General features: G+C 45.1%; 2 protein-coding genes and 2 long non-coding RNA genes across 16 annotated transcripts in view; 2 read left to right on the top strand and 2 right to left on the bottom strand.

Moving 5' to 3' along the window:
* The first annotated feature begins 15,068 nt into the window (after positions 1-15,068).
* Positions 15,069-17,840, top strand: LOC135239910 (uncharacterized). The gene is made up of 2 exons (XR_010325526.1): positions 15,069-15,207; positions 16,246-17,840. It is a non-coding gene; the product is annotated as an uncharacterized LOC135239910 (long non-coding RNA).
* Positions 17,841-45,792: 27,952 nt separating this feature from the next.
* LOC135239917 (uncharacterized) lies at positions 45,793-54,619 on the bottom strand. Of its 8 annotated transcripts, none has more exons than XR_010325532.1 (4): positions 54,389-54,619; positions 52,226-52,281; positions 46,684-46,719; positions 45,793-46,572 (listed from the first exon to the last, which is right to left on the bottom strand). It is a non-coding gene; the product is annotated as an uncharacterized LOC135239917 (long non-coding RNA). The 8 variants fall into 8 exon arrangements; XR_010325533.1 differs by having other exon boundaries at positions 46,684-46,716; XR_010325527.1 differs by having other exon boundaries at positions 54,423-54,619.
* LOC135239880 (neurocalcin-delta A) lies at positions 53,127-136,754 on the top strand. 4 transcript variants are annotated; one of them, XM_064308878.1, is made up of 7 exons: positions 53,127-53,279; positions 65,537-65,651; positions 95,056-95,128; positions 124,026-124,422; positions 130,637-130,742; positions 131,608-131,732; positions 134,393-136,754. In XM_064308878.1, the coding sequence occupies exons 4-6, from the start codon at positions 124,045-124,047 to the stop codon at positions 131,703-131,705; spliced, it is 582 nt and encodes a 193-aa protein (XP_064164948.1). In that variant the 5' UTR covers positions 53,127-53,279; positions 65,537-65,651; positions 95,056-95,128; positions 124,026-124,044; the 3' UTR covers positions 131,706-131,732; positions 134,393-136,754. The 4 variants fall into 4 exon arrangements, with proteins under 4 accessions (XP_064164948.1, XP_064164959.1, XP_064164939.1 ...); XM_064308889.1 differs by lacking the exon at positions 95,056-95,128; XM_064308869.1 differs by lacking the exons at positions 53,127-53,279; positions 65,537-65,651; positions 95,056-95,128 and adding an exon at positions 103,186-103,429.
* Positions 136,755-144,117: 7,363 nt separating this feature from the next.
* LOC135239749 (grainyhead-like protein 2 homolog) overlaps positions 144,118-144,179 on the bottom strand; it is a 25,766-nt gene continuing 25,704 nt past the window's right edge. For all 3 annotated transcript variants that reach the window (XM_064308684.1, XM_064308675.1, XM_064308693.1), the window contains exon 16: positions 144,118-144,179. This exon is cut by the window's right edge and continues 1,652 nt beyond it. The gene's annotated coding sequence lies outside the window, so the exon portion shown is untranslated.

Here is a 144,179-nt window from a genome sequence, read left to right as displayed (position 1 = left end):
TGATTTTTCCACCTCAGCTTCCTCAGATCTTTCAGTAGTATTTAATCCTGTTGGCGTGACTGAGAGGCAGAGCCAAAATGGTGCTCTTGCAGGTTCTGTTTATCTCTCTGTTTGAAGCTACATTCTCTCCTGCCCATGATCACTGCACTGATCTTGCTGGCAGTGTATCAAGTCCACACTGCCCCTCATTTAAGTGTGCACAAGGATATCTCTGCTTTCCCGTATACCGTTAAAAAGGCAACAGTATTGGGACAGTGACACAATGTTTGTTGTTTTGGCCCTGTACTCCAGAACATTGAATTTGAAGTAAATCAATGAATATGAGGTTGAAGTGCAGACTGACAGCTTTAATTTGGGGGTATTTACATCCACATCGGTGGTCTGTGTAGGAATTAGAGTCCTTTTTATACATAGTTTCCCCATTTTATGGGGAAAAGTGGGGAAAAGTAATTGAACAGTTGGCTGTTCTGCTATTTCTTGGCCAACTGTGTGTCTTTGCATTATTAGTTAATGCACACAAAAGCTAAAAGGTCTAGCATTCATACTCAGTGTGAAATTAGCATTTACTGTCAATGCCAGTAAGGCAGGTCATCATGAGGCTGAAAAATCAGAATAAATTGATCAGAGATATAGCCAAAACATTGGGTGTGTCAAAATCAACTGTCTGATACTTGTTAGAAGCAAAAACACACTGGTGAGCTCAGCAATAGCAATCGACCTGGTAGACCAGTAGTGGCTGACTGAAGACTGGAAATTTGTTTGTTGAGAAATAATACAATAAAGAGAAGACTACACCAGCATAACCAAACCACAAAGTATTACAGACAGAGGAGATGAGCATTAACCTGTTCCAAAGTGATAGAAGGAGGAAAGTGTGCAGAAAGAAAGAAATGCTCATGATCCAAAGCACCCTCTCCCACCATCTGTGAAACATGATGGAGGTAGTGTCATGGCTTGGGCATGTATGGCTGCCACTGGAATTGTTTTACTTCCCTTCACTGATGATGTAACTGCAGGATGAATTCTGAAGTGTACAGATACACCCTATCTGCTCAGATCCAACAAAATGCCTCAAAACTCATTGGATGGTGCTTCGCCTTGTAGCAGTACAATAACCCCAAACATACTGCTAAAGCATCCAAGTAGTTTTCCAGGGCCAGAAAGTGAAATGTTCTTGACTGGCCCAGTTAATCCCCCAGTCTGAATTCAATTGAACAAGTGTGTTTCATTCGCTGAAGACAACACTGACGGCAAAAATCCCCAGGAATAACCTGGAACTGAAGATGGCTGCAGTACAGGCCTGCCAGAGCATCACTGGGGAACTTACCCAATGTCTGGTGATCTTTATGGGCCACAGACTTCAGGCAGTCAATGAATTCAAAATATTTGCCACCAAGTACTAGATATGAGGACTTCATTTCAGATTATTATTAATATGTCCCAATACTTTTGCTGCCCTAAAATGGGGGTGCTATGTATAAAAAGCGCAGTAATTCCTACACAGATCACCCAATATGGATGTAAATATCCTCAAATTAAAGCTGTCACGTCATGTTGGACACACCACATATTCATTGTTTTATTTCAATCCAATGTGCTGGAGTACAATGTCAAAACGACAAAAATTGCATCACTGTCCCAATGCTTTTGCATTTTACAGAGCTTATTGACAGTTGCGCAGCTCCATCAGGAAAGGAGGCATGCTGGGACTGTGCTATTCTCCGAAAAAAAGCTTAACTCCACTACCACTCTGGATGGAAACCTAGTTAGCCCTTCCCATAAGCCATTATGGTGCTCAGGGCATTGGTGGTCCCTTCCGATTCACGTGTTCAGCACTGCACAAGTGTGGTGGTCCACGGTCTTGATTCAGTCCTTTTTGGCACTTAAGAGATTGTGAGTGACTGAATGGAGGCTTAAGTACAGCTGTCTCCCAATGTGCAGGTTATACATGGCCCACTATTGTCTGACCAGAGGCACCCTTTAGCTCAATGAGCTGGCACGGGAATTTAATTTCACATGAAATGCAAATTAGCTGTTGATGCTGCTGGTTCAAATAATGTGCCAAGGACCACTGTCCTAGTACACATCAGGCAGAATTTGCATGTTATTATTATTTTTTAATGACCTCCATGGGAACTACAACTTATCCTATATGTTTAAATTATTCCGTTTCTAATATCTTGCTCCAAAACCAGAAAGTAAATTAAATCACTTTTTTTGGGTGGTAGGAGGGAGGCTATCCCTTCATTTATCCCTTATCAAATTCATTGAAACTAATGTTCATTTCAAGCAAAGGTTTATCCACACAGAGTGCTTTCTTTAAAGCAATTTATGGAGTTTAATAAGGCAGGCTGTAAAGAAACTATCACTGCTTAAATAAATATTGCAATAGAGTATTAACAATCTCCAGTGTCCTTCCTTGGCAACTGCACCAGTGAACTGAATTATGCATGGCCAGGGCTTTGGAAAGATAGCTGAACATTTTTGCTATGAGCCATAATGTCAGCCATTTGCATAAAAAGGTAATATAAGAGAAAACCTTATAATATCTTCTCTGTTTATATACCACAGTTGAAATGAAACACATCCAATTTATTATTTGGATGTGCGCAACAATGCGGTTGTCATTAGTTTATAATTTTTCTGTTGTTGTTGGTTAGTTAAATAGTTAGCTGATTACCTCTCTTCACCAATGTTTTAAAAGTAGATCCTTCATATGCTTTATCTTTCATATGAATCACAAAGACTTTTATATAACCTATTTAAGTTCTTTGAGACCTTACATAAATAAATATTTGATGTACATAGAAAGTGTATCTGAGGGCCTCTTAGATAAGGGGCTTCTTCAAAACATTCCCTTTGCATAAAATACATTAGAACTCAGGACATGGAGCTACATTCCTGTGATTAATAACTGTAATTAAATGAAAGATTATTTCCCCAGTTTCCAACCATCTCTATAGCTCTTAATATCATAGATGGAAGAAATTCAATTTTCTAGTTGACAACCAAGTTTTGAACCATGAAATGAGGATATTCAAACCCCCATTTACTAGTTTGAATAAAATATATAAATATAGTTTGAAATGTCTCATTCCGTCCCAGTATTTGAAGTTTGCAAATTAAAATAATGGCTATCTGATAACGCAAATCTAATTTAGTATCAGAAAATTAACATCTTTCCTGCACGTCATTATTGTATTCCAGTTACACCACCATATTTTTGGAGTTTTCTCTTGTACTTAATCTTCTACCTGTATGCTCTTTTTTATTTATGAGAATGAATACATTTTTGTCTGACTGACCAGGAATTCTAAAGAACTTGTCTGTGAGAACTCTCCATTGCTGCATGGGGGGCATTCACATGAAATCAGAGTTAAGTGTGATGGAATCTTTCCAAATTTTTGCATAATCAGCTCTTTAACTTCCATTTTTAAACCGGTGGCGATTAAAAAATAATTGCCAATGAAATATAATTGCAGCTAATTATATAAACTGTGCACCTTGACTCTCAGATCATATGAAGCTAGGTGGCAAATAGCTGGGGTTCGTCTGCTCCTAGGATGCACTCTTTTCATCCCGTAAACAAACGTCTCAGATCTAAAGCTTTCCCATAATTGTTATGCTAACCTTGGAGCAAAACCCCCTCCATTTGCATTTGAAGGAGCTAAATATTAGCCAAGAAAGAAAGCTCTCCTTTTAAAAGGCATGAGAAAATGTCCCTTGCCTTTGGTACTGAACCATCTGTGCTGGCTCCTTTCCCTCCACGGCAAACAGAGCTAAGAAACCCAGGCAGGCAGTCGAGGGGGAAGAAAAGGCGGCACTTTTTTTCTCTCTATTTTGAAAAAAAAAAAGAAAACCAAAAGTGTACTGATAGATTTTAGCAAGAAATTATATTTATATTCAGTCCTGACAAATATTAATTTATCCTTGTGGTTTAAAATGGACTACGTTGTCTTTCATGCAAAATGGAAAACAAACTGCATCAAATAAATAGTGACACTTAAAACTATTGTTTTTTTTTTGTTTCTTTTAACTGCCAAGAAAAATGACTTATATATAACTTGCTTCAATAGATCATAGCAGACCTTGCATTTTATTGCTTCTAACTGTTAAAAATTAACTCAAACTCAAACACAGTTATTATTCTTCAGACTGAGTCGGCTTGTCTTTGATCCTCCATCTTACTGACAAATTAAGCTCCTTGAAAGAGTTCAGACTTCATAAGTAAAGGCAAAGTTTTTTGTTGTTTTTTTTATTTTTATTATCTGCCTCCTTGATTGAGATGGAAATGAAGCAATTAGCGAGCGCCCTCCTTTTGCGCGTCGAGGCTGTGAGAGGAATGTGGGATTGGCTCCTTTGAGCCCCCCGTGTCCGACCGAGCCGGAGGCACACCTGGGACTTTTTCCCAGGGGTGTGATGGTGGGCACCGGCTGTCCACACGGAGCACAAAGACCGCAGCGCTGTTCAAACTCGCAGGGGCGGGGCCCCGCCCGCTCCGCACACCCGCTCCGCACACCCAGGGCACGGCTCATTCATCCTCCAGCCTTTCCTGCCCCGTGTTACAAACGACACCACATTCCTCCGCACGAGTGGATTCGTTCTGTTTTCGTTTTTTTTCCCAACCCCACACGGAGGAGGGGGGGGGTGTACGATCGAGGAGTGTCTTAAGAAGGGCTTCCGTGTATAGGGAGGCAAAAACAAAAAACGGATCGAAAAACAGATGTTAGGTGGAATTACCACCACCGTCAACCGCCCGCCGCCCCCCCCCCCTCACCCCCTTCCAAAAAAATGAATAATTCAGATCAATTGAAAGATTAGGTGGAAATCAGATGAAAGTGTCCCCAGAAGGAGATGAGGAAGAAAGGATGGGTTAATGACCAGGGATCAGGGGCTTGGCTCAATGCAGGCCCGGGCCCTCATTATGGCCGTCCTTCTTAATCTGCGGCCCATTCGCACAAGTGCTTTTTTTTTTTTGTCTCGCCTCCCAGAGCCCGCATTCCCTCGCAAACATCAACACCGGGCCCCCGGCTCCTCCATTTCCCAGGAATCCCTCTGCGGAGGGGCACCTGCGAGTTATGAATTTCAAAGTGACCATTTCCCTCCTTTTCAATCCAACCCCACCCCCCCAAACCCCCACCCCCCCACCCCACCGCAGACAATGGGCAATCTCCTATAGACTCACTTTCGCCGCGGCGACAGCCCGCTCGGATCGCCCCGCATTCCGGCGGCGTTTGGAGTCAGATCAGAGCCGGGAGCGCAGCGCTGGGGTCATTCGACAAGAAAGACGAGGAGCAGATGGCGGGCTTTGTGATTCCCTCCTCTTTTCAGTCCGCGCGGCCCGGCAATGTGGGAAAGCGTTTTTTTTTTTCTTTTTTTTATCCTCCTTCCTTCTTTCCTCCCCGCGCACAGAGCACCGGTTGCTGAATAGGCCCACCACATGCTACCAGCCCATAGGTATGGACCTCCACAAGCAGATGGTGAGATCATTTGGAGCAATTAATGCTTTGAAAGTATCAGTGGGAACATGTTTGTCGTGGCGACGGGGGCACGTGGTGAATGAGTTCACTGACACCCCCCCCCCTTTTCCTTCCCTCCTTTTTCTGAAAGGGGACAAATTCCAGTAAAAGGGAACAGGATGAAAGAGGGAGGAGGGAGAGAAAAGCTCACACACACTATGGGAACTGACTTTGAAAGGCTAAGGGTCTCACTGAGCATTTCCACATTCCAAGAGTTATTATATATATATATATATATATATATATATATATATATATATATATATATAAAGACAAACTGGCAAGAGATGATTTGTATTCAATTCAGAGAGCTGGCTGTCTGTTATTCATTACAGATTTGAAATTTTAGCCAGTGGAAAATAAACAGTGGGAAAGTAGCTTATTCCCTGGGTACCATGCAAGATTTTTCCAATAAAGCCATTTCAGTGGTAAACTGCTGCGGTGCATTTTCACAGGGCCTTGGTTTGAGAGCATGAGCGGACTCGTGGGTAAATAACTGCTATTCTAAACTCAACAGGCAGAAGTGTTTGTGACCGCCAGAAGGGGGGTCCGTGCCGCGAAGCGTTTTGGATGACAATGTTTTCCTCAGACCGTGAGGCATCGCGAGCGATAACAGCCCAGCGGTGCGCCGTACACCCGCGGAAAGACACCGACTGCCCGAGGAAGAGTTTCAGCGGCTCTGCTGAGGCGTTTCTCTTCACACGGAAGGTGAGGCGGAGCCGCACTGAAAGGACTGGGCCTGTGACTCACACGAAGCAAACGCAGTGTCAATAACCAGGTGAGCACAGGTGCTCTCAAGGGTGCTAGAGGCAAGCAATGCTGAAAATGTGTCTCCTCCTTCAGCGCGGTACGTGCTGTTGTCAGCGTGTTCTTAAAGGATCCACCTAAAAGTCATTGGGGACTTGAACCTCACCGCAGTACGAGGCCAGGACCCACTCCCCTTCCGGTGCTTCCATGTACAGGCACAACTGTGCTAAAATGAAGCACTCATCCCACCTACGTGTTCTGGGGAAGTCTATATGCACAGTTTTTAAATCATGGGAGCAGGCCTAGTGGGAGGCAGTAGTCCATCACAAATGCAGTCTTGACCTCAGCGTTAATCCGTGGTCAGTCTGTGTGGGGGGAAAGTCCCCAGTGCCAGCTGTGTGCCAGTAATGGTCACGGAACAGATGTTTTTGACAGCAGTTTTCTCATGTGCCAGCAGGTCTTTCAGAAGCCACAGACTTCCAAGTGCCATGCAAAAGAAAAAAAAGAACAAACCCGACCTTCTCCTTAACAACACTATGAGTCCTTGGATACTGTCCACTCTTATGCCACATCCGAGTAATAAAATGTTCTACACATAAGGATAGTGAAGGGTCAGTTGACTGAACGCAAAAATGGAAAGAAATGATAAATCTGATATCGTCAAGACACCACTCCTCACATTGCATAAATGTATATCCTGTCATATTTACAGTGCTATTTGTAGTGCTTCGGAACACTGCTGTTTCCCATATTCACACTCTACTCGTTCCATAAAAGAAACAAACGCCTGAGAAAGTAATGTAATGTACTGTGCTTGATGAAACACAACAGCGACAACAATCTCTCAAACTTGCACTTCTTCATGTCTCCCCTTAGGAAACCTAAGGGTGTGGTCTACAGTGTTGCTGATGATTTTGCCGATTCCCATTTCGAGAGCAGCTATAACAGTAGTCTGTTTTTCAGTGCTGAAGGTAAACACGCCGGGCCCAGGATCTGGTCACGAGTCCATTCACTGGCAGTGGGAACTGAAAGCAGCAGCTGGGGAGTTTCTCGAAACTCGCATCGCTCATATAGAAACTCACACCACTAAATATTGCCGTTTCGGCTTACCACAAAAGGGGTTGAGGGCCAAGTAAAATATCTGAGACTGTGTACCCTGAACCCACCACGATTGCTGACATGGCCCCTAAAAAGGTATATGTGGGGAGAGTCTTTTTTCCATTGTTCATTGATTTAATCAGGAATGGTAAATACACATTTATGTGAAAGAACGTATGTGTCCAAGATCAAGGTCTATCATCCATTGTAAAGTGGACAGCTTGTTTATACCTATGGAATAGAAAAACACGAAGTTCCTCATTTGTCCTGATTTGTGAGGGGTTTGATTTTAAAAGTTCACATTCAACTGTGTCATATGTCATTTATTATTAAATTTTTATAGCTCTTTGCCAATGTGCATCTTTTTTTCTTGAGATTAGATTTGCTTTCTTGTTTCTCTGTTATTTTCTCGAAACTCCAAAATAATGATGTAGATAATAGTGCTTGAAGCGTGCGAGAAAATATCAAGATTATTGTTGTGCCTTTCCAAACTTATAACGCAATAATTTCCCGAAAGCACATACACTCACGCACAAACATACAAAAGACACACGTGCACACACAGACACACACATGTACACACCACACACAATCCATGGTTATCATCCACGAATAATTGGTTGTCAAAATTTGATTCCAGGCAGCGTCTGTCTTTTGAAATTTATGACATGGTACAATTCTTTAGTTGTAATTCCCTTAACATTTTGTCGAACATGGCAGGTAATTCAAAATCCAGCCTGACACTGACAGGCTCACAAAGCATGGTATTTGAACATCTAAACTGATAAGGGAACCACCTGTGTACAGCCTTGGTTTACAGAGTGCTCCAGGAACAGAAAGCGGAACACGACGGGGCGGATTCGCTTCTCATTTCAGATTTGTCTGGGAATTTTTCGGCTCTGTCACCTCAGTGGAACTCTGGGAGACCAGGAGTCTTATTGCAGCTTTGCCTAAAACTATCCTGGTGTGATCGGGACACGATACCATCAAGGAACAGGCATGGGCACCGTGACGTAGAATATAAGTCACTGTACCCACATTACACCGTATTTGCTGTGACAGCATACGCCGGCCCTCCGTCCAGATGCAGTGATTATTTCTGGACTCAGTGATTAAACACAGCTGATCAAAAACACCAAGCAGCTGTGATACCGCAGTAGTCTGAGACCAAACTGACATTTGCCCTTTGCTCTTTAAAAGGACGGGGCGCAAATAGGCTTCCCTGGGGCCTGTAGTCCAGAGGCTGACCCTGGCTTGAGGAGTGGATAGAAAGCAGGTGTGCTTTTCTTTACTGTGGATCTAGTGTAGGAGCCGTTAAAGAGGACCGGTATACACACTGCAAATAGCCACTCAACTCGCTCAGCAAATGGAGCTGCACCTGAGCAAATGAAAACAAGAGCGGTAATGTTATTTTCCACCAGGCACAGGGAAATATGACACTCTGTGTAAACTGTGTCACCTGGAAATGGTGACATTGGGCCAATGCCACAAGCCTTCCCCATGGCTACTGAGCTAAACGTCCTAGGGAGACATGTCTATTCATGTTTCAGGGCGTGTGTGTGTGTGTGTTTGTGAGTGTGTGTGTTTGGTGGGGGGGGGGGGGTAAGGTTGGTGCATAATGAGTATGTTTATGTGATGAGAGTTAGCAGTTTAAGTCAGGATCGAAGTCAGCAGTCTCAAATAGGGAAGTTTTGAGAGCATAGCAGTTTACAGAACTGAAAATGGAGAAACTGTTCATTGAAACAGCAACGCAAGGCAGATTCATTTTCCCTCTGTTGAACTGAGAGATTCAAGAAAAGCATGTGGACTTGGGTTATTCATTGTGCATTGTTTTTTGCTTTTGTATGTTGAGTGTGGTACACTCTACATCTGGGAATTATTAATTTCATTGGCAGACTGTAAAGATGGTGAGAAAGTGATGCACTTAAAGTGGGGAAAGTGACCAAAAAGAGGGACACACTCACACAAGTGAGGGGCACAAAGCACAAAGCAGGTGCTTCCACACAGATGTGGTTCCTGAGTTAATTAAGCAATTAACATCCCAGGCTGCTCAGGGTCAAGTGAAAAAATCCTGGGCAGGCCTGGTTGCCTACAATTACGCCTGGCAAGGCCAGGATATGAGGCCAGCAACGTTGAAAAAGTGTGATTGCAGGGGCATGTTTGGCAGGGGCTTCAGTGATGAAGTCAGCTGCACTCGCTGATTGAAGACAATGGCAGCACTGTTGGCAGCAGGGAGCTCTGAGGGAAAGACATCAACAAAAGGCAACTTTGGAAGCGCATACTCCCGGATTGTGAAGTCCGTGCAATGTGCATTGGTCTGAGGCACAAGGATAAATGGGAGAAAATGTAAATCAATTGACTGCAGGCAGTGAGTACACCATTTCACCAAGAATGGTTCATTGAAAACAAAGCAGGAAACCATAGTCGCGTTGCAGTACACAGACACCTGGCGATGCACATATGTCAATACAGTGGTGCGGAAAAGCACAGGCAGTGGATAATGAGATCAGATGAATCTTCCTTTACCATGTTCAGAATAAATGGATGAGTGCATGCACCTACAGGCCTGGGTGCTTTGCCTTGAGTAATGTTCTGGTAGTTCTGTAATGAGTAGTTCTGGTAGTCCAGGTGCTTCTTCCTGGTATGATTTGGGTTATTTGTCCTTGTACAAGGTAGAGTCTATGTTAATTACTAAATAATTCTGAGTGATCACCTTTATCCCATGTTGCAGCATTACTTTCCTTCCAGGAGGACAATGGCCTTAGCCACAGAGCATGAGAAGTCACCAAACGATTTTATGATAAGCATGACAATGTGTTCCATTTAACATGGGCTTCTCAGTCACAACATCTTAATAAATAAGCATTTATGTAAGATTCTGGAAAGACATCTGAAACAGTGTTTCCTCTCATGAAAAAAATCACGTGAATTTTTTCTTTTCACATGTAAATTCGCAATTTCACACATGCGTTTTCACCAGTGAATTATAAAATATGCACGTGTGTGTGTGTGTGGGTTTGTGTGTGTGTGTGTGTGTGTTTGCACGTGTGTGTGCGCGCGAGTGTGTGTGTGTTTTGCTTAAACAGAATAGAATCAGAAGTAGGTGATATTGAGCCTTTCTAGAAGCTGCTGCTATTTTTCCTTCATGTGAAGGTGGTGAGTTTGCTGAGCTTCCCCAACAGGAGCCTGATGCTTCAGACCCATATGAAGGGAAAAGGAAAACTCAGGAAAAAACATGTTTATTTCCATCTGCACTGGCGCAAGCTATTCCTTTCATTGTCATTTGTGTGGCCCTTGAAGTGCACCAACACAAGAGAGATCCCGTAACTCCACTGAAGTTCAGGCAACACATCTGGAATGCCCTAAACAGAGGAAAAGGGAGTTTTCCTTTCTGTCACCAGTATTTTTTCCTGATGTGAATAAGTAATGTTCAGCATGAAGAACAGAATAAAACATTCCCTTATTTTCTACTGTTTCACATTAGAAAGATATGCAATTCTGTTCCAGCTGTCATGTGGACGTTCAGTGTTAAAATGAGCCTCAACTTTTTCATGGAAAGCTCTTAGTTCAGCCACAGGCATGAACCTGGTTAAAGATACCATTCTCCTGGGTGCATATATGTGTGGACGTGGGAGGGGCGAGGTTGAAGGTTGGCTATGGGAATAATTATTTGTGGAAACAACACTATTGTCGGGAAATTCTGCACTACCACAGATTCTTGGAACAGTGGATATGTCATATGTATCACGGCCAGCAGAAGACTTAGTTCTAGAAATAACATTGTGATTTTTTTCTTGAAGGATAATACAATCATTTAATTCATATTGCTCAACTCGTCGTAGGATAGATTGTTATTATTATTATTTTTAAACTTCTGTTTATTGGAATTTTGCATACCATCATTATGCTTTCAAGAAAGTTTTAAAGCTTTTAACTCAGTTTTTCTCACCAATTTGGAGGGCCCTTAAGAAGCTATTGTAAAATCAGGAAGGCAGTGGCATGCTCACCCTCAGACGTGCACGCAGTCAGTCACCACTTATTATCCTTCTGCAGTTTCCTTGGAGAGCTTCTGCAGTCACTGCACCAGAGCACTGCTGGGCTGATGCAGCTGGTGCAGGCAAAGTACAGGTCCCCAATCGACTGGAGTGGAGGTACATTCCTCCACATCCCTCTGTACCTCCTCCACATCTCTCTTTATCTGTGCTTTTTAATAACTTACACAACATCACATCTTCAGTCCCGAAGTGAGAACGGAATACCAAGGCAATGAGATCATGCGATGTTTGGTTTTGTCGTTCAAGATGAAGGGGGATTGTGCGTTGTGATTAGACTGAACCTGGCCCTCAGCCGTAATGGCACAGAGGAACTTCTAGCGCAGCGCTGGGGTTCGTCCTGTTCTGGAATACCGAGACCATGGCGGCTACGACGCGTCAGCTCTGATTAATACGTTCCACTCGACCGGTTTTAGACAATGCGCTCCATACCACGGCGTGCTTTCAGTCTCTCAGCTTCCGTAGAGCTGATGGCGGGATGGCGAGCGGAGGAGTGAGCGGTGGAAAGGTTACACTCACAGTCCGGTCCCGGAGTCCTTTTGAAGCCGGGGCTTTGAAGGGAACACTGTGTCCCGTCCACACCTCAGTGAGCAGCACCCTGGCTCCCCGGGTCCAGCTGCACACATCACTTCCCCAGGGCTCGCCCAGACGAGCCCCGCCCAATCTAAGCAACAAAGTACTCATGTTGGCTCATCGCAGCGAAACATATCAGCACACAGAGGCCCCAAAGCAAGCACCTGACCTCATCAAATTTCACTCCCAGTCCTGTGAGAAATGTAGATAAAGAATGTATAACAATTTATGCTTTTTCGGTCCGGTGATTTTGTGTGTCCCTCCATTAAAAATGCATACTGATACGTTTATGGGTTCTGGTCTTACCCAATACAATAAAACCAATCTCAAACTCAGTTTCTCTTTATGGGAATGAACTAGAGTGACCCATGTAAAAGGAGAAATTGTTTTTATTATAGCATCGTATAGTAAAAATACAAAAGACAAAAGGATAATGCTCGGAACGAACACATTTATTTAAATGTAAAACATTTTTTAGCTAACAGCACAAAGGCCTGATAAACAAGAACCCCAATGTCAAAGACCCTCTTATTGGGGAAACCAATCAAAAAGATTATAATAAATTTGATAAAAAATTACATAATTACATGAGTTATCAGACTTTTACTATTGTTAGTATATATAAAAATGTATATCAAAGTACCCCTATCACTACATTGTTTTCTACATTGTTGTTTGAGGCTTGATGATATTATTAGATAGTTTGCCATATGAAATTTGATTCACTGCGACTCTGAGCATTGTATTTGCATAGTATTTTTGAGTCATTTTTTTGAGCATGTGCTATGTAATTGAGCTAGGTAAAAAAAAAATTTTAAATTTAAAAATAAAGCTTTTCAGAGAATTACACTATATAAAGTGCAAGTCCTGATATCACAAAACTACTGTAATGGACAACCTGTATTTTCATCGGTTCAACATACCATCCTCCACATATCCACATAACAAGTTAGACCCCCCAAAAGGCACGTAACTTTTAGGTGAAGATCCAATTTTCCAAAAATAAAAGAGTTTATTATATGGAAGTGACTCTTCTACTTCTTTATTGTAAAACATGTTTTGTGCTTTACAGTGGTAAAACGTACACCTGAACAGTTCATGGCATCTTACGGTTGCTTACTTAGGACGCCTGCACCTGCACAGCTTGAGGGTTTTCCCACTGTCAACCAGCCGAGAGAGTGACAGAGCAGGTATTTCTGCAGGTGTTGGCTGAAGTTATCGAATAACGCCCCACATAAGAGGAAGAGTGGAGAAGGTAATACTCAGCTCTGTTGTCAGTGCGCTCCAAAAGCCTGGAAGTTGAGCCAGGCGTCCACATCGCCTTGGCAACCTGCCTGGCTTTGCCTGCGGAAGGAGCGCTGTGTGAATGAGTGACGTCACGGGACTGGCGCCAGCCAGTCTGCGCTGCGGAGTCGATGAATCAGCTGTCAGCGCGAGAGCAGACCAGCGCAATACGAGTGAGAGAGTGCAGGAATGCGGCCAGCACAATGCACAGCTGGGTGAAGGAATGGGAAAACGTGGAGGGAAAGCCTCCAACCCAATGTGCTCCGAAGACCAAACCCCACACTTCAAACAAAGAAATGTCTGTACACGGGCAGATAGATGACTTGCTTGTTGCAATCTATAAATAAAGCTAATAAATTGCATTTGCGTAAGGCACTAGCCATTGAAATGGACTAGAAAATGATTCTAATGTTTCTCTTACATTAAAAAAAAAACCTTATCAGTAATTTATTTACCCAGATTACCATTCTTTGTGAAACGTGCTATTTAATATGCATTTAATTATAAATTAAGTTAAAATTATATACATACTGAACGCAGTTGATCTACAAAGGAGATCATTCTAGGCTACACTTGGCCTAACACATTCACATTTATTTCCAACTGGAACTGTGCAGTTGACTTGAGAAAGTACATTCCTTAAATCAAACATATTGCAATCATAATAGTTCATTTATTCTGGCGTAAAAACAGCGATGATACACGCTGACCTGCAATCCCCCTGAAATGTTGTGACATGTTGAGGCAGTTCACTGACAGAATTAAATTTCAGCAAACTATTCGGGAGTGCTTTTAGATGTATCCAGATGCCCTCTGAAACAATGTTGCAGGTACGTGATGCAAAACTGAACAAAATGTAAATACATAAAAAATATTCAACTGGCATGTTCATTTCAAGAGCTGTATATGAATTGCAAATAACACGAATTCGATTTGGAAATTGCGAAATATTATGAAATGTAATGATAGTAATCGAGCACATTGCTTTGTTTAAAAATTATACAATTTTGTTTTTCTTCATATGAAATGTAACAATTGTAATAGCTAAATTATGGTAGTGTAATTAAGCGCAATAATGTGTGTTATTGCAAGCCGCGGTAATTCGAGCTATTTCTTGCGCTCATTTCAAAATCTTACTATTCGGTGTAATTTTATAGCAGCGATTCATCTACCCGCGCCTCCCCCGCCGCAATCAACCTCCGATGGAGACCCACCGCAGAGCGCAGAGACACGCCTTGTTATAGGCCCCACTGTTCTGTCACGGGCATCGGCAGCCTTGTGATTGACCAGTTTCTCGCCCAGAACTGTCAACCAGTCGCCGATAGCGCCTCCCCTTTCCTGTATAAATGTACGGATTCTACTCATTTTCTTTACGCCGTGCCCAGTGAAGTAGAAACGGTCGGTCTAGGAGACATTTCCAGGGTAGAATTACCATCGTTTACATATTTTATCATTTTGCATATCGACATTTACGTCGATTACAAAACTATTTTACTATTAACGAATTCGCATATTTACGGGACATTCGATTTAGCTACTAATTATTTGCCTTCGTCGTCGCGTATTAATATATTTAAAACATGAAGGCTCTCACCCCAGTTCGTCCCCAGAAGGATTCTTCGAACTGCAGCGAGTTCGCTTTGCGTTGCTTGTCGGAACACAGCCTGAACATCGCCCGGTGCAAAATGGAAGAGGAAGATCTCTTTTGCCTGCAGTACGACATGAACGACTGCTACACCAGACTGAAGCGCCTTGTTCCCACTATACCGCAGGATAAGAAAGTCAGTAAAGTGGAAATCCTTCAGCATGTGATAGACTACATTCTGGACCTGCAGTTAGCGCTGGAGACTCACCCTGCTCTGCTTAAACAGCAACACGGGACATGCCCGTCCGGCTCAAACAGGACACCATTGACGGCTCTCAACACTGAACAGGTAAGCATCCCCGAGGTTCGTGATGCAGGGTAGACCCGCGGTCAAAGAGGAGTACGTTGTTTACACGAGGAATGCTGATGACACAACAACTCGTAGTATTCTATGTAAGAGTCTACATTTTATGACTGATAACATACGAATTTTAATATATATATATATGAATAAACATTTCTTTTTCGATTTCGCTATTACTTTGCCCTTGCATTGCATACATGCCAAATTGTAGGCCTATTGGTGTAGAACATCAAAAACTATTTTATTTCTGAGGCTGGGTTAATGCTCACAGTGATAATAGTTAGTGTTCATTTGCATAGTGACCTGTGTTTTTATCCTGTGATGACCGTTACAGTAACGCTGAAACTTGCTGATAGTGTTACATAAGCGCAGCTTTATATTGTGGCGCCGAACCATTTGTAGATATTTATGCGTTTTTTTCCTATTTAAATTTCAGGCGACATCAATAGTCAAAAAGCAGGAAGACTCAATTTTGTGTCGCTGAAATATGGCGCAATGGTGAGTAGCCTATTGTACAATATTTGCGTTTTTGAGTTTTTGATCGAGTGGTTATCAGAAAAGTATAGTGTACGTGGATAAAGGCGTTGGAATTTATAAGGTAGCCTAAAAACGGGTGGGTCAGTTGCTATTTTAAGCTAAGTTCAGTTATTGAATTTTATTTTCAAATATCCGCATCCATAACAAATGACTGCCCTCACTTGTTTAGCAGACTCCGGTAAAGCTGTAACTGTACAACATGCATATTGGCAACAACTTGGACACAGCTGTCCGTTGCGCAATAATTGTCCCTTGTGTAGCAATCTTGCATGTACAGGGTTAAAACGTCATCCCTCTTGTAAATGAGCAGGGACTGGTTGCTTGCAGCTGTGTCTTGTAAGTTTGTCCAAGCCAGAGAGCTGTGGTTGTTGTTTGACCTGGTTTGTTTTGGGTTGTTGATCAAGCATGCCTTCTGTTTTGTTGGTGGCGCCAGTCAGTCTGGAGCTCGCGGTTCACACACCCACTCTATTCATTCCTCTTCCACAGGTGTGCAGAAAGCCGATCCAAAGCCTGCTATGCCTCGTGATGGAATCGGGAGGCAGTCACAGGAGATTGCAAACCGCTACTGCTAATGAAAAAATAATAAACCGTACTAGTTACTAAAGATAAAACAATAGTAAGAACCAAATCAAAAACACATCTACGTCAGCGGCTAGTAGCCTTCTACTTTTGCCTATTTTCAGAGAAGCGTAATTGGAACTCAGAAGGCTCCGGTGTTGGAAAGCACTTCGTTTGCTAAGGCGTGTTGGAAGCTGTCATTTGATTGGCATTCAAGACTAGTTGATTTTTTCTTCATTAAATTTACTAAAGATCAGATTTTAAAGCTTTACTAAAAAGTAAAATAATTGTTCGTTCTGGCATCTATTGTTTAAAATAGGTGATTTGTGTTGAACAGGGATTTCCCTGTGATGAACTGTTTAATATTGTAAAGAGGCATAATGACTCATGACAATTAATCTTGTATATATAGAGACAGATGTTCTATAAATGTACGTGGAAGAAAATATCTATATGCTCAAATAGACTATTGTAATTATAAGATATTTTTATTAAAACCCTTTGTTATGTAAATATTGCATTTTCACTTTTAAGTGTAGTGGATGAATACATTATGTTCTGCTAATAAAGTCTTCACATTATATCAGTTTATTTTTTTTGTGATTTTATAATTTAAATAGTAAATAAGCATGGAGCATGCAAGGCTTGACAGAAAGATGAAAATGTAGGTTGTGCACAGAACTAGCTTATGTATTTTTTCAATGTGAAAAATAACCTTCCATACCCTATGTTTTACTCTCATCCAGGGGAGAAAATAAGATGTATTTTGTGCATCGCAACAAAACATCCTTGATGCACAAAGCTGTGCATTGCCTTGGCATTAAACCGGCCACTGCAAGGGAAACACCTTCTTAATATTCTGTTAAAATTTGCACATTTCCTCATGTCGCCTCATTCTTTTTTATAGAATCATTTTATTGCAGTTTTTTTTGTCAAGATAGTTTTTTTCATTATATTTTTTGACCTGTACATTGGAGAGCCTGTAGACTGTGTATAAGAAAATCAATAATGTGGTGAAAAGTGTCTTTGACAATTGGTATATTTTGAGGTCACAATAGGCAATGTATTGTAGTTGCTTTCTTTATCTTTAAAACCTGGTGGCTCACCATTATGTTACAGACTGTTTTGGGGTGTTTCAAAACTGCTCTGTTGTGAAATGCCAGGGAGGTGAACAATGTCAGATGTTACCTACAGTAAAAAAAAAAAAAAAAGTATTTGAAAAGTAGGCGGTGTTTTCCTTCATAAAATAAACACACTGAAGTTTGATCCCTGGAACATATTAGGAGGAACCGAACGTGTCAGATCTGAATGTGAAAAAGCCTTGCTTCAAAGCTATTTTTTATCATGATGTCATGAGTGGGAGTCTTAAATTGCCATGATTCACTTTTGGTCGATGCACAGCCTGTAGAAGACCCATAACATGTATTTGTCTGTGCACTGTCTGTATTGAAAATGACCTTCGCTCAAGTCGGCTGTGGATTGCTTACAGTTGTCAAAACATTAAACGGTCATGTTTACAGTTATCCATGTGTTTTTGTCTCAAGTTTGTCAAGGTGGGGCTTTCCTCAAGTATAGATGATGTTTCCATTATTTTTTTTAAACTCCTGCACTTTTCCTGCAATTAAAATAATGACTTTAGATCTCAGAAATTGCCATCTTAAAACATTTTGTCTAAATTTATTATGAAAAACCTGAAGCAATTTAACAGTTTTCATGTATCATGGAGGAATTTCCTATGCGTATGCAGATTTTTTTTGTGGCTGGGTCACTCTTGGTCAGGAATACATCTTGCCTTCAAAGTTGCATCTTAGCTGAAATTCTTCCTCCCCAAAATCAAAGACATTTTGCTTTATACACATAGCCACCGTGCATGCAGTTCATTATGGATTACAGTTATATGTTAACATTAAAATATGCATAGCATCTAGGAAACTTTGTATGTGGTTACAGTTGTGTTATGTTTAGAATTTCATTTAATTTAATTATGTTTAAATTTTGAATCCCATACAAAAATACACAGTGCGAAAAAGAATCATTCTCAGCAGGCAAATTGGCATGGTGAGAGCAAGTTACCAGATTTTGTTGCCTGTCACACACATTTAAGTAATGTTTTTAATCCTGTTCATGAAATAGATAAATCAAAGTTATATATGACAGCTTAAAAACATGAAAAACGAATATGTCAAATGAATAGAATGACTGAGCCATCTATAATTCTACCAATATATAAACAACGGCAAGAAGCCATTCGCAGTTAATCTCAGTTGTCCTTGTCCAATGAATTGAGATAGTTTCACTGTAGCACTTTGCTCTGAGGTAGCTGTTTATGTATAATTGGAGCACTTACTAAAAAAGGTCAAATACATTGAAGACAAAAGGTTTGATTTAAATATCTCCAACTGCCATTTTTTTCACTCTAATATAGAATTAGAGCTGGAACTTGTAGTCGCAATTATACAACCAGGCAGTCACAAATTAAGCATTTATTTTGTGTGTGTGTGTGTGTGTGTGTGTACTATATAAAGAAATTACACTTAATATATAGTCCATATTAAATTTCTTAAGACATGTCACAGAGGCACAAGTTTGTGGATTTAACTTGAACTGCACATTTTTTGGATTTAGTAATTTCAGTTTTGCGAGGAAGTTGCGTTGCTTCCATTTTATTTGTACCCAAAAAGCATTGCCTTAAATAAAACGGCTGTGATAACTTTATTTTATGAATGATATAATAATGTTTTGTTATTTCATCATGGTGATTTTATCAATAATTTCATGTAAATTACCTCCAAGGTGTAGATCCCCAAATTAGTTTTTTAAAAAGTCTGGAGTTTAAAGTCCAGAGTTGTCCAATCTGAAGGAGATCTCATCTTTACTGTATTAACAATGACAACTGGCCACTTGTGACACGTAGGCATACATAAGGCAGTGGCACCTTGCCAGGCTGAGTGATGGATACCTCACAGAGACAGAGAGCTAACGATCATCTCCTTTTCCACTAGGCATGTCCTGTATCTTGAAGATGTGTATGGTTTGTCCGATTTTGAATGCTGAAAAAAATTTGGATGGCACAGTCCAGATATTGTATGATATACACAGCCCTAAAATTACAGTGTGTCGTATTTAGCCATTTTCTGTCACTTCTTTTCTCCACATTAAGGGTTCATAGATACATTGTCATAGAACCATTTTGGTTCAAATGTTTATATCTGTGTAGTGAAATAAATATCTGCATACGTATCTACATGATTCATGTGTCAGATATATTATATTAGAAAACCTGAAATGTCATATTTCTGGAACATATAAATAAAATAAAGAATGCAAAATCTCCATCTTGCATACCTCCTAGGCAGTGAATGTCTGGTTGATGTTGTAAATTGTAAAGTTAGTTGTAAAGGGATATGTAATAATATTGCCTCAATAATGATCCTCCTTGTAATGAAATAAAATGGAAAAAACTGCAAATTTGCTACAAACATTTGATAAGCAGAGACACCTCTCAGACCAGTGATTGCAGTCAAGGATTTGTAAGTTGGCTGCTTTTTTAAAGACATTTTTTGGTGTCTGCAATGAATGTTTATATGTAACAAGCAGGTAGGACCGTAAAATTGTGTCTAATCCATGCAGCTATTCACGTTCTTTGCAAACCAGACCAGGGGACATTTCTTGCTAATGGTTTGTCAGGTTATCAATTTTAAGACATTTTATTTCAGTGACAGGAAACAGGTTATAGGTTATATTTAAGTATCAGATTTACAATTTGTCTCGTTAGAAAAGACACACACACTGTACAATACCAACACTGTTGTTAGGTCAGCCATTTGAAAGAAATATTGGTTGTTTAATATTTTCTTTCTGTATCTCTTTTGCTCTTTCATACACATGCTCTCTCTCTCTCTCTCTTTCTCTCTCTGTCTTTCTCTCTCTAAATTGTGTCCTGCTGTGAACAGAGTACACCTGTTTGATTCACCCAGGTGTTTTTTCCATCTATCTGTGTACTCTCTGTGTCCAGACCGTGAGAAATGCATCACTTCCTGTCTGATAAGAATGCTGGGATCAACAGTGGGCATTCATTACTGACCAGGAGTCAAATACTGTATAGTAACCACTGGGTTGGAAATGTTTTTGAGCCACATAATTATTATCAAAACAAGAGGATGGAAATGGTGTTTTAATTCTGGGAACTATTTGAACAGGTGTGAGTCAAAAAGAGAGTGTGTGTGCTAGGGACATAGAGAGAGACAGTGACAGATAAAGACTGGGCGGTAGGCTACTTTTTTAAAGGATTCACTTTTTTGATTAAAATGTGCAACTGAGATAAATTTGAACAACATGTTTAAAATGATTTTTAAAATATTGCAGCAGAATATAACTCAAAGTAAAATGACAGGCCCAATCCTCACTCTAACCAGTGAAGGACACAGAATATGACTATGAGTATTTACAGGAGTTTCAAACAGTAAAGGTCTATGGGGAGATATTTTATTAAAGTTACTATTTAAATTATGTATTAGTGTTTGGGAATCCTAAAAATAGAGTTCTCGACACAGGGGTGTGACAACATAACCACAGGAAGTGACCAGAGAAGCCATGACTCAAGATGAGCAGCTGCATTCCTTTTCATAAGGTGTGCATTGTCTTTGCCTCAGTGTTCCTTCTCTTTCATTTCTTAACAGGGCTATGCTCATAGGCAATGCTAATTACCTCTAGCCATGGCAATGAGTAATGCGGGATGTTTCACAGAATTCAAAAACTGTGTTTTAATTAGACAAATTTGGATCCTAGAGCACTGGCGCACTGCATAAAATATAGATGTTAGCGACTCAATCTCTCTTGAATTAACCTTCTGCACATGTTAAACTGCAATAATAGGCTTTGCTGTGGCTGCTTCTCTCTCCCCATAAGATTTAGCATCACATTATTGTGTTCCACGGGGGCCTATATTCTTGTGTGTTAATCACTGCTTCCCCCTTACATGGAGAAATATATTACAAGTGCTTTCCTATAACCACGGATGACAAAAATGTGCTCGCTCTTGGACACTACCTGATTACAGACTAATTGGTCTGGAGTGATTAAATATCTCATGCTTCTTGCTAATTGCCGCTATTTAAAGCAGCTATTAGCTTAAAATGCCTGCCACCAACAAGCGTTTACTCATAAACAAAAATGCGAGCTGCAGTTCAGAAATGCAACTCTGCAATAGGCTCAAACAACAAAGACAGGAGACAGAGCTGCTGAGTTTCATGAAATATGCCATTCTTTTTAAGTGTATTATGACACAATAGCAAGGGAACTGATGCACTTTTCATTGCTCTAGAGTATTCTGATCTTATCACATACAGGTTCGCTGTAACCTTATGAGGGTCATCTGCAACAAATCATTTAAAATATATTTTCATCTGTCACAAAATTGGTTTGATCTCTGTTTTTATGTTTCACACTGGATATGATTGAATATTCTCATTAGAGCTGTTGCTGAAAATTAGACTGCTTAGAGGATTTATTTTATTTATTTTTATTTATTTTCTTGCTCTTAGCACAGTATACACACACACACACACACACACACACACACGTACATATACTCACACTTACTTGCAGTTTATGTTTACTACTGTTATATGCATTTTGGAGATAACACAAATACTCTGTTATTATCTTTAACACATTCTATTCATTTTCAAGCTAAATGCAATTTTATAGATAGGATCCGTACAGAAATTTGAGACAACATTACTGAGTGGGAGAGTAACCTTTGTGTCGGTGACTTTGGAGCAGGCAGGGTATGAAGCAGCATGACACACAGGGCTGCCCATATCCCGAACTGACTCTTGCTCCAAAGTAATCTAACATTGGTCAAAGAACCAGGTGCCTTACTGATATACAACAGACATATACTAACCTTTCCATCACATAATCCTACACTGTTGTGTGTTCAGTAAACACATATACTGTATATAAATAAGATGCATTTTATGTGCAGAAAGTTACCTACAGTATATAGACTATTATAGGAATTTCTGCTAATACCAAAAAGATAATTTTGGCTACAACTATTGGTTTTCTTGTTAGTTTGCTTATTTAACAGCCAATTGTTTTGCCACTTAAAGTTTGACCATGAACTCAAATGTGCACAGTAAGCATTTATACTAATCAATGGAATTATAATACTATGACATTTTTAATGGTTTTCAGAAGTTACACTGAATTACATAAAACTTTGTTTAAAGCATATCTAAGCTTAGAAATGCAAGTTGATTAAATATTTATGAGACATACTAACCTTTCAGCTTAATTAGGGACTTATTCACATGGGGGTCTCTATCACGTCATGTCCCATCATGTGAGTGTCATCATGCGATATGGTACAAAATTATGTTTTTTTTTTGGTCATATTACAGAATATTTTTGTGTTCCTCAAAAAAAACCTGTATTATTTCATACCTTTATTCTGATATTTAACAAGTTAAATGACACTTTTGTAGTTATCCAAACAAGAAAATGCCATTAAAATGTAAAATATCATTACATTTTGTTAGGGTTTTGCCATTGGTAAGTATTTAAAATTTGATACTTAAAGCAATAGCTAGCTTGCTAGCTAATTTCAGTGTAGCGAGATGTCTTCAACCTATGATTTTACCAAACCCCATTGCATATTGAAAAGTCAGCCATTAGAGATTTGATCTTGTATGAGATCTTGTTCCTCTAAAGTACAACTGTAAAAAAAACAATACAACACACAGCCATGTCCATGTGCATTAAGAATAAAAACACCATCAGTACAAAAATGACAAGTAAGATTAAAACTGTCTACAAATATCTTCAACGCCATGTGACATGTTATATTTTCACCCTTCATCTTGGAAGCTAAACACAATTTCTCAGTTTGAATTTCAAGCAATAAATGTTTGTAATATATAAAAGCTACATGCATGTTTCAACCCCCCAAAATAAATAAATAAATAAATAAATACAAAATAAACTATTTTCACAAGGCCGGGTGCCCTTAACCCTAACATAACAGGAATTTAAATTACTGAGAGCAATTCTGTGTCCTTTTGGTTTAAGTCTTCATTTAAGAGCCCAGAGACAATGACCTGTATCTTAACAAGATTTCAGCATCATTGAGTTTCAGCGCCCCCTGTGGACAGTTGTAACAATTTCAGCAGAAGTCATGGGTACAGCACAAAAGGGCTAAGGCCAGGTTTGACACATAAGATTGGGTTGTGAAAACCTGACACCCTATAATGCAGTATTGTTATCACTCTCTTCCTCAAGAAATTAGAAGGTACAGTATATTCCCCATGGAATAAGGCAGTTGACAATATATTCTAATATATGTGCAGCAATGTTGGTTCTTCAGTGTGAATTAATTTTCATATTTTGAACAAAAACAAGAGATAAAATGTGGTTTATTACCGTTTCCACGCATGATATGATTGAGGTGTTGATTAAATGGAGTCTATGTAATTAATCATTAAAACCAGTCACATTTATTCTCCCATTTTTCTTGGATTGAATATCAAATTAATTATCAATATCCAAGGGGTGCATTTGCAGAAAATTAGCAATTTCTGTGCAGAGCCCAAAAAACATTAACAAGTAGGTAATGGTAAGAAAACCAAATGTTAAAAATCACACTTCTGTGCACCGACTGAATGACTGGATGAGGTGCTTCCACTCATTTAACTGACTTTTATTAAGCATGGACATCTCAATTATTGTTAGCCATTCAGAACATTTCCCTTGGGTGATTTCCACAACTCTGATTTGAACCGTGCAGTCTTAACCAATCAGTTCTATCAGTGTGTTAATACATTTCATTCCAGTCAAGGGCATATTTTACATGTGAGCATTTAGAAGAGGACATTCCTATTGTAATGCAATTCCCTGGAGATTCTTTGTGCAGTTTATTGTTCGACATGGACCTTATAGTAAGTACAAGAACCTGTGTCTGCAACAGAGAAATAATGTGAGTGTCTAGCTGGTTGGTTATTTAGGAATGTTCTTTGAACATAACGGAAGAAGCACAATGTTTAACAAAAATGTTTTATAAATGAAGTGGATTGTTATTCATTTGATGATGATTAGTATGGTTATGGTTATGATGGCACTGCTAATATGTGCACATGTATCTTTTCATTGTGATTTTTTTTTTGTTTTTTTTGAAAATGATATGTATTCAATCAACCATTTGATTTTCTGCCATCTCTGATTTTGTGTAAAACACTAATTACGTCTCCTCTGAGACCATGTATCATGTCGACATGCAACTTGCACTGCTGAATTCTTAGGAGAGTCACTTCAAATGTTTTTATAAATATTGAATGTTCATAAAACAACATGGTCACAGAGAGCCAGTTTCCTTATAAAGATCCAAATTGGGTCAGGGTATGATAACCACCTGAAATATTGGTGAAAGCATGTGGTGGTATACGTGCAAAGCACTGCAAAACATGTCCCTATATTTCAAAATGATATGTTTAGAAATATAGAAGCAATGTGCCAGTGAAACAAGCCCATTGTGACAACATTTTGTAGCACTTAAATAACATCTCCACAGTAACTACTCCACTTAAACTGCCTAAATTGCTCTCCGGGCAATGTAACTTCCTCTGATTTGTTCTTTAGAATATGTACTTTAACAGATATTAAAGGCATACTATGCACGATTTTTACCTTGAAAATATTATAAAATAGCCATGCTAAGGCAATTCTATGATGCCCTGGCAATCTCTGTCTTTACGCTCTTTCCCCAGATTTATCTTCAACTAGCTACGTTACCTGGGGTGAGTGTACAAGGTTGAGGGGGGAGAAGGAGACTTCTTTGATTGTAAACACTGGACCACATAAAGGCAAAATAAAATCCTGCATAGTATGCCTTTAAAATACAGATTTTTATTATACAATATGGCCATCTCACACCAATGAATTTGCAGGTATGTATTTATCCATTATTCCCTAAACAGGAAAAAAAAAGTTTTTAATTGTCAAATGTTGGCCGTAGCACAAGGCGCTGAAGAATTAGGGTACGTCCATCACATTTTTGGAAATTTCGCAAAACCAGGCTTTAACACAACAATTGCGCAGTTGCAAAAGAGGCTGGTTTGATTGGAATAAATTAACTGTGAGTGTAATGGAGGTTTAATATCATTATTGCCAATCAGATTGCCCCATTTCCTTCCCTTGAAAAGTGTATTAGCTCCACAGCCAACTGCTAATTTTGCCATAGCTGAATAGCAAGAGCGTTATGAGCTTCACTACAATCCATTAGTCATGATATCAATACAAAGGTAAAACTGAATAGTTTTAAGCTGTAAGATCACAAATACATGATTAGGATGTTAGTTGACATAGCTGAGGACGTAAGAGCGGTTGTCTGGCAGTCAGAGGGTTGCCGGTTTGATCCCCCGCCCTGGGCGTGTCGAAGTGTCCCTGCGCAAGACACCTAACCCCTAATTGCTCCCAACGAGCTGATTGGTACCTTGCATGGCAGCCTTTCACCATTGGTGTGTGAATGGGTGAATGAGAGGCATCAATTGTAAAGTGCTTTGGACAAAAGCGCTACATAAATGCAGTCCATTTACCATTTAGTTGCATGTTAGAATGTAAGTTTTAAGCATATGTGTAAAATTACTTTCTAGATGCCAGAAAGTATTGGTTATTGGTGTTCTATGTGCAGCCCCACAAACACTAGCTGCAGCTATATTCACATGCTTAAATATATGTATATAATGTGCTATTTCCTGATCTTTAAATAATGAAATTGCATGTTGTCACTTAACTGTATTTTTATAAGATTCTAAATTAATTTAATGTTATCATTTAAGTCATCTTCTTTCAGATCAGAGTGTATGTTTCAGACTGGATAGTTTTTATTTGAATGTACCCAGGCAACAACAAAAATAGAGAGCAAACCAATTTCTGATGATTCTGTGCAACTCAAACCATCACAGCTACAAATAAATGTATTTCACTGATAACCTGACTAATAACTTAAAAGACCTGGATCCTCTGTTCCATCACTGAATGGAGTAAAGATCAGGGAGGTGAATTAAGGAAATCATACATGTGAGTGTGTGTGGGGGTGGTGGGGGGGGGGAGTGGCAACGCTCACTGTGTTGGTGCCAAACTCTCAGCTCCAGGGAGACAGTCGATGAATTGCAGAAATGAGATCTTCGATGGATGCCAAGCTTTTCCCAAGCAGGGCTCAAGCTGCCCCCTCTCCCAGAGGACCCAGTGATTAGAGAGCAAAGCGTGGGCTGAGCGAAGCCCTTTACAGGATCAGAGGAAACCCTGACTGCTGGGACTCCAGCCATGCCACAGGTCAGGGCCTGGTTCAGTGACCAGGAGAGCAATACCTGGAGTTAATATCACTGGTTCAGTTAGCAGAAATCTGGGTCTGAATCCACAGGTCCATCAGATGTGCTGTAAACCATCACCTGATGTTTTCGTTGTGTATGTGTTACTGCTGGAGGTGGGGAGGGTGGTGATGGGGAGGTTTCACTAAATATGTGAAGAGGCAACCATCAGCCCCATCGATGCTATCTATCTCCTGGTGTACTGTGTGGACTGAAGGTTGTGTGAGAGATACAATAGTGATCACAAATTTGGAGAAAATGGGAAAAAGCACTTATTTAAAAAGTTCATCCAATTGAACAGTATATAATGATCTGAGTACTAGGGATTAATCCAGTTCCATAGTAATTTGCAGAATTCAGAATTCTGTTACAAACACTTGAACTCATACTGCAAAGAATGATCTATTTTTAAGCCACAGAGGCCATTTAACATGACAAAAAATATCCATCAGGTCATTCAAAGGAATGAGTTGGCAGGCCTACTTCCTTCTCCTCAAAGAACTCATCATAAGTTTGGAGTAGCTCCTTCTTCTTCTGTTCCCTTTCAATTTGTCATTCAGAGGGTAATTCATAATTTAACTGCAGTTTCCTCTTTTCCTCCAAAAAGGAAACATTTTTCCGGTGTTTTTAGTGTAATGTATTTTATGAACAATGCAGTTCCTCATTGGTACATATGTGAGGCTTCTGAAATTAGAACTACGCAATCCATATGTCCACAGTGCCCGCTGTTGCAGGAAGGGACACCAGCTGTCACTTAAGGGCACTGGGATCATGTGACCAGATTTGCACATACCTGTATTTACCAAACGATTCATTGAAGCACACATGCAATGCAAGCCTTTTGGTTTACTGGCATTCAGCAACTTACAATGCAAACACAAGTCCACACTACACAATCTGTATCTTTAGGAGTTTGCACTTCTGCAAGAATTTGTTTTATTTTATTTACTTTATGACCATTTCATACTTTTATTGGATCCTGCCTTTTGAACAGGATCAAACGGCCCCACTGAATGAACTGCGTCCTCACCCCACACCGTGCTTTATTTCAGTCCCGCTGTCTTTGAGGACACCATGTACGCCAGAGTCTGGGACTCATTATCACCCTAATGAATCTGGATGCATTCAAGATTGAGTGCTATCATGTCTTATGAAAATGAATAACGTGTTAGATTATACCAGAGGATACTGTTAGATATACTGTTAGACTACTGTTAAAATATTCTACAAGAATCTTAAAATCTCGATAGCTGTTCTTTTAAAAACCCTATTTTTAAGGTTAGTCTGTTTTGAAGTTACTTCGGAGAGGCATTTTTAAAATACATTATTGTCCTGGCTGTTGAGCACTGATCAATTCCTCTTTACAACAACTGGGCTGAATAATTGAAAAATTATTTAAGAATCTATCTTGATATTGAACAGCATCTTCAGGGTTGCCAACTGTGGTCAGCTGGCCAGTGAGATGTTCAATTTGAGACCTCCTGTGTGCATGAAATCATAAATTAGGGTAACAATCATAAATAAACAAATGCTAATAAAAATAACCAAATTGGCCAGCAATCTAGCCCCAGCATATGGCTCTCCAGCGAATCAGAAATCAAGTCATTGTGCTGACGTCACACGGGTTAGTCAAATCAAAGAAAATCATGCGAGTAGAGCAGGGATAGGAGAACATATGTGATTTTGCAAAGTCAAGGCAGTCTGTCAAGTGATCAAAAGGACCTGTGAATGGAATTTTTCTAAATCTGTGAATAATTCTGATATGAGAATTCTTCAAAGCGTGTGAGAGCTTAAGGCTGAAGGTTTGAGAATTATGTCAGATGCATGAGACTGTATAAAAACTGAAAATCATCAGCATATGTTTTATGCATTTTGATAAAGCCTTGTGCATTTTAAATTTCATATATTTTCACATTTTTACTGATGCTCTGGTAACTTAATTTGGGTAGCTACAGATATTCATCCTGTTAGAGACTCAAATTGTTTGTGGACCTGAAGAATATTTCCAACAGAAAAGTTGTGAATGGTTTATTGATGTAAACACTGTAGCCTCAATTGTATTTTTACTGTTGCAATGAACGAGATAGTTGGACAGAGAGAGGGACAGAAAGAGAGAGGGGGAAATGTACACTGTTTTGAATATACCCCTTATCCAATCAGAAAGCTGACTCACAAAAAATGTACAGTACAGCTTAAAGTGAAATAATGACAAAGTAGCAGGAGAGACGCCTGCCTGCAGTCCACAAGTGTCTTTCATCTCTCTCTCTCTCTCTCTCTCTCTCTCTCACTGCCTCTCTCTCTCTCTCTCTCTCTCTCTCTGTCTCTCTCCCACTGCCTCTCTCTCTCTCCCTTTCTTTTCTGCCTGACAGCAGAGTTTCTCTGGAGACGTTTCCTTCAGCTATGAGAATCTATCAGTTCTCTGTCATGTCTTACTGAGGGCCCACTAGATTGGCTCATTAGCCAAACATAAGCCTGGTGTAGTTCTTTCAGCAGTGAATTCTGGGTACACTGCATCTGATCAGGAGTTGCATAACAGTGCGACGTTGGTGGAGCGAGCAATGTTTAAATGCTTTTCAGTGGGCTGCCCAGTGCTACTGTGCTTAGCTAGGAAACACAAGGAGCATAATTTTAAATCACTATAATATTTGTACTCCAAAATATAGATGATAATATCAGATTACTAGAAATAATAGGATCTGAAGGATAGCTGTTGGTGCAAATAAAGGCAATTAAAGCAGGAAAAGACCTAACAGAATAATACAAGTGAAATGAAAAAAGTAACAGCGTAATTAAATTATTTCTTTCAAGCAGGGTTCATGCCTTTTTGCATGGTTTATCCAGATAATTGCGGCTCCTAAATTACTTTTAATGGAATCTGGTATTATGTCATATGTCCGGTATGATAAATGGAAAGATTACCATGTTAAAATGGATTCTGGATTAAAGAAAACAAATTAGATGTTTGGTTTTTTTAACCCTCAAATTCAGAGGTCAGCGTTCCAGCCCACCAGATGCTCATAGATGCACCCTTGAGCGCGATCCTAGCCTTACCAGACCAGGTAACATCTGACTGAACCGCGTCTGATGACTCTTCCCCGACTAAACCTTCCAAATGAAATCCGGCATTATTGCTTTCAGGCCTGCGTCCTTATGGGGCTCCCGCACACAACAACACACCAGGCAACAGTTATAAATGGCGCGGCGTTTGGAGCGCACTTTTTTCCTCTCCGCGTTGCGCGAGCTCGCTGAAGTCGCCAGCTGTTCGGCTGCACATAAAGACGGGGCGGGGGCCTGCCGGGACGGGCTGGAGTTGCACTGCGACAGCCTCCACAATGCGGTGTTATCGGACCGTATCTCTGCCAGGAGCCATCGCGGTCTCCTAGGCTGCTATCAGCTCTCCCATTATCTGTGTCAGCGAGTGCCGAGGAGGGGCCCCTGCCCGCCTCCCCCCCCGCTTCTCAGCTCATTAGGGGAGCGGAAATGAAATGTCCCCGGAGCCGGAGACGGCACGTCGTGCCAGAAGCCGCGCGGCGCATCCATAACGCCCCGCCCGCCGCAGCCTCGGCTTCTGTCTCATTAACTTAATGGTCTCCCAGGGAGGGGGAGGGGGGGGGAGGAGGCGTCGACGGTAGGTCAGGACGGGAACGCCGAGCTCGGCTGTTGTTCCAGCTCTGTCGGGGCGGGGTTTTTCTTCTTCCAGGCCGCGTTGCCCGGCACGGACGTTGGTTAAGGCAGTCTCTCGTTGGGGGGGATGTCAGACTTGAGGGTAGCTATCGCCCGCTCCGCTCTGGCCCTCCGGCGCCATGCCAGGAGAGACCCAGAATTCGGGGCCCGTCAAGTCTGCCAACCGCCCCCTCTTTCTGAGACAGCCCGGGCTGGGTGGTGACGCGATAGACGAGGGAGACGCTCAGAGGTTTGAACAGAGAGCTATAACTGCCATGCAGGCGGTAACTAGTCTATATGAAGCGAAACAGATTTTTCACTGGCAAATAAGCTGCAGACACCGAATTTTGAGCTTTTTAATTATGCTGTTTTATATTTAACTGGATAGATATCTTCTAAAGAGGGAAAACACATTTAATTAAGCTGGGCTTACATATCAGTGTTTAAAAAGCTATTTATAACTGAGCCATGCTTATTCAATCATAAAAAAGAGATTGTGTTCTATGGATGTTCATTTAAAGCAAAAAGAAGGCTTTGGAATGACTGACAATAACTGTCTCTTTTGCCACACACACACACCCACACACACGAACGTGCACACACAAACACACACACACACACCTACACACACACACCTACAAACTCACACCAAGAAAGCACTGTTCCCAGGCAGAGCTGAGCCTTAATATAGGGATACTTGATGTGCATAATCTGAAGGAATTTCTGAATTTTTTCAAGACAGTATCAAGAGCACATAAAGCTGAAGGAAGGATCTCATTGGACGACGTAATGCTTACATTATAGCAATCGGGGGCATTCAACGAGTCCCTTCATGGGCCAAAACTCGGCCTGCGCACCCCCCCTCCTTACTGTGGCTAATGTTGCAGCCGCACTGGATTAGTGGGATGATCTTCAATGCTAATTTATGCTGATTCAACCATAAGCTCATTGAGACTGGAAAACACTAAGGGATTCCTTTTGAGCTACGTATTTTTGAATCGAGGACACAGCACCCCCACACCCTCCCTGCACCCACCCGAACAGGACATTTGTTTTTGTTTTTTGCATTTTTAGAAAAATTTTTAAAGACAAAATATCTTTATTCTCTGTACAAAAAACATTCAGCAAAATTACATTTCTTTTTGCCTTTGTTATAACTTTTTAGACAGTTTAATAAAATTGCTTATGAAATTTGTGTAGCTAATTAACTGTTTTTTTTATATTTTCCTCTTTCCAATCTGACATAATAAAACATTCTAAAACATGTTTTAATAAAGCTTATAAATGTTTTCTCTTGAAGATGCTATTTTAATGGTTGTTAAACTATTAATATAGGCTACATATTTGTCCAGCTCAAATCCTGCAGGCAAGTAGAAATGTCTTATTACAGTCCCATGAAGGCCTTGATGAAATATGTTCTATCATGTTCTATCTATCATGTCAGCTTTCCTTTAGTACTTTCTGTGTAAACAGTTTTATTTAAGTGAATTTTTCAAGTCTCAAAGTCCAATAATTAATGCAGTTTGTATAATATATAATCATCATTCTGTTTATAACCTGGCAATGTTGGCTCTGTCAGTTCTCCACACTCAAGCTGCCAAGTTTAGTTCACTGCAGAGTTTGCCATAGTGGTTAAGGCAGCATCCCCCATTTTATTTTCTATTTCAGGGATGTTCGTTTTTATTTTTACACCTCATAAGTTAACATACATACATTCAGATAAAATAAACTTTTCTTCCTAACTCATACTTCCTAACGCAATATTTGCATTAATTCAGTGGTTAAACATTTACATCATAGTCTACTAAAAAGCAACATGCCTATAAATCTATAAATCAGTGACTTCTCAATTTAGAAATGCATACCACAGGGTGGGTATTTTGCTGGGTCTTGAGATTAAACATTTTAGAAATCCCAGGATTTCAGGAACAGTGAACATTGCATATCTGGTATGCTTCATGACTTTAGCACTGGATATAATCAGAATGTTTCAATAAATATTTCCAAGCAATGTTATGAATCAATAGTTTTCTATAAGTAAGAAGTATGAAGCTTCTGTGGGTGGTGGCTAGGGCAAGCTTCAAATCAAGACCTGAGTTAAACCTACACCACAATAACTGTGGTGTATGTTTCCACAAATTGGCTTGGCAGTCTGATTATGATGATTTTACTTACAGAATTAAACCACCTGTACATCAGTACACTTGATTCCACAATAACAGTAATCAGACTGTCTGCTCCCCGGTTCACCACCACCTCTGCACCAAACCACCCCCACCCAGACACTTCAGGGAGGCTGCAGTGATCCTTATTGTGACACATTCACTATGCTACTCACTACTACTTTCGTATGGATTTTCCAAGAACTGACCGGATCAATAATTTAGAAGCGACAGAGGGAGAAACAAAAATGCAGCACTCACAGCTTCTACCATTTCCGTTTGATTTCCTCAAGCTCGTCTGCAACTCAAGATGCGCAGCGTATCTTTCAACTACATCTCCCTGGAAAAGCTGCCTGCGGCAAACGCCTCGCCTCGTTTATCTGTCTCGTATTTCTGTTGGTAGTCAAACGCCATCTCGTCTACTATAACAATCGACAAGCACCCGTGCCGAAGAACATTTATTTATTTGCTTCTTTATTTATTCCCATTTACATCCTAGTTAGATTAATTTCTCTTTGCCGTCCCGGTAACACACTGCTTTATAGAATGCACAATAAATCTCATCAGGTATTCCAGGGTATTCCTAACACACTCAGACAGGCGAACAGCATGCATTATTTATCTTCTGCACAATTCCTCCATAATATATTTCCTGAAGATAAGTAAGATATTGTTGCAATATCCCAGCCCCCATCTCCATGGTGAAAAATAATCAAATGGCTTGTCCTGTTTATGAAACAAGATCCATCATGATTACAGTCACCACATGTATTCTATTGGATAAATTATTTAAGCCCAAAAGATTGTGTGTGTTTCGTTCTGCTTCCGCTAATAAAGGGGCGTTGCCCAGGGAGCTACAGTGTTTAAGCGATAAAGCGGGCTATTTCAGAGCTGTCACGTGGGCACAGGGGTGACGTTTTAAAAGAAAACAACCCTACAATGTTTTCTTATGGTATTGTCAGCACATCACTGCACATTTGTTCGGTGTTTACATGTCTCAGGTGGGTATGTCACATTTTTGAAGGGAGTTAGGAGCAGTTTGAAAAGATCACTCCAAATATATGATGACATGACACATCCACGTAAGCGTATGCATTCTTTCCAACATTTACCATAAGGTGTTGTTTTAAGACAGGGCTGTTCATCTATTTCATTGTGGGGCCATGATCTTAAAAAAAAAAAGTGAGTCTGAATTAAAGTATGCTGATTGACTTCTGTCTTATAGTGTAATTGCTGGTATGCCATGTGTGCAACTTCAGATAAAGCCTGTGCGTGTTTATATTAAGCCGCATATGGCGTACATTTAATGGCATGTTATACTCTTTTAAATGAAAATAAAGGTTTTCATTTGATTTAGTGATAATTTAGTCTCAACCATTACATTTTGTTACATACCGTTTGTTTCAAGAGGAAATATTTTCTACACAGAAAAATGTCCCATGTTAATTCAACTAGAGACCATATGCACACTGAAAGCTGATTTAACACTGCTGCTGAAAGCCACTGAATTTGTCACCCTCACCTGCGTGAACTACATTTACAGTTACTCAGATCTTATAAGTTGGCCAGCCTGTCTATGTTTATTCATACCAAATTTAGTAGGGCCCGGGGGTAGGCCTACTGCTATTTGTTCACAAAAGGTGATCGATAGGACCGAGTGATTGACTTGTGCTAACTTTTGTTTTTCAGGACAATGTCACTAGCAATAGCTAGCATTTAGCCCAGTTGTCAAATAGACTGTTCAGTGCTGCCGTTGTGTCGGGACAGGAGTGAATTTGACGAGGAATGCATGTTTTTTCCTTCGGTCACTAAAAATATACATACAGAGATGCACCATTGCTAAGTCACATGTTCAAGTCACAAGTTACTCCCCCCCCCCTTCACCCCCCCACCAAATGGTCGTCACTGCCTCCCTCATAAACAGAGCACCATAGCTACCAGCTGACTCCATAGGAAACACTGCAGGGCCTTTTCCCCAGAATTGAGTTTGAGGGGGAATTATACATCTTGCACATTTTCACTCACAGGTCCTCAGGTTCCTCCATTTTTTAATCCAAAGGACTTTTCCTGCTGCATTTCAGTGGCATTCCGCCATTAGTCCATTTTAGAGTTTATGAGAGAATTAGGCTGGACAGAAACAATGCAGTAAAATGCACCTGAAGGCCCTGGTACTCAGACCCTTGGTACTCAGCCTGGTCTAGTGCCCCACTATGGTCAGATGTTAACCTATCAATGCAAAGGGCATGTGACCAAGTTGCATTCTACGGTTCCAAAGATGCTCTACTTTGTGATACTTATTCACATAATATGAAGAAAAGCCTCCCTGACCCCCACTCCTCAAAAAGAATATATCACACTCTGAGATAAATGTGACTAACAAGACTGGCTTAAACTGAAAACTGTCATTTCTTTACAGGTTTTAATGGTCAGCCATATTATCCAACTGGTCTGCATGCCCTTTGCATTGATAGGTTGATTAGTCTATGTCTGACTGTAGTGATGCAAAGGCATGGGTTTGAGTATGTTTATTTCTCATTCTACATGTACAGTGTACTGTGGAAGACCCTCCCTTTTGCTGGGTAGGTGTTAGGTTGGGCCCAGGAGCAACAGACATCCAGACCTGAGGCCTAAACCTCTCCATAGGCCCTAATTCTCCGTATCCTTGCCTGGCTTCCTTCTGGCCTGGAGTGCTTCACGTAGACGCGTAGCAGGAATTATATTGCGAGCTGCGTGCAAGCTGGAGAAGTTGACAATGAGGCTATGAGTCTGGAGTCCCGTTCCAATTATCCTCCTTCAGGATCCGAAATAGTCGAGGCTGAATAAAGCAAGGCCGACGTGTTACACAATCCTTCCCTGTAAATCACAATCCTATTAACATCTCTGGTTGTCATGCCTGGCTCCGGCGCAGAGCTGGAAATTCATTTGTGGTTTTTAACCCCATAATTTTAATGACTGTGGCTGCGCGCGAACAAAAAGCGGGTTGTCAGCTCTGATAATCGGAAAAAAGCAGAAGTTCAGGCGGGGAGCATGCATACTGATGAGAAGAATGCATTTGCGTCAGACGGAGCACTAATTGTTTGATTATACAGGTCTCCACGTTAATGAATCGCTACTCCACGGTTTGGGAACATGGCGTGCAACCGAATTACCACCCCAACACTCAAGCTGTGAAAGCTGATTACTCATTAGCCAGTGACTGAGTGGCGCAAACAACCACCCCACCCCCCTACCCCCCGACCCCCCAAACCTCAAACTCAGAAGCCTCAACCATTATTTAGGACCCCTTTCTTTTTCAATGCTGTCGAGCAAATATTGGCGATGTGAAATATATGAGAGTTTCAGGGGTTTTTTTTTCATTTGTTTGATAAGGGGGAGATCTCAAAAGATAAGCATGCACTGCATCGTCTTCCAGACTCTTCCAGGGAGGGGAAAAAAACACACCCAGAGAAAGCGAGTTACTGCAGCAGAAGAGGAGACGGACAGCCGGATAATAAGGAGGGCATGACTGTTGCAACAAGACAGAAGTTAATGAGGTCTGAACGCTGCGGCAGAGAGGGCTGTGCCTTTGTGAGCACGCTCCTTGGGCTTTATTAGAAGGATAATGTAGCCAGGCTTTAAGTGTGCAGCTGCAGGGGGAGAGAGAGAGAGAGAGAGAGAGAGAGAGAGAGGGAGGGAGGGAGGAGGAGGGGAGGAGGAGGAGGGGAGAGGAGAGAGAGAGAGGGAGGGAGGGAAGGAGGGAGGGAGGGAGAGGAGGGAGGAGGGGGGAGGGGAAGTAGACGGAGAGAGGAGGAGAGGGGAGAGAAAGGGGGAGAGAGGGAGTGAGAGAGAGTGGGAGAGAGGGGAGAGGGAAAGAGAGAGGAGGAGAGGGAGAGAGAGAGAGATGGACAGATAAAGAGAAAGAGCAGCTCATCCGCACCAAGAAGACAAACAAACAAACAAACAAAAACAAACAGGCAAATAAATTTAAAAGCCCAAGGCTCAATTTATTTCCGAGAAGAGGCGAGTAATTTTATTTTATGGCCACTGATTATGTCTTAGCGTACAGCATGGGACTGCTTATAGAGCTTGTGGTTCAACGACACGCGTGATATTATCTGCACAAGCAGTATCTCTCCTGTTAGGCACAGAGAATGCTCGAAGGGGCACTGGATGTAAATGCGATCACCAAGGTTGGGTGGGAGAATCAGGGGGCTTTGTTATACGCCCAACACCACAGTGAATATGCTCTTGATTGGGTCACATGATATTTCCAGATGTCCACTGCTATGATAAGACTTTCTTTTTTTTTTCAAGCACAGTCCATGATAGATCTGTTGAGAAAAGAGAAAACAAGCCTTTTCTTTTGTTTTTAAAACAAACAGAACCCGACCGTCTGGCTTGGGGTGAAATGAAGGAGTGTATTATTAAGAGCTTTAGAGTTTTTTTATTTGATGGCAGCGTGGGGGAGAGCTTCCTATACTGCTACCAGAAGAACAACCAGCCATAATTATGGTAATCACCATTGTCGTGGTTACGGTTTCATTGAGTGATTGAATAGAAGCATGTATGAAACGTGTATTTACTTATTTATTGCATGCCACTAAATGGGATTACTAGTCTAGCATGAACATTCCAAAAACTATTTCAAATGACATGTCTTAACACCCGATTCAACCTGAATATAAAGCAAAAGAAATTATATATATATATATATTATCCCCGAATGTTCAAAGTGCAGAGATTTTAATGCCAGTAGCATACGGAATCATTTTTTCCTCTAATCTTTCTTCTTTCACAGGCTAATTTGTAACCTGTTAATTGGCACAGGTGCAGTCATCAGAATCCAGCGGTATCGTTATTTATTAAATGATCTCTTTAGGCCTCCCGGTGCTTGAAATTGCCCCACGGCCCGGCCGACGGAGCTCACATGTGACCTCACGAGGCTCCGCAAATGGCCGGGACAGGTGTCTGTTACTGTGTACACGGCAATTACGAGGCGGGTCTCTCCCCCTCTCCCTCTGCCAAAGCCGGCCATAAAGAGCCGGGCCAGAGGCGCAATGATGACCGTGAGCGTGGAGCGTGGCAGGAGGGTGGGGGTGGGGGGGGGGCGGCGTTGGTGACAGCATCAGGGGTTCCAGCTGGGCCATTACCCCTGTAGAGGGAGAATGCAGACACCTGACAGATGCATGCTGGGAAGCTTCATTACCCAGCAAACAAAGACAAGGCGCAATTAACGTCGTAGCAGTGAGAAAGCACCTACCTACCAAAAATGGTCGGCGAGGTGCTCCCCCGTTCTGGGATGTGTTTTTTGTGGTCAGCCATTTTTATTTTATGAATGTTTTTTTATGCTGCAACTTCATTGGAAGTAACAATAAACTTATGTCTGTATTCCAGCAATTCCAGGTTCATTGGTCATCTGGCCTGGAGAGCACTTCTTCTAGGCAAAAAATCTGTTTTGAACATTTCATTTGAACAAAGATCACAGTGAAAATCACAAGGTATAGACAGTGTGTTTTCTCAGTTACATCATAAATAACTACATTTACACGTACAGTAGCGTTAGCGTTACAGTACACAATTACTTTTACAGAAATGTAAAAGTAAACCAATCATGTACATTAAATAAAGGCTAGTGTTCTTGCTTTATTCTCATTAGTCTGTATTGGCATTGCGGTCATATACCTGGTAATACTTTTTGAGTAGTACTGAGTGGGGGTTTGCATAGCAGTGTGATGATACTGAATATTCTGCAAGCTTTTCACACATCTTCTTTCTTCATAAGGCACTGCCATTTAACTAATTAGAATAAATTTACAGTGCAGTTGTACCGGCTGTTATTAATCACCAAGTCAAAATTTTCTCCTAATGATGGAATCCACCCCTCTTCTATCAAGTAAAAACTGCAGCCATTAATTTCTACTGTCCACTTGCAATGTGGGCCAGTCTTCATAACCATATCCATATAGATGGATAGAAAACTATTTGCACTTAAAAACATTGATATTAATTATATTTTTGGTAAGCTGTGGAGGTATTTAGCAGACAAGAGCTGCTCTTTGTGTCATTTTCAATAGTCTTGTCATTCATAACTCACCTAAAGCCATTCTCTTTACTTATGTAGAATGCTTATGTTAGCCACTAAAGTAATAAGCACCTTGGTGAGCAGAAATAAGCACAACTAGGAGACTGGCACCTGAATGTTAAACAAACAGAACAGCCATGTTTGCCCTTGAGGAGAACAATTTAAATTGGGCAGTGTTGGACATGATCTGTTTTGTAGGGAGATCATTTGCAGTGTGATAAATTGATGCCCTGGGACCGGGGGGTGACCCACACAAGCACAGTTTGGTGCCACCTCCCTAAGCTGTCAGAGAAGGAAAAATAAAAAGCGAGAGAAGCCAGGAGGAAAGAAGACAAGGCTAGTACAAATGAGCTGCATCCTCAAGTCAGACAGCAAAGGTCAAGCAACATGAAGAGCCACCGCATAGCGTGACTCAGGAAGCAGATCCGTGCACGTGTCAAAATCACTTAGGGGAAGGGCGTTCACTCCCTAGAGGCCCGATTCAGGTGCTACATTCATCAGAAAAACGCCATCAGCAAAACTGCCAGAGCCATCCAGGCAGAGGAAGATATTTTTCCTTAGGTCCAGTAGTTGTCAGGGCAGTTTTTTGTGTTTGTGAAAGAGTGTCAATAGGCTTGTTTTCATTCAGAAACAAGACACCAAACTCAACAATAACTCAACGTCTCATTGACCAGCCTTCAGGCAGATCCCTGGTGTAGCCTTCTATTGGCAGCTGAAATAATGGCAGTTGAAAGAATCAGATCAAATAAAGAACTTTGGAATATCAACACCAACATAACATCCAGAAGATCCATTCCCCCCGGGTGCACGTAATTATGTTTTCTGCCATTGCATAATTAAAATTGCAGTTAGGATGGGTGCGTTTTTCAGAGAAGACTGCTCACCCTTGATTGAGTGAATTCATATTCCAAAGAGCTCAATGCCAAGAGTGATTTAATCACTTCAGTTTTAATTGAAATATTCACCTGAATGCATTACCCTGTTTCTCCGTTACACCATGTCTGAACTTTCATTGATGCACTAACACTTGACACTTTTTAAAAATTATTTCTTTTATTTTTTGAACTGTCCTTCGAGCCCTGAGTCTGAAGCCCGCTGCACTTTATTCAACAGCCTCCTCTCTCCCCTTCACTATTACTAATACAAAGGTCATTAGCATATTGTTTGATGTCGAGTTAGAAGACGTTTAGGCGCTCTCTGTCTAACAGCTGTGTCGAGTGTTTGCGGTGTCTATTTACTTCAATAATGACATCAAACAATGAGAGCTGCAACAATGCCCGGGATCAGGGGCGCCTTTGTCTCTCCATCTACACTCTGAAAGAAATGGACCAAAAGTGCACTGAATAATAAACGCGACCAGGCCCGCCGCGGCCTTCATTAAGGGCCGAGAGGACATCTCATTCTCGGCCCGGCTTTGCATTCATGAGATTTATTTGTTTGCACTTTATTTGTGTATCAGTTTTCCCCCTCCGCGGCAGATAAAGAGCGCCGTCGCGCTCGGCAGACAGGCTGGCCTGATGAATTCAGAAGGAGGCCGTATTGCCGTGGAGATTAGACGGCCGGCCCTGGAGAGTGCTCTCTGGGAGAAGGGAGATAAGAGGAAAAAGGTGAACGCGAACACTTGTCACGGCAGATGCTAGGCCCTGATTCGCTGGGCGTGCGCAGGCGGGGGGCGGGGGCAGCGGCGGCTCTTCTGGACCACAATGCTCTCTGCGTTTGACCCCTTTGCACACCAGTAGGCTCGTGATGAGGCCAAGTTATTTACATGGTTGCTTTGGTCGGGTCTACTCTGCCCTTAAGTTTCAATGAGCTACTCGAACATAATAAACAAGCGAATAGAGCATGATATCCATTACCGGATCTGTAGAGAGACTGCCTCTTATGATCTGTCTGGAATTATAGCATTCATTAATAATTATTCAGTAAACAAGGCCCGAACAGGTTGTTCTGTGGATGACAGGAAGGGCTCTTCAATTTGGCCCTCTAAAGTCTCAAGTACACTTTTAACTGTGTCTGAGAAGGGGGGTAAAGTGAAACCTGTCACAGTAGGCCTTATTCTGAGAGTCCAGCTGTCTACAGTTGGGCAAAAGAACTTAACAAACACACCATCCACTTCCTGAACACAGTGAGGGGAATTCACAAAGACACCACATGGCATTCATGGGGTCCTGCCTCAAAAAGGCAATGTAATCAATATTAAGCTACATTATGCTGGGACACTGACATCTATCTCCTTCGAGCTGGTCTCACAGTAGTGGTATGATGTCATCTCCTTGAAGGGAATACCTCTGCAATCATTGTGTCCATGAACCTTAAAGACTGGGATGCACTAGTCTTCCAAAACATGGGGTGGCCTTCTGTCTGAACTCTCCGTGGAGTTATTCAAAAACTGTGTTTGGACATCTGTAGTCCAAGACTTATCAAAATTATGTGTGCCACTCAGTGTCAATCTGTTACATTTCTGTACCCTCTTTGTAACTGGACCACTGCTACTTAAGGTCATGATGTTTAGAAAGTTTGAGAAGAGCCACCAAGTTAAACAAGCTCTCCCAGCAGACAGATGTGAAGCCCTTCTCCTTTAGGCCTTGTACACTGGAAGTCGAGAGTGAGGGAGGGAGGGAGGAAGAGAGAAATGTGCTGAGGGGCGAGCCGCCCGCTCTCCTTCCCCTATGCCTCTCTCCACCGTCTGCTCCGGGGGTCCTGGAAACCTTCAAACGACATGACCCGAAAAAAAACGCTTGGCGCCAGCCAGCGTCCCCTTTCCCTGTTCCGACAAGCCGCCGGGACGGCGGGGCAGGACCCTTTTTGATACGGGGGAGCGGCGAAGGTCCTTGGCTAGAGGTTGATATACGTCAATCAGTGTTTAAGAGTAGCTGCCTGTCAGCCTCCCATTCTCGGGCTCGGCGAATCCCCCCACACTGATAACACTCTAAATAACAGGTGAGCGACTGCTGGCAGAAAGGAGATTGCCTGACCTTATTGTTTGCCTTCTTCTCCTCTTTGTTCTTCACAAATAAAGGTTTTTTAATAAACTGAAAGGTCCGCTGCCGCAGCCCCGTGAGAAAATGAAAGGAGGCAGTGAGGTATGGTACAATGTGGCAGCGAAAAGGAGCAGCTCATCAGAAAATAACAAAGGTGCAAGTTAAAGATAAGGCGGCTGTCAGAGATTAATCCTAGCGGCTTGATTGTTTTCTTTAATACCAGTCTTGCAATGGCAAGCGATAAGTTTGCTGAGTAATTTGGTTTTTGGCGGGAGGAAATAATATTCAGGTGTGCGCCGTAATTGATTTCCTTTTTCTCCCCCCCCAGCCCCCCGTTTTCAAAAAATAAAATGAAACACAAAACTGCTTTCACTCCACTTTCTTTCTTTCTTTCTTTTTCCTGCCTTCTTTTTCCTTGGATTAATAAACTTGCTTTATTCAAGTCAAAAAAGGGGAGGCGGGGGTGCTTGAGTGTGCAGATTTTTTTTAAGGCAACAGGCCCCTATTGTGAGAATTTCTGAAAGGCAAGGAGAGCGGTTGGCTGTCTGACATTTTGATGAGCTTGAAGAAAATTAAGGGAAAGAACAAAAGATTAAAATCTATTAGTGCTCCGATGAAAGGAAATGCAGGGTCGGTTTGCTGTTGTTAATTTTGCTTGTAGAATCGAAATATGTAAATAGGGCAGAATAAAAGGAAATAGCTGGAAAGGACAATGCTGGTTCTTCTGTGGTTTGAAAAGCTTTTTTCCTCCTGACCACAGTCATCATCCCTGTTCCCTCTTGGCCTCCAAAGAAAAAAATTGTCTTGACCAACCAACTGCAAGGGGAGGGAGCGGGGGGCAGAGGGGGGGTGTAGGGCAACAAGATTATGACTCCTGCCTTGCTACTGCAAGGCAGTTTGGCTTGGAACCACCAGTAAGATTTCTGGGGCCAAAATCGGACAATAGCTCTTCAGTCCAGGAAATCCTCATGTGGCTCCACCATTACATGCACCTGTTCCTCAGTAGGAACAATGAAAACCAACTATCAACTATCAACTAATCAACTGCGACTGGCAGGCAACCTTCATTTCTCCTCCAACGGTCACTTGCCTCTCTTCCAACAGGCACTAAAACATGACCAAGAAGCATGAGCCAAAACTACACCACTTTGTGGGTCCAGCATCCAATTACACAGTCAGATTGTTTGGTTATTGGCAGAGCTGCCCAACCCTGTTCTTGGAGATCTACCATCCTGTAGGTTTTGACTCCAAACCTAACAAGGCACACCTCATTCAACCAGTAGAGATCTCATTGAGCTGCTAATTAGTCAAATTATGGTTTAAATGAAAACCTGCAGGATGGTAGATCACCAGAAACAGGGTTGGGCAGCCCTGGGTTATTGAAAATGACACATTTGAAATTAACCTTTCATTAAAAAAATACTGATTTGAATAATAATTTTATTGAGACATTTCCACATACATTTGTTGTATCTAAATATCTTACCTTCATTGGTTGTTCATTGTGACAATGTGATGAGCATGTCCTAAATTTCTCACACCACAATCATTCCCTCAATGAGTAAAATATTAAAACGGAGAATATGACTGTGAAGGCAATGTGTAGTAAAATACTATAATCAAACCTACCCTCTGCCATTAAACAGGGATGACTGAAATTGGAGGAAGTTGACCACAGCACACAGCCATGCTCCTTCACAGGCAGATAACAGACACATTCAGTGCATGGCCAAGAGGAGAGACTGATTGATTAGTGCTGTCTGTTCCCGCCCGCACACTCCATTCTGTATGCCATCTCCTCCACCGATGACCTCACCCAAATGAGCAGGACGCTCAGCCCATCCAGCGACGGGCAGAGAGGGGAAAAAAAGAGCAGGTGCGGGGATGAATTCGGCCGGACGAGCCGGGAGTGCAAGTCCCGGCCTGCTCCATTTGCGGCTCTCACCGCAGCACTTCTGAAGATGGCTGTACTCCAGGGCTGTTTTCCAATTACCGCCCAGCCTTTTCAAGGAAGGTCATTATAATTAGAGCTCCATTTAGCTTTTGTGTGAAAAGCAGAAAATAATGTTTTGCGATTGTGGTCTGCAACTGCTGTAATGTCAATGTGGCACACTCAAGTGGGCCTATTATGAGGGTAGACCGCATGCATTAATGGGCCTGAAGATTGGCCTTACATTACTGTGCGCGAATAGAAAAACAGACATTTTCGAAATAGCTCTCAAAATCAATAACAGGGCCCATCTTTTGTGTGCCGAGCAGCATAGAATCGCCTCCTCAGAGCGGCGATAATGGGCACAGAACGTGGAAGTCTTTAATAAGCTATGAGGGGAAGTTGCTTTATTTAATATCTTCTTTGATGGCAGCACATGTCCTCAGCACATGTGTACTGAGCAAATGTGGGACGTGGAGTACTATTATCAGAGCTGCCCTGCTCACAATACTCAGTGACCCGATCTCAGGGACTTTCGATCTCCCTTGTTATATTCCACTGAGAAAAACATGTCTGATGTGAATTGTTTTGCTTTTTTTGCCCATGAACCTAAAGTTATATCTGAGTGCATTTTCTTCAGTAAGAATTCATACTGCAAGATATTGCTCTAAGGCACATCCTGTACATCTTTGTGTGGAAGTAAAAACCAAAAAAAGTGTTGACTCGAACAAGCTTTGCATTTACATGCAGGTTCTCTATGCATCCTTTTTATGCCTGCTTCTCCCCTTTTCTTTTGATGATTTACAAAGCACTTGACACCAGAAGATGTCAAATTTATTTTGGGGTCATTTTAAATTCACTGTGAAAGCGGGGCATTGACAAGTGTGAGGGAAGGTAACTGATTTTTTTTTTTAGAGAGGAGTCAAAAGCTGCCTTTTAAGAAGGCTTATGTCAGACGTAGTGTGAGATGAGAGGGAAGATGGGGGCAGAACAATCGCCATTCGGCAGCCGGGGGGGGCAGTGGGGATATAGACACCCCTCTGCCGCTGCAGTGGAAACCAACTAATTGGTTTAAGTGAATCGATACGGGATGGCGGGAACCGGCATTCCTTTGGAGTCCATTTGTCTTCTCCTGCAATTATCTCATTGATTGCTGAATGCTAATTGAAGGGCTCATTATTATGGATTCAACCTGACTCACAGTTGCAGTGCTCAGAGGTCCTAGATATCTCTCCCTTCACCCACACCTTTGATTTCAGGCCCTACCAGATAACAGACAACGCTATTATTTCAGCCTACACGAATAACAACCCACTCGTTGTCTCATTATTAAAGTGTCTAACTACTGTTGCATTCTACAAAACAGTAAAAATATAATGTCAGGAAATTCTACACTTTAAATATTAAGTGAGGATTACATGAACAACAAATGTTTAAAAATGTGCGTTATCATAGGTTGATGATGTAAGTAAGGCCTTATCAAGCATTACCTACCAACAAACAAAATCATTCATTTGTCTTAATATACTTAATTGTTCATAAATATTCATCTCTACTTATTGCACTTTGCCTGACGTAAATGGTCAAAAAGCACATAATGCATCAATTATAGAGATTTTATGTCCTTTGCAATAAGTGGTTGTGAATGTTCATGAATTACAATGAATATTGATCTCACTCATTTTCACGAATGTTTTAAGAACACACTGAAATAGTATAAAGTATTAGTAAAGTGTTGCAAAACAAGGTGTTGTGTATGTTTGAATACACACCCTAAAACTGTATGCCAAGAAATAAGATGAGTAAAAACCCACAGTTTCCACGTTATGATTTATTTCGTAAGGTGATAATGCGGTGGTAGGTATATGACAGGAGTCGAAAGGCAGCTATTTGTTTCTTTTGTTATGAAAGGAAGTATGACCTTTTTGTGAGAAAGAAACGAATTTCTAAGAAAGACTCGTAGAACATTTCCGTCATAACATGCATTACTTCATTTCGACATATCGTTAAAAACAGGCTGCCGACCACACCCCAGCACCACCCAACCGAGGGGCACATTGGTGAACAGCGTCTCCCATCGGCCGTTTTCAAAAACCGACCTTCTCAGCATCTAAGCCAGCAAAACATTCCCTCAAAGAATAATAAGGGCACCAGACACATTAATTAGAAGCTCTATTTAGATAAATGTCTGCATGAAACGTGAGGCAGTTATTAATTTTTCATATTAAAATAATGAAAGTCAATTTTTCATATCTGGGAAATGGCATCTCTGTATTAGTGAGTGTGGCCTTCATTTTTTTTCCCGTGGCACTGCTTTTTTTTGTTCTCACTTCTGTTTTTTTTAAGCTTTGCCTCTCTTGCTGATTTGGTTAGACCAGCAGCTGGTTGCGGGGGCTAAGGAAATGACTGTTAATTAAAGAGCTGACAGCTCTCATACAGGGACCGCTGAAGATTTCTCTATATCTCAGGTGCTGGTGCACACGCATGAGGAGGGGAGCGCATGTAATTGCCATGTGGAGTGACCCTGTGCAAATAGGTTTTGTTACACCTGGTAGCAGTCAGAACTGTTTTGGAGTGTAACTCAATCCAGGCGGCTGGCGGTCTGTGCAGCAGCGTGCGACCATGCCGGGGTCTGCCCAGAGCCGGCATCCATTTTCTCTGGCTTCAACTTTGCCAGCATGGAGCATGCCCAGTATGGACAAACCCATAGCAGAAATCAACTCCTGGAATTTAAAAACATGACCTTCTGTCAAGCAGGAAACGTAGTTCCTATCTTTGGGCGCATCACACCCAGGCATGTTGGGTTTAGTGCTGCCTGTAGAAGGCTTACGGTTGCTACGGAGACAGAAGATCGGGTCCCTGTGGCAGGGCAAGCGGTTTTATCGACTCTGGACGACCCCAGGAAACACAAGCGCAGTGTTAGTGGCAGGGCACTGTTTGACAGCGCTTTTTTCCCACCCTGATGCCTTGACAACAGAAAAGGGGCCTTTGACATCCTTGCAGTTGGCTAATAGCCACTGTGAGGCAACAGGAGGGGAGGTTCTGCTGGGATGTCGCCAGGGTAACAGGAGTGGAGCAGGAGCGGTCAGCTCTAAGAAACAGGAAACGAGAATTAAGCCAATATGCAGTGAATGTGCGAACATGGGGTCGCCTGTCAGGTTGTGTCTGGAGGCTGCTAATGAATATTAACTGCACCACTCACCCAGCACTGACGAGGGAGGTGACCTGCACTTGCCTTCTTGCAAAAAAACAAAAAAAAGAAACAAGAAACAAAAACAAACCGAAGACAAGGATTAGCATGGCACTAACAAATTCCCTTTGTCAAAGTTCTCAGGGGAATTAAAATACGAAATAAGAACTTTATTTTATACCTTTACAGCATATTCCCCACCTACAAAGGGGCACATCCAGCTAAAGCACTAACTCCTGACACTGTAATGCTCCCCATGTTTCTGTCAGTGCCTGCGCCTGCTGTGAGTGGGAGTCCTATGATTGGCCGTCGCCATGGAGGGAAGGAGGGTTTCGGTGTTATGCCTCATAACAATAACCACCCGCAATATCAATCTCTCTCCAATCAATTGCATGTAGTTTCCTGGCATTGGCTGCAGCTGGCTGCATGCACTGTTATTGGCTGCATTGGCTGCGGCTGGCTGCATGCACTGTTATTGGCTGCATTGGCTGTGGCCGGCTGCATGAGCTTCGGGCCTACATATATATCAGGGTTTTCCAAATTATCAATGAAAGTAAAATAGGTGTAAAAATAAAAATACAAAATACATCATATTTACTCGGTTGTCCTATTTAACGTTTACAATATCTACTCATATAGCAGAGTTTCCTTTCATTAATATATTCATTCATTTATTTGACAATATTATGTTGTATACAAGCAGACCAAATACTGAGACTAGTATGAAGGTCTTTTTCACATTCTCTTTTCATGTAAAATGGAGGTTGCTGCCTTGTGTAGAGCACTACAGGGACTCTCCACTGAACTGGCTGAGTGGTTGAGTGGGTATGTACTCATGTAGAGCAGGCATCTCTAATCTTCTGGGCCCAAATCGAACCCTTTCGTATTTCTGAACATTAATGTCCAGCACAGCTGTGAAAAACCAATCTAATCAAATTATATTTCTGACTGGGCACTCAAATTGGTCCTGTGCAAAAACGTTAATGTAAAAACATATAGAAATGTGACTGGAGCAGAGATGGAAAAGATAACTTAAGAGACGTTGCTCCTGGCTTAAACTTCCACAAAAGTTGGAATGCTTTAATATGCTTTTCTGAGGATTCAATGACCAATAATAACATCATGTTTAAACAGCTATTGAAGTGCCTTTACCTAGATGTAATTAGCTGTATGTCCTTAGCTGTATGTATCAGCCAAGTGGTCAGGAGAAATTAAGCCAATAAGTAGCACTCGCTCCACTGAAATATATTAATCTGTTCACCCAGGGAGGTGCACTATGTTTTAAATGCCCAAGAAAAAGACAGTCTGTGAGCCTTTGAATGATGAGATGCTGTCAATTGTTAAATGTTAGCTTTTATGGTGAAACAGAGCTGTACAATTAAACGATTTAAAAAATGACATCTTCGGTGGTGGAAAATCTTTTAACTGAGCAATACCCATATTTTCTTTGTATGGCATCATGGAAAACCCTGGACACTGAAAGATGAGACAGACAGAACAGAATGTGTTCATAACCGAACGTGAATTGTCTGCAACTTTCTTGGGGCAAGCATAAAGCGGTTTTCTCTGTCTTACAGACTTCCATTTTTGAGATCTCGGAAAGTGTTGAGTGTGTTGGATTGCGGTATCCCAGGAAGATGTTTTGGCTGGTGAGCATTTGGGGAAGTTCCACGCACATTTCCCCTGTTTATTTAGACCTTTTTTTGGCTCGACGCCTCATGAGCGTAATTTGGATGAGTGCAGCTCATTCGCCTTTGGGCTCATTAAGAACAATATAAACAGTAATTACAGTGATTGCCTAATTAATTCTTTTTTTTTTTTTAAATGGCTCGTGGTTAAGACGCATGAGAAAATCTTTTCGGCGATAGCAATTCAACAGAAACACTGCTGACATAATTAGCAATTACATGTACCAAACATGAGTGAAATCATTGAAAACTGTTTCATTCCTTTTTGTATATTTCCATTTTTATTATTTATTGAGATTTATAAGCCTCCTGCTTTATATAAATTATTCTCTTTCTGTGTGACAGCTTTGCTCAACTGATAAATCTAATTCTCTCCCCAGACAATTTCTTTTGTTTTAATGCTATTTATATAACCCTCTGATGACCGAATGGCAGTCAGTATTTATTATGGGTTTAATTCAGGGGTTTAATAGCTGGTTAATTGGTCAGTTAATTATGGACAGAGTTAACAATGATTAGCATCTAGCATTACAAAGAAGAGTTTGCTGTGTTTTTGGGTGATATGGGCACGTAAACAGACACCATACATTAGATACCATTTTCATGGTTTCATAAATGTCATTGCGTATGTCACAGGTACTGTATGTAATTATGGAGCAGTTGTGTAACAAAGCATTCAACCTCATATGTCCATCTCTGAGATGGAAAATTGTAAAACTCATAATATCAAAACCTCTAGCTGTCATATAAATGCATATAAAGTGCAGTCTTACAGAGCTGACGCTCTGCGAACACACTGCGAAAGTCCAAAAATCATGTTATACCTGTTAGCAGTCTGTTTAACAAAAGGCAGGTGTTTTTCTTTCTATAACACAGCAGCACTAGTGTCAGGTCAACAGTCAGAATTCCAAATAGAATTGTCCATAATAACAGCAAAATTTTATTTTTAAAAATGCTTTTAAACAATATAGAATGTACAAATATACCATGTAACCATATAGACAGCATGCTTGCCATATTTTGAGAAAGAGGCTGTTTTAATCAGTGTGAAACCATGAAGTGAAAGTGGCTTAGCGAAGAATTTTGAAGAAAAAAAATGACAAGACCAAAATGCTGACATGGTTTTTAACACAGGATACATACAGGACTGTTCACTAGTAAAGCTACAACCCACAATGCAATGAAATGAATCTTGTCACTGAATGAATAAGAACTAAAGACTGATGTCCCTAATGAAAGATATATTCTTAAAAAATCGATAATCAAAAAAAGATGCATTATGTTTTTTTGGAGTGTGAACAAGAAATTGTTTTTAAAAAAATGTTATACTAATTTTAATATTTTATAGTTCAACGGCAGAAAAATGTTAACAAATGAACATTCATTCTTGATAAAATTGTCTAGTTACAGGGAGCTTTGTAGAACTGTTTCAGTCCGACAAGATAATGTTTCTTTGCCTTATGAATCAAGCAATGCCGGGGACTTCTGGGACACTTATGATCATCTTTTGCAGTAAGACACAATAGCGTGACTCTTTCGATCAAATAAATGAATAAATGAATCAATTTACGCATATTTTTTTGTTTATGCATTACATACACATGTTAATATTGAACTGCAGTGGCTCATTTGCTAAAATCATAGAGCGTATACAGCACATGTCAGCTGAGTGGTGAAAGACACTGACCTGCAAGCACTGCAGTGGACCCATTGTGGGACATCGCTTTCACTCAATTCACTGCACAGTACAGCCCAGATTAGACAGTCCCCATAAAGAAGATAAATGGCATGATAAATTAGACCAGGCTGTTTGTGTGGCAGCCATAGTGAGTAAAACAGAAACTTATCAAATCAACTGTCAATCAATCATTGCTCTGAAGAGGGAATTTTCCAGGGAGAATAAAAAAGGGAAAAACTTATTTTAGCCATCAAGTGAAAAACTGCTGAAACACTCCTCCATCCCTTGACAGGGGATTGATTGAAGTCCTGGGAAAATATTAGAATAAAAATGCAGGCTATCAGAAAAAAATATTTTTTATTTAAAAAAAAAAACTGATTTATTTATTAAATAAATTGGCCTATTTAGATGCTGACTAAAAGAGGAAAAAATACATATCCACTATGTTATTGACCTGTTACCTATAGCCAAAAGACTACAGAACTTCTGATGAGCCCAAGTTTTCAATGATTTGCCCACAACTGTGAACTAGCACGCTCTTCTTCAAAAAACAGTTGTTGCCTCAGACACAACAACGCCAGGTTAGGGTCAGTCATTTGACTGTGAGAAGTTAACTCACCCTCATTATTGTGGCGTGTGCACTTCCCTTGACCACTCTCTGGGACATCAGTCCTCTGTATGTCACAATAATCCATCCATAATGTGGATGTGCATCATACACCAATTCAGGAGCAACCAGAAGGGAAGTTTTCCCACTATTAATACAAAATTGCCAGTGATCTGACAGCTCTCATAGCTTGGTATCCTTCTTGTGACCTTGGTGGCTTAAGGGAATGGTCAGAACAACCGATCAAGTGGTATCTTAGTAAATCTGTGTGTGCTTTTATGCTGTGAATGCTTGTATCCATGCCAACACTAGCTGCTTGGACAACCACAAGTCAAAATTCCAAGAATGTGTTTGAAACACCTCCTGGGATGGTCAGTGTTCTTGGTCGTGCCTGTTGCGCTGGCTTTGTGTTGTCCAATCTTATAAATCTCCAAACAGTCCCTTCTTTAATGCAACCATATTGTCTTAATTTGCCTCTCTTTGCCAAAAATGTCCAGTATTTCTGGAAAATAGTAAATAAATTATCAATAACATTACTTTAAAAGGCAGATGGCAAGTAGAACTTTAGTGCCACCTTCTGGCTACTTTATGCATTATTACAATGATACGTTCTAAAATTTTTAATTGTGTTTTAAATTCTGAATTTCCCAGATAAAATATGGTTTTTACTGTCAGGGTAACATAATAGCTTTCAGCTGTCAAACGATAAAAATGACCACTGTATTATATTTATGATATCAAAATTCTGAATCATGTCTAGTCCAATAACCTAACCTTATTCTTAATTAACTTTTTTGTTCTGCATTGAACAAAAATATTGTTTCTACTTCTGAAAATATATTGTGACAATAAATCCGTCAAATGTCTATTAACAGATAAAATAGTGTCTACCCCTCAACAATAAAGCTTATGTATAGGTCTTCCAAAGTTGTCCAAAATATGGCTTTTTTTTTTTTTTGCTTTTTCTTTTTGGTTCAATAAACTGTTTAGAAACCAAGAGAACTTCAGTGTTTGTCCTATGTGCTAATTTCACCTTTTCTGTTGCTTCCATTGTCATCCGGTTCATCATTGAACTATTTAATTCAGCACTCGTATTCTGGCTTATAAGCTAGTTCACCACCTGTCAGCACATAGCCAGACAGCTCCATTGACCACATGGCCCCACACAGGAACACGACACACCTCTGAAATCTCTCCTTTCAATTTCTGTTCCCAGCATGTGCAGATGTAATATACAATGCATACATTGTCGAGTATTCGGAACATGTATCAAGCTTCAGCCTCATACAATATAAAATAGTACTTCATAACCACATTGGGAAGGGTTAAAATTCGGCTCTCGATTCTGTTAAAACGTTCCAAAAATATTTTGTCTTCATGTCATGTTCCATCTATGGATAATCAGACAAATCTTTACATAGCATGCAGTTATATGTAGTTATGCAAGGCAGCCGAACAGTATAAATGCGGAAAACATCCGTTTTCAAAGGGCTGTGATTGCTGCAAATAGCTGTTTGTCTGACATTTTGGTAGTCTGCACATATGGGTAATGTTCTCTGTCACAACCTGTAAATGTATTACCATAATCAGCAGGTCGATGGCTGTCCTGTAACTGAATGATCCAGTTGTTGAGGAATCTGAATAAATGAGAAAAATTGTTTCAGTTTTAAAAGAATCCATTTTGATTCTCACAAACTTCATCACTTTACCTTTCAGAATTTACGCATCCGTTAAATAGGATGTCACACAGAATATCGTGTGTTACTTGACGCAAACGAGTGTAAAGACTCCGTGATGCCTTTTATATCCACTTGGTGGCAATGTCTATCTCTCGCGAAAGTTGCACTGACAAATTATTTTACCGCTGAAACCACATATTCCTGTTGATATCACTTCAATACAACACGGATGAAACCGGAAGCTACTAGTCAATACTCCGTTATTAATAGCCTATTCAATTTTACGCGTTATAATTATTTTTAATTATTAGGCTACGCAACACTCACACTATATCACGATAGGCATTATTGCCCATATATGTATTAAGTAAATGCACTTCTGTCTCTCCGATATTTTAAATCGTTATGGCTAACATTATATTAAATTAAATTAATGTCACAAAAAACACTGACTTCAAATGGGAGTTCAACAGTTGTTGTAGCTTTAGACCTAGCATTAGTTCTATAAAGAGATATTCAGTAACAGCAACTTTAGAGGTTACGCTCCCCAAATGTACAAAATCTTTTTACACAATTTACAATTACAGGCTATTAAATATTAAATTACTAGTTCAACGCATAGGCATTGACGTATTAAGATCCTTGAAATAATTATGGTGTTCCCTTGAGATATAAGAAGCTATTGAATTGATAAAGTAATGCCTAAAACAAATTATAATCTTGATTTGTTTTTAGCTAATGTCAGTCCAAGATACTGCTTTATGCGTTCGTTCTGTTCTGATTGTTCGCCCACAGCACAGCCAGATCTTGACGTCATCAAGTGAATTGGCCAACAAGTAACACACTTACTGTAGTTTACCATGCAAAGCTGCAAGAGCAGCAACACGAACTGTCAACATATTATTTAATTTTTTTTTTAAACCGCGAAAATTTTTCAACGGCAGAAGTCATACACAGTAAGTTTTCTACCAGTTACCTTCTGTCACTGAAAATTTGTTGGTAACCTGCTAGCGAGTTACTTATCGATAGCTAGCTTGTGTCAAGTTTAAAAAGTGAAATGGAAGGAGCTGCCAGATCAGCAGGCTTGCTAGCTTGTGGATAGTTTTGGCTAATGTTGTAATGAGGAACAGTGAGATCAATGCAAAGTATGTTTTATTACAGACTAAGTAACTTAACTGCCTAGCTAACTGTATATTCTAAACAGCTAGTAAGAAAGCAGGTAGCTAACAATCAAATAACTGTCGTCTTGGAGCCTTTATGGAATACTGGGAAAATAGTACTGGCTGCTGTATGAATGTGTTTAATCGGTGAAATCTGTTATCTTTAAATTTACCTTGCCATCTGAAACTAGCTAGTGGACAGTTATCGTTAGATAACTAGCTAGTTAGCAAGCACGACGTTCTTTAATTTCAGTTTGTTGGTTGTTAAATATTACGTATGCAGAGTAGCCGGCTTTGACTCACGTTTGCTTTTTCATGCAGCTTGTTAACATTACGTTAAGGTATTTTTCAAGATTGTGTTCTGCTCATGTTCGTATCCGTGTGTCACCATAACAAGAGTGAAAGTGCAGTTGCTGGCAACAAATAAGTATACGATATAACGGGCTATTTTGTTTAATTCTGGCGTTGTGTTACGTGAACGTATGTTCTGTCTAAAACATGGATGGATATTGCATTTGGAAAATGGTAAATAATCTCTGTTATTCATTGTGTGGGAACATGGCACGACCATTTGCTCCCTACGGAGCAATTCCATGAGCGATTCGCTCGCAGCAAAACGGAAGTAAAAAGATATTATGATTTGGCTCCCACGGTTGTTTGCTGGTCGGACAAGAGCAACGATTGAAGTCCGAATTGTGGTCACAGTGACCTTATTGCTGATAAAATGGTGGGAATTGAGTTTGCAGCGTGCAGCAAGAGTAATGACCATCCTGGTATACAAGTGTTTTGGATGTGTTTTACGTTTTACATTTTGAAGCTACCCGCTGACAGAAATCTTTAAAAACCTGTCAGAGAATGAAATTTGGACGATACTAACATCTCTGTTTAACGCCCACATACTCAACTCATACAGAAGCGTGATGAATCCTGGATGCTTACTCTTGGTGCTGAATGTTCAGGGCAATGGTTGAAAATCCATGGCCCAACATTTCCTCAACATTTTCCCAAAATTCTCCAGAGACGTGTGCATGCAGACCTTCCCTGAGTGGGGAACTCTTGCTGTGAGACCTATATTTGTTACCCGTCTCAAGTCTCACTCTGGAGCCCTTTTAGCCTCTCATGAATTCTGCTGATGCTTGCCCACTAATGAGTAAACTATGCAGCACAGTAAACCCGCATCTCTTCTCAATCAGCCTGGTCATATCAGATAAATCTTCGAACCCCCTCCAGATGGCTGGAGGTTGTTGAAAAGTTGTTGCTAAGTACATGACCAATTTTTAACAGTGCACAATAATAACAGGGTTGAATATTTTATACAAAGAAAATTTGTACTAATGTTAAAATATTTCCTTCACAACTTGATTTCAAGTTCATCTATTTCTTCCATGAATGTGGAAGCTTGGTTGCAGTTGGCATTCGTGCTATAATGTGAGAAAGCCAGGCGTTGGCATAGACCAGTATGGCCAGTCAAATACCGGTTACTGATTCCGGCCTCCGAATTTCCATATTGTGTGCCTCAGTTTTTAACTGAATGCAATGTTACAGCAGGTGTGCAAACAAGAAACATAATTAATAATAATAATAATATTCAAAATGATGGTCATTTGTTTGGAAATCTGTCATGAACCAGGACTGGAGTGTTTATTCCCCGCTTTATTTATTTGACCAGTTCTTATCCCTGATCCTCCCTCCTTATTCCAAGACCTTCATCCACTCTCCCTTTATTTAAAGAGCACACCCTAGAGGTCCTACGTACAGCACCAATTTGACAAAAGAAGGACTTTCTGTCAATAAGATTGTGGCAAACACGCCTGCCACAGGCCACCGAAGTGGCTTTCCTTGGGGCCCTCCAGCACAGAGACACAGGGAGATGATGTTCAAGCAGTCCAGATTTATTCACGAGGGTTTGGCAAGATGGTACAGCCAAATGAGCAGATGTAAAACCCTGTCATGACAGAGAGCTCCCTGGTGTGGGTGGGGATGGCAGATTTAACCTGTGCGCAGTGATTACCTCACTACGCACAGGTGCAGCCACTCCTGTTCCTGGGTCCAATTAGCCTGGCCAATTATCTAATTCTTAACCAATTATCCAATTGGCCAGGTCTAATTAGCTTGACCCAGGGCAGGTGTGGCTGCTTAAACCAGCCATCCCCACACCACAAAGATGTTTTAGTTTTCAAACTTTCAATAAGAACAAAAGTCCATATTCAGCCGCTGCAAAATCCATCATTCTTAAAGGATTATTTTCAAATTTAGAATATTGTGCAAGTAGGGATTCAAGTAGACTCCAAACTTGCTCTCAGCTCTCCCTATGAAGCCCCTCCCTCTGAACACATGCTCCCATTCTGCCTAACACCTGAGTTCAGGAGAGAGGACATATGTGACCTGTTCATAATCGGAAGTCTCACATTAGCCAAATTCTTATATATCTAGCCTATATCTAATGTTCATTTTTGGCTGTTTTAGGGTTTCATCTTATTTTAGTGGAACAACTTGGATTTCATAGCCTGCATGCTGAATTCATAGTAAAAAAAATATAGTTTTGAAGCTTTTAAATGTAAGATGACAGCCCCAGAGTTTTGTATCATTTGGAAGTTAGCCAGCTTGGCTATTGTCACCAGTCACACCACCACCTGCATTCACGGCTACAAGCTAATGAGTGTCATCTGATTTTGCTCAATAAATGTCTTGGCTTTCCTGATCTGTATGTCTTCATGTCAGATTGAGTGTAAAATATGACTTTAAAGGTTTTCAATGTAAGGTGACAAGCTAGTACAGGCGTTTCATTTGGCTGCTGAGACCATAGCTGCAGTCGTTTATCACCAGTCACATGTAGCAACTAATTTATGTATTGGCTTTCATGATCTGTATGTCTCAATGTGACATTCACTGTAAATATAGTTTTAAAGGTTTTAAACTTAAGATGACAGCAGTACCGGAGTTTCTGGTCATTTGGAGGTCCAGCTTTAGCACTATCTCTGCGGTGCCTGTTCTGCTCTTATCTGTGTAGTCCCGCCCTGCCTGCTCTGGCAGCGCTGTGAACGCAAAACAGGATTGACTGGCAGTTTGTGAAGCCATCTTGCAGAGAGCTGTCCTGATTGGTTGTTAAGATTCGGGTTCAGAGTCTGGCACAGTCAGAGAGACCAGATTTTTTTCTTAGAGCTTTTAATTTATTGGTATCTGTCGGGATTTGAAGGTAGTGGTGATAAGTGTGAAAGCAATCTCTCATTTTATCAAAAATGTTTGTTAATATAATTAGTCTCATGATCTTTAGTTGAATTTCCAGTTATTTTCTTGTGTAAAGTTGTCTGCGCTGGGTACAAATTGTGCAGCTATTGGATCTTAACCCTCCAGTCGATTCATGTCGATTCTAGAAATTGTGTTATTTACTGGATTGGATTCTGACCACAGTCGTACTAGGCCTGAATTTAGCATACTCAGTCATGATTCCTCATCACATATTAAATCATTGACCAGGACTGGACTGCTCCCAACAATGTAGATGGGCTGGCCCTCGAGGATATGAAAAGCCTTGTTAGCAGGGTTACATCTGTGATGGCTTAGGCTCCGTACAAACTTGCCTAATGTCATGAGTAACTGGAGTTTTTCCAGAAGTGGCTTGGGGAAAAAAACAAGGTCCACAATATGCTGCCTTTTATCACATTTAAAATTATATTTCGTTTTCTAAGATTGACTTCCACCTTAATAACATACTGCCTTAAAATAGTTAATGCTAACAACACATTCAGGAACAGCAAGGTAGGTTTGAATGCCATGGTTTAGAAGACAAATATAATCTTTAGAAGATGACAAATGACCAGGGACGGCAGGAGCTGCACTTGAGGGAGAACGGGATTAAGTGTTGTTATAAGGAGCGAACTGTAGGAAGAATGCGCTCTTCTCTATGGCTACAGAAAATGAATAAGAGACTGAAAGGCCGTTAGAGACATGAAACCAGTGGTTTGCTATGCGGGCCGCTATGTTTAGCCTATGCAGTGGAGACTATTGAAAAAGTGAGTTGAAAAAAAGACAAAATTTAAGTTACCTAAATTACCTACACTCTATATGCAAAGCATTATTGTGCCTTCCAAAATAATCTATACCCTTGACAAAGATGGACAAGTTAACCATCTGGTAGTAGATTTGGGGAGAAAATGTATTTATTTGTCCATTTCCTGACTTTAAGATCTTCAGTTCTTTTACCTTACCTTACCAATGGTAATGGGTAACATGAATTCTACGTGTGTGTGATCTCATTTCACACCCCAGTGAAACAGGAAGCTAAACGGTAGGCTAAATGGTAAAAGGAAGCTATGGGTGTCCTTCAATATGGTACCCAAAGATTACAATGTATTCACAGCATGTTAATGCAAATTTACTTTTGTTGGATTTTTATATGACATGAGTATTTGTGGGTGTAAATAATTGTGACAAATTTATTTGCTAAAGAAATCTACTGCTCAAATATTTTATCTGAAGTTGTATTGCTATAAAAGAATATCATTTCCCCATATTGATCATGTAATGTGGCTCATTACCTAGGCTATGTATTGTTTGTTTTACACAGCCTTCTTTGCTCATATTTATCACAGGTGTGTATAATTTTACAGAATCCTGTCTGGGAAGCCCTGTTTGCACAGTTTACATGCATTGTGATTCATTCCTCACTTAAAAACCCAGTCGAGTCACCCTTTGGGTGAAAATTGATAGGCCTATAGTTAGTAGGCTAAGTCATGGGGCATGTGGGCACACAGTTATGAGGATACACAGGCTGGCACATAACATTGACTGATGGGCTAAAACCTCCAGCCCAGCCAGTCAGTATTTTTTTGTTGTAGCCATCAGTCAATCGGTATTTATTTCACTGTATCATGGTTTATATAGGGGCTGTCACTCAGACCGGTTGTTGGAGCTCGTGCTGTCAGTCTGCTGATGTAAGCTGCCCATGAAGTGCGCTCTTCGCACAGACAGAGACTGCATCGCTCAGCTGGTGGGCTGTAGAGTGAGAAGGAGTGGCAGCTGACGGGTTGCACTTCAGAAGAGAACCCGCGACGACCTACCAGGGATGTTTCTGGGATGAGACAGGCCTGCGAATGCCGCTTGCGTTCTGAACTGGAAGCAAATGCGTTCTAGAGTATTCCCAATAACTTCGACAATACCTGTTTTACATATGGCTAATCAAATAGCCAAAAAAGGAAGTTCTTCACTGTCGTGTTTATAGAAGATTACAGTTTGCAGCTGCTTTGTTCAACCTGCTGCAGAGGTGGAATATAGAGCTGAGTGTACCTTTCAAATAGCCTAAATTTTCCAGTTTGGAACGGAATGTACCTTTTGGTTTTTGCTGGATGGATGCCGGCACTCCTGTGGTAACGACATGTATTCACAGACATTTTCCATTCGCAGTGCAGTAACACAGCGATGGTAGGAGGGTCCCCCACTGTTATGTGTGGGAGCTTTGACTGCAGCCACTGTGCCCTGGGAATTTCACCTGATGCTGATTCAGTTGCTGAAAGGGAATTAACGTGACCGGTTGTCTTTCAGGTGGAAATCACTTTGCTGCCAGACGTGATAGGACCGTGGGTATTCATCCAAAAATGGTGATTTCAGGTTTTGGACAGTATGTGAATCCATGTTTTAATGGGGGGGGGGGGATTTTATTGTGGCTAGCATGTTGGATAAAAAATATTACAGTAAACGTAGGCAATGGATGATAAAAACACTGTTCCTTGGAGATGAGTATTAGTCTATTTCCAGTCTGGATTGTTCTAATGAATGTGTCATTCCATGTTTACTCAGTCATGACCTTTGCCTTACAATATCAGATTTTGCACGAGAATTTACTCAGGTATTTAAGTGCAGAAACATTGAAATTATTATTCTCTTGTATTTCACTATTACATTTTGAATTGGCAAAGGTCAACCTCAATTAAGAAAAAGTACGTTTAACTTAAAAGTAATCCTGGGTAACCCTCGGTGTAGGTAGATGCTGAAATGACAGGGATGCCTTGTTTGACTCAGAATGGACAGAAATGTTCAAGAAAAAATTACTTTTTGATGGTAATTTTGGTATTTTTTTAGCAATCTTCCAGACAAGACATTTAAAGTAATTTTTGGATATTGGCATGAATCATTTTTTGTGCATGTTTTAGGGCCTGTTGTGACATTTAAACATAAAGGAGGTGTAGTCACTTGTAATGCAGTTACAAACATATGTGAGGCATTAAGAACATAGCAATTCTTATAAAGTCAATTTCGCTCATACTATTACTGTATTTAGTTTGTTACTGAGTCCGTTAAGCTGGTGCTTGTCATTCTGAAAGTGACAGCACACTGAAAATGTGTCTTTGAGTTGAAGTGCTTGCACAATTAAGTTGTGTAAGTGTAAACAATTAACATTGGCATGGTTGGAAATGTCCATTCCAGTCTGTAAACTGTTGACTGTTTTGAGGGTATTGTCCATTTGTCTGCCTTGGTTGAGCAGATTGGCTGCAGATTTGTTGCACGCTAGGATTTTGGCATGCCTTGAAATGGCATGGATGCCATCCTCTGCTGAAATCCCCTAAGCCCTCTCAGGCCCCCCGAAGGAAGAATGGATTAGTGTCATTTTAATTAATAACTGTGGCGTCTGGGGACGGCGATAAGGTTTTAATGCTGAAGTGCCGAAGGTCTTTTTTGGAATTTCGTTCTATTTTGTGGTAACACTTTTGAGTTGATCTTACACGGAGATGCATAACACCGTGTTAAGCGTGTCGTAAGAGTGCTCAACAGCCCTGCCTATAAACAGTCAATGTGTTGTTAACACTCAGACCAAGGCGTATGCTAAAACCTATCAAGTCTGTGTATTTTTTACAGCTGCTGCAAGAGGTTGACCTTTTCATCACCGTTTTCAGCTGTTCACTTCACTTGCATACAGGACTCATTCGAATGGGAAAGGAAATTAAAAACAAGGAGAAGGAGCAGATCCCCTTACCTGCTTTTCCGCCAGGTTCTATATTAAAACTTTTGCAACACTAACCTGGCTTTCCAGGAGTGGACCCTGACTGTTTCCAGCCCCTCGACTGAATTGCGCGACCCCGTGTCAGCGGTTTCGCCTCCACTCGTTCCCCCTCCTCCGTCGCCAGATGCTGATTCCCACCCCTGCGGCGATGAAGGCCGCTGACCCCGGCCGGCCCAGTCTGGGTCGTTCATCCGCGTGAAAGACTTGCCCGAAGGCTGTGAGAAATGCACCGGGTTGCAGTTGCATCGCGGTTTGCTTGGAGGTTTGTTTCTCGCTGTGCAAAAAAACCCTGTCGTTTCTGCACAAGTTCTGAATCGCTCTAATTGAGTTGTCGTGAGCCTCGGCGCCCGAGGATGCCGCTTTACGCCGCGTGGTACCGCCTGCTGGGGAGCAGAGAGCACCGTGCATTGGCAGGACGAGGAAATTCAGATTCTGCCAAGCCGCTCTTGCGTTTCCATCCACGCTGGGATTCGGTCGGTTGCCGTACCATCTCTGCAGATGAAGTATGAAAATAATCGCGGTCGGCTCCTCATCCTCCGCTTTTGTCCGGTACATGTTGTTGCCATGGTGATATTGTCTCCTTGCCATTGTGTCTTTTCTCTTCTAATGGTTCTCATGTTCATTCATTTTTCCCCTGTATTTGCTCCTTCACAATATTGAAATGGGCAGTCACAATAATAGGCCCTTCAGTTGCAGCCACATGCTCTGTCAATTCAGAATGGGGCGGTGTGGACCAAAAGCGACCCATCAGTCAGGTGGGCAAGTGAGCAGTGAGGTACAGTAGGCATCCTTATCACCAGAATGCTCCCTCCCTGGGTGGTGGCTAATTATATGTTTCCCAATGGGATCCCCAGTCATAGTCACTGATGGTGTGTTCCAGATGGTGTGCTGAGGCAACAGGAACTGCAAATGGGAAAATAACAATGATCCTCTGATCAGTTCGATCCCCCTCATGATCTTAAGAGTAGGTGAAAACGGTTTCATTGCAGTGCCATTCTTATGTCTTTCCTAATGAGTAGCATCAGGAAATTTGTGGAACAAGCCTCTGCAGCAACACTATGGGGTCACACAGACAGAGATATTCATACGCGAAAAATAAACAACTCACAAACAGCGGCTGTCGACGGGGGAACCGTCCAATCGCACAGAGAGGACGACGAGGCCTGAAAATGTTCACCTTTCGCTTTACTGCCCAGTCGGTCCCGTGAGACTGCTCGGCTTTCTCCCTGCGGCGAGGAGGACACTCGGCAACCGGCCTCGTTCGCCGCTCGTCTGTTCCGCCCACTCGCTGAACCTCGCGGTATGCGTGCGCGCCGACGGACTTCTGCCGAGGCCCTTTCTCCGACTGCAGGCGCGCCTTCTGCCCTTTGTCTCGCCCCGAGCTGCTGCCGACAGGTTGCCTTTTGTCCTCCGTTTGCTGGGGTTACGATAGTGCAGACGACACGCGGACATTTACATTTATGTGAAACGTTTATCCAGGGCAATTTCGAAAATAGTGCTTACAGTAAGGTGAGACAAGAACCAGATTGAAGACTAAAATTGTTCACAATATCAAAAAAAAATTGGCACTGTGAAAGACAATGCTGTACTAGATGTAACATATTGTCTTGCATAAGTGCCACACTGACAGGGACACAATTATGCCACAGTATTATGTTCACACTTAAGAACTGGTACATTAATAACAAAGACAATGCTATGAGATAGAGGTGGGTCCGGGTGGAGATTAGGAAGATGGAAGATGGCCAACTACCCGGATGTTGTCATGCCTCCACTTAGGGGGTCAAGGGTGGAAACCAGGTGTGTTCCAGAAGGGGCAGAGCTGCCTGGAGGTTGCAGATGAGAGAGGGCCAGGAGCTGTGCAGTGTTTGATAATAGCATGTGGTAGAGAAGGGGAAGGTGCCTCTGTGACCATATGAACCAGGGCTGACCGACCCTTTTCTGGAGATCTACCGTCCTGTAGGTTTTCACACCAAAACCTAACAAATCACACCACATTGGACAGAAAGATCTCCTTAAGCTGCAAATTAGAAGTATCAGGTTGAAATGAAAACCTACAGGACAGTAGATCTCCAGGAACAGGGTTACGTAGTCATGATATAAATGTGGGACTCTGCTTCATCTGCAGAATGATCTGGAAGCTGTTTGAAGACTGACAGGAGGCAGACTATAGGCTTACTGATGCCCCACTTGGCTTCTGACAGAATCTCAATGGAATCTCAACAAGAGATATCCATGTGGCAGGTGGCATCTTTGGGGTTTCCAGTTCACCCTGGAGCAACTGCCGTCTGTGCTCCCATTCACAGAAAACCCTGACCACTCACCAGTCATCTAGATTGGTACAAGCCTTTTGACCATTCGGACTGCTGAGGAACATTTCCCCCCCTTTCAAAAGTGAATTGTTACTCCATAGCTGGATTGCTAGATCTGCAGTCCACATAATTTCCCAGTTGGATGCAGGATAGATGTTAAACCCCAACTTTGTGTGTCAGAGTCATCTTCACTCCGGTTCATATTTTCCTGCTATTACATGGTGAGGCTGTGGATACCCTGCTGGCTGGAACCATCCCTCTTTAGGCAGTGCTGTGGATAATTGTGCACTTCCCTATGGGGCCGGTACCAGCAGAATTCATTCTTAACCATAGGGTGCATTGTTACACTGAGATTAAGTGTCTGAGATGGACAGGCCACCCACAGGTCTTTTGTTGCCATTTTTGTCTTTTAAAATGTACTGCAGTTCTGTTGATGGAATGCCACCATAAACCAACATTTCGCAATTTTTCACCTGGTGTCCGACCTGGATTATCTCCTTATGCTTTAACTTTTAAAACATTCACCCTTTCTGTCTTTAAAGGAGCTTCTCCCATGCTTACTTATACTGGTCCAGGTTAGATCACATCTCGTCAAGCAACGTTTAGTGTTCTAACCCTATTAAGTTGGAAGTGCATGATAAAGTAATGCTGGGTATAGAGGACATGACATCACTGAAATAACTGCCATCCTGCTGTACAACCTTGTAATTAGTAAACAAAGGAGGAAGGGAGAGACATGCACAATTAGCAGCAGATTATTGTGCGCTGTGTATGTGATCCTGACTTGACCCTGGATTGAGGATGAGACGAGAGATCTTATGGTGCTTCTGAGGGCTACCTGGAAGCCCTTGGGGACACAGTGCTACAGTGTTGCTAATACAGCTCTCACAATCCCTGGTTTCTGGCATGATTATGTATAACTATACACCATAATAAAATATTTGTTTGTGTATGCCTGCATGTCTGTGTGTGGGTTTACTTTTGTGTGTGTGTGTGCGTGTGTGTGGGCCCTTGTGCATGTATGTGCGTGTGTTGGGTGTACATACCAGCACAAAAGCGTGGTCAGTTGAAACAAATTTTTCTTGTATTTGCTATGGTATTTTTAATAGGGCTTGGGTGTTAATGTGAATGTTATCAGAATTACGATTGCAGGCTAGCTTACATTTAGGGCTTTGCTAATGTTGCAGTTACGCTAATTGGTCTGGGAAAGTTAGCCAGCCACATTTTAAATCACTGTGGATAAGATATCTGCTAAATGAATGTTATGCAATGTGATGTGATCCTGAAGTTTGGAGTGTATACAGATAGAGTCACTATCTTTTTAAGGGAGGCCCACAAACTTTATTTGATTTTTTACTAACATTGTTAAAAGAAAGTTATATCTTGGCTGTGCGATTCCATCGTATTAGCAGTACTTGTTTCATCACAGTGTGATGTTTCCTTGTGTCTGGTAACCCTGGTTATATATATACAGTCAATAAACAACTAAAAAAAACAACCTGGCAATAGAAGTCATGCATGTTGACATCACTTTGAAACACCAATGTATACAGTGTGTCATTCCGTTTTGGCTTATGTCGTTTGTCAGAAAACTAAGGGTAATCACAATGTTAACAGTTTTACTTTGATGTTAATACACACAAACTCCAGTACTGAATTTCTCCTCCATATAGCAAACCATCGGGAGCCAGTTAATACACAAAGCATTCGGCTACAGCACATGGTTATGCTGTGTTACGATGTCTTTTAAATGAATGTGATAAGACAGGGCAAGAAGGTTTGAAATGGGAAAGCTGCAGTTGAAAATGCCAGGCTTGTTCTGTGCATCATTAGAATGGAAACAGGCTTCCTCCTTTCTTTAATGTACACCAAGAGTGTCTGGACACACCTTAGTCTGGGGTTGTTGTTCATGGTTTGGGCTAGGCCTCTTAGTTCCAATGAAAACAAATCTTAATGAAATGACATTCTATTGTATTCTGTCCTTCCCCAACAGTTTGAGCATGTGTCAGCATGACAGTGCCCCAGGCACACAGTGAGGTCCATGTAAAAATGGTTTTGTCGAGAACGGTGAGAAAGAACTTGACTGGCCGACACAGAGCCCTGACTTCAACCCCAACCAATACCTTTGGGATCGATTGGGAAGCCAACTGTGAGGCTGGTTTAATCGCCCAACCAGTGGCTGACATCACTAATGCACTTCTGGCTGAATGGAAGCAAATCCCTGCAGCAACATCTAGGCTAGTATAAAGCCTTCCTAGAAGAGTGGAGGTTGTTGTAGCAGAAAAGGAAAATATGGACCAACTCCATATTAATGCCTGTAATTTTGGATGAGAGGTTGGATGTCTGGTGTCCACATTCTTTTGGCCATGTAATGTAACCTTTTGAAGCAAAATAATCAAGAATGTTTTTCCATTTTTTTATTCAAGATTATTCAGGCTGTGGTTAATTTTTAAAAACAGGTTATAAAATTATTGTCCGATATCTGTTTAATATGAAAAATTGATTATAAATAAACAAACAAACTAACAAAGTGCTTGAAAGTTTGGTTACCTCACTGTTTTAAACATGTTGAAAATATAATCATGGTTTGTGGTTGATGATTAGTTTGGTTGTCTGAGTCACCAGAGAAACATCTCAAAGGAGTCAGGATGATTTTTTTTTTTTCCGGTGAGTGATTGCATATTATTTGCATAATCAAAAGAAAATAAAGGCAGATGGTAACCATGCCAATGTCTCTTGTCCAGGTGGTGTGGATCCCTAAACGTTTCTGTTTAGCTTTTGCGGGGGGACACCCAGGCTTCCAGAAGTGACCCAAGAGAAGGAGCAGCTGGCTTGGAGCAGACCCCTGTGTGGCACCAGGTGAGGTGGAGTTGGGCGTTTGGGGAGCATGGCTAAGCTGGTCTGCATCAGCAACACATAGCACAGTGCAGTTTTGCCTGATTTTCCCATTCACATGGATCTCATGAGCACCCACCAATGGCAAGCTCCTCTATATATTTATTTAGTTATTAAAATATAACCCTCATCAGCTTATTTGTTTGGCTTTTCAAAGGAAACCGGTGTATTGGTTGACGTAGCATTAGGTTAGGTCAGAGTAATGTTCACTGTGTGAACTGGACCTAATGTGTTCATGGCTATGAATAACAGTATAAAATGAGTATTGTACCTTATCGGACCTGTGTTTTGTAGTTATTCCAATGACCTTTGGTGTGCACTTATTGTACATCACTTTGGATAAAAGCATCTGCCAAATAAATGTAATGTAATGTATCGGATCTGGCATAGTCATCCACTTCTGTGCAAATTACTGACATCTTGACTTTTTTACAGTAACTAAGTACAGTTTATTTGGTTTGTGCGCTCCATGACTCAGAAATGTGACTAAGTGAATAAAAAAGTGAGTTTTTGAATGAGTTTTACACACATACTTCTTTGAATAAATTTCAAAATATATGTTTAGGTAAGTTACAAAATTTAAAAATAAATTGGATTAATTGTTAATCACATCAAATGTAAAAACAACAGCAGTTTGCTTTGGGGAAATTTCTCTCATTGATGTGATTAAAAATGGAAAAAAGTATAAAATGTGTAGGCCTGCTTGTTGTCTTGTAGTTATTATCTTGAGTCAATATATTTGAATAATATCAGGAAGTGATGGCTGAATGGGCCTAGTCTGTCTGTCAGAGTGTTCATGTTTTTACTCACTTCGGTGTCTTGCGTTGTGAACAGACATAATGTGGTGTCGGGGATGAAATATCAGGTGCTTATTCCACGGGACGATTACACAGTTCGTCTGCGCGTGGCGTTATGATGAACGCGCATGTTTATATTTCGGTGTGAGCTGCCGTAGGCCCGGCGCTTGCTGTGATGTAAGGGCGATGCTAATGGAAGCCCGTGGTGCTCCTTCCCCTTGCGTAGCGCCACGGCAAAATCCTTGCCGCCACACCATAATAAATAAAAATAATAATTAAAATAAAATAAAAAATGATACATATACTGTATATAGCCTATATATTAAATTCATAAATTAAAAATGTTAAACTTTCTAAATATTTCTGCCTAAATGCGCTTTCAAAACCATACTGTGGCGTCCACATATTTATTTTCAAAAAGAGCCTAGGCCGCGTGCTCAGTGCTTGCTCCTTTCTGAGGCGGTCGGAAGACTTGCAGCGCGCGAAGGCCACACTGTCTGTCAAAGTGTTACTTTTTTTCTTCAGTGACCAAAAAACAACGAAAAGGTAGGTAGCAACCTGGAGAAACCCGTCGGATGTCGCGGCCGCAAATTGTTGGCAAATCGCAAACAGCGCGAATTAAAACATTTTTTTTAGGGCATTTAAAATGTGATTCAGCTACTTACATTTCCATTCTACAACATGAAAGGGAAAGTGTTTATTTTTAAGGTTTTGTGAATGTAGTGAGCTAGCAAAATTGAGAGTTAGGCTACAGTTGCTACAGCTGACAAAGAGGGCTGCATTCTAATGACGATTAAGATTATAACGAGAGGAGCAGTCTCACAAGCTGCTGCAGTGTCCAGAAATGAATAAAGATAACACTAGCTAATACAAAATACATTAATCAAGCATCTAAGTTAGTTAGGACATTTTTGTATCTTGCTTCTCAGTCGAATTAGAATGTAACAGAGCAGAATCTTTAAAGCCATTTTCTCACTTTTTCCTTTTTTTTGCATGGACAATGCATGTAAACTTTGTCATTGAGTGTGAGAGAGACAGAGAGAGAGGGCTTTGAATGTGGACCCAGCTCAAATTATATTGTTAAATAAAAAGATAAAACATTCTAACTAAGTACTGTTTTGTCATGGTAATTGAGTTAATTTAGCAGATGAATGTCCCTTTTAAAGTGCAATATGTAGGCCTAACTTTTATTGAGTATCAATTTTGGTTATATAGTCCTCTATTCTTGAAGATAGAACTTCTAGACGGACAATGTGTTCTTTTAATTGTTCTCACCCCACCATAACTCAAAATACAGGCCTATTTTGCTTCAATATTTACAAACAATACAAGGGTTAACAAACCTTTTATGGTTTTAAAGTACATCTAAAACTACTTTTTAGCTCTTGCAAACTGCTATTCCTTGTATCAAGAGCTTGTCAGAGCTAAAATATAGATTTAGATATTTTAAAAAAAACCTTTAAGAAGTCTCAAGAGACCCACCACCACACCAAGAGATCAATACCACAGGAAACACAGCTTAATCTGTCGTGGTTATTTAGAGACCGTGCGTGCCAGAGCCTCTTTGGTGTAGCTCTCTCATCATTTAATGTTGTGACAAATGCTACCTGGGCCTGGGCCTGGGCCTGTGACCTTTTTTGTGGTTTCATGAGAACTGCACACTGAGCTTGAGTTTGTTCAAAAGACTGATTGGTTATGAATCCAGCTGCCAGCACATACAGCAACACAGTTAATAACAACAGTGTAGCCCGAGGACGTTGTTTCAGCAGTAGGCCGGCTCTGCCTCTCAGTCTCTCTGCCTGCGTGGGTCTGATAAGAATGCTGGTTTGCGTCACGGCTGCAGTGCGTTAGCCCTACGCTGTTAAAAGCTTGATAACCCTCACGGGCTACACCCACCTGGTAGGGCCGAGTTTTGCTTTTGCCCCAGCGTCGTCCTTGCAGCCAGGTAGATAAGTCCACAGGAAGCGGGCTTTCTCCTAAATGTTTACCTTTACTGTGGAAGCGCAGGGCAGGGGTGACTCCATCAGAAATGGTTACCGGGCATGGAAGTGAGTGTTGTGTGTAGAGGATGTTTTACTTGTTGTTCCCTGCTAGCTTTGAAGCAAAATTGTAGTCAGGTTTTCAGCACTGATTTTTAACCCAGGCCTAGCCAAAGAGGGGTGTTGGCCTGCCTTCTGATCAAGCATGATTAAACTAATGTGGATAGAGGGATTCTTTCTTTTTCAGATTTCTGGGAAATTTCCAGGAAGCTAGATTCAGTCTAGCCAAAATGATGCTTTGTTCTTTTGAATACAGGTTTGCATTAACTGTTCATCTGTTACTCTACTTTTTTTTTTCTCTTTCATTTCATGTGATTACTGAAATCAAGAAGCAAGAAAAAAAAAACACTCAAGCTCCAAACACTTTGCCTTTATAGTGAATCTACCCATTAATTACTCATTAACAAGCTTAATCTTCACCACTGGCATTGTGCTACAGTACAACTGGGTCAAAGGCGCGAGTTGCATTCTGAGTTGGGTTAGCAAAACACTTTACGGTGGTGCCAACATGATGGAAGAAGTGAAACAGTAACGCAAGGGAAATGTGTTGTCGTTCTTTATTGTGTATCATTGATTTCTGTTGCTGTTCTGTTGCTATTGTGTGTCATTGATTTCTGTTGCTGTGTAGTTTTTCTATATTTGGTGCTGCCCTCTTGGCCAGATTCCATATCTCCGTGGGATTTCCTGGTTAAATAAAAAATAAAATCAGACTTCTCATTATGTTGATTGCATAGGTGTAATAAAATAATAAATGTTATTCAGACAGCGTTAATACCATATTAAAGTATTAAAGATTAACTTCAGTCATTAATTTTAAATGTAATATTGTATAATATGCATCAAGGTATTCACATGTACGATTGAATAGACTGAGCCGCTTAGAACCTCATTCTCCAATTTCAATGTTTTAAAAGACATTCAGTGAAAAGCAATGCTTTCAGTGTCAAGCACATTATGTGTCAAGCACGGAATCATTGATCAGTACTGCTTTTCAATTTAGTGGTTTAGATTTTCACTTGCTTACTAAACATCAAAATCACACTGTACAAACTGCGCAAGTTTGCATTTCCAAGATGTTCTTTCATGCGATTATTGGTGGTGTTAAGTGATATAAGAACAAGGCTATCTACAGAAAAATACACAACAGGGTTTGTACAGGGTTTTGTATTTATCTTTTTGCTCCTATCCAAACTTTGGTTGATTGCATACTTTAAGGTCAGCTTGTCTGGTGACCTAGAGGAAAGTCAAGTTTTTTTTTGGTTTGAGATGTGCTTGGGTGGGTGCATGGATATGGTGCATGTAAGCACTTAATACATATCAGATATGATCTCATTTCTTTCTGTTAATGAAAGGAAATAAAACCAGACAAAAGGCACATACCGTCCAGGCTAAGACCCCTAAAAAACACGGTACAACGCAGTCTCGTCTGTGCTTTCCACTGTTATTGACACCTGCCAGAGACAAGAAGCCCGATCTGCATTTCAAAAGCTGGGTTCTATAGAAACAGTGCATATTTATCACCTGAAGAAACCGTTCTATTGTTCTCGGTACAATATTATTGAAAGATAACAGCCGCAGAAGACAATGGAGCTGTGTGTGTGTGTGTGTCTGTGTGTGTGTGTATGTTTGTGTGTGTGCATACTGTAGATGGATATGACCCAAATCCAAATTAATAAGGTAACCCCTTTTCAGATGGGGAATTGAATATGTTGAGGCAAAAGTACCTGTAAATGTGTAAGAAATTTCTATGTATCTACATTCAGGCTAACTCCAGTGCATTTACAAATAAAGACATGGGTCATGCACTTTTTAAATTTTCATCTTACAGGAAGGCTTCCATCAGTAAGGTCATGTTTTCTCAGAAGGTCTCTCGTCCAAGTACTAACCAAATCCACCCCCACTTCAGATGATGAGGATTGGAGACAAACTGGGGACAGTTAACGGATGAGCACTGTACTCATGCACTCTGGTTATGGTATTACTTTATTACAGCTTTGGTGTAGCTCTGTTTCAGGCCTGTTCAGCCTGTGTGGGAGTTTCTTGGCCAAATTGTGCATAGAATGGCAGAAGAAATGCTGGACGAGTTTCAGTCAATATTTGTCCTCAACACAGTCTTAAAAACTGTCTGCAAGTGTAACTGTTTTTCTTCACCAACATGGTCTGCCAAGGCCATTCTTTTGATTGCTAACGTCAGCAAACAGTGTTTATGAAGGGAAAAAACAAATAATTGAGGTTCTGGGAAATTTTTGATTGAATCCTGGCTGCTGTCACTTGAAGAGCCGTGCGCAGAGTTGGAGATGAGGGGTACATTTTAAATTAAATCCCATAATTTCTTATTGAAATCCTTTGGCCTTTCCAACTTACCCGAGTGCACAAATCATTAGCATAAAGATCTCCGTCCTAGAGTTAAAGATATGTTGGGTTATGGCCATATGCTTAATTATGTTAGTTGCGTACCAAGTGTTGAATGTTAATGATGTGCTTATCTGTCATTTTCTGTTTGTTCAATAATATCTGGTAGTCTGTAAATCGCCTGGGTTTAAGTATTTCTTTAATAATAATTTTTTTAAAAATAATAATAATAATAATAATAATAGCTGCAAGCAGCAATTATAGAGTCTCAAGCACCCACCACAAAAATAGACAGAGGAAACATTACAGATCTTGGACAACATAGGCAGACAAATAAGCAAAGGTTTTGTGCAGACTGGACAGACAGTTGGTAAGTTATGGCCAATTTTGTGTGAGGCCATAACCTTTTGACATGTTTACATCAAGGACATCAACAATCTTCTTTTTTCCAGCAACTTTGCAGTGAGGTAGGTCATAGAGTGGCTATTGAATTTCTATGTGTGGGATCATAAATAGAGTCCTGATTGCACTGACAGCTTCTGTTTAGCTGGATGCTCATGTCTTGACTATGGCAGCCTTGGGATTTGATACTACAGCTTTGGTGTTTTATGTGTCTAATTGTAAGGGGTGGCGTGTCATGACAGTCCTAGCTGTGTTGAAAGCCTCAGAAAGAGTTTTATATCTTTATTAGTCCCTTCCATCAGTCAACTTAAACATGGCTTTACAGACATAACCTTGAGAGTCCAGACATCTCAAGTCTTTAGTTTGATGAACATTGATCATCTATATTGAAATTGTCATCAGACTAAAGACTTAGAAGATGCTCTAGAATGCTCCCTTTGAATACAGAAAAGGGCTTCACTCTTCTCTGACATCCCATGTGTAATATGCAGGGAAATTTCTTTCAATGTCAAACCAGGAAATCATAACCTTTGTGGGTTTTGTTTCCACAAAATTTCATTATTCAAAATGTGTGTAAGAGTGAATCCTGGCTGGCCAGGATCAATATAGTTGAAGGTCAGGTATATTAATCCCATATGCTGCTTTTATTATTATTGTCTATAAATAGTACCTGGACTGTTCAATATTTACCAAAGCGGTAATTGCCTGTTTGTTGTTTGTATTGAGCTTATGTCATTTGGAAAAGTGGTACAGTTTTTGCAGCTGTTGCATGGGTTAACGTTTATTAATTTCCATAATAAGACTTGAGCAACAACTTGTTCACTTTTTTTTCAATACCCACAGACACTTGCAGGCACCTCCGGTCTGTTCGGAAAATATTGCTTCCCTTACAAGCTCTAGGGCGCAGTGCGAGGGAGTGTAAATTACGCGGCGGAACACTGAAGTGCACCTTGGGACCGCGGTCGAGTCCCAGACCACCTGCGGTAATGGACTCATTTCCCCTCTCCCGGAAAGCCACGAGTGAGCGCTGAAGGCGTGCCCTCCCCTCCCACGTGAAGCCTTTGCATCGGCCTTTGGTAGCCGACTGGCACGACGCCGGAGAGGGTTTCCTGGAATGAGGTGCAAGCAGAAGCGGTTCGTTTGCTTTCTCATGTTCTATTTCCATCGAGCCAGACGTTCATATTTTAGACGATGCCTCCCTAGGGTGCTCTGAAAGACGCAAGCGCACCTGTAGTTTTGCATGCGTCAGGTTGCCCGTGGCCTTGCAGTTCCTGTCGCTGCTGGAGACTCGTCGGAACAGGGTGAGGTTTTTGTGGACAGGAGGCTTGGAGATCCTGTGGGCAAAGCCCTCGGTTGGTCAAACTGCAATGTCTGGGTCAGTTCATGAACGCACACACTTTTTTGGGCTATGGAATTTCGGTCAGCGAAATGTTATGCCCAGGCAAAGTAGTTTCCCTCTTTTCTTACTCTATGAATTTGTATTTTGTGAGAGTAACTATTCTAATGGCGCGACTACTTGAATTGAGATGATTGGATAGAGGGTGTTTGGGAACACGCCCATATGTTCTGATTGGGCAAAGACCTTTGTCCGAAGGGGTTAATGAACTTGGTTGTCTAGATGGCAAAGATTGTCAAATAACTGGGGAGAGTGATGCTGCTGTTGTGTTGAGTGTTCTCTTGAACCAGTGCTGCTCCCCCTTACTACCCATTCGCTTCTCTATCCTTTTTCCAGAGTTTCTATCTTTCTTCATTTTATTTGTTTGAGCAACCCTACTTTACAAAACTCTGTGGGCTGGATTTATGCACATAAACGTGCAGTGTAAATTGCAGTCTGATGAAGGTATGTTGATTCATTCGCCGTCTATCTGAAATTAACGTCTTGTTTACTGAGGCTACGGATAATTGCGCAATCAGCGAACGGTACTGCCTACTATTTGCATTTTGCATATGAAGTAGAGCTTAAAAGGCAGAGTAAAATCTCCTGTTTAGTGCGTTGAATACACTGTAACATGTCCAATGTTAATTCAACTCTAACAATCTGGCCATAGTTGAGTTGACTTAATACTGAATACCGTGTATCTTCATTGGCCGTTGGGAAAACTGATGTATCTTCTGCTGCCACATAAGCCCGTATCCACCACTACGGACAGCGCAGGGCAAATGGCAATTGTCGTTTGAGTTAATCCAGAGGCGAGATAATGTAATGTTGCTAGTAGCTTGACTATTGCCGGGCTTTAATGGAAACGTTGTCTGGGAGGTTCTAGGTCATCTTTTATTTCCCCCACAAGAGTAATTGTTTCTATGCCTGGGCGTTTGTCACAGATGTCACGGGTGTCACGGATTCCATTATTTTTGTCTCTTTTTTTGGGCACTTCTATGAATTTCACAATTTTTTGTGCTTTCTGTGATTTTTTAAGCAGTTTTGGATGGTAACTATGACGCAGTCTGCAGTCAGCTTGTTGTAATCAAATGTTTGACGGCTCCTGCTGAGTGCTCTTCCTGTAGCTGCAATAATGTTGTCAGTCACATCAGGCACTCAAAGACCCTGTGTTTTATTATTTTAGTAATGTAATCTGAGCATGCCCTCTATGCTTCTGTTAAAGGCAAAAAGCATGCTCGTTCCGTGATGGACAAACGCGATTTAATCCACCAGCCTATCAATGCATGTATTCGTAATATTTATTAGCGGCAACGGTCCACTGATTTTTTTTTTAAACGTCAAGCATTTGTTACTGTTGCTACAGCTGTGCAGGTTATTTCAGTCATTTCCCTTGAGATTTGTTGGATAATTTATATTTTTAAACACTCCATGATTTCTGCTTCTTTTTTCAGTTTTCCTGAAAAAAGAAGCAACTTTGCCGTGACTGATCTGTGATATTTGAAATATTTAGCTCATATTTTCTGTGATAAACACCCAGCCTTAATAATAATTTGCTTTGAATTACGCCTGCTCTTTAGAAGAAAGAATTTTCGCTCAAAAATCGACCCTCATTAATTGCGTGAACTTTAGTAAATTCAACAGAATACATAATCAGCCGCACTTATAAAATCTCTGCCCATTATTTTCGTGATGTTCCCTGAAAAGTATATGAGGACCTTGCGATGACTCACGTAGATCACACGCATGCTGTGGTTCCGGCCCCTCGCGCCTCTTTGATGCATAAGACGCATGTTCCTGGGGCAGAATGCGTCATATCTGCATCTGAAAATAGGCGCTAAAAGCTCTGTATGTACGTATGCGCTTTACTTTTTAATTGAACTGAGCCACACCTGCACAAAGGACGCCGCTGTTCGCTATGAACCAGGAACAAGGATTTGATGAAGCCAAGTAAGTGGCGTATGTGGTGAGTGCTCTGAATGTATTCCCCTGGTCATTTCAATCCTGTATAAACCTTTGAAAGCGTAATCATGACCCCTAGACAGGCAAGCATGATGAAGCAGCGCTCGGGTGTTATAAATCCTGTAAAACACTGTTCCCAAGAGAGACGGCTATCTTTCAGAGAATACGCTGGAGTGGGCTGACTCCACTGACCTCTCTGTCATCACAAATAAGAAACTCAGGGAGCGTGGGCCAGCATCGACAGCCAATCACGAGTCCAGGGTAGCTGACCTCACCCTCTCCTCATCCATTTGTTTGCTCCGAAATGTACGTATTTATAATGGTGATGTATATAACAGCTTTTCTGCCTGGAAGGTGCTTATGGCACGAAAGCAGGATGCGGAAAGGATGCGTGTCACAGGGCATGTCACCCTCTCATCTCGCTCGTCCAGCTCATTTACCACCTAGCGAGGTGTGGAGGAATAAAAGGCTCCCTTCCTGACCCCCGTCTCCCTGGCGACGGTAACTCACACGTGTCTCTGGTTGTCTTCCTCTTCACCTGTCTATACTGTGATACTGGGTTGGAAGATTCTGCAGCGAAGGTGCAGCCAATCGCATCCCAGCCCAGTTTTTGCTTGTGGTCAAAGAAGGGCGGAAGCATTCTGCGGGCCACGAGCCTGCTGCTGATTGGTCAACCGCAGATTGTGTGGATTATCTCGCATTGGAGATCTGAGTGTGCTCCTGCTCTAATGATGTCCCTACCATTCGGCTGTGGAGCCAGCACAGCGTCCTCACATGGTTGAGAGCGGTACGGTAATTCAAATGTAGGAAGTACAGGACCAAGTTGCCGACAAACGCAAAAAATCTGCATTGCTTATTTTGAAGGCGCAGGTAGAAATTCCCATGATGCCCTACTCTTGGTGGAAAGCCTCTTTATGGCGATTGTATTGCTCTTCCCTTCGCTCAGGTATTTAGTTATATCAGGAACTCATGGAATCCTATGCACACCCTGTTACAATTTCATATAAAAATAGAATTTAAAAATGCCCTACGATCCAGTAACTGCTCTGTTCCCGTTAGTTAACATTCCTAAATAACAACCCCATTTATTCCTAGAATTCGTGTTGCCCCAAGATGGTCAGACAAAACAGTCTTCATATTATTATGGGGGCATGCATTATGAATTATGCAGCCTACTTATTCATTTGGACAACTTACAGCAGCTAATTTTTAAAATATGTGTCTGATTCAGAAGAAAATATTGAATTCCCACATACTCATGTTTTCATCATGGTCTGCCCACAGCTATGTTTTAAAGAGTTTTTGTCCTTCATTTTGACTTATTGTCTGTATGTAACCACTGCTTGCAGCACTGGATGATGCCCTCTTTCATGGCACTTGCATGCCAGTGACTACTTCAAACCCTGCCGTCCTCCCAGAACTACAGGAAAGAGCTATCGACAGTCAGAAGAGAGGCACACCTCTCACCGACTCAATTGGTGGCCTGAAAGCACCTGAGTTGTTGATTTTGAGCGAACTTCAAACAGCAGCCCAAGAATCCTGCTGATTGCAACCAGCTTTTAAAGAAAAATGTGTGGGTTTTCATCAGGCAGTCTGCAGACCCCTGGGGGTCCTTGAAGGTACTGGCGAGACTTGATATATAATTACTATATATAGACTTGGAAGAATATTTACCTTTTTTAAGATATAGCTCTTTTTAATGATGGGTCCCCTCAGTGTTTCCTGTGGAATTGATCTCTTGGTGTGGTGGTGGGTGTCTGAAGGGGGGGGGGGGGGGTGTAGCAAAGGTGAAAAAAGACTATGAAAACATAACCTCTTGAGACCTTCTAAAGTTTTTTAAAAAATATCTAAATCTATCTTTGAGCTCTGATGAGCTCTTGATACAAGGAATAGCAGTTTGCAAGAGCTAAAAAGTAGTTTTAGATGTACTTTAAAACCATAAAAGGTTTGTTAACCCTTGTATTGTTTGTAAATATTGAAGCAAAATAGGCCTGTATTTTGAGTTATGGTGGGGTGAGACAACAATTAAAAAGAGCACATTGTCCGTCTAGAAGTTCTATCTTCAAGAATAGAGGACTATATAACCAAAATTGATACTCAAGAAAAGTTAGATATTGCACTTTAAAAAGGACATTCTTCTGCTAAATTAACTGAATTACCATGGCAAAACAGTGCTTAGTTAGACTGTTTAATCTTTTTATTTAACAATATAATTTGAGCTGGGTCCACATTCAAAGCCCTCTCTCTCTGTCTCTCTCACACTCAATGACAGAGTTTACATGCATTGTCCATGCAAAAAAAAAAGGAAAAAGTGAGAAAAATGGCTTTAAAGATTCTGTTCTGTTACATTCTAATTCGACTGAGAAGCAAGATACAAAAATTTCCAAACTAACTTAGATGCTTGACTAATGTATTTTTTATTAGCTAGTGTTATGTGTATTCATTTCTGGACACTGCAGCAGCTTGTGAGACTGCTCCTCTCGTTATAATCATAATCGTCATTAGAATGCAGCCCTCTTTGTCAGCTGTAGCAACTGTAGCCTAACTCTCAGTTTTGCTAGCTCACTACATTCACAAAACCTTAAAAATAAACACTTTTGTTTTCATGAAAAAAATCACCATGTTGTAGTATGGAAATGGAAGTAGTTGAATCACATTTTAAATGCCCTAAAAAACAACATTTTTTTTTTTTTTTAATTCGCGCTGTTTCGGTGATTTGCCAACAATTTGCGGCCGCGACATCCGACGGGTTTCACCAGGTCACCATTTTAATCAGATGTATTGTACCATTATAACAGCAGCTCTAGATAATAAAAAAAAGGGTAGGCACGTACGTAGCTCAACTGGAACAGGCTCCACTTCGGCTCAAACAAACACTGTTTATTTTCAGATAACGTTACATATTTATCACATTTAATTTCTACTTGTCCGATCAGACAGCGGCATGAGGCATTCCACTTGTCCGAACAGAGTTAGGATCCACCAGTTGTCATCACCGAATGATAGTTAACGCCAGTGCTTGAGATGGGCAGGAGCTGTCGGACTTGTATTTGAATATTTTGATTACCAACATTAATTTATTTTAAACAGTATGCATTTTGAGGAGTAGGTACCGGCACTTATTTTGGTCCAATTCAAACACTGGTTAACACTATGGTATTTTTGTAATATTTGAAGTGTCGCTACCTTCCTTTTCGTCGTCTTTCGGTCGCTGAAGAAAAAAAAGTGACAGACAGTGTGGCCTTCGCGCGCTGCAAGTCTTCCGACCACCTCAGAAAGGAGCAAGCACGGAGCGCGCGGCCTAGGCTCTTTTTGAAAATAAATATGTGGACGCGACAGTATGGTTTTGAAAGCGCATTTAGGCAGAAATATTTCGAAAGTTTAACATTTTTAATTTATGAATTTAATATATAGGCTATATACATTACATTACATTACATTACATTACAGGCATTTGGCAGACGCTCTTATCCAGAGCGACGTACAACAAAGTGTATAACCATAACCAGGAACAAGTATGACGAAAACCCTAGAGAGAAGTACCGGTCCAAGTGCAGGGAACAACCCCATAGTTCAACTTGGACCCTGAAGGTTAAACTGATTAACACTAACACGAGAACAGCAACAACGCAGTCTATGGAAAAATACAAGCAGTAGTTAAGACAGGTGCATTAACTAAGTCACCTACGAAACAGCTACCTAGTTACAACCCTAAGCTTACGGTCATTTAAGAGATTACAGGGAGGTAGGGAGGGATGGGGAGAGGTGCAGCCTGAAGAGGTGAGTCTTCAGTCGTCGCTTGAAATGGGTCAGTGTCTCAGCTGTTCTGACCTCCACGGGGAAGTCATTCCACCATCGTGGGGCCAGAACAGACAGGAGACGTGTTCTGGAAGCACAGGTGCGAAGAGGGGGAGGTGCCAGGCGTCCTGAGGTAGCAGAACGGAGGGATCTGGCTGGCATGTAGGGTTTGAATATCTTGTGGAGGTATGCTGGGGCTGATCCCTTGACTGCCTGGTATGCTAGGACCAATGTTTTAAATTTGATGCGAGCTATAACAGGCAGCCAGTGGAGGGTAGTGAGCAGGGGAGTGACGTGGGAGTGTCTGGGGAGGTTGAAGACCAGACGAGCCGCAGCATTCTGAATGAGCTGCAGGGGTCTGGTGGCAGATGCTGGTAGTCCAGCCAGAAGAGAGTTGCAGTAGTCCAGGCGGGATAGAACCATTGCTTGGACCAGGAGCTGGGTTGAGTAGGTGGTGAGAAAGGGGCGGATTCTCCGGATGTTATACAGGAAAAATCTGCATGCCCGGCTTACTGCTGCGATGTTCTTGGAGAGGGACAACCTGTTGTCCATTCTTGGCACAGGGTGATGATGTCACTAAGGTGTCCCCTAGGGAAATGGAAAAATCGAGGAGGGGAGAGGATAGAGCAGGAATAAATATTAGCTCCCTCTTTCCCGGGTTGAGCTTCAGGTGGTGATTGTCCATCCAGCTCTGGATGTCCCTCAGGCAAGCGGAGATGCGGGCAGGGACCTGTGTGTCTGATGGGGAGAAGGAGAGAAAGAGTTGCGTGTCGTTGGCATAGGAGTGATAGGACAAGGCAGAGATTACAGGGCCAAGGGATCCGGTGTATAATATAATGTACAGTATATATATAATATTTTATTTTATAATTTTTTATTTTATTTTAATGATTATTTTTTTATTACGGTGTGGCGCCACGCCACGGAAAAACCTTACCAGCGGAAACGTTGGGTCCACTGGATGCCTTTGAGCCTTGGCGGGGGTCCCTGAATCTGAACAGGTTGAAAAACTCTTGTTAAATTTTCATACTGAACATTAAAGAACGGCACTTCTAACACTCTTTACAGCTGAGCCTCAGGGATCCTACACTGTCCCCCTGTGGGTGGATTCCCTCGGTAATGATAACATGGTGGAGCCCTACTTCAGCTGTCAGTGTTGCAGGCATGTACAGCGGAGCACCCGCATTAGTGTCTTTTTTTTTTGGGGGTGGGGGGGGTGAGATTATTATGCCTCTGTCTGAAGTAAGCCGCTACACGCACACATTGTTTCAGTTGTCACTGGCGGGAGTGGCCCGGATAACCTCCGAATACCAGAGCAAGTCTAGCAACCTCGGCGGCGCTGTGTCTCTATTTTAGCGCGCGGCCCGCTAAAGCTGCAGTCCTACGCACCGAGCCAAGAATTCGGCGTTCCTCCCGCGCTATCGCCGCTGTAGCGCGGGCTTCAGGAACTCCCGAGAATGAGCGCCTGGCCGTGAGCTCGGTCGAAATAACTTTTCTGAGAAAAGCAACGGAGAAAGAAAAATAAAAACATGCCGTCTAGGAATTCCAGGGCGGACGGCGGGCAGCAGGGTTTGTGTGCTGAGCGCAATCCGAGTGGAGGGGACTGGGATAACTCAGAAGATGTATTACAGCACATGCAGGGTTCCTTAAATGCATTTCACTCTCATTCCTAACAATATACATTGGAGATGTACGGAATGGGCGCCAGTTGCTCTGTACGGTATGTGGATATGGCAGCCTTTCTTCTGCCATTGTGCGGTGGATATGACATTGTATTCACAGTGGAGTCTGTCATTGATAATCAAAATTGCATTCTTTTCTGTTTGAAAATAACTATTACATGAGAAAACATTTCCTCTGCTCAGTAAATTTAGTCAGTAGGTCAGCAACAGATTTTGTGATCCTTATACAATTTGCAGTGTTACAGTACAAAGCACATTGCTGAAAATCATTGCAGAAATCAAGAATAACGCTAATATCATCAGTATATTTCAGTGCTGTCCTTATCTGTACCTGATTTTGTTGTACTTTCTCAGCCTAATTTAGAACAGTCCTCTGCGGTCGAGGTCCCGTTCCAGCTCATTTCACTCTGCGGTCCACTGGCTGAGCTGCGCAGTCGTTGTACAGTACAGGAGAGCGCATTTCCTGCACAGCTGGTGCAGACAGATTGCCAGCCCTCTTGCATTTGATTTAACTTCTTCATTTCCACGTTCTTCCATTGGCTTGTCCGCACAGGCTTTGTTGCCGCAGCGTGAAAGTAAATTCAGTTCCATTCTGTTCTAACACGACATCCCCTCCCCCCCACTGAATATTTCTGTGAGGTCTCCAGTGTTTTATGAGACCATAACACTGGTGTATACATGTTAGCATAGCATACGGTTATCATCTGTTAAATGTGTGTTGCGTGGGTCGGCAGAGTGCTGTGCGCTGCCACGCTGATGAACATTGTGACGTACAGCCGTGCTGGTGAGCAATAATGACGTAAATACCACGGCTGGACAGGCAAGATGGACGTGACCTTTTGGGTTGAGGGTTCGACATTTTCTGCCCGGCCATCGGCAATCCTGGACCTGCATTACAGCTACTGGACCGCTGCTGTAATGCAGTTGTTTTCCAACCCTCCCCCCTGCCCCCGGCACACACACACACACACACACACACACACACACACACACAACGCACACACAACATGCTGGGATACCTTGTGGCCATAGTCAGGCTCTCTTTCTGCAGACTCTCCAGCTCCTGGAACCTGCTGAAATCCTGGAATAGAGGGATTAGTGTCATGGTGCTGGACTGCTGACCAGAAGGAGTGTTATACCTAAAATGTCTAAAAACCCCCATTGGCACATAAAGGGTCCCAAAGCTGAAAAGTATTAATATTCAGCAAGTGGACTGCAGATGTTCCTATTGGAAATTTGAGTTTCGTTTGTGCAGGTGGTTTCCATTGTACAGCTGGAACCAGGCTGTCCTGCTTATTTCAGGTAGCCTGTGTTTTTTGGTGTTGGCCTATGCAGCAAGCTGCAAAACAGTTTTTTTGGTATGGTGTGAATATCTGAGGAGAGAAATGCAGAAGAGTTAAAAGTACTATCAACAGTTGATCACAGGATACAACCATGGTAATATAGCAGTTACCCAGATGCCCTCAGCCTTGGACTGGACTGGAGTCTGGGCAGCTGTTGTGATCTGAGAAGAGGCCAGAATTTAGTGCAGGGTCATGTGTTACAGGTCTGGTTGTGGGTAATGCAGTATAAAACCAATGATCAATGATGCTGTACCAGGTTAGCCAGCATGAGCTCTCATGCTGGTGTAGACAGAGCAGGCCTGGAGTTTGGAGGGAGAGTTGACAGAACGGCGTGAGAGGAATAGAAAGTACAGCAATAGAGAGTGAGAATGATGGGATAGATTCATAGAGAATAGATTGACAGAGATATAATGGATTGAGAGGGACAGAGGGTAGGGTGAGAAATAGAATCGATTGATAGGGATAATGTGAGATACGGGCCTACAGAGACAGGGCTCTGTTTCTTCATTAAGGGCACTATGTGGGGGAGAGTCGTACAAATGCATCTCGGGGCTAGTGGAATATCTAATGCCATTATGTGAACGTATTTTTAGTCTCCACCCCCTTTTTGTGATTTTTGTCTGCAGTAAACCCATACGTGTCAACGTTGGTTGGATGGCACAATCTTTTTTTTTTTTAAAAGCATTCTGCACTGTGAAAGTTTGGTGTTACATAGTTTGTTTGCATATTAACTGGTCCAGACCACCTTTTAACATTGTGCTATTTATGTGCTGTTACCAGTATATACATATGAAAAGTGAACAACATGTGGCAGACAAGTGATCAGCAGCATTGTTTGACAAATGAGAGCGAGAGAGAGAGAAAGAGAGAGAGAGATGCGTGTTTAAATTATCCAGTAATCCAGAGTATCCAATAATATGTCATCTGGATCTCCTTATTTCCTTTCCAGACAAATTTCCAACATTTTCAGTGACCCATCCTTGGTTTACTTTGTGATCTGTTTGATTGTATTCTGGTCTTTCTATTCTCGTCTTTCTGGTCTTCCAAAAAACAGTGCAGAGTCTATTATTTGCGCCCAGTCTTGGGATAGGCTACCTGACAGGATAAAGCAGGATAATCCTTCCTCAAATACAAGAAATTTAGATAGGCCTACACCCTGGGAAGACCAAGGTGCCGAAAGATAGAATAGAGCGCACGGGCCACATGAATCACGTAAGAGTGATAGAGCGAGAGGAACAGAGAACAACGAGAGAACAGAGAGGATAAAAAGAGAGCGAGAGAGAAAGGACAGGAAGCAGGCGAAGAGAGGCGGGTTGAAACGAGGATGACAGCGAGTCGGCTGATGGGCAGGGGGGTCCGAGCGTCCCCAACAGACTGTGACTTTGCACCCTTTGGCCAGCTCAGTCCTGTGACGCGCCGGTGGCTCAGTCCTCCATTTGAGTTCGGACGAAAGCCCGTCGCCCTCCGCCCGCCCGCGCGGAGACGCGCGTTCACGCCGCTTCCTCGACCCAGTGAACTGCGATGCCCATCTACTGGAGCAGCATCAACTTCCCCCGCCCATCTACTGGAGCAGCATCAACTTCCCCCGCCCATCTACTGGAGCAGCATCACCTTCCCCCGCCCATCTACTGGAGCAGCATCAACTTCCCCCGCCCATCTACTGGAGCAGCATCAACTTCCCCCGCCCATCTACTGGAGCAAAATCAACTTCCCCGCCATCTACTGGAGCAGCATCAACTTCCCCGCCCATCTACTGGAGCAAATCAACTTCCCCCGCCCATCTACTGGAGCAAAATCAACTTCCCCGCCCATCTACTGGAGCAGCATCAACTTCCCCCGCCCATCTACTGGAGCAAAATCAACTTCCCCGCCCATCTACTGGAGCAGCATCAACTTCCCCGCCCATCTACTGGAGCAGCATCAACTTCCCCGCCCATCTACTGGAGCAGCATCAACTTCCCCGCCCATCTACTGGAGCAGCATCAACTTCCCCGCCCATCTACTGGAGCAAAATCAACTTCCCCCGCCCATCTACTGGAGCAGCATCAACTTCCCCGCCCATCTACTGGAGCAAAATCAACTTCCCCGCCCATCTACTGGAGCAAATCAACTTCCCCGCCCATCTACTGGAGCAGCATCAGCTTCCCCCGCCCATCTACTGGAGCAGCATCAACTTCCCCCCTCAGATCGTTTGTCATGCGGAACCTTCCGGAAGACTTGTGAGCCTGCCTTTCGAAATCTGTAGGAAGTGCTAAACATCTCCAGAGTTTGTTTTCTTCTCCTTGTAATGTGACATGGCACGTCGCAAATGTCAGAGATATTTGCTTCTGGGCTCCAATTTCATTACGTAAGCAGCGACCAAAAAAGACAAGAAAATAAAACATTTCGGTTTTGTTGTTTTGGCTCACAGAACTAGAACCATTCAGGAATTTAGGTTAAACGCAAGTCCTGCACTTTTGGTGGAGGGACGTGCATTTTACTGAAATATTTGGTGCACATTTTTAGAAACGGGCTAAAAATAAACAGCGTGTCCCTGGGGCTATATGTGGGGAGGATGTTGGCCTGGCCTGTGGCCTCATCCAGCCTCTTCCCCGGCACCCCATGCTAGCCACTCCTCTCTCAGAGATGGTATGTGATTCTGAGAGGACAGAATGTGATAGCCCCCCCACCCCCCCCCCCAAGTCTAAATTTCCACACCCTGTCTGCTGAGTGACCCTGCACGCCAGCACCATACCCAAACACGCTCGTATGTAATTAACAACGCACTGCGAGAGGGAGCAAGGGGGCACGGAGGCAGTTAAAAACAAGTCGCTTCGGTTCATACCTCGGCAGCTCAATCACGGGCCAGGGCACACGGCGGTGGATGTCAGGGCGCGCAAGGTGAGGAAAAACAGGAAGTTTCCAAAGAAGTGGAGGCACTTCCTCTGTGGGGGGAAAAAAAAAAACACCCAGCTTGTTTGGACTTTCGCCTATGAATTTAGAGCGCTGAGATGTGTTTGTTGGCAAGTGTTTACGATTACGTGGCGCGCGTTGTCGAAGTCTCCGTCTTGGATATTCACGATGGGGACAACAGCTCAGCGAGACCATACGCCGCTCCTTGAAACTTGTAATCGCCACTCCGATGTGGGCCCAGGCGTGAACAGCCCTTCGGAAACCTCTTCGTATTTCGAAACCGTCACGGGCTAGCGGAGGGTTGGGGGTGGGAAGCGGGTGTTGAGTGGGCTGGAATCGTGACAGCCGTCGAGCGGCGGGTAAAAAAAATAGAAAGACGAGACGCGTGTAGGAGCAGGCCTGTCTCCGCTCGCCGTCGCGTGTGCGGGGAGATGCCTACGCCGTCGCGGGTTTGGCGCTCCGTCGAGACACCCGCGTTATGCCCAAACGCACTCCTACCACTTTCCCTTAGCACGTCACCTGAAAAGGGCTTCGTGTTTACTCCGCGTCCTCCGCTTGGGGGGGGGGGGTCCAGTGCCTCACGCACAGCTACAGTAACACCGGGAGGGCTTTCGACAAGTGCGTTTCATCTGTGATGGGAAGTGAGGGGTACATATTCGATTAAAGGCGCGGTGCGTTCTTTTTGACCGGAGTAGCGCCGATGAGTGACTCGGCCGTGGAGAGTCGCCCTTGAGCAAAGCCGAGCGCTCGCTGGGGAGCGGTTCTGTAACGACCGTCTGCGTTGTTCGCCGGATCAGAACCGAAGGCTTGAGAAGTGCTCCTCGGTCCCTCAGCTTGTGTGGCGCTAGTGCAGCACCAGAGTGAGGTCTCCTGCACTGCGTGTTGAGTGTGACTTGTGCCGTTCAGTGGTGTCTTATTCCTTCCATTAAACAACACAGCATTGCCAGGAGCAGTGTTTGGACTGGCTCCAGCAGGAGATTAATTTATTTTCTTTCCTGTTTGACAGTACATTCTTCAGTCTGCATGGGTGACCACAGGTTCTTTAGGTTTCGGGCATTTAGTAGCCAAGCTGGGCGTGGAGGTGTTATTTTGTACGTCCACGTCTTCCCATGGGGAGTTCGGATGGGGTTGGAATCTCACAGAATGCACGCGCACGTGTGTGTGTGTCTGTGTGTGTGGTTGGAATCTCAGAATGTGTGTGAGGGCGTGTCTGTGTGCATGTCTCTGTGTGTCTACGTGTGTGTTTTAAAACAAGGGTTTAAAGGGTGTGAAGATCCTGCAGCATATTGCCAGTGAAATTCCTGCCGTGCCTCCAGAGAGACGGAGCTGGGTGGCCTTTCAGGGCCTCCACACGAGGCCCCACTGCCTGACGAGAGCCGTGTCGATCGATACAGGAGCAAAGGTTACATAAAGCCGGAGGGGAGAGCAGCACTTCCACTGGACTTCACCGCAGCACTGGCTCTTTAGGCGGACCGAAGAGCGAAAACTTTAGGTGTGTTGACCGGGGGCGGGCAGGCTTTTCAGCAAAATGACCTTTCAGCCTTGTCTGAAACCACTCAAGTGCTGAGACACAAGGGTCCAAACTCCGCTCCTTCCAGTACGCAAGAAAGCTTCTTCGGTTGCTTTTAGACATTTTTGGGCTTTCTTGTGCCTACCGTCTCGGTTTGAGATGATAGACATTTGAAGAACAGGGTCTGACGAAGCAATTATTGTTGGAAAGTTGTTTTTGCTACAAAACGATTCTGGTTTCTTTTGAGCTGAACACTCAAAGAAAGGAGAACTTAAAACATGAACCTAATGGATAAGTCGCTGTTTTGAATGGCTCCCATGGTCCATTGTTCTCATTAAGCTCTAATTTGATGGCCTCTCACGCTCTTTTGTTAAATTCAGCGCTTCAGCGTTGGTAATAGCGTGATGAATAGTTGCAGTAGCTGCTATGCGAGATACAAGAGACGTCACTGAGTATTTATTAAACACACGGTGGACAGAGTTACTCCGGAAAGCCGCAGTTGGATTCTCCTCAGTGATGTTTGCTGACCGCTCAAGGGTTTGGGAAAACTCCACACGTCCTTCAGATTCAGAGGCACGTACATTTTTCATAATGTGGTCGGATCAAGTCGTCAGTTTCACAACATCATCTAGTGCATGACGTAAAGCGATGTCTTATTTAAATGTACTTCTTGACTTTATGCGATTTCAGTCATCATTTAACATTTTCTATTTGCCAGTACAGTAGTGTGATAAGACTGCAGAATAATGAACAGGATGGCCTAATACATTTTAAGCACGAGACAACACATGTCCCCTCTACCTTTGTTGGGTTTGAGTAATTAAGGAGGCTGCCTGTGGGTCCAGCCCTGCCAGCCTTGTACGGTAGTAGTTTTAGTAACTTCAGGACATGTCTCCAGCAGAAGCAGGAAGTATTGCATTGAGTCTATTTCTGCTGGGCCCATTAATATCTCTTTACGACTCAGGCTTTCAAATGATCTTTAAACAGCACTTAAAACCACGATCTGAAATATGTAAACCACCAACCTCAGCCAGGCCAGGGACAAGTCATTAGAAAAATCTGTTCTGTTCCCTAATGTCACAAAGTTTCTCAGAAGTTTCCATGTCCTGAATTTAGACAAAAAAAAAAACCTCTTTCCATCCATTCTCAGTAACGGCATTTTATATGGAGGGTCGAGATGAGCCAACAGGGGCCTCACTGTTGACCCAACACTGATCCAGTTCAGGTCGGAGGTGCGGTTTTATGAGATGCCGGTGTAATCTATCGCAGCCCAGGGAAATCCACTGGGACACACAGAGCCAGCCAAGCAGGGGCAGGGAGACACTTCACACGAAAGGAACCAAATCCAAGCAGTGAGGTGCCGGTGCTGCTCCCTGTTCCACCACACATACAGAGTAGTCACAGTGAAGAATAGGAGCGGTAAACCTAAGACTTCATCTTAAGAGTAGAATAATGCCATTTATTTGTGGACCATGAGGGTTCAAATAAGATTCAGACAAGGCTTTTAATGTGGAAAATATACAGAACTGTAAAAAAAAAAGAAAGAAGAAAAGATTATTATGCAATACTTAATCTGAATATTAATGGAAAAGCATTTAGCTCGGCATCAGGGCTAACCTTCTTAGCTCAGGATCCCAAATACTAGTGCTTTCTTTTTAATATACTGTATAGACAGAATTACAGACAGACAGATAGAGACCTTATTAATCCCTAAGGGGAAATTCATTTGGCAACATACAGCTGTGCATATAGCAGCCCATAACTATAAATAGAGTTTTAAAAACCTAATAATAATACCCTTAAACCCTTAGTAAAAAAAAAAATTAAAAAAAAAATGAAGACCAGAGCCAGAGTGCTGCTAAAGTGCTTTGGTGTTGTTCATTGTACAAATGGCACCGGATGAAGAGAGTTCCTGATCCTCTCTGTGGAGCAGCAGAGAGCAGTGAAGTGTGATCAGATGGAGCACCTCTTTAGGTGGATGGTGGCAGAGTGGAGAGGGTGCATAGCATTCAAACTTGATGTTCCTGGTCTATACTACACTGTGACCTCCAGGGAATCCAATACCACACCAGCAGTGGAGCGAACCAACTTAATGAGTTTGTTCAGCCTTGTGCTGTCCACTCCTCAGCACATAGAGGCATAAAACTCGGACTGGCAACCACACTCTAAACATAAATCAGCATTTTGCTATATACATTAATACACAGTTCCCTTACAAAGAGATTTGATTACAAGTTACAACAAACAATATTACCTGTCTTAGCTAGCTCAAACTAATTAAACAAGCTCTATTCTGAAGCAATGCTACGCAATGTTTCCTAAATTATTTCATGTATCTTGGCCTTGTGTTTTTCATCTTACCATCTGAAAAGAATGTGGCACCATCTGAAAAGAACTGACACTTTGATGTGACTTTGTGTCACATCAAAGTGTCAAATCACCAAAAAATGCCTCATGGAAGAAGTCATCATTTAAATGGATGTTTTAAACAGCTGATGAAACCTATTACTGGGCTCTCAGCTGTTGGGTCCAGACCCTTTATGACATCAACAGAGAGCAGTGTGCAGGGTGAAGTGTCACCAGAGCACCTCTTTAGGTCAATAGTGGCAGAGTGGAGAAGGTGCATAGCATTCAGCCTGATGTCTCTGGTTTTCACAGGTCTATACTACACTGTGACCTCCAGGGAATCCAATGGCACACCAGCAGTGGAGCGAACCAGCTTAATGAGTTTGTTCAGCCTTGTGCTGTCATTTTCCCTGTCCACACCTCAGCACGCAGAGGCATAAAACTCTTGTTAAAATCCAACTCATTCAGCAGGACATAGTGGCAAATATTTGCTTACAGCTGTTAGTGTGGCAGTAAAACTGTGAGTGATATTTTCCATTGACATTTTCCATCATAGTTCTGGTGACTGGTTGCCATTCAGAACTATAAAGGAAAATGTACGTGTATAAATGGGGCAATCCTTAGCCAAAGTGTTGTAAACCTAGAGTTTACATGAGATAAGTGTGAGATCTCACCCCTTTTGCTGTGCAAAGCTCTGTATCCTCTGCTAGTGGGTTAGCAGCAGCGCAGCAGTGGGGTTGGCTGTCTTTTTACCCCGGAATGCGTGGGGGGGCGGTTGTGAACTCCTGGTGCCCCAGACCCCCCCTCTCCCTGATCCTCGTGTAAACACCATACCCCGCCCCCCCCCCGCGTGCCTGTCCCGGGCCGTCCGCAGTGCCTGTGTCAACACAGAGTGGCTCTGCCAGGGCTTTCTCCCGCCCCGCTAATCCCGGCACCCTGCGGGCGGCTAAAGCGGGCGTTACCCGCCGGAGAGGCTCAGAGACACACTCAGGGCGCCTGTAGTGGAAAACTGTAGTCCTGGACGGGCTGCTGTGTCTGCTGATATTGGTGCGTGGGGTGATTCATTTAGGTCATTGATTGGCCAAGGAGTCCACACAACTAGCTCTAATTGGCTGCTGATTGAAAGTAAACCGCAAATACTTGCAAACGCTGCGGCCCTCCAGGACTGGAGTTTGACACCCCTGGTTTAGGGTTCACTGTGCCAGCATGAAAGGGTACGGGTACGTCCATGAGGAGGAGGTAACAACAGCACCTGATTGTGATGCTGTAGTATGATGGAAAAGCCCATCTTCAAATCTGCTCCTTAACTGGACCAACGCTACTCTAAGTGCACTAGAAGCGCACTTCTGGGAAAAACATCACTTAGACCCTGTAGTAAAAACGTCCAAGCACCGTGAGGTAGAATCGCTGTTATTTCTAAATTATCCAGTGAGATGTTGTGATGTTTTGTTTGATTCCCTGTATCAGTGGTATTCACGCTTACTTTTTGATAGCTGCAGGGCCTTCATTTTTTGTGTTTGTTATTCAGCAACTGATTGATCACTTAAAGAAATTAACCCACCTAACCTGGTTTCCAGGGTATGAATTCATTTTTTTGTTGTCCACTGTTTATTGATGTAAAGCACTTTGAACTGCATTCAATTGTATGAATTGTGCTATATAAATAAACTTGACTTGACTTGACTAGTTGTTGGTTTTTAGGTAACAAAAAGACTCTACATGACCAAGAGTGAGTGCTGCAGCCATACATGACCCTGTGGTGGACAGGAAAGCAGAAACTAAAGCTTACACCAGTGTTTATTTTCAAAGGATTTTAGAATATTAGAATGCGGTGTATTAAGTTGGGAAGATCCTGCCCAAGAGTTTTATTTATTTTTCATTTTATTTTGGGTGCATGCCTGTTTGGTGTTAAGGAAGCTGCCTTTACTGCCTGTACCATATTTGTTTTGGCAGCGATGTAGCCTGTTTTAATGGGAGAAATCTAGAGCTATCCGCTTTAGTTCAAGGAAACAGGAGACGGGTCACACGGCACCCTCCGTAAATGCTTTAAAGGGTAAATATTTGAGTAAGCAAGAGGAGGAATGGGGAAACAGACGTTTTTACCATTCGAGAGAGCAGATGCTTATTCAATCTGGTTTGATTTCTTGGGTTATTGTAAAGACTCCTTCCTGAACTGTCTCTGTTAGTGTTGTTATACTTCAGCTGTGATAGAGCTGCCTGGCAGGGCCTGTGTGCTTCAGTTCAGCCACTGGTGCCACCAGTTCAGTGTTGAGGCACTGTCAGAGTGTGTGTGTGTGTGTGTGTGTGCACGTGTAGGTGCATCTGTATGTGTGTGTGTGCGTGTGCACATATCTGTGTGTGTGTGTGTGTGTGTGTGTGTGTGTGTGTGTTCCTTCCCGCTTGTGTGTTTTTCCAAAGGAGAGCACAAGCTCAGTGTCAAACATGGAAAATCAAACAGTCTCTTCTTGTCTCAGTGTTGACGTTATGTACGAGAGGGCTCTGTGTGTGCTGAGAGGTTGCTCTTTTTCTACTTACCTTTGCATTCAGCACATCAACATCTTCACATCTTCACAAATGCAACGTTGTGCACAGTTAGATCAAACGCAGGGCCGGTACTGATAGAGTCCTTGTGCCTTTATATCTCAGCAGAGAGAGTCCAGAGCAGAAAGTGCTACACATGATCTTTCTGTGCCTGTCTGTCCCCCATGGCTATTTTTTTTAGAAGTGATACAAAGGAGGCAGACAGTAGAGCAGAGAGCTTGAGAGGCTGCCAGGCTCCTGGTCTAAGAGAGGCTGTGTGTGTGTGTGTGTGTTTGTGTGTGTGTGAGAGAGAGAGTGTGTGTGTGTGTGAGTGTGTGAGAGTGTGTGTGTGTGTGAGAGAGAGTGTGTGTGTGTGTGTGTGTGTGTGTGTGAGAGAGTGTGTGTGTGTGTGTGTGTGTGTGTGTGTGAGAGTGTGTGTGTGTGTGTGTGAGAGAGTGTGTGTGTGTGTGTGTGTGTACACATGTGAGTGTGTGTGTGAGTGTGTGCGTTCATACTGGCTGTGCTCAGGCAGGCATGTCTGAGGACCAGGTGGGGATGCTGGCTTTTGGCGAGACGGTCCGAGGGGGGGGTGGCACAGCGAACCGCATGTAAGACCTTGATCTCTGCTGGGCAGATTACCGCCGTGTGTAGGCTCACCTCACCTGGCCGCGGCTCTGGCACCGCCCCGCTCTCCAGCGTTTAAACCCGCGACGCCTCCTCCTGCTTTAGTATCAGCAAGAGCTGATTAGCCCTTGTTCTGGGGCCAAGAGTCCAGACCGGTGCCTTGCTGCCAGCTGATCCCAGGTCAGCGATTCATAAATGTCCTCACTGTGCACCACGCTTAACACTGATCCAGGTCAGTGATTCGTAAATGTCCTGACTGTGCACCACGCTTAACACTGATCCAGGTCAGTGATTCGTAAATGTCCTGACTGTGCACCACGCTTAACACTGATCCAGGTCAGTGATTCGTAAATGTCCTCACTGTGCACCACGCTTAACACTGATCCAGGTCAGTGATTCGTAAATGTCCTGACTGTGCACCACGCTTAACACTGATCCAGGTCAGTGATTCGTAAATGTCCTCACTGTGCACCACGCTTAACGCTGATCCATGTCAGTGATTCGTAAATGTCCTCACTGTGCACCACGCTTAACGCTGATCCAGGATCAGTGATCGAGGGAGGGCGCAATGAGGGAGTGTTTTTTAGCGGGCTGTAAAACGGGGGACCGCTGCTGTCAGGATCTGAAAGGCTCACAGGTGGAGCTCTGTGATGTGTGGGGCCGCTAACTACACGCCGCATTGATTGGGTGTTGAGCTGGCCGGCGCGCGGTCGATATTTCGACGTTTGTCTCCCGGCCTGTTCTTTGAGGTGCACAGGCGTGAACGTCTCACAAAAGCGCTCCCTTTGAAATGGACGTTTTTTCGGCACTGTTGCGCCGGTGGAAGATTGGGTTTTGTCTCTCGCCCCCCGTCAGCGGTCCAGGTGTCTCTGAAGGTCACGCGCTGGGTCTCGTCTCCCAAAAAAACCGAAAAGGCAACACGGGCGCCCCAGCGTCGCCTGCCTCTGAGCTGCATTTCCGTTCGTGTTCCAGGCGGTGGATTCGTCTCTAACGCGGTGAAAAGGACTCACGGCCCAACGCGCGTTTAATTCCTTTAGTCAAAATTGACTGAACCTCCCCCCCTCGTTACAGTAAAGTGCTTTAGATTTGTGTCCCTTCATCTTGTGGGCACTGACAGACTCGCTTTTCTGCTGGAACTGCCGCGCGCTCCGGGTCACGCAGACGGACGAAGCGGTTTTTATTTCGCTGAGAGCGGAATGCAAAAGAGCCGAGCCGTCTTAACGCCATCAGGATGACACCAAACTAAAACCGAAAGCGTCTCGGGGAGCGAGAAATGTGCGTCTGCTGCGTCGCGTTTCGAGCGCCGCGCTGTAGTCCCGGGCTGTGTTTGACCCGAGAGCCTGTGGGCTCTTCTCTATTCCTGTTGCTTGTGTGGGCTGTAATGGGGACGTAGGCTCTGAGCGGCAGCAGCTGGAGCTTTAAATAGGGGTGGGGGCAGCCTTCAACGCAGGAACGACAGCCAAGTCCCGGCCGGCCTCCTCCGCCGCTCTCCGACTCCCTCTGGAAAACGAGCTCGTTAACGCCCAGCGAGATGACGTCACGGCCACGTCAGAGCGGCCGCTCGGGAGCCGCCCGGATGGACTTCCTCTGCCCCGGCGGCGCTTGACCGTTGACCCCCCCCTTCGAACCCGCCGCGTCCCTTTCATCCGGCGCTTCCCGTCCTCGCGGGCCGGAGACGTGACGCTCGTCGCAGCGTGAGCCCCGGGGCCTGGGGGTTTCGCCTCTGGGGGGAGAGCTCCGCAGGGGGGCGGGCTCGCCAAACCGAGTCCGCCGCTGAGCCTTTCCCTGGGGGGTATGGAAAGTTCCGGGGGCCGCCGACGGAGACGGCGCATCTTTTCCCACCTGCGCTGTCCCTCCCCCCCCGCATTGCTCAACGAGGTCAAAGTTCGGCTGCGCTCGGCTGGCTTGTATCTCCCGTTATTCTCATTGGCTCGTGGTGCGCATTGGAGGGTATCCGGAGCGGTTCCTAGAGAAACTCAAACCCGGGGAAGGCGGGGGTGTTCGTAGGCACGTCAAGTGTTTATAGAAGAGCCTGATAATGACTGTTGCCATCGAGGGAGTGCGGTAAGTGCAAGGAAAGTCTTCCCCGGGGGTTTCTTTAGAAATGCTCATCTACTTGTTCCAGCGAACGTTACCTTTAAACTCAGATTTCTTACGCGTGATGAAATTGTGAACATATCTCCGCTGATCACTTTCCAAAAAAAAGCCCTTTGCTTTCTGTGGCTGTGTTTGAACTCGAGGAACACTTTTCTCTCTGTTTTTCTGGCCGCTAGCACAGCTAATGACGCAGAGCTGAGCCTGCTGCTGGGAAGATAAAGCCCGAAGGGCTGGCTCAACGCTATCGTCGAGTCTGTACGACAAAGCAGCCACTCAAACCGGTGATTGAATTTCTGCCCCCCAGCTGGCTTCAAAGGCTTAAGTCTTAACTGCGTGATTATGTGGGAAAGAGCGAATCAAATGAAACCCACACAGCCCCGCTGCACTCTTTGTGGGATTCTGTCTTTGCACAAATGTTTCGATCCAGAGGGAACGTCATTGCCACTGCATCTCTCTTTGGTACCGCTCTGTTTCTTAATGGCTCTAAAGGCGTACTGTGCAGGATTTTTTTCCCCCTTGCTTTGCTCCTGTGTTTACCGTCAAAAATGTCTCCTCCTCCTTTCTCAACCCTGCCTACAGCCCAAGATGACAAAGCTCACATACAACAAAACGACTTGATGTAACTCTGGCTAGCTTTATTTGTAGCTTTATAGCATTGTGTTGCAACCTCTCTGAATCACGTCTCTTACAATAGGCGGTAAAGTTAGGGGGTAGCTAGCTTTAGCTTAATGGTGATGGCGTGGAGCAGACCTACGCTAGCAGCTGCCAGCACAGCCCCAGCAGGTTTCTGTCTAACCTGGAAGCACAGCAGTTACCTACCGTTGGCAAATGCTGGATAGCCGCTTGGTTAGTGTTAGACACCAAGGCAACCCGATCTCTCTAGCAGCAACCCAGCTGAAAACGCACCTCTGTAGCCAGGTCCACGCTCGTTTCCTCTTATTTTTCTTTTATCGGCTTGGTGTTTCAGATGCAGCCAACAAAGACTAAAGGGCCACGCCCAGAAACGTCCCGGACACGACTTGGAGTAGCAGGAATACAGGCAGACAGGCAAAGACAGGGCAGACGCACAGACGGACGCATATTAGCAGTGTATCGTAGCAATGACTGTGGAGCATAGTTGATTTACAGCATTTTCAAGGTTACATTTGGTGTTTCTTAAATTTAAATGCACTTCATATGCCCTGACCATCGCAGCATTTCTCCCTCCCTGTTGCGATCTGTGGACCTAATAGAGCTGTTCGGTTTCTCCAGTTTGTCATAATATGTTTGGGGAAACATTTCTAAAAAGAACGGACTGACACCTGCAACTCCAATTACCAATCCACTTTACACTTCGCCCGGTGGAGTTTTAATCGTCGCGTCTGCTGCGTCTCAGCCAGGCTCGGCGCAGGAGGCCCGCCGCTCAGCCGAAGCGTCAGACGAAGACGCCGCGTGTTTCTTAAATCAGAACGAGCCGGCGGACTTGCGCAGATTAACGGGGCTCGTTCGGCCGCGGGCCCCGCCGGGGCCGGCTCAGAACTTGGCGGGTCCGCCTCGCCTCCCTCGCCCGGCGGCTAACCCCCGTTCGGAGCTGTTCATTAATTAGATGACACTTGCGCTAAAAGGAGCCGCTCGCTTCCTCCGCAGATCGGCTTGAGAGGCGCGGCAGCCTGCGGAGACCCCTTCTGAGCTCCCGAGAGGGAACGACCCTGCCCTCGCAGTGAGTATTACCCTGCCCCCCCCCCCCCAGCTAAGGAAGCCCCTCTCTCTAATGCCGTTTACACTGCCCATTTACAGCTGGCCTGTAGCCGTACAGGCTAGGCCAAATGAACTGTGAGTTATCATGAGAAGTCGTATTTTACTTGAGCGGTTCTTGTGCTTCAGAAATCGCGCTCAGGAAGATGGGGTTGTTTGATGTGCTAACCAGTGGTTGGTTTTCACGCAGATCGCTTGTTTTAATTATAAGAAGAGCTGGAAAGGAAAAAGATTACGTGGGCCCTGAAGTGGAAATTTGCCTCGCCCCATTCACAAAACGGAGCAAGATGCTGACAGGCTTGTTCTGTGGCACGATGTAGACTAATCACTGGTCCCAGCCGCAATTTATTGATGCAAAGCAGTGGATTCACATGAACAATCTTAACCATTTGAAGAGTAGGTTTTATGGAATGTTTATTTTTCAAAATTTTAAGTCAATGTTTTAGAACTCCATTGCTTTTAATTGCCATTTGTGATTGCTACGTCAGCATTAGAATGTTCAGTTGAGGACATTCTAATTGCATATTTGTGAACTTAGACCTTAAAGATTTAAATGCATCGCAAGTAATTGGCTAATAGCCATTTAAACAAAGATCAGGAATGATCTCTGGCCATGTCATATCTGAGAATCAAGCGAGGGAGATAGAAAATTGATTTTTTTTCCATGACAAAATAAATCAATAAAAATACTCCTACAATATATCAATACTCCTGCTGCAAGGGCCTGACCAATAAATCATTTTACGGGTAAAGGTGGTCATCGAGATTTGCTGGAGTGGATTGTCTTGGGGCAGAAATACCATACGCTATGAAATTTTCTTCTGCTGACATCGGAGTTTCTGCTATTGTTGATTTTTGACCTGTAAAAATCTAATCAAGGGTCAAAGTCTGGGATATATACTGTGAGGCTGTCCATACATTCTGACCAGCACAAAGAATAAGTACATATTTGTAAGCTAGAGCCAACTAATAATTCTTACTATTTCAAATAGTCTATTTGCTTACTATTTCATTTATTTTGTTTCTAAATCGTTGTTATCACCCTCAAATCACGCTCCAGCAGGCTGGTAGGCTCTGTAGGCACCAAGCCACGATTTCTATCTGATCAAAACCACAGCGCCTGCAAGAAGAGAAGGTTACATGGTTAAAATGACCAGACTTTCGTTGTGCATTTTAATCTGTCCTTTTCCCCTGAAAGTGTCAAAGAGAACAAATGTTGGTTCTTTTACCTGAAAAGAATAATTCGCATTCGGGTAATCAGACCAGAGAGCCTGGCCTTGACTGAGTGTACTTGTTATGTATGTGTGGCCTTTCCTGTGTGGAATGTCCCCGATTTAGCTGACGCACATAATTATGTATGCCTACCGAGTGCACAGAGAGCTGCAGCCCAGTTCTCCGGGCAGCTTTAGCCAGAGGATAATCACAGTTGTGGTGTGCTTCCTTCTGTCTGTGTTGTTTACGTAACTGTAAGGCAATTAAGGTTAATTATCGGTGTAATTACTGCTGCTGAATTGAACTGACCCCAGGCCAGTTTGGTGGCTGCAGTCACCGTGGCTGTTTAACGTGATGCCCAGTCTCTTTTCCACGGCTCAGAGTGAGTGAATGTGTGTGTGTGTGTGTGTGTGTGTGTGTGTGGGGGAGGGGTGCATGGGCCGTGTGTGCATGGTTTGCATTTCCTGCCCTGAGGGCCTGGCATTCACAGGGTTCCCAGGCTATGAGGCACAGGCGTCGGGTACGCTGCCCCCCGAACTCTGTGACATCGCTCTCCTCTCTCTGTGCACTCTCTCCTCTGCTCTCTGACACCCTTTCAGCAAAGGCCAGGCCAGTGAACCCTGAATCTGAAACCACCTGCTGAAAACAAACCTAGTTTCAAAATGGCACCCAGAAATGCTGGATTCAGTACCGGGTCTTAATGAATGATTAGAAGGCAGGCTGCGGTCCTGGTCTACTGCGATCTTTCAGAGCAATGCCCAATTAAGGGGCAGGTGAAGGGAACACATGCCTCCGCGAGTTCTGTAATTGGCAGTATCCGATTGGGCGAAATGCGACACGCTGCTCAGATCAGCCAGTTATAACGTAGAGCGGGTTAGCGGTGTGCATTTTTGGGACCGGCCCCCTGATTCGAGGAGCGCGTGATCTGTGGAAGCCCCGAGCGCAGCAGCAGCCTTCAGAGGGATTCTCTGTTTTCCAAACGCTCGCATCTGACGAGCGCTCCCAGCGTCCCCCGCCGATGCGTCACTGACCCGCGGGGATGGGAGGGGACCGCGTCGGCCGCGTGCTTTCCGAGCCACGGATTAAACGCCGCGCTCGGGGGGGGGATTACCTCCCGGATCCAGAGCTAGCCGCGTGCTGGAGCCGCGCCCTGGAACAGCCCCGTCAGAAATAGCCGCCGAGCCGTGCGGTGCCGGGCCGCCTCCTCTTGGCTCGCACGTTACCAGCTACTGCTGAGCATCCGGCGTGGACAATTAAAAAGCTCCTCTGTCCCGGCGGGGCGACACAAGCCCCTGTCAGGAGGGGCATTCCCTGGCGAGGGGGGGGGGGGGGGAGGCGGTAAGGGGGATTGATAGGGAGTGTTGAGTGCCACTTTGGGGCAATCGCGGCCGAAAGCCAGCCCACAGGGCTTTTATTTAAGGAACGTACGGGACAGCCAAAGGCTAAGTGCCAGCGGCATTTTAACAGGGCACACCCTGCACAGGAGGAGGCCTTCTGGAATCTTCCGTACGTATAAGGGCCAGATTTGATTGTGAAACAGAAAATAAAGGCCTTGTGCTTGCCACGCTTTTCTCAAGCTCTCTTAAAATCTCGCGGAAAATACACTCCCCTCCGACCATGGAAAAGAAGCTTTTCATAACCTGCCCTGCGCCCGTTTCTTTCATGGATCGGCTTTTGTGGAATTTTTCCGAATCCCCAGCCCTGGATTTGAGGATTGCGCCCCTCAAGTTACCGATGTGCCAGCAGCACCTGCACCCTCAGGCCGAGAGCTCTGTTTACACGTCCGCTCCTCAGTGCACTCGACCGTAAGCCGGCGACCGTTTTACACCCTCTAGACATGAGCGCAGTTAACACCGACCGGAGGTGGCTCGATTCTCTCGCAGGCAATCACTGCTAGCCCGCGGGGACCTCGCGGGTCTTTGGAAATAATTGCGGAGTTCGGTTGGAGTCCGGCGACCCACTGCTACGCACTCCTGGTCATAGTTCGCTATGGCATGAGCTCATGGCGATCTTTACCAGCTGAGCCAGTTTGGAAAATGTATTTGCGTGTTATAGCAGAATGTTTTATATTGATTTTTTTATATTGGCTTTTTATTAACCGCATAGATTAGACTGTAGCACTGTATTCTGTCATAAGGAGACTTCAAAGGCAAGAGCAAGTCTACTCTGTACAGTAAGTCAGCCTTGTTTTTGTTCATTCACTTCTAATTCTTCCTTAAAGACTTTGATCATGGAGGAAAGGAGGGATAAGTGCCTCGTTCAGGACCTGGGGAAGGGGTGCTGCTCTCCAGCAGGATCTGCAGAGGTCTGCAAAACCCAGCTTGGCTCAAGCGTAGTAGCATCCCTGGTCGGCAGAGGGTGAGCTGCAGTTGCACTTTGGCCGGTAGCGGACGGGCACTGAACCCTCTGTACATGTTCTTTCAACCCTTTCATTAATTCAGTGTCTAGCTGGGATGGGCTCCGTCAGAAGCTCTGCTTCGGTAACTAGAAGTTGGAAATAAATTTGACCATTAGGAATGATTAATTTGTAATACACTGAGTTGAAGCTGAGCCGTGCTATTTGCAAAGCTGTTATTTTTTTATGCGAACACGTGAAATAGTGAACGCAGTTTAATAATTATGTTGGGATTAAACAGGAAGATTTTTTTTTCCCAACATAAGGCTGAGGTCATGTGCCCGATTGTCCGCTGTTAATCTGAAGTAGCAGGAGGAATCCCGTGAAGCGCCACACCACGGTGTTGGCATTGTCCAAACTGTGAAGACACTTGGAGCGAAACGCCTCGTTGTGGCTCCAAACGAGCGTCGTCTTAGAAGGACGTGAATATTTCACACTCACTTCAGTAGACCTCTATTCGCGGTTTGTTGGACGGTGTTAATGTTTAGTGCAGAGCGAAACTCTGATGAGAGGGTGCCCTCGTTATTTTATAGTGAATGTGTGGCGTGACCTGCCAGACTCTCTCCCTCGCTGCTGAGAATGAGGCTCAGAGATAACAGCAGGCTCCATAACGCAGAATGCATTAATATCAGTGTATTATGTCAATATCACAGGACCCTGATAACATTGCCGCAGTTAAGGGGGGGGAGCGCCCCTCACGTGACAAAACTGCATGTGAAGAACCGGCTGGAGAATGGAATCCTTCCCCCGACCACCGCTGCCGCCCCGCTGTTGAAAATATATAAATATGCGTGCGGACATTTCTGAGAAAAAGTTGTTGTGCAACGCACACCAGCTGCTCAGTCCGGAGATCACTTGACACGGGGGTGCCGTTTGGACCCTGAAATAACAGGGGACGGGGTGTCGAGAGCGTAGGGGATGAGGGATATCTGTATCTGCGTGCCGCAAAATGGCGGCCGCTATGACACCCGAAGGCTCCGGCAGCATCGCGCCGACCGCGGCGAATCCGCCAGCCGTGGACGCCCCGCTCCGTCTCGTCCCCCGCGTCTCGCTGCTGCCATTTTTCACTTAGCTTAGCGCTTAGCGCGTAGCCCCTGGTGAAGTCACGCGCATCGTCGCCGGTCGCGTCGCCGCGGGTGGCTCCGCGCAGCTATTGAGCTCAAGGCGGCGGCAGAGGTGTGCTGTGAGAGCTCTCACCCGCCCGCCCGCGGGTCCGGCACCTGTCAGTCAAAGCGGACACGATGCGCAGGTCGCCTGCGCGATAGGGGTCATCGACCCGCAGGCCGAGCACAAGCCTCAACAAATCCGGGTGAAGTGAGTTAACTGCAATCAACTGCTTTTGTCTTTGAAGGACAAGCTACGTACTGAAATGTAGTGCCGTCACTAGCCTTATGAGGGGCCCTAAGCAGGATTGATTTTGGGGGCCCCGCCAGATATATGATCTGTTTCTCTAGCGGGTACACTTTGTTCAGGTAATCTCATTCTGTAACAGGGTAGCACGTGATAGATGATCACTCTGTAAAAGGTAGAGCAGGTATAGATGATTACACTCGCAGGTACAGCAGGTATAAATGGTTACACGCACAGGTACAGCAGGTATAAATGATCACGCTCTAACATGTACAGTAGATGTGGACAATCACTCTCCAGCACATACTGTAGGTATACATGATCACGGCATCAGGTACAGCATGTATTGATGATCAAACTCACATATACAGTAGGTATAGATGTGTAACTGGGTAGCAGGCACGTGGAAGCTTTTTCTGGCTGACAAGCCTTCACTAAGACGGTAAAATGATGAGCTTGCCTCTTAAAACAGGAATGAACGTGGGGGAATCCCTTACCCAGACTGCAGCAGTGAAGCATGTCCGTCACCCTGCCAGAAATAGCCCCGGCATTCCCTGCCTTGGGCCAGTGTAGTTAGGCAATGGGTAATTAGGCTAACCCATTAGCCATGTCCCCGGTGGGTAATTAGCCACCATAAAGCTGGCACTACTTAAAGCTATGAGCGTGTGTTAAGGCGTGGTGCGATGTATTTATAACAGGAACCAGAGCCAGGCTGGAGTGGTCATTTTAAACAGGTGCAGTGGCATGAGCTTACATGCCAAGACATTGACCCTAGACCTCCAAGTGCCCTGCAGAAGCTTCCAGACTCTCATTGCGCATTCCAGATTCAGATTTAGTAAGAACCGCAGTGCTCCTGGGTGGGACCATCACTAATATGGCCACCCCTCTGATTTTGGTGTCCAATTCTGAATATATTTCATGTCATCAAGGTGCTTTGAAAAGCACGCTGGAAGTTTATATGAAGGGTTATCCGTTGCCTTATCCGTCAGGACTCCTGCTTACCGATGAACATTCCATGCGGAGTGCACACCGGCCGGTGTTGTGAACAAACTCGAAACTTTTTACCGTCCTTTAATATTATTTTTTTTCAAGGTTTTTTGTGGTGTCAAGAAGTATATGTCACAAGAGCTCTTTCACGGGGCAGTGTTCTATATTTTGGAAAGAAACGATAAGTTTTTGTTCTGTCAGTTCTTTTCCTTCAGCAGGGATTCCCCGGGCCCCCCACCCCCCCACCCCTCGCTCCGACGGCAGCTTGTGAAATTTTCCCCTGTAGCTTGGGAAACAGTTGTCTCTCATCGCCTGATGAGCGCCTCACATCTCCAGCCTCTTGCTTTTTTTTTTTAACGTGTTCCAGTCCCCTTTCACCCATAATTCTTGTTGAATTTTGGTCACGTGGGTTGAGCTACAGTCTCTCATTTGTCCCTATTAAGGCCTTTAACAGACAATGCCCACCTCCCCCCCGTGGCTCCGCCCACCGAATGCTTGCTCCAGTCGCCCTTCCTCCACTGTTGCCCCGCTGGTGCTGTCTGTGCCCCAGTAACCCCCCTCCACGCCTCCGCCCACCTCCCCCCATTCATTGCCCCACCAGATGGTATTCAGATGAGTTTCTACAAAAGCTCAGCGCGTAACTAGGGCTGGGCCAGAGTATGGGGTGGGGTGGTGGGGGGGCCACCCACCCGAAACCAAAGCCATGGGACTCTTCCAAGTGGCTCCACGGACACTCTGTTTGTCTTTCCTTTGTGTAGGAACTGATCTGAAAGCACTGTCTGCCTAAGGATACCACTCAGAGCGCCAGAGATTTATCCTCCATTTTGAAAAATGTTCCTTGGGCAGGCTATCTTCTGTTCTTTTAAACAGCGTAAAATGTTGTCCTTAGTAAATCCGGTCTGTCCCGTGGTGTATTGAGGCTGTGTTGCGTCACACTTCCTTGCTTTCAGTTTTATGGGTTTCATTCTAAGTGCAGAAGAAACCCGACACGGTTTAATTAGTGAGCATTTAGTGCCGTCCATGTGCCGCAACACCACCGAGCTATTGCCCAACAACATTTGTCAAAAAGTGACATGAAAATATTGCAGCGATGTGACGACATTCTGTAGGTTTTGTCGTCAGGTAGCACATAAAGCATAGATACGAAGGGCACAGGTGCCAGAGGCCAGAGATACCTTTGGTATGCACTCATTGTACGTCCCTTTGGATAAAAGCGTCTGCCAGATAAATGTAATGTAATATCAGCACATGAGCAGTGTCCACAGATCAGAGTATCACCGGTTGTTTATTAGCATGAGATTGGCTTTTCCTTTATTGCCCATCGTGATTGTAAATGCATATAATGATGCATATAACCCCATAGTGATATGCCTCTACAAAGCTATGTCTGTTTATTTTATTCATGTATTTTCTTAAAATGAGATCGCAAAAAAAAATAAGTTCCACTAGTTCTAGGGTAATGAAAGTGAGCTGTAATTGACCTAATCTCCAGGAAAAAAGCACATTTTCCACTGAGAGAGGAGACATCTGGTTACAGTTTAATAAAACTCATCCGCTTAGGGTTTTCCGAGTGCCCTTTCGTTCCCTCGAAAAATCAAAGAATGTTAATCCTCAAAGTAGCGCAAAAGCACCACGCAGCACAAAGAGTCTGATGGGTCTGCTCTCTTTCCTGGATCTGTTCATCAGGCAAGTTCTAAAAAATCTCCACTGCAGACAAATATGCCAGAGAGGGACTGTGGAATACTTTAAACAATGTTGTGTGTGCGTGGATACGTATGTGTGTGTGTGTGCGTGCGTGCGTCTGTGTGTGTGCGCGCGTGTATCTGTGTGTCTGTGTCTGTGTCCGTGTCAGTGTCCATGTCAGTTGACAGAAAGTCTGGGTTGTGAGCTTTTTTCTTTTCTTTTTCTTTTTTTGTTTTTGCTTTACTGTGCGGAGTGCACGCAGTGTGACAGATGACCTATTGAAATCATTTCTGTGCCGTGTTCCTGTTACCAAGGAAACGCGGGCTCCGCTTTTGCTTTTCATGTGAGCACGTGACCGCGGGGCTCTGACGTCAGCGCGCGGGGGAGGAGAGGCAGAGAGTTTGGTACTCGGCGAGCCGGAGGCTTCTACGAGCCTTGTGGAGTTTGGAGTTGTCTCCGTCGGAGCCCCAGCGCCTGTTGCTGCCCCTCTCAGTTCCGCCCTCCTCCGCGCGCTCCAGCCTGCTCCAGCCCGCTCCGCCTAGCCGCCTGCCTCCTACCGCCACCGCCGCCGCCGCTATCTGCCAGGGGGGGACCCGGCGGGTTATGGACTGCTAAGGGCTCGCATTACCACCGAGCGAGGTAAGCCGTCCGCCCCAGTTAGCGGGAGTCTGCCGCGCGTGTGTGTGTGCGCCGTGCGGGAAAGTGCGCTCGGAGCGCGGCCGGAGGAGGAAGGGGGGGTCTCGCGTAACCGTGGTGGCAGTTCGGGAAGGGGGGGGGCGGAGGAGAGCGGCCAACGGGAGCGTAACGCAGCGGAGTGTTTACGAGCGGGAGAGCGTTAGCCGCGGGGTGAATGAGCGCCGAGGCGACACTTCATCGGGGAGAGAGAGCGGGAGCGAGAGGGCGAGCGAGAAAGCGAGAGGGGGAGAGAAGCTGCTGGCGTGCAGAGGAAGGGGTGGCGGTTTGGGGGGGGGGGGGGGCTCAAAGCTGTGAATAGAAGCAAAGATGCAGTTGAGGGGCTGTGTTTGCCTCCCTGGGCCTGGGGGGAGTGGGCGGGTTGTGGGGTAAGTGTTGGGGGGGTGGGGGGGCTGGCTGAATGCCCCCCTTCTCTCATTTCCTTTACGGGGCAGGGAGCAGTGGGGGGGGGGGGGTACGGGCGGGGGGTTGAGTTGGGGTGAGCCCGGGAGCACCCTCGCTCTGGCAGCGCTGATGGAGGTCTGGGGCTGACAGCCGAAAGTGGGGGGGTCACTGGGGTGGACAGCAGTTGTCACGGGGACCCGTGAGGGAGCGCTGACTGGGGGCTCTGGGCTTGGTTTTCGGAGAGAAAGCCGCGGAGGCGGAGCCGAGCCCTTCCGCGTGCACACCTCTGATGACAGAGGATCAGCCCCGATTAGTGCTGCCTGACAGGAAACGGCAAAAACAAACGGCCCGCGGAGGCCAGATATAACGAGCGCGTTATCTGCAGGCAGGGAAAACTTTTCAACCCGTCTCTCTCTCTCTCTCTCCCTCTCTCTCTCTGCCTCCTTCACCCTCCCCTGCCATCCCTCTCTGTTTGCCTGTCTGTACCAGCCAGTGCATTTACCCCCTCACCCTGTGGTGTTCACGGAGGCTGTAGTAAAAGTGCAGCGAGACTGTGGCGGGTGGAAGCGCAGGTTTTCCACACAGAGCCCAGGCAGCAGCGGCACACGGGAGAGCGTCTCTTCGGCTCTGCGTGCGGGGTGCAGCTCCTGACATAAATAAAGGTCTGTCACTGTGGTATTCCGCCCGGCCGTCTGGGGGAGAGCGGAAAGCCTGTGAACTGCGAAGCGGGCGGAAAGCGTGGGTCTGCTGTGCCAGATTAAGGGTTCTGTTGGTGGCGTGTGTGCGTGTGTGTGTGTGTGTGTGTGTGGGGGGAGGGAGGAGAGGGGAGGGGAGGGGAGGGGAGGGGTGGTGTTGGAAATGAGCAGCAACAGTTTGGGGACAGCAAACGGAGGGACGGCGCGTTCCCGGGCTGGCGTTTTTTTGCTAACGGGCGGCGCGGCGACCGGTCACGGAGTTCAGAGACGGCGGAGGGCTGGGAGCGCGACGAACCCCTGACCCCTCCTGTCGGCTCGGCAGGTTTCGCCAGCCAGCACGCGGAGAGAGGAACTGAGCCCCCCGGCCAATCGGAGACAGCCGTTCCTAGGGTTAGCGTCTGCAGGTAGGGACGAGCACCGCTGCTAATGCTTTTAGGTATTGCAGAGTTATATTGTATATACACTATACACATGCGTGCGCGCGCCTGCGCAGACCGGGAGACACGAATCCAGAAAACGAGCGGTTGGGTTAAGGAGGCCATTTTATATAACGTGTCGCACAGGTGTTTTTTTTTATTTTTATTTAAAAAAAATCTGTGCAGTGAATGACTGTCCACGGTTCGATAAGCGCTGACCTCGTCTGCGTGACAGGCTTGTGAATGGAAAGGGGCTCGTTGGGGGCCCACGGGCTCTCTCTCTCTCTCTCTCAGACGCCGCACCGCCCCTCGCCTCACGCTGAGGCGCTGAAGCGACGCCGCCCTCGCCGCTCCGACCGCGCGGCGGGCCGAGGCGTCCCCGCCGACCTCGCGGTCGGGTCGCGATGGAAAGAGGACGTGTCGCTGGGGGGCCGAGGGGACTTTTTTTTTTTTAAACCGGTCGCTCGCCGTAGACTTTCGGCGCGGTCGCACTTCGTAACGGCTGTTCCGGGAGCGGACGCGCCGCGGCGTGGGCTTACGCCAGGTCCCCGCGCCGAGAGCGACGCAGCAGGGCTTTCTGCGCCGGGTAACGCGAGGTCTTTCAAGTGGTTCACACGTGGGCGCGCAGGATGTCACGCCGTCTGGTTCCAGGCGCGCTGAAGGCCGTTACCCGCTTTCCGCCTGTGCGCCGCACCGCACCAAACCCGGACCCCCTCCTGTTTCCGTTTTTTGCGACAGCAGCCTCGCTCGCCGCCAGTTAGAATTTTCTCTGGTTTTGTTGCTGCTGCTGCTGCTGTGACTGCCCCCACAGTAGCTCTTATGTAACACTGCTGTAAATTCAGGGTTACCTTAAGGCAACAGCCTTTCATTTCAGCTGAGCTTATACTTACGGTCATCTGAGGGGTTTTACTGGAAGTCAGGGTTTGATTATATTGCGGTTTGAGGAAAAGAGGAACTTCACCAGAAGTTTAGCTTGGAAATGAATCACAACTGCAGTCCTTTTATCCAGCATATGAGCACCAAAATGCTAGCTTAGGTTAATGCACGCTTCAGCGTTTAGAGCACTGATTAAATGGGGAATCCGTCCATTAATCAGAAATGAGATCAAAGACGAATTACGGAGCCAGCAGGCATTTTTGAAATTGTGTTTTTAAAGAGCAGACACGTGTCGTATTTTAATTCGTTGGGTAGGTGGAGAGTTGGTTTAATTCATTGGGTAGGTGGAGAGTTGGTTTAATTCATTGGGTAGGTGGAGAGTTGGTTTAATTCGTTGGGTAGGTGGAGAGTTGGTTTAATTCGTTGGGTAGGTGGAGAGTTGGTTTAATTCGTTGGGTAGGTGGAGAGTTGGTTTAATTCGTTGGGTAGGTGGAGAGTTGGTTTAATTCGTTGGGTAGGTGGAGAGTTGGTTTAATTCGTGATAGTGAAAGTGGTTAATTTGGGTAGGGAAGTTGGTTAATCGTGGGTAGGTGGAGAGTTGGTTTAATTCGTTGGGTAGGTGAGAGTTGGTTAATTGTTGGTAGGTGGAGAGTTTGTTTAATTCCTGGTAGGTGAGAGTTTGTTTATTGTTGGGTAGGTGAGAGTTGGTTAATCGTGGTGGTGAGAGTTGGTTTAATTCATTGGTAGTGAGAGTGTTTAATCATTGGAGGTGAGATGTTATTGTGGTATGTGAGTTGGTTTAATTCGTTGGGTAGGTGGAGAGTTGGTTTAATCGTGGTAGTGGAGAGTTGTTAATTGTGGTAGGTGGAGAGTTGGTTTAATTCGTTGGGTAGGTGGAGAGTTGGTTTAATTGTTGGAGGTGGAGAGTTGGTTTAATTCGTTGGGTAGGTGGAGAGTTGGTTTAATTCGTTGGGTAGGTGGAGAGTTTGTTTAAATCTTGGGTAGGGAGAGTTGGTTTAATTCAGTGGGTAGGTGAGAGTTTGTTATTCATGGGTGGAGAGTTGTTATTCTTGGGTAGGGGAGTGTTTAATTCGTTGGGTAGGTGGAGAGTTGGTGTAAATGCAGCTTAAACCCAGGCCTGACCCACCCGCCCCTCGTTAAACAGGGAACTCGGACACTGGAGGTTTGCCACGGTCACACCGGGACCCGTCTGCAGGGTATCGCCCGTTAGCCTGCACGGATTTAGAGGGATTAGCCTCGCCCCGCTAAGCCGTGTGCTGTTTGCACCTAGCAGTGAGGCCGGGAGGCCTTCAGAGCAGAACCCTTCCCAGCAGCCCCTGGGGGACTATAAACCTGAGTTCCCTGAGCGCTGTTCCACGGCCTGGCCTCTCCTTACCTCACTCCCACACTGCACCGAGTTCAACCGGGTTCCTCAGGACCTAAAGAAGGGATTCATTTTCCAGTGTGGAACATCTGAGGTGCATCACCAGGTGCTTGGGTTTCCTGTTGATTTGCTGTAGCGGTATTACGAGGCGTTCCGTAGCCGCGCGCGTACAGTGCTGCAGTGTGTGATAAAGGTGGGCTCGTTCACGTCAAGCGGTCCGTTTCGCAATGAGTCACGCAGTCTCAAGGGGCTCCAGAGCACGGGCGGAGGAAACGCAACTTCTTAACTCCGACTCCGCTGTCAAAACAAGGCCCTTCCTTCAGGACCGGAAACGGCCGCTGAATCTCGCTTCTGAGGTTCCCTGAGGACGGCGAGCGCGGCGAGTCTCGCTCTCTCCTACGCCCCCGCGCTGTAGCGCTGCCGCGGAGGAGCAGCCTGCCTGGGTTCGCTGGGGAAACGACCGCTGCAGCGAATCCGTCAACATCGGAGCGAAACGGCTTCAATAAAACGAGAGAGCGTAGCCCGCGAGCGGCCACGCCCTCGGGAGACATTACATTACAGGCATTTAGCAGACGCTCTTATCCAGAGCGACTTACACAACTTTTACATAGCATTTACATTGTATCCATTTATACAGCTGGATATATACTGAAGCAATGCAGGTTAAGTACCTTGCTCAAGGCTACAACGGCAGTGTCCTTACCCGGGAATTGAACCTGCGGCCTTTCGGTTACAAGCGCAGTTCCTTACCCACTGTGCTACACTCCCAGACACACGAGGCTGGCTGGAGGGGGGAGGGGGGAGGGGGGCGGGGCCTGGCCTGACCTGCCATGTGCGGTTAGCGGGGGACAGCTGCTCCGGGGCGGCCATTGTCAAGCGTGATAATGTCTCTGTATGGGAAGGGTCGGAGGTCGCGGTGGCCGGTGCCCCCGCGTCTGGCCGTTTTGAAAGCGCTAGCGTACACCCGCGGGCTGCGGTGTGGGAAGCCCTTCACACGCACCGGCATTTCAGGCCGCGGGTCCGTACGCAAATGCCGCACCGCGCGTCAGAGAGGGGGAACGGTGTCCTTCCTGTGTCTAAGAGGCAGTCAGAAGGAAAGGGAAACGGTGAGATGCTGAACGTCGGGTTTTGATTTTGAGCTGTGAAAGAAAGAAAGAGTCGCCGCTCTGTGCGCTGTACCTGCGGCGTGAGGAAGTTCCCCTCGGTGGCCGAAAGCGATGCCGCTCGCTTCTCCTTCCTCGGCCGCCCCTGCCGCAGCTTCCCCAGCATCCCCCAGGCTTCGCCACGACGTCACTTCCTGCGAGTTGTGACCAGGCCTGCTCGGGGCCGCAGCTGGTAGCCGGTGTATACTGATCTCTCCCGTGTTCGTAGCGTTTCAGGCGCAGAGTGCGGCTGGCGTTGCGTTGGCCGTTCCTGATGGCTCTGCCCCACATCTGAGGTGTAGAGCGGCGGGGGCCAGTGGCGTGATCAGACTCGCAAATGAGCACTTAAGGGAAACTGAAGATAATGCGAGTTCTGTCATTTCCTGTGCAGAGTACAGAAGGTTTTACTCTGCGTTTTTGGCAGCTCAAAGTTTTTTAGTTTCATAAATGTTTTTAATTTGTCAGGTTGGTCAGTTTGTATGAGCACATAAACACTGGAATAAGACAAAGGCGAACAGCAACAATGACGCAAGAAGTGTAGGCGGCGAATGTCGCATAGCACGCGAAACCACGACTGCGTCAGTTCTGTGGAGTAAATGGTGGAGCGCGCGTCTGGCTCGGGGCGTATCTGTGCCTTGACCCCGAGAAAGCATCCACCGCACAGCACCAGGAGCGCTTCCTGCTCGCGGGCGAAAGGACGCTCTTGTTTACGAGCAGAGAGACATCTCGTTCGGCTGGTCGTGAGAGAAAATCGTATTACATATTGCGCGGAAAAGAGCCAGCGAATGTAAAATTGGATTGGAGCCGGGGGGGGGGAGGCGGTGTGCGCCGTGATCAACAGACGTAACATGAAGCCCCTGGTGAACGTGTAACTCTCGCGTAAAAGGCATCTGTTTATTAGGCGGTCGCAAGGAGCCTCTGCCCTCTGCCAGTCACTCTGTCCCAGTCAGTTAGCCCAGGGTAGGGCGGTGCAGGCAGGGTCCAGGGCTGAGAGGGATAAGAATAATAAGAGTTCTCATCCACTGCAATAGAGTCATACTGTAGGTTCTGTTCTGTAGCCGGCAGAACTCATTCTCTGTCACCCTCAGGCCTGGAAACAGCTCTTGCTTTACAAGGAGAAACAGAGAGAGAGAGAGAGAGACAGAGACAGACAGCCTGAGAGAGAGAGAGAGCAGTAAATTACATTTACTTTTTAGACATATCTAAAGGACGGTGACTCCCACGCATACCATTACGTAGCCCTACAATGACTACAAGAGCTGAGCCCAGGAAAGAGCCCCCTCAGCCGCCTGGCTGTGAGGCTCAGTTCACTCATCAACACACACACACAGCTCACAGCTTCAGAAACTCAGTCACAACACAACACAGAATGAGACAGAAAAGGTGGCACACTGTGGCAGATTGTCTGACCATGGTCTCTAGCAAAGAATTTAAATAAAACGGAGAAATGCCATGGCAAAGCAGAGACTCGGCAAGCATAGCCTATTGGAAAAGGAAGCACGTCAAGCTAAAGAGGATCAGCTGTATTCACACTGCCGGCTCAAAGAAACTGAGTCAGAATTACATCTCAGTGTGAAATGTAAGGAATATATCCACATTCAGTGCAATTATGTTCCAAAAGTGAAAATATGCCATGTTCTTTTTCTCCTGAAAAATCAAATGGTTCACTCCTTTTAGGAGAGAGAGGTACTGATGGCACAGTGTATCACTGCTTCCAAATCCGAGGAACAGTGAGAGACAAAGAACCAGTTTTTTATCATCTAGATTTTATTCTATTTTTGGTTTTAAAGTTATGCCTTAGTTATGCATACATATATGTATGTGCATATGCATTTGTTTGTATATGTATGGATCTATGTATGTTGGTATTTCTTTTTGTTTCCTGTTATAATAAAATTTGTGGAATAATAATTTAAATTATATTTATGTAATTTTATTTTATTTTATATATTCTTTATGTACTACGCTTTGACAAATACTGCTTTGTCATGCCAATAAAGCAAACTTGAGAGAGAATTTCTTTTTTGAGATTGTATTAAGTAATTTAATGTAGAAAATCAGTTACACACATTGATGAATTGATGAAACCTTTGAATCGTGGTACCAAAAGTCTAACTTATCACCTTGAGTCCAACCTTATGATTGTTGTTGGGATATTCAGTATGCGTTGTGTTTGCAGTTCCAAATGAGAAGGTCACAAGGTTAATCCATTTCTGCGTCATTCTGTCCTGTCTGCTGTTAAAAGTTAAGGTCGGCTATTGGATGGATAGATGAATTGCAGCTGTTTCCACAAAATCATTTACTTTAACATGATTGCTTGTGACAAAAAATGATTTGGTGTAAAAATTTGGTGTATTTTTACATGGGGTGTGACATGGTACAGAAAATAACTGTTCCATAAATCAATTGATGGAAAAAGTACTGAACAGACCATTAGTCAGCACATTCCTGTAACATCTCTTATGGGAATAAGAAAATAGCCCCCTTTTTATAAAAAATGAATTCCTATAGCCATTATCCAGTTCATTCCAAATCTCTCCCTAGAGAAATCCCAAGTACCCAGGACCCTGTGGTGACACATCATGGGCTGGCGCTGTGAAGCATTCCGTTTTTCTGTGGGTAAAATTGTGCTCGTGGAGCATTGTGCTGTTGGGCTAGTGTTGTAGTGGAATGCACGGGAGGCTCTCTCTCTCTCCTTGCTCCACATTCGGAGGAGGAGACGTCTTACAGAAGTGGGCGGGGCTGGTTTCACGCCGCGGCGGCGGCGTGGCGGATTTCACCGGCGTTCTGGTCGCCACGGGAGCGAAACGCGCGCGGGAGCCTCTGGGACGCTCAGCGCCGCTTTAAGCCAGCGTCTCGGCGTGGCCTGATGGTTTCCATCTGACGTGCCGGATGCCGGCTCAGCGCGCCCGCTAATCCGGTAAAAGTGCTCCAATCAGCCGGCAGAATGGCACCGCGGGGTCCGCAATGGCGAGGTAATCCGCCGGCAGATGTGTAATATCCCTGGAAACGAGGGCGTGCCGCACGTGTAGGTTTGTACATAAACACTCGGATGCGAAAGGCAAAATGCGCAGGATTACGGTAAATGACTCGACCTTGCCTCTGTGCACAGGTGGGGGTTTGTAAATCCCCTTATCATCCCTCAGCAAAAGGGCCCACTGTGGAATAGCAAAACATAACCCGAAAATGAGGCGGTTTCACAATGACACCAGAATATTAAAAGAGGGCTTCCTTTTTTAATTCAGGATACGACCTCACTCTTTTCTCTGACACGTATACCGCACCGTCATCAGCGGAGTGGAGAGTGCAGGTCATACTTTCGGTATGAGCGGAATTTATCATCATCATTCAGAGTTTACTGGAAAGCAGTAACTGTCATCGGAGCGTTCTGTCAGAGGCAATCCAGCGGGCTGCTAACTGTTTCCACAGGGGCTGAGATGTGACTCGGTCGCCAGGCCTTTGCGTAGAGAACCCTAGACCTGCTTTCATGTTAGCTGGAATTTGCACTACTGACGGAAACGAAGCAGTCCCTCCGTTTCCCAGATCACGCTTTCAAATTCGGAAGCTCAGAGGAGGCGCGTAAAAGTTGCGGTAGAGGAGGAAAGTAAACGGAAGTTTTATGGACCGTCCCTCAAGCTCCTGATTAGTAAAATGTGTCTGGCGCCGGAGATGTCTTCGCCTGTCGTCCTGCGACGAAATGGCAAGCGCCGCTCGGAGCCATTTAACCATTCCTGACCGGCGGCATCCCGTTGCCTAGCAGTCCGAGCGCGGCGCGCGGACGGTGTGAAATCGCGGTGAGGAGGCCCGGAGTCGGACACAGACCGCCGTAGCCGAGCGGCTAACGAAGGCTCGGCCTGCTGCTAAATGCTCCGCTCTTCTTTTCTGGCACAGCGAAGGCAGCGGTTAGTCAGTTTTGGGGCAAAGGCCTAATTCCACTCAAGCAGATGTATCCAATCTTCTTAGGCTTCTTTGAGCTAAAAATAAGCACCCCTCCCACCTATCAGCACCGCCCCCACCCCCCTCCCTTATGAACAATGTGGGCGCTGTGTGGAGCCCGCCGGTGGCCTATTTTAGGCAGCCGGCATGCGGGCACTTTGTGTGAAAGCCGACACCGCGGCGCGCCCCGGGGCCCGGTGGAAGCCTCTCGAGTCCCCGCGCCCCGCTGAGGCATCCCCCCGTTTCGAAACGCCCGTTATCAGCTTTTCATCGGCTCGGCGGCCAACGAGGGCGCTTCTGGGGAGGTGCCTCCGCCGGCTGTTCCAGGATGAAGGCCCGCATGCTGCCTTGTGGTCTCTTGTAGTCGCCGGAGCTGTGAGGAGCATTCTGGCAGGATTTGGGCCCGGCCGGAGAGAGCGTACGAAGGGAAGGCACACTACCCCTGTGCACATGTGGCCTTGAAGGGCTTTATTGCTGTTCTTCTGGGCCTGCAGTTGTGGCTGTTGCCCATCAGCAGGTTCGGCCATTTTAGCGTTTTTTCCGGGCTGGATGAGAGTAAATTCCGGAAGGCTGACGTGCTAGAGGGGACATGGCGTCTCTGACACAATGGCAGTTATCTCTGTCTGGGGGTCATCGTGGCCCCTGGACTGTGTCATTCTCAACAGTGAGAATGGAATGTGCGGAATCTGTAGGGGAAAGAATTCCCTCCAGTTTGAGTTTGAGTGTCTCCCAGTGATAAGGGCATCCGAACTTGGAAGCAGCTGTTTTTCTCTTAAGCTGTCAGAAAATCCTGTGGAGATATTTTCCGACGCCATAAAAAATATATATTTCCCTTTGTTTTTTTATGTTTTATTTTTAAAGAAGCCACCCAAGCACCTCCCCGAAATGTGAAGAGAACGACGCGGTGAAATGGAGTGACTCATGGCTGTTGCTAGTGGAGACAGACGTACCTGCTCCCAATAAGGTGTCTTCTGGCCTTTAAGGTGGCTTTCTGACTGACTGAGAGCAACTGCTAGCCTGACTCACAGAGAGAAACGGTCCATGGGAGTTGTGAGTTCCCAGCATTCACATGCTCGTTGCCTTGCCGACAAAGTCAGGGTTTTTTTGTTTTATGTGCTAAGTGACATATTGAAATAAATATTGGTAGAGCTTATAGAATAATGGAGCTTCATCTCTGTATTTAAACAGATTTGGAAGGGTGGGGGAGACCATGGCACTCGCTTGCGTCATGCTGCTGTTGTCATGATGTGTCATGTCACCCGGGGTGGGAAAAGGGCTTCGGTGTAATTGGACTGATCCAGGGGTGGGGGGGGGGGGGTTTGTCCTTTTCTCAGGGGAGGGGGGGGCTGGTTGCTTTACCTACCTGTGGCTTGAGCTGCACACTGTGTGCTCTTACTCATCTCTCCCCGGGTTGTCGTCACCGCTTCCACTCCGCCTCGGTTTCTCTTTCACTCGCAGCCTCTGTGTTTGGCTGGAAGGAAAGAAGTAGCTTTTGCCTGAAATTGAAATGACACAACATTCCATCACTGAAATTCCCGTTGCGGCTACGCGAGCAGCTTGGCCTGGGTTCACAGTGGATCTGCCGCGCTCTCGTCTTTTATTTTATTTCTTGCTTTCAGACAAGGGGAAAGCAGAGAGGGCAACGGACTAAGAGAGGACGACAGCGCGGATTACGCCACACGTCTCGCCAAGAACAGCTTTTTTTTGCCGTTTACACATTCCCCAATCTCACCTCATAACGCTGTGCGGTTCACTTTAAGTACATTTTTTTTCATTCGTGGCACAACACAAGCAACTCGGCGGTAAGCTCTGCCGCCGAAGCCGGGTCCTTAGCCGCGGCTGCTCTTGCTGCCTTTTCCTCTCGTTTACCCCTCTCCCCCGAGAGCCTCGCGCTTGTCATTGGCTCCTGAAACAGGAACGGGGATTACCGTGCCTGCGGGTGAGGGGGGGGGGGGCTAGGCCCTCCTGATGAAGTATCACCATCCCCCTCGACCGGAGCCAAGCAGGCGCTCCGCTACGGGCCGCTAAGCGCAGCTTTAATCACCTTAATCTAATGGCGGTATTGAGTTATCCGCGGGATTAAGGGCCCGTGTTAAGGAGGGAGAAAGGGAGGCCGCCCTCTCCTCGGGGAGAAGGTTCTAGACACTGAGAGGGATCCCGTGGAGGCGCTCTTCCGCCGTAGGGATGGCATTAGCCGCAAAATGCGCTCGTTCCAGAGAGGCGCTGTAGACCACTAGTCGTGCTGCTGAAAATCTCTTTTTGGAAGATCTCCAAATTCCCTGACCTTGTCATGTTGGATATCATGATATGCCAGACCTTTGCTGTTGGATACTAAAACATTTGCTCCTGGATACTGTGTCACAGCAAAGCTGGTTGTATTGGGTATCACAACACTCATAAAAATTGAGTGTGTTAGACATCGGCAGGCCTTCCGGCCTAGGATATCTTTACACGCAGGGTGTTATTGTAGTAGCTACCATGACATGCCAAACGTTGTACTGAATATTGTGACAAGGCCAGCGTTGTTGCATTTGAAATTGTGACATATCCAGCTTTTATATATTGGACATTTCAACATGTCCATATTGTGACATGCCAGATTTAATCAGATATTTGAGCATAATCAGATTTGTTGTATTGGGTATTGTGACATAATTTATAACAGGACCCATAAAAATGTTCCTGTGCCAGCTATCACACACACACACACACACACACACACACACACACATATATATATATATATATAGTCAGTGTACAAATGCCAAATTACACACAAAAAGCCTGCGCTCTGCTCATATGTATCCGTAAAAGACAATTCCTAAAATATCCAAATTATTGATATCCCATAATAGTTACAATTCAAGTCTCATATTTTACTGGAACTAAACTAACCATATCCCACTACTATTCAGTTAGCCAGCACAGACATGGCTTTCAGCTGGCTGGACTAAAGTCTCTAGGTCTGTTCAGTTTAAGACTACAAATTTAGTCCTGGGTGTTATAGCCTACCTTGTATTAGTTGTCTTAGTAAGCAAGAGTATTAATCTTTTGGTTATTGTTAGTTAGCAAGTGAGCAATAGTTGTCCACGGAAGCAAAAGGAAGAAAATGGCATCCATCCATCCTTGTGGCATCACAGGCATCACATGCACATCCTTATATGAAAAAAACTTACCTGCGTGCCCTGCGATTGGCTACTCTGAAGGGATGTTGTTATTGCTGAAGAAGAACAAGGAGAACATCTCTTAAGATGTTGCTTTGGTAGAAATAGATTATTGACTAGTGTGGTGAGTCAGTAATTGTAATACTGGAACATTCTGGGTGAAAGTAATGAGCAGGAAGATCCAAGAGAAGATAATACATGAACAGAATAGCCCGAATTAGGAGCTTTGTTGTGTTGCTTTGTGAACTAGTATCCGAATCCCGCGGGTTTATGTGAGGTCAGATGGTACAGAAGCACAGTAATGCAAACTATTTAAACGAGATTATTCTACCCCACAGGCCACTGTAGGTTTACCACAAACCGAAACAGACACTGTACATTGATTTATTGAGTTGCATTTACATTCACCACGTATCTGATAGAATGCGTATACACAGTGCTTGAACTGCAATGTGCCTTCCTGCCAATTCCAAGAAGTAATAAAAACTCCCTAAACTCTAAAGAGATCACGATAAGCTCGGTAATTTCTGATTTGACTTCCGTTGTTTGTAGCGAGTGAGAGTTTATGGTCGCCTGACTCCCCGAATGAAGATGGCCCTTCTGCTTGGTGTGTTGTGCAGTGTTTAACGAGGGAGGAGCCCAGGCCAGGAGATTGGGTTTCTATTCCATACGTGTTTCAGGTCATTTCAGGCCAGTACGAAAGCAAAGTGGTCTTTCATTCGATTATAGTTTCCTTTTGTGTGCTCCGGTCAGGCTGCATCCCCCCCCCCTTATCCCCCGGACAACATAAAAGCTTTGAGGACGGCGGTGATGGCGCTCCGCTCCTCTAATAACACACAGAATGATATTCCCTTCGCCTGCGCTGCTCCCGGGCTCATTTCTCCCGCCAATTAAGCGCTGAGAAGCCCCACCCCCCCCCCTCTCAGATGCACGGAACCTGGGAGTCAGACAGATTCGTCACGATTCGCCGTCTCCCGTCGCTTCCGCCTTTCCGCCGCGGCCACCTGACAGCCCGCCGGGGCCGACGGCGCGGAGCGAGCGTCCAAAAATATGGCGGCAAAGTCAGGTGGGCACCCGGCGAGGCCCAACAGCAGCGCCCGAAATTCGAGGGACGGGCGTGCGCCCTGGCTTCTGAGGAGCTTCCTGTGGCCTCTGCTCAGTTCTCTATACACCAGGTTTTTCTTTCACGACGAGAGGGAAGACGAGTCATGGTTAAGACGAGTCATGGTTAAACACGCGTTTGCTCAGTCACCTTGTTGCCTGTCCGGCTGCAGAGCCGGCCGTCTCATGGCTGGCTGACCTACAGCGCTGTGTTCTGACCCTGCCATTCAATTCAGGCTCTTTTGTTTGCCTCGAACTGATGCATGCAAAGACGGCGAGGTTCTCGCTCACGCGCATATTCAGCCATTTGAGTGTGGGGGAGGGGTGGAGGTGATGAACTTTAATTGCTGATTGATTTACTGTCTAGGCGGTTGGATCTCGACTGTTACTATGACAACCTGGCGAAACCTGGCGCTGCTGAGATTCAGTAGGAATGAAAGCCTGATTTGCCTTTTTCACTTCCACAAGTCTCATCCTGTCTGAGGAAGTGGTCGTGGGGGAAATATGCGAATCCATATGAGGTTTTTGGTTTTTTTCGGCACGTGTACGTGTGCATACGTGTCGCCTCCGGCCTCTCGGTTCATCCGCTGCTGGCTGTCATAGCCGTCATTTCCCTAAACGTGAGGGTCTGCCTGGAGGAAGTGACTGCAGATGACTTTGCAACAGAAGCATGAGCGTGACGAGTCTTCAACAGCCCACTTCCTCCTGTGGGGAGTCTAAGGAACATGCGTGCGTGTTGAGCAGGCGTTCAGGCTGAGTGGCGCGGCACACAGTTGTACACGCCCAGGGTAATATTCTCTCTCACTGCTGGGGCTAAGCAGCCCCCACTTCCCTCACTACACCCTGGGGCGTAAGGGGGGGGGGTTAACAGGGAAAGCTTTCCCAGGCACTGGGGACCCCAAAGAGGTGGAGAGAATGCTGCTCAATGAGGGACAGAGATTCCTGGTTGCCGTTACCACTGGTTGATACAACCAGCTAGAGTGACAAAGACTATAAAAGTTGCCCAGAAAAGCTACTGGAACCTGCAGCCTTTACTCCAGCTGTCAGTCCTCTGTGGCACTTCACGCTACTGCACATTATCTTAGATGCGCTCCTGTTTTAAACAGGGAGCTGGGGATCTTTACGAGTGAATGCCATTGGGCTGCGGCTCACGGGCCCTGGAAAAGGGGCCGCCCGCCCTCCTGCGGAATCCCCATCCCCCTGGGTGTGTGTTCACAGAGCTGTGGGCAGGCCTGAGCCTTTCACTCCGTTCTTATTGTCCCTCCCCAGTCTCCATTGTTGCCCGGGGGCTAAGCTCCCCGTCTCGCACACAGAGTACAGATGTCACGCACAAAGCCCAGCGCGCCCCACCCCCCCGGCCCCCGCCCCCTCGCCGCCTGGAAACGCAGCCCCGCTCTGAACGCTCTGAATGCCTGAGCACGCCCGCCTGTCGCAGCAGCTGTGTTCAGTCCCCCAGGTCCCTGCCGTTTATGAAAGCTGCGCTTCTTTAAACCTCCGGCTCTGTTGTTTCGTGGTTTCGAAGGCCAGCTCACTCGTTCCTGTCAGAATTTTAAACCAAGGAGGGAAGACCTTGAAAGCACACGGGACACACAGCTCAAGATATGAGGCCCAGAGAATCAGATATGGCGGGCTTGTAACTTTGAGGATGTGCACTCTTTATAACTACAAAACCATACTGATTAATGGGCCAACACCTCTTCACCAAAGCATGGGAGTTAGTACGGCGTGCGCAAGCTTAGTTTAAGTTTTCTGAGGGAATAGTTTTCTGTTTTTCTCTCCACAGTTAGAGAAATGAATTGTATGAATTTGATCAGATGAACTGACTCTACCTCAGACACGGGGGCAGGTGCATTATGAAGCTAACGCGCGGTGCCGCTATCACATTGTAGCTGGGGGGTTGTCGCACTTCTTACCAAACTGGTCACGTGGTCCGAGAAGCTCCGCCGGCTTCAGGGCTGGAACGTGGCTGTGGAGAGGACCCAGCATCGGCACCCCGCTGTTACCCGGTGTATTATGGGATATCCGGTCTCACGGACCAGATTAGGCGCTGGCACCGAGGCGAAACCCCGTCCTCCTCTCGCCCCTCCCCTTCCGGCTCTCTCAGGAATGCGCGGCGGCTGTCTGACCGCCGGCCCGCTCTCTGGCGCTGTGCAGATGCCGCTGGAGTGGGCTTCCTGCAAAGCCGTCCGTCTCGCCTGTTGCCATGGAGCTACCTCGCACTTCCCTTCCAGATCCCAGAAGCACGTCAGCGTCCTGAACCAGGCCTCCGCAGGACAAGCATGACGGCGCATCTGTTTACCTGCAACCTAGCAATCCCTCATTTTTTTCGGAATTAAAAGCCTCTTGAACACCTCTACAGAGTACCCCGAATGACCCCCGAGAAGGATATTTTGTTGATCATCCATTCGCTAGAAGACTATTAGGCCTGCCCACGCTCCATTACATGCTCACTTGGAATAGCGACTGTTTCTGTGGGCTTGTCGGTCTGACTCATTCAGAACAGCTGGCAGGTCTCGCTAAGCACAACTGGTTGGTGGCAGAAATCTGTGACTCAAATTCTGTTATTTGCCTGCAGCCTCAATGGTCAACTTCTTGTTTAAAATTGTCAGAAAAGATGAATGAAGCCGAGTTCTTCAGAACTATTGTCCAGATTAAGCACCGCTGGAAATTTTTTTTTTAATCTGCCTGCTACAAGGCTAAAGGGTAGAAGTTACTCTAAGCCAGCCAGCTTTCTTCTTGAAATCATTGATGAAGTTACGAGAAAAATATTGCTCTCAAAAAGTCAAGAAAGATTTTATTCACGTGTTGCGTTTGGACATGTAAACAGGTCATATAATTGGCTCACCTAATTTAGTTTATTTGGATTGTTAAATTAATGCATTCTGAATGCCAAATGTTCAGCACGTACTGTACATTAACATCACATTAACATCACACCCTACATATTGTATTCATTCACCATGACATCACACATGCATGATGCATTCATTCACCATGACATCACACCCTGTGCGTTGTCATAAGATTAGGTTTATATAAATGTATGAATCTGCTGATATAAATGTTTGAATTTGCTGGTATTATTTGTACCATAGTTTTACATGATTGAGATAAATTAGACATTGTACATATTGTACACGTCTGTTAGATTATTGAAGAGTGCTGTAGGTTTTCAGTAATCCTGAAAAGCAATTTATTGAAGGGACTTAGAATTAGCATACATATCGACCATTAAATCCTTCCCAATTGAATTTTGCCAGTGATTTAGTTGATGGATGTTAATACCACACAGTGTTCTGTGCGTATAAGCCCAACAGATTGTTCTGTCCACAAAATTCTAATCCGGTTTAAATTCCACGCCATCTCTTTCCTCTGCCGCATTTGTTTCCCAAACATGTTCAAATGAATCACCGACACCTCCCAAGTGGCACGTCCAGCTAATGTGCCAAAGCTTGACGCTGTGCAGTGTCCAGCTAGAACAGCGAATGTCCAGGAGTGCAGTGGGGGGGGCGGGTGCATTATCCATAACCTTAGCCACAGAGGGAGGGTTTCAGTAGGTATTGATTTTATCATCCCACAGCAACTCCTCTAGTCAGTTGGGTGCCTGCAGTCTGCTCAGCTGGAGGACTGAAAAGTGAACTGTCTGCAAGAGAAGACACACGCACTCGTCTGCAATCTCCTGAACTGATTGAGGATGCTGCAGCAACATGGCATTTAGAAATAGGATAAGGCATTCCAACTTAGGAGAAAAGTAACAGAAATATAGCCGCAAGCAGCAGTATTACCAGCAGTCAAATCCATTATGGATACAGCGTTAGGTTCACAAGCCGCTAAAGAAATTGCACAGGTTCCCCTGTCAAACAGTTCAGTTGGCAGATGGATTAATGCCTGCTTATGGAAAGTGTCATTTTGAGAGAAATCACGTCCAGTGGAAAATTTACTTTGCAGCTTCTGAGAAATTGGTGTGCTGTGAAATCTTTGTCATTTTTCTTGGTGTTCCGCAGCTAAAAATAGCTTGTGGAACGTTGTTAGACAATTATCATCCCAGTCAAGTCACTGCGTTCAAATGTTACTGATTGGCGCATAGTTAAAGCTCATCCGACAATACTTTGTAGCCTATTTCACTCATAAATACAAATACAGCAGGGTTCCAGCACCTGTAGTGAACCCCTACAGGACTTACTGTGAAGCCCCGCCCTCCAAAATTGAAACCCTGCAGCAAGAGTCAAATGTCTATGTCAGCTGAGAGTGCCAGTAAGGGCATCTCCAGCACCCCGTACATTCACCTAGACCCATTTAAAGCATGAAATCCGCCCCGTCTGTTCGGATGGGCGAGGCTGTTGGGACGAGAGCCCTGCGGAAGCGAGCGGCGGTCAGGCGTTTGGAACGCGGCTTTCCAGGGACGGCCCCGGGCGACGGCTGACGAGCAGTTGGCGGTTGAGTGGGTTTGTGCGGACATTTTAAGAGACGCGGACGTGCTTTCATCCCATCGGAATTTATGAGTTCCCCGCTGCCATTGCTGCTCTGCTAGAGTCTCCCCTGCCGTGGAGTTCAGTTTCAGCCCTTCGTTTCACTGCTCTCTACTGCCCTCTGTAGTTCATCACGTTCCACGTTAATAAAGTGCCCCCCGGTTTCAGACCAAGCTTGTCTTTTTAAATTAGTTGCTGTGGCAATAGCATCTCATTAAAGTGACAGTATGACTCAGGGTGAAAATTGTGATAGTTATCCAAACGGACTAACCATCCATACTGGAGGAAGCCTCTGTTTTGAGGTTTCATTAGGAATTTTTGACCACTGCTCCTGTTCAGGGGTTGAATTTATACAAGGCAGTTCACCCTGATGTGTCAATAGATCGTACATATTTATGAATGTGTTTTTCCCTCTAGTTGTTAGAGCATGGGCAGTTATGTGTATATTTTACTGAGCATGGTCAGTCTCAGCTGGTTAAAATGGCCACACAGACAGGACAGGAGATATGAGGGCAAACTGACTGATAATTGGATGTGACATAAAAAAACTGACAGGAGTGGCTCTGGGTATGATTTAAAAAGGAGCCAGTCTCCTCTTGGCTTCATCTAACACGTAGCCTAATTAAATCAATACTTCTATAATGAGGGTAAACATAAATAATTTAAATCTTTACCGCACATTGCATTTTCTCTGTTCCAAATGCTAAGTGAAGAATACGCGCAGAGGCTGCTCTGCAGTCATGCTGAATCCCCCGTCCTCCTGTATGAGGTAACAGCTTTCAGAGCATTACGGAATTCTTACAGCGTCACGTTCCAGGAAAGCTGTGAGACGGCAGGTTAGCCTCTCAGCTCGAGGCGTCGCACCAGAACCTGCGGAGGTCGTTAGCATGCGGATGTCTCACTCTCTTCGTTTCCTCGCACCACGGTGACAGGGGACTTGTGAAATCGTACTCCTGTTCTCAGTTTTGCCTTGTTTACCCGTTGTCATTTTTCACGTGTTTACCGCTGTTATTCTCCTCAGCTGTGGAACGCCCAATCGCATGTTTAACCGGGCTCACCGCTGCAGAGCGCGCTGCGGCTGCTCCTGCGGCTTATTGGTTGGGGCCGGCTCTGCACTCGAGTCTTAGCATCTCCAGTCCTCCAGGCTTTGTGCTCTCAATATTCAGGCTTATTATTTCAGACCTGCAGTGAGCCACTGCTGTTATTATTAGAAGATGACATGGCTATGTACAAGAATATGACAGTATGTGCAATGTGAATTTCTATTCTATGCCTCAGTTGTCAAGGAGACAAGAGAGGCCAGAGAGTTCAGAATCCGCGAGTGATTCATAAGAGAACCCCGTCTTTTCGTACCTTTCTTTGAACGAAGGCCCAATCACAGTTCTCGCAATTCGGGAGAGGACATGGCCGGGATTTGACTCCATACTCAGGTGGGGGCGGGGTGGGGGGGGGATCATTGTCCCAAACTGCACACGCCGACCGACAGCCCTACGAATGTAGTCGCGTATGAGAGAGCGCTGAGATAACTGGTGCCCTCCGGCAGCGCCCAGGATATGATTTAAAATGGCCCAGTGCGTTATGAGCGGAGACGTGCGTGACTCCGCGGGTCGCCTCAAAGCCCGCTGAACGCGTGTGCGTCCACCGCACAAGACAAACCGCGGAAGGTGCTAATGACCGCTGTAAGTCACACCACTGGCTCACCACTGGCTCACCTCAGGGCACTGACGGTGCTTACAATAACGGCTAATTAGCGCTAGAAGACCTCGGGGAGGGAGGGTGTGGGGGAGAGAGAGAGAGAGAGAGAGAGACTTCCTGTTTGAAGTTGCGCTGAATGTCACGTCGCGACGCTCGTCTAATTAGTGCTGGAAGACCACTGAAAGAGAGAGAGAGAGAGACGGAGATGGAGAGAGGGAGACTTCCTGTTTAAAGTTTCACTGAATGTCATGTTCTGGGTGATATTAAACAGACCTTCCTGTCTCCGAGGAGCTCGTTTTTTTTAGTGGCTGACACTGATTTTTCTGAAGCAATACTGGAGGGAAAACTACAGAAGAACTTCTACGAATGTGTGTATAAGGCAGCCAGCATAAAATGTTGCATTTGCTTGTGCGTTTCCATGATGCAAGTTTCCCACGCTGAACGGAAGGTGATGAAAATGAAAATGAAATTCTTGTGCTAATCGGAAAGGAAAAGAAAGGTGAGGTGTCGTGGGTGTGATCTTTCTCTTGACGTGGCTCTAGGCGGCGAATGTTGGTTTCTGTTTCCAAAGCCGCGTGGGCTTGGCAGCGAGGCGGGTCTCGCCGTCAGCCGCCTGCCGTTGCCTTAACCCTGCGGTGCGTCGTCTGCGGACGGCTCGCAAAGGCAGGTGTGCGTCGCAGGTCTGGTCTGGAAGCGTTTCAAAATAGCATTGTGTGTCAAACAGGAAAAGTGGCACGTTTCACCAACGCTGACACGATAGAAGTGAGGTTCACGGTTCTCTGAGAGAGGGGTCCTGCAGACGCTCGTGCGTGGCTAGAAGCTCACATCCCAGAATACTCTATCCCAATACCCCCCCACCCCTCCAAACTCACAAAGCTGCTCTCTTTCACTCTCTGCCTTTCCTGATGCGATGAGTGGCTGGGTCTCGTGCGCTGAGCGTGTGAACTCGGGTCCTCGACGCAGCGGAGTTTGTTCTGTGTCTGCTGAGAGCGCGCGGCGTGAGCGGCAGCGACGCACCTGTCAGCGCTTCATCAAAGCGCAGTTCAGCCGGCCGGGCCAACGTGACGGCGGCCCAGCGGAGATTTCCCTTTCTGACGGCGTTTCCGCTGCGCCTCAGAGAGCGGCTGATGCACCGCCGGCGGCGCGCTGACGTACCGCCAAGGGGAACCCGGGACAGCGCCACCTGTTGGCGGTTTGGCCGACCAAACTACAGCTCCGACTCACCTTGTCGTCACTTTGTGTTTCTCTCTCCCCTCCCCCTACCCCCTTCCCTTTCGCAGCTGAAACCGAGAAAGCGACATGGGGAAGCACAACAGCAAGCTCCGCCCCGAGGTGATGCAGGACCTGCTGGAGAGCACGGACTTCACCGAGCACGAGATCCAGGAGTGGTACAAGGGCTTCCTGCGGGACTGCCCCAGCGGGAACCTGTCCATGGAGGAGTTCAAGAAGATCTACGGCAACTTCTTCCCCTACGGCGACGCCTCCAAGTTCGCCGAGCACGTCTTCCGCACCTTCGACGCCAACGGCGACGGGACGATAGACTTCCGGGAGTTCATCATCGCGCTGAGCGTCACGTCGCGCGGCAAGCTGGAGCAGAAGCTCAAGTGGGCCTTCAGCATGTACGACCTGGACGGCAACGGCTACATCAGCAAGGCCGAGATGCTGGAGATCGTGCAGGTGATTGCCGTCGCCGTCGGTTACGGTGCGTCGTCGTCGCCGCAGCGCGCGAGCGAGCGGGCGTCTGAGCGCTGGGGCCGGTCCTTTTAAGGCACGGGGCCGCCTGTCTGAGAGAGAGAGAGAGAGATCGAGCGCTCGGCCACCCGACCTGACCCCGGTAAACGAACCCTCGCGCGGCACTTTAACTTCCTGGAAAGCCGTGTGGATTTTTTCCACCGCGCGAAAGCGGCGTCCTGACGAAGGTCAAGGGGTTGGCAGCAGCCGCGTGTTTCCATGTAAGACACAAATTGATACGCCGTGAGGCCTCCCGCCATTGCATTGCTGGAACATTACCTGGCGCAGTGATCTCAAAGCTCTACCCCCTCACTCACGATTTGAACTTCCAAACCCTGTGGGCACAAATTTGAGAGCTCGGATTACTTTCCAGCCTCCACTTCCCTAATATGTACTCAGTCATGAATCATTTTGCTCATAATTAGTCTGGCAAAAATGAACACATTTAAAAAATCTCACAAAGTTGCATTATACTGTAAAATGTTGGCTCTAATTCTTAGCATTACCTGTTGACATCAGTGTGTACAGGGCTTAAATTCTAACTGTAAACTGTGAACTTTATTCCTTGGATTAGAACCATCCTTTTGGTTAATATATTAAGATGTGGTCTGCAATGAAAGTTGACAGGGTTTGTGTTGGAAGTTGTCATCTTGCATCAGATCAGAGGATAGGTTAGCGGACAAAACCTTGTGAAATGAACAATCACATAGCTTAATCCATACATTCATAACAGTTCCAACCCAGTATCATCCATCCAGACTTGCAAGCTGTTAAGCTATTTCAAACTCATGCTGTATACTCATACGGTTTGAAAGGTTTCCCCCTGATAACTTACACAGCTACTGAGTAACTGAAGAGCTCAGAAGTAGTGGCTCACTGCCTCAGCTCTGTTTAAACCACTTTGAGTGTCACCACAAAGACATTCCAGAAGATTCTACAATGGCACGGCAGTGCACACAGGAGCAATGCGCAGTTTCTCTTTGAGGTTCGGGCAGACTCGGAGGCAAGCGTCAGAGAGCGCCGAGCGACACCGCCGCTTGTCGGAGTGGAATCCAAGCTCCTTGACGGATGCGCGGTTGTTGCTTCCTGTGTACCCCCCCCACCCCCCCGGTATAAATGAAAGTCCCACTCGCGCGCTCTGGGAAACTATTTCTGTCCCGCCGCGGGAGTTTGCCCCAGTTCCGCGTCGCCTCCTCCTGGTCAGACCCTCCCCTCCTTTCGTAGACGTGCGAATGGGCGCCTGGACGTCGGCCGGCCGGACGCTCTCTCCCCGCCCGGGCCGACCGGCTGCGCCAGGCCGGGCTCACGGTCGGGGTGTAGAGCCGGTCGCACCTAGCCCAGCCAGTCCCCGCTGGAGACCCAGAACCACAGCACCCTGCGTACAGAACCACAGCGTTCAGGCCACTCGCGTACAGAACCACAGCGTTCAGGCCACTCGCGTACAGAACCACAGCGTTCAGGCCACTCGCGTACAGAACCACAGCGTTCAGGCTCATTGCCAGTCGCATGGTAGCTGGCGAGAACCACATGTTCAGGCCACTCGCGTAGCAGAACCACAGCGTTCAGGCCACTCGCGTACAGAACCACAGCGTCAGGACCACTCGCGTACAGAACCACAGCGTTAGCCACTCGCGTACAGAACCACAGCGTTCAGAGCACTCGCGTACAGAACCACAGCGTTAGCCACTCGTACAGAACCACAGCGTTCAGGCCACTCGCGTACAGAACCACAGCGTTCAGGCCACTCGCGTACAGAACCACAGCGTTCAGGCCACTCGCGTACAGAACCACAGCGTTCAGGCCACTCGCGTACAGAACCACAGCGTTCAGGCCACTCGCGTACAGAACCACAGCGTTCAGGCCACTCGCGTACAGAACCACAGCGTTCAGGCCACTCGCGTACAGAACCACAGCGTTCAGGCCAAGCATTGTTGGGCTTGGTTTGGCTGGGGCGGAAGAAGGCCAATTGTGGCTTGCGCACTGTTTGGAATTAGTCTTAATTGATTTCGCTCTGTGTTTTGGAACTGATAAAATCCTTTACACCCCTGTCAGGCAGAGAAAATTCTCTTCGTTGAATAACCAGGTGTGTCACATAAGAAATAGGAATTATTTCTGCGGAAAGAGTCAGACGTCCCCGATACAGTACTGGGAGGTGACACGTGAAAGATTAAAGTTTAATGAATATTATGTTCTTTTGTACACTTGATATACTTTCTGTCAACATTCACAGCAGTAAAATTAAACACAAAGTCTGTGCAGTCTTGATTCCAAATAAAAATTCAAAATTTGAACGTATGCCAGTCAATCTAAGGCTCACTACGGGGTGGGTTATTGAAAATGCATTCGTTCATCTATTGCAGAGATATTCAGAAGGACATTCCCACCTACCTACAGTCTTCTGTATATCCACAATGTCTTCCTCTCTGGATTTGTTTGTGGCATTCGTTTGCCGTAGCAGTCAGGACTGTTCTTAGGCCAGGACTACCTTGAAAATGTTTAAGTCAGAGGGACGAAATCAGAGGTCAGTTGGGTTGCAGATAAGGAGCACTGCTATGGAAATAACTTGCGACCCGCTGCTAGTTTTTCGTGATTGCTGCAGCACGTTGGTGAAATATGTGTTTTCGTGCCCTTATTTGATTACAAGGTTTTGCAATTTGATTTAAAATGCTGCTTCTGTCTAATTTCCATTAGCCCTAATAATAAATGGCGACTATGATGATAACATTAGCAATTCTCGGGCATTAAAAGGAAACTGATAAAGGAAACTGAAACCCCATACCTTTAAACAGATTACTACTCCCGGTCTGTTTCCATTTACTTTCTTTGATTATCAAGTCCAGCTTTGACCTATAGCTGAATAATCAATACCAGCAGGTACGGCTTCCCCGTATTTTTTGTCCTGTGGCGCCGGTTGGGCGCGAGCGTTGGTGCGTTTCCTGGAGCGGCTCGGGGACATCATCCCGGGGACAGCGGCTCGGTCCTCAGGGACGGACCCTCTGCCGAAATTTGTGTCCCGTTCTGACCTCGGGGGGGGGGCACAGCGAGGCTGTTTAATCGCGCTGTTAATCGGTTTGCTGTCCTGCCACTTCATTATGATGATGATCCAATCTGCCTTAGATGACAAGCTGGAAGTGAGGTCACTTCAGATTGGACCTCGCCCCCTATTTCCTGCCCAGTTTGCCTGTCATATAATAATTCAGTACTTTCAAAGGACGGAATAGCGTGTTGCTCAATTAACTGGGGTGCGAGGTGTGATGCGGAGAAGGTCGCCTTTCATTAGGTGCCTGCCTGAGGTTCGAGTGATTAACACCTGCTTAACTCCGTCGCTTGGTGACAGCAGCCGTGGAAACCGTGAACGCCCTGTCGGTCTTGGCCATGGAAAGCAAAGCCCCGCCTCCTTCGGGGAGGCCCGGCCCTGGAGGCTTTGACGTCGAGAGAAACGGACAGCGGGGCCGCGGCGTCCGTCAGCGGGCTCTCCTCCCGGCGTGGGGGCGTCCCGCTGAGCGCGCGTACGCTCGGGCCGCCGGCTCCCGCTCCTGTGATACGGCGCACAGCGGGCTTCCCACCGCTCCGCCAGGCCGGCTTTAAGGCCGCCCCGCACGCCGCCTTCAGACCGCCCGCTGACGCGCGGAAGAGACGGCCCGAGGGCTCGAGAGGGCTTCACTCCTTCCTTTTCTCTTTATCGCTGTTTCTCTTTATCTCTTTCTGTTTTTCTCTCTCTCTCTGTCTCTCTCTGTCTCTCTCACTCTGTCTCTCTCTCTCTCTCTCACTCAGGGCAGCTCACCTTGTGTAAAAATATAGATAGTGGCATGATACGCCATGGCTCACGCAGCTGCGCTGGTATCTCAGTCTCTCCTCTGATTGGCCTAAAACACTGAAATTGTAACAATCTTCTGTATGTGCTCATGGTTTCACTGGGAGCTTATCATGAGGAGGCGTGCGTGTGTGTATGTGTGTGTGTATGTGTGCTTGTGTATGTGTGTGTGCTTGTGCCTGTGCATATGTGTGTGTGCTTGTGCGTGTGTGTATGTGTGTGTGTGTGTGTGTGTGCTTGTGTATGTGTGTGTGCTTGTGCCTGTGCATATGTGTGTGTGTGTGTGTGTGTGTATGTGTGCTTGTGTATGTGTGTGTGCTTGTGCGTGTGTGTGTGTGTGCTTGTGCCTGTGCATATGTGTGTGTGCTTGTGCGTGTGTGCATGCGCGAGCTGGTTCCCCACAGTGATGTGGGTGAGAGACCGTGTTTACAGATGGCTGTGAGTGTGGAGTGAGGCAGGGGAGTGTGTGGTAGACACACTCTACCACAGAGAGAGAGAGAGAGAGAGAGAGAGAGAGAGAGAGAGAGAGAGAGAGGAAGGGGAAGAGGGGGGAGCTGTATGATTAATACATTAAAGGCCCTGTCTCCTCTATCCGCTGCCCATATCCACTCTTATTTAGACCTCACTGTTTCTCTCTGTTCTGCATGCTCCTTCATCACCAAGACAGATTAGCCTCTGAGGTCACAGGAAGCACTTCCTCTCAACTGCGGCGGTTGGCTGACTAGAGAAAGGAGAGTGCTTGCGCGTGAGAGAACGAGCGTACGAGCCGAAGTCTGTCAGCGAGTTCATGTTTGCGTGCGTGTGAGCCCGTCCACACTGGCACGTTTGAGTTTTGCCTTTTCGTGTGCGTGACTGAGTTTGGGTGTGCTAGTGTTTGCATTTGTATTTATGTATGAGTGCGAGTAAGGGTTTGAATGTGCGCGTGTGAGCTTGTACGGAACACACGCGGTGATGAGCAGGCTGTCGAACTCCCTGGGGACCGCAGGGCTCTTGCTTGCAGGAAGTAGTTTTCTGGAGTGTAGCTAAATGGCTGTTATTTTTGGTTTTCTCAGAAAGTTTTTCCCTTGAGAGAATCCGTCTAGCGAGTCCGGAAATGCTGTCGCTATAGCAATCAGTGTGAGTTCTGATTCAGGTGCTCCTCGTTAAGGTCACGTTTGGCACTTCCTGCTCTGAACAGCTGATCTAGAATCATGTTATCAAGCCTTCGTGTGAACACCAACCTTTATGTGAAATCAGACTGACCTAAGGTCAGGGAATTTTCTGCGCCTCTCACCAACTAGTGCGCCCCCTGTTGTGGGGGTGGAGGTACCGCGGGACTGTGGGATTGTCGGAGGCGTGTGCTTAAAGACAGGCCTGTGATTGATAGATAGAGGGGGAGGATGCACTCTGGCAGGGTCGCTGGATCGGGGAGAGGCGGTAATAGCGGTAATCAGCTACAGCCGCTCCCGTGGAAACGAGGTGGCGTTAATGGGTGTTGGGGGGGGGGGGGGGCTTATTTAAGGCTCCCACGTACAGCAATCACAATCAGCGCTCGGCCGCTCAGCTGTCAGCTCCCGCTCTCCCCGGCAGAGCCTGTCACCGGCCCGCCTCCTCGTCAGCGCCGCGTCCGCCTCTCCGCCCGCTGTTCCCCGCGGCCTTTCAGCGTCCCCGCGCGCGCCGCCGCGTTCGCCCGCACGCGTTCCGCCCAGCCTCGGCGCGTTCGCCCGCACGTGCTCCGCTGAGCTGAGGCCGCTCGAGCCGACCGCTCTTTCCCCGTGTCGTTCTCCACGCAGATCACAGGGGGCGGAGACCGCACGCTGACGTCTGAGTGACTGCCTCCGTTTCCCAGCGAAAGGCACCGAGCACAGCGAGCGCGCTCAGTGAGCGCGCACAGCGAGCGGTGTGTGGGTGGCACTCTGTGCCTGGGGTTCCGCATTTATGTTCTCTTAAAACGCTCACCCTCTGCGTGAAGGCGCCTCCACCACTGCAAAGCTCTATCCAGCGCCCGTTACAGGCTGCAGTATTTAACGTGCACGTCTAAAAGGGAGCATCGCATTCTGTGGATCTGTGTGATCATGACCATGCATTTATTACGTTTAATCATAATATCAACAGCCCAATTTATCTGAAGGTCTGAACTGTGTAATTTATGAAATATGGAAATATAAATGACATACTGTTAAAAGCAACCCTGTGGCTCTCACTGTGGGTCCCCTGACCCCAGGTTTATGAGCACTGGTCGAAGCTGTTCATTTTAGGGGGCTTTTTTTTGTGTAGACCACAGGATTATCGTGAGTGACACCCTGTTGAGACTGCAGGGTTGGGCCGCATGACGCTTACAGTCCTTCCCCCTCCCTGTGCCTTCAGGCAATCTACAAAATGGTCTCCTCCGTAATGAAGATGCCGGAAGATGAGTCCACTCCGGAGAAGAGGACGGAGAAGATCTTCCGACAGATGGACACCAACCGTGACGGTGAGACCACCCCGCCTCCCCGCTCATCCCGGTCCAACCCCGAGAGGGCTTTTTGTGCCCTTACCAAACCGTAGCTCCTTGAATAAGTTTGGTTGGCTTGCAGATCAAGTGCTGATTGGTCAAGTGATGCATATATTGGCTCTGTCAGTAGCTCAGTGGCACGCTAACGCACGCACACAAACACACACTCACACCGCTCTTCAAATAGCCTGAACAGGCTGCAGACCTCACAAATTGCCCTATAGCACGTATGTAAACCACTTTAGACTCCTTGAATGAAGGAGGCACTCCAAAAGGATGACTCCCTCTGCAGGGGATAGCCCCACTGCATTGTGGGGAAAAGAGCTGAGCCGCGTTAGAGGGGAGCGGGGGGCCTCTTGGCCTGGCTTCGCAGCCGCTGAACCATGCTTCTCCCAGGCCCTCATGCTCAGGGTCATGAATCCCATTGGGACACCTGCAGTAACACCCAGAACAGCACTGCCACCTGCAGGCGGTGCAGCAGTACTGCAACTCACCACCCACAGCACAAAGACGCACATGGAAATGTGACAGAGACATTGTACACTCTGAGTCACTGCACTCGCAGCGTTAAGTGCGGTTTAGTGCAACTAAGGACAATAGGCGGTGGGCTGTTTGGGCATTTGTCACCCAGGTTCTGTTCCTGGATCGGTGGCTTTGCCCAAGGGCTGCTTCTAACCCAAAGCCTTACACAGCCTGGAACACAATCCAGCGTTATCAAAAACTGCAAGTGAAAATGTGAACTGTGTTAGTCGCCATGGGCAATGCAAAGTGAGGCGGAGGAGAAGCCTTCAAGCTCGAGTGAGTGAGTGAGTGAGTGACTGTCTCCTGTGCTCTGTGTCTTCAGGCAAGCTGTCCCTGGAGGAGTTCATCAAGGGGGCGAAGAGCGACCCCTCCATCGTCCGCCTGCTCCAGTGCGACCCCAGCAGCGCCGGCCAGTTCTGATCACATGGAGGTTCCGCTGCGCTCATTGTAATTTTCTCTCATTTATTTGTTTGTGTTTCTTTTATTTTATTTGTTCTTAGAATTTCTCTCTGGGGTCTTGTACTGTGAGGGCAGGGCATTGTGGGGTTGCCTGGGGGCCCACACTGAACCTCACCCTCTCACCTTGGGGGCCCACACAGAAGCCCACCCTCTCAACCTGGGGTCCCACACAAAACCCCACCCTCTCAGCCTGGGGGCCCACACTGAACCCCACCCTCTCAGCCTGGGGGCCCACACAGAACCTCACCCTCTCACCTTGGGGGCCCACACAGAACCCCACCCTCTCAACCTGGGGTCCCACACAAAACCCCACCCTCTCAGCCTGGGGGCCCACACTGAACCCCACCTTCTCAGCCTGGGGGCCCACACAGAACCCCACCCTCTCAACCTGGGGTCCCACACAGAACCCTACCTTCTCAGCCTGGGGGCCCACACAGAACCTCACCCTCTCAACCTGGGGTCCCACACAAAACCCCACCCTCTCAGCCTGGGGGCCCACACTGAACCTCACCCTCTCAGCCTGGGAGACCACACTGAATCCCAACCCTCTTAGCCTGGGGGCCCACCCTGAACCCCACCCTCTTTGCCGGGGGACCCACACAGAACCCCACCCTCTTTGCCAGGGGACCCACACAAAACCGTACGCTCTTAGCCTGAGGACCCACACAGAACCCTACCCTCTTTGGCGGGGGACCCACACAGAGCCCTACCCTCTTAGCCTGGGGACCCACACAGAGCCCTACCCTCTTAGCCTGGGGACCCACACAGAGCCCTACCCTCTTAGCCTGGGGGCCCACACAGAACCCTGCAAAGAATCCCACCCTCTCAGCCTGGGTCTTGTGGGACCTAAAACATACGGGGGGCTGTAATATTTTAGCATATTTTAGTGTCCAGGGGAGATTTCCAGTAGCTCCTGGTCGTTGTCATCAGGGCTTGATGATGTCACAGTGGCTTTGGTAGGGATGAGTTCATACTGTATCTGCAAGTTGGAACGCTGTGGGTGACAGGTAGACCGGGTCGAGCTCTGAAAAACCCTGACCTACCGTTTGTATCTGCTAGGGACAGACATTCAGAATGGGAAAACGGGTATCGCTGTTCATTCGTTTATTAAAATTTATGTTTATTTATGTTTAGCTGTTCCCAGAATGTCATCCTCAATTGAATCCATCCAAAAATTCAGCAATCCTCTTTGAAATGCATAGGCGGAGCGATTGATCAGCTGTTATCCTAACAGACGAGTACGCAACCCCTCCCCCCCATCGTTGCGCACTTTATCAAATAACAGCCATACAATACAGCTGCTCACAGGTGGATTACAGTGGATGTGAAGGTGCAGTGAACACAGCCTTATCAGTCACAGAAACTGAACACTGCCACTTGTGTGCCAGTCAGGGTTGGCATCGGTCACTTGGTGCCTGTCGTCATGTTTCGTGGATGAACGAAACGCCGCAATGGCCTTTTTTCCTCATGGTGTCCTCTTTAAGCCTGGCTGTTGTGGCCAGTAGTTCACCACCACCAGATATGCAGTCCCGCTTGTTTGATTTACTACCCATTCAGAAGAAGAGTTGACCACTCGGGGTGATTTAACAGATTAGGGCTTTATTTTTCCTAAGCCTCTTTATCTGTCTGAGAATTTAGACAGCTCAGCTTTTTAAAATCAGAACTTATGAAGCTGGCCCTTGTGTTGTGGTCATACTAATTCAGTGTTCTGGTATTTGGTATTTACCACCCGTCTGTGAAGTGATGCAGGGCTAAAGAGAGCTTGGCACTGTGTATGCCGTCCCTATAGAAACAGGGAAACAATGACATAAGTGACTCTGTCTGTGGGATAACAGACCCCATATCAGTGGGCCACTGAAAGGTACATCCAAAAACCAATGAGAGAGAGGGAGCAATTTGCTGTTTACTCGGCTGGGATGACCCAGTAGTCCTCAGGATAGAGATATCCGTCTTGTCAATATCAGCGTTGGACTGCATATCTGATCTCAAACCAGTCTTCTCACACTGTCCTATCAGACCTCAGACCAGTCTTCTCACACTGTCCTATCAGACCTCAGACCAGTCTTCTCACACTGTCCTATCAGACCTCAGACCAGTCTTCTCACACTGTCCTATCAGAACTCAGACCAGTCTTCTCACACTGTCCTATCAGACCAGTCTTCTCACACTGTCCTATCAGACCTCAGACCAGTCTTCTCACACTGTCCTATCAGATCTCAAACCATTTTTTGTATATGTTTCCAATTAGTAAAATAAATGATATGCACTACATGCATGTATGTGTACAGTGTATATGTAAAATAAATAAATCACTTTTTTCTTGAGGGGGAGTACATAGAGGGGTGGAAAAACTATAGAGAGAAACCAGAAAGATGACTTGAGTGCTAATGTGTTTTTAAAACTGTTCCGTGTGATTATGATCAGGGCCAGAGCGGGGTGGTTTCCTGCCTGTGTCATTATCCACACGGCTATTACAGCCGGGCCTTTCCTATTGCCCCAGGGAACTTTACTGCCGCTAGCCCAAAGCCTTGACCTGTCCAGCGATAATATCACCCTCATGCTTGTCTGTTAAATGTGTATGTAAAATGAGCCAACATTTGAGAGACGAGACTGGTTTAACCCTTTCATTTCCATCTGCTTGCTTTCAGTGCTTTTTGGGTTAACTCCCCCGACTCGGCGATGTGTCGGGTGTTTACGAGAAAATCTCCCTCCCCTCCCCCCGCTCTTTGGAGAAACCAATGAAGACTTGCCTTCAGACGAGAGCTGAGGACGAGGGTATGGACGTCATTTAGCCTAGCGCAGGCTAGTGCTTTCAAAGCTATAAGATACTGATAATGGGAACCCAAGCATTTGATAGAGTCCTTGAAAACCTACAGTTCTTTATTTTAAACAAAGAATGACTTGACTGGAGTTTAAGAGGTGGTCACATGCCAATTTGAGTTTGTTCTTGTAAACCAAGGGAATAAGAGACAGAAATGTAGAACTATAGATAGATATATTCTTATATTTGGGGGTTAAGTTGTGGCATTTGTCCCACTGAAAGAATTCATTTTCTTTTTGTGTTTTTATTATTATTATGAATAATAATAATAACAGTAGTAATAATATCTATTATTGTTGTTATTATTATTGTTATTATTATTATTATTATTATATCTGTAATTTTTCTTTAAGTCATGGCAAACTTGATTCATCAGTGTTTGTTTTACATCTGTGCAAGGATTTTGAAGTTGTGTAAAAAACAAGAGCAAGATGGCCGCGCATTTTGCTATGCATATAATTTTGTACAGTTTTTTTTTGTGTTTTTTGTTGAGGATTATGCTTGCAGATGTATGTCCCATTTCATGAAGAAGCAGCCCACCCTCAAGCAATGCTCTGTCCTGCATGTGTTTGGCTATGGCAGAGAGTTCAGAATTAGCATCGGCTGTCGCTCTGCATATCGCTCGTGTTTACTGAGGCAATATTGTGCGCATGTACTGCACACGTGGGGGGAGAGGGTCAGGGGCACCACATCATGAGCTTCTGAGCGTTCTCTTTTCATCCATTCAGCTTTCATTTCATTTTTTGTGACGTTTAAAAGAAAAGAGTGGCGTCCAGAGAGAGTACATCAGGGGAAATGAAAGGATACACTAGGACTTTTCTTTTCTCTCATTTTTAAAGTATTTTTAATGCTTTGAATTGCGAAGTTCTCATCCTGAAACACGTGTTAGAAAGGCACTGTAAGATTGCTTGTGCTTTTTAATTTTTAAAACAATGTGAAATGAATTCAGTGAAAAAAGGCGGATTAGCATGAAAATAATTTTACAGGCGGAAATTTTGCGTGAAGCAGCTAAAACCTTTACATCAAATTTTAGATGTTTTAAGTGGTGCATGTGAAGCTATTTGATGTTTTTTTGTAGTTTTAAAATGTGTGTGTGAAGGGGGGGGGGGGGGGGGTTATATTAACAGGTATGCATGTGTGTTTGTGTGAATATGTACATATATCAGCGGTATGTGATGACCACCAACACAGTAATGCTACAGATAACATTTCAGTGCCTGGTAAGTGTTGTAGAAACCTGTCCAAAGCTTACATGTATACATGTTTTCGGTGAAATGACAATATGTGCATTGCACAGAATATACAGCTATTTTACAATAATTATGCTTTATATAAAAAAAAGGTTTAAATTTAAAAACAGACAAGCTTCCCTGTTGACTGAAATGGATGCTTTGTGCTCAGCAAGTGTACGCAATATCGCCACGCCACTGAAATGTTTGTATGTGGGCACACACATGCACATGTATATTCTTCTGTGTAAGTATTGTGAGGGAACTTCATAATTGGGTGTGCCGCTTTTGTTGTGGAGTGAAGGTTGGAGCATGGTGTATGGAGCATCTGTGCTTATTTGACCCTGTTGATGACTAAACACAGGTTTACTGAGACCCCAGACCCCAGCCCACAAAGAGACTAATGAGAGGTGACATCCGGAGCTCAACAAACAAATCTTGAGCTCTGGACTTCATCTCCCATCATGCTCTCTGGGAACCTTTTTGTGAGGCCCTGCTCTCCTGCCCCCGGAGCTCAGGCAGACAAAAGTACTTATTTTCCTTGAATGTAACTGTGGCTTCAAGCCCATGATCCAGCGGTTTCAATTTCTGAGATAGTCGATTGGAAACATTTGAATGTTTTTGAATAACTGCTGTTTTGTAAGTGAAATATTTTTTATTAAAAAACCTATGAAAACAAAGAACGGAATTTCAACCTCTGCAATGATTTTAAGTTTTATGCTTTTTTAAAGAAAAAAAATGTGGTATCAGGCATAACATTTCTGTATTACACGATAGCATAATGTGGCAAAGTGCCAAATATAAATCAGTATTGTATAAATTTATACTGTAAAATTCTGTCGAACAAAATGTTTGTAATTGTTGCATTTTGTAGATTTTGTATGGTAACCTGTATTTTGTGACAGTGTAGTTTCTAAACATAGGATTATGTTTTATCTTATAAAGCAACAAAAAAATCTGTCCTTTGTGTTGGTTTCGCTGTGTTTGCTATACTTGCATTTGATGTAAAATGGCAATGATGGTAAAAATGTCTTTCACTGCAACACTCTGCTGTTTGTTAGTTGTTCCAGTAAGTCAGTCAGGAGCCACTTACCCTTGGCATTCCCAGGGTTGGCCCAGTATACTAGCAGTTGTCAAGAGATACTGAAAAACATACCCATGAAGACCCTTAATCTCATTCATCCTGAAAAATTCAGGGCTGGCGGCTAGAATCCCTGTAGCCTTTCTGCGGTGACTGGATAAACCTTATACCACATTGTGTCCCTTTCTTTTTTAACATGTCACAGACTGCACATTATAAAGCCAAATTAAACCTAATTACTTTTTTAAAGACCTCTCTGTGTCATATAACAGCTTCTTTACTGCAGCATATACCAGCTTTAAGCACATATAAAGGTCAACTAACAAGCTTAAGTTTGGTGAAAAATTTGGTGCTTTTTCATGACTGAAACAGCATATAAAAAATTATTCTACACAGATGAAATCAGCGGATATCCAAGCAATATTTTCATGATATACCTGAAGCCTCTCCCATCAGGACTACAACACTTCCTATGTTACAAAACAAAAAGTATTATTTTCTGGTCTTTGTGAACTCAAACAAAATCATTAGCACATTAAGCCTTACACACATTAAGATGGGGGCACTGTGAAATATAGTTTGACAGTGCATTATTATCCATTACACTGGTTTTTCCGACCTTCACATTTTGACATTAGGTTTATTCCCATGAAACCCCTCTTTTCCTGTAGTATGTTTTCTCCACCAAACAAACCAGGTCAGTGGCAACTTCTGTCCCAAAAACATTTTTAATGAATAAAAATACTACATAAAGCAATGATTGGCTTTAAACACAGTTTTATATCCCTGCAATACTGCAATGATGCTCCCTCAGCATCTCCATCTATGCACGCGAGGTACCATTGCTATACATATCGTTCACTCCTCTGCCGAATATTGTGCTCCAAACTATTTTATGGATGTATACAAGGGCATTTTCCTGTTGCCATTTAAAAGGCATTTAGAAGTAAAAGCTATACAAATGTCATCAATATGTCAAAGCTGTTTTGTGGTGATTTTTCCAAATCATCAGCATGGCTTTTGGTTTGTAATTTCACTGTAGATATGCCCTTGGCAGCAATTACAGGTCTTAGTCTTGGCATGTCTGTACAAGCTTTGCACATTTTGATTTTTTCACATTTTTGCATATTGATGGTGTAATGGTGTGGGGGTGTTGGAGAACCAGAAGCGACTAATATAGGGGAACGAAAAGCTAACGCTACCGGAAGCGTTAGCCACAGAGTCCCGAAGGACAAAGGAAAGGGAACACCCGCAAGTAAAACACAAAACAAATAAGATCCTTGGGAGAGTAACTCCCGCACACAAAGGATCATAAACAACAAAAAACACGGAGTAAAAAGCCACTCCGAAGGACCACCTTGTCCAGCCGAAAAACTGGCTCGCGAAACCAAAAGCGACCCGTGAAAACCAGGGCGAAAAAAGAAGAGGACCAGTGGTACAGAGGCGAAGCTCTGGTACCAAACCCAAAACTGGTCTTAAAAGAAAATGGACAACCGAGTAGCAAAACTTACTCAGTGAAAAGAAAACCTGAGACGCAGCTCAGAAACACACAAACAAAATACATTACCAGGGACAACGTCCCAATACCCACCGGCTCACACGAGCTCAAAATAAAAGTATAACTACTCTTAAGGCGTCAGAATGCGCTCACTGCGCTAAGAGACTGAATCGCCTTAAAAGAGGACATAGAACCAACCACAAACACAAGTCTGTAAACCGTCCTACGAGCACCTATACCAATACCGTACCGGCTTTGTGATAACAGGGTTTTACACAAAAGCGCTGATGGCTGTTCTGTCAGTGCTTATAAAGGCACCTCCCCAGGTGAAAATAATTGGGAATCAGACACCTGGAACAAATTAAGAAGTTCTCAAAGGCCGGGTGCCTTCTAGTGGCAGCACAAGGCCACTACACCCCAGAACCATGACAGATGGAAAGGAAATTTTTTTTGGTTTGTACCACAGATTTTCAGTAGGATTTAAGTGTGGGCTTTTACTGTTAGAACATTAATTTTCACTAAATTCAGATCTTTTGTGGACTGAAACAGGTTCTTGTCTAGGAAGGCAAATCTGGAAGGGACATCTTGGAAGATGGCGCCGCGGATGGCTGCCTCGGTGTGTTGGTGCGCATTGTTTTGCCTTGTTTTGTTTGTAAATTCAGTGTTTTGCGATAGCATCCGGAACTCTTTCACCAGGGAAGAGCTCATGAATATCAGGGTAACAACTCCTGTGGATTTATTTCCGAACATTCTCATCACATCTGCGGAATTACTGGTCACTTTTGTCAATGGTACGCTCACCCTTGTTCACGCAGTGAAACGCCGGAGGAGAGGGAAACGTGCCGGTGCGCTCGTGCGTCTCCGCAGACGCGGTCTACGCACTCCGTTACCGGGAATATTTCTATCTAACGTGCGATCGCTGTGCAATAAACTGGACGAACTCCAGCTACTGGTGGAGAAAAACAGAGACTTTTCAACATCTTCCGTTTTGTGCTTCACGGAAACTTGGCTGTGTGGATCGATACCGGACTCTGCGCTGCAGCTGGCAGGCTTTCAGCTATTCAGAGCGGATCGCGACACAGAGGGCTCCGGCAAAATGAAAGGTGGAGGTATTTGTTTTTATACAAACAGTGGCTGGTGTAAAGATGTTACAGTGATTATGCAGCACTGTTCTCCTGTTCTGGAAACTTTTTTCATCAACTGCAAACCCTTCTACTCCCCCGCGAGTTCGCTTCATTCATTCTGGTCGGTGTTTACATTCCACCGCAAGCCCTCGTGCAGGAGGCACAGCGTACGCTCGCCGACCAGATACTGTGTGTGAGCGGACAAACCCGGACTCTTTCGTTATCGTCCTCGGCGACTTTAACAAAGGGAATCTCAGCCACGAACTGCCTAAATACCACCAGTTGATTAAATGCCCGACCAGAGAGGAGAACACTTTAGATCACTGCTACAGTACAATCAACCGTGCCTATCACGCCGTCCCCCGCGCTGCACTGGGACACTCTGACCACATCATAGTCCACCTGATTCCTGCATACAGGCAGAAATTAAAACTCTGCAAACCTGTTGTGAGGACATCTAAGAAGTGGACCAGTGAAGCTATGGAGGATCTTCGCACGTGCTTGGACTGCACTGACTGGGATGTTTTCAGGACTGCTACCATCAGTCTGGATGAGTACACAGAGACTGTGACATCATACATCAGCTTCTGTGAGGACAGCTGTGTACCATCACGCACCAGGGTTATCTACAACAACGACAAACCCTGGTTTACAGCTAAACTCAGACAGCTAAGGCTGGCAAAGGAGGAAGCATTTAGGAGTGGGGACAAGGACCGGTTTAAAGAGTCTAAATACAGGTTTAGCAAGGCGGTGAGAGATGCTAACGACTGTACTCTGAGAAACTCCAACAGCAGTTCTCAGAAAACAACTCGGCCTCTGTCTGGAAGGGCCTCAGACAGATCACCAACTACAAACCGAAAGCCCCCACTCCACTAATGACTTGTGCCTGGCCAACGACCTGAATGAGTTTTACTGCCGATTTGAAAGACAATGGGACAGTCCTGACACCATCCCCGTGAACCCATTCACCAGCTCCAGACCACCAGCTCCTCCTCCCCATCTCAGCAGGAGCCCGGGCCTCTCTACAATCACCCACCTCAGAGGCCCCCTCCCCTCCCCTATCACAATGACGACTCTCTCCCTCCTGGAGAGGGACGTTAACAGATTATTCAAGAGACAGAACCCCGCAAAGCAGCTGGACCAGACTCTGTCTCTCCCTCCACCCTGAAGCACTGTGCCGATCAGCTGTCTCCGGTGTTCACAGACATTTTTAACACCTCACTGGAGACATGCCACGTACCAGCCTGCTTCAAGACCTCTACCATTATCCCCGTCCCCAAAAAAACAAGGACCGCAGGACTCAATGACTACAGACCCGTCGCCCTGACCTCTGTGGTAATGAAGTCTTTTGAGCGCCTTGTACTGTCCCACCTCAAAACCATCACGGACCCACTCCTGGACCCCCTGCAGTTCGCATACAGAGCCAACAGGTCTGTGGACGATGCTGTAAACATGGCCCTCCACTTCATCCTCCAGCACCTGGACACTGCAGGAACCTATGTCAGGATCCTGTTTGTGGACTTCAGCTCCGCCTTCAATACCATCATCCCGGCTCTACTACAGGACAAGCTTTCCCAGCTGCACGTGCCTGACTGCACCTGCAGGTGGATCACCGACTTCCTGTCTGACAGGAAGCAGCACGTGAAGCTGGGGAAACCGTCTCCGACTCCCGGACCATCAGCACCGGCTCCCCTCAAGGCTGCGTCCTTTCTCCTCTACTCTTCTCCCTGTATACCAATAGCTGCACCTCCAGTCATCAGTCAGTCAAGCTCCTGAAGTTTGCAGACGACACCACTCTCATTGGACTCATCTCTGGTGGGGATGAGTCTGCCTACAGGAGAGAGATTGAACATCTGGTGTCCTGGTGCAGCCATAACAACCTGGAGCTCAACGCCCTAAAAACAGTAGAGATGGTAGTGGACTTCAGAAGGAACGCAGCCCCACCCGCCCCCATCACCCTGCATGACTCCCCAGTCGACACTGTGGAGTCCTTCTGCTTCCTGGGCACCATCATCACCCAGGACCTCAAGTGGGAGCTGAACATCACCTCCCTCACCAAGAAGGCTCAGCAGAGGATGTACTTCCTGCGGCAGCTGAAGAAGTTCAACCTGCCAATGACAATGATGGTGCACTTCTACACTGCCATCATTGAGTCCATCCTCACCTCCTCCATCACCATCTGGTACGCTGCTGCCACTGCCAAGGACAAGGGCAGACTGCAGCGTATCATTTGCGCTGCTGAGAGGGTGATTGGCTGCAATCTGCCATCCCTCCAGGACCTGCACACCTCCAGGGCCCTGAGGCGGGCAGGAAAGATTGTGGCCGACCCCTCCCACCCTGGACACAAACTCTTTCAAACACTCCCCTCCGGCAGGAGGCTGCGGTCCATCAGGACCAAAACCTCACGACACAAGAACAGTTTTTTCCCGACTGCAGCTGGCCTCATCAACAAGGCCCGGGACCCCCACTGATACTGTACTGTTATCCTGACCCCCACGGACACCAAACAGACAGCACCTGTACTTATAACACTTTATCCCCTTGCACTATTGTTTATTGTTTACTGTTTACCGTTTGCACTATGTTTATGTTATTTTATGTCTGTTATGTTTTTATTGCACTATGTTTATTTTATTTTATTTATCTTATTTTATGTTCACTGTTATGCACCACCTGACCAAAACAAATTCCTCGTATGTGTAAACCTACTTGGCAATAAAACCTGATTCTGATTCTGATTCTGATTCTGATTCTTCTGTATTGGTTCCATACATCTACCCCTTGATTGCAATAAGCTTCCCAGTCCCTTCCCTGCCACCAACACCCTTGACAGTAGAGATGGTGCTTGGTTTGTGGAAAACATAGCACTTTGCTTTCAAGCCAAAGAGCTCAATGTAAATCTCATCATACCACAAAATATTCTAGGTCTCAGGCACATCTCAATAATTACTCACTAATAAGACCCAACAAGCCCCAGCCCCCAAATAACTCCTAGTCCCATAGTCTCTCTTTCTTTCTCCCTCCTCTTTCTCTCTGACTTACACACACACACACAATGTGCTTCCTTGACAGTGTTGTAACTATAAAGCGACTGAGATACAGTTTGTGCAGTTTGATACCACAAAGCCGAAAGCACATTTACTTCACAACAGGTTTATGGCTGCAACACTAAACTGACAAAAAGCAGCTGGAACAAAATCCAGAATGCAGGGTGGGTATCCAGGACCTGGATTTGGAAAAGCCCTGATTCAGAGTTTGTTTTTAGCCTGGTGGCCAGGCCAAATCTCTTGTCCATACGTCACTTCAACTTGTTGTACTGCAGTCTAATTAGCCAATTAAAAATGTCTGTTTCTCCTGCATGGTTGGCATGTGGCAAATCTTTGTGATCACAACAGCTGCCTGGCATGGCACAGATAGCCAGCATACCAATGTGGGCAGGCCAGGCAGAAGTGCTGTAAGAGGCTTTAGAGATAATTGGATGAAAGGCTGCCCGTTGCTATGCACCCTTGGTACTCAGGAGACCGTGGGTCTGCAGCTCAGCACTGATCGGGGGGGGGGGGGGGAGTGATCGGGGGGTCTTTCCTGTGCTGTGATCCCCAGAGCACAACGCAGGCTGGCTTTGATATGAGAGAGAGAGAGAGACCACCGCCATTGCGTCTACTTTGACCAGAACCAGAAGCTGTGCGGGGGCTAGGCAGGGCCAGGCTTTAGACAACCAACCAATGAAGAAGGTCTTTACGGTTCTACTGCCACCCAGCCAGTCAGGGCCATTACATTACATTACATTACAGGCATTTGGCAGACACTCTTATCCAGAGCGACTTACAACAAAGTGTATAACCATAACCAGGAACAAGTATGACGAAACCCCTAGAGAGAAGTACCGGTCCAAGTGCAGGGAACAACCGCATAGTTCAACTTGGACCCTGAAGGTTAAACTGATTAACACTAACAACTTCAGAAAACTCATCAACGAGGGGGATCTCTCCAAGGCATAGCTATGAGGATTCCAGACTGGAAAGGAGAGCAAATATAATTTTTTTTAAAATTTTGCCTCACAATTCTAGTGGGTCTCTTCACCACTTGGCACCTTCATTGATTATCCATTTGTGCGAATGGTGACATGGTGAAGGCTGGGTAAATCACTGCAGCCTATGGGCATTCAAAATCCCCGAACCTGTACTGATGCCGGTCAGACAGCGGCTGGTTTTCACCTCGAATGAACTGGCTGTGACTTTAATAACAAGGTTTCTTCCTCTTCAAGTCACTTCCATGGAGAGCTTGACTTCAGGGGGCCTCGTTAAACCTCAATTCTGAAACTGAAGACAAATACGCTATCATTTATTGCTTGGAAGTTTATCTAAACACTTCCCCAAAAACGTATATTGTACAGTGAGTGAGCAAAGTGACGTGTTGACAGGAGCAAGGAGTCACAAGATCCAAGGTATTCGCTTTTTATTTGAGAAATAAACGCCTTTATGAAGTATTGCTTGGATTCAATAAATGTTTCTCCATTTCAATGTGAAAGAAGTTAATCACATAGGACAGGACAGGAATTAGAACAGAAACGTGCCATTTAGATTAATGATGGCAGCAATAATGGTTTGAGCAAAACAGATCTGTACATCAGAATATTTTATTTACAATTTCACATTTATTACTTAACAAAACAGACATATGTA

Source organism: Anguilla rostrata, chromosome 1 (assembly GCF_018555375.3).
Source record: "Anguilla rostrata isolate EN2019 chromosome 1, ASM1855537v3, whole genome shotgun sequence".
Taxonomy (NCBI): Eukaryota; Metazoa; Chordata; class Actinopteri; order Anguilliformes; family Anguillidae; genus Anguilla; species Anguilla rostrata.
The sequence above is the reverse complement of the archived record's forward strand: the minus strand, read 5'-3'. Positions and strand labels throughout refer to the sequence as shown.

Excerpts from the sequence above, each read along its gene's own strand:
- LOC135239880 (XM_064308889.1), top strand. The coding sequence starts at position 124,045 with ATGGGGAAGCACAACAGCAAGCTCCGCCCCGAGGTGATGCAGGACCTG. Across the intron at positions 124,423-130,636 it reads AGATGCTGGAGATCGTGCAG|GCAATCTACAAAATGGTCTC; the intron begins GTGATTGCCGTC and ends CTGTGCCTTCAG. Across the intron at positions 130,743-131,607 it reads GATGGACACCAACCGTGACG|GCAAGCTGTCCCTGGAGGAG; the intron begins GTGAGACCACCC and ends CTGTGTCTTCAG.